The 136,388-nt window shown below is 51.4% G+C and overlaps 3 protein-coding genes across 6 annotated transcripts; 2 read left to right on the plus strand and 1 right to left on the minus strand.

Annotated features, from left to right (window-relative positions):
* The first annotated feature begins 14,671 nt into the window (after positions 1–14,671).
* SUSD4 (sushi domain containing 4) lies at positions 14,672–96,386 on the plus strand. 3 transcript variants are annotated; one of them, XR_009550289.1, is made up of 10 exons: positions 14,803–14,985; positions 15,304–15,451; positions 71,563–71,793; positions 78,078–78,251; positions 81,635–81,823; positions 87,625–87,816; positions 88,621–88,765; positions 90,544–90,896; positions 93,716–93,814; positions 95,282–96,386. XR_009550289.1 is itself a non-coding variant. In XM_060192447.1 (9 exons), exons 2-9 carry the CDS (start codon positions 15,319–15,321, stop codon positions 95,308–95,310), a joined length of 1,446 nt encoding a protein of 481 aa, XP_060048430.1. In that variant the 5' UTR covers positions 14,672–14,985; positions 15,304–15,318; the 3' UTR covers positions 95,311–96,386. The 3 variants fall into 3 exon arrangements, 2 of the variants coding, with proteins under 2 accessions (XP_060048430.1, XP_060048429.1); XM_060192447.1 differs by lacking the exon at positions 93,716–93,814 and having other exon boundaries at positions 14,672–14,985; XM_060192446.1 differs by lacking the exon at positions 90,544–90,896.
* Positions 96,387–108,004: 11,618 nt separating this feature from the next.
* Positions 108,005–121,096, plus strand: TLR5 (toll like receptor 5). Of its 2 annotated transcripts, none has more exons than XM_007530177.3 (2): positions 108,005–108,111; positions 118,346–121,096. In XM_007530177.3, the coding sequence occupies exon 2, from the start codon at positions 118,350–118,352 to the stop codon at positions 120,945–120,947; it is 2,598 nt and encodes an 865-aa protein (XP_007530239.1). In that variant the 5' UTR covers positions 108,005–108,111; positions 118,346–118,349; the 3' UTR covers positions 120,948–121,096. The 2 variants fall into 2 exon arrangements, with proteins under 2 accessions (XP_007530239.1, XP_060048431.1); XM_060192448.1 differs by lacking the exon at positions 108,005–108,111 and adding an exon at positions 108,427–108,529.
* Positions 121,097–129,925: 8,829 nt separating this feature from the next.
* Positions 129,926–131,574, minus strand: LOC103119847 (tubulin beta chain-like). The gene has a single exon (XM_007530173.3). The coding sequence runs from the start codon at positions 131,414–131,416 to the stop codon at positions 130,082–130,084; it is 1,335 nt and encodes a 444-aa protein (XP_007530235.2). The 5' UTR covers positions 131,417–131,574; the 3' UTR covers positions 129,926–130,081.
* Positions 131,575–136,388: the final 4,814 nt, after the last annotated feature.

Consider the following 136,388-nt stretch of genomic DNA (forward strand, 5'->3'; position numbering starts at 1 on the left):
AGGATGAAGAGAAATGGAGAGAGGAAGAGAAGACAGAGAGGGGGAGAGAAAGATAGACACCTGCAGACCTGCTTCACCACCTGTGAAGCGACTCCCCTGCAGGTGGGGAGCCAGGGGCTCGAACCAGGATCCTTACGCTGGTCCTTGTGCTTTGCACCACGTGCGATTAACGCACTGTGCTACCGCCCAACTCCTGGGGAGATGGTTTTTTGAACACAGAGGATGAAGTGACACATAATGGAGAACTTAATTTCCCCTGTTCTTGCCATTTTTTCCCTCAGTGTGATTACCAGGAAATTTAAAACATATCTGTACATGTACAGGTGTGTGTAGATGTATTTGTGTATGCAATGTCATGGTATATTTCTTTTAAAATTTATTTATTATTTTCATTTATTTGTTACTGGATAGAGACAGAGGAATTGAGAGGGGAGGAGGAGGTAGAGAGGGAGAGAGACAGAGAGAGACAACTGCCGCCCTGTTTCACCACACCACACTCGTGAAGATTTCCCCCTGCAGGTGGGGAGCAGGGCCTTGAACCTGCGCTTAGCCATGTGTGTCATCACTGCCTGGCCCCTCGTGGTGCATTTCTACTTGAAAGTACAGGTCTAGATGGTGGAAGCTCTCCAGTGTTCACGTTGTAAGTGAAAGCTTTCAGCACCTAGCATTTTAGATTTAAAAAATTATGCCAATGTGTGGCTTTGAAATGACATTTTCAAAGACGGTGATACTTGGGTCCGAAGGTTTTGCTTCAGTGACTGGATAGCAGACTGAATGGCTCAACTGCCCACAAATTCAGCTCTGCACCACAGTTTCACACACATTGGCTTTTTCACACCCACCCCCACTTTTTCCTTGGCGCGCCCCAAGGTGACAGGGTCTGATGATGCAGAGCAGGCCCTGTATCTACATGTAGCTATGAGATACAGACTCAGAAAACTCCACACTCACAGTTTAAAAAAAAAAAATTCTTCTGCAAACCTTCCGGGCAGTATATGAACAATCGATGTCAGTGCAGTTCTAAGAATGAAAACTGTAGTCTATACTTTTTATTTTATTTTTAAAGATTTTTTATTATTTATTTATTTATTTCCTTTTGTTGCCCTCGTTGTTTTATTGTTGTAGTTATTGTTGTTGTCGTTGTTGTTGGATAAGACAGAGAGAAATGGAGAGAGGAGGGGAAGACAGAGGGGGAGAGAAAGACAGACACCTGCAGACCTGCTTCACCGCCTGTGAAGTGACTCCCCTGCAGGTGGGGAGTCTGGGGCTTGAACTGGGATCTTTCTGCTGGTCCTTGCGCTTTGCGCCATGTGCGCTTAACCCGCTGCGCTACTGCCCGACTCCCACCTATAATTTTTTTTAAGAGTGGAGTAAGAGACTGGAAATATAACTGTTTAGTACCCAGGGACATTATTAGTTTCTCATCGTGCTACTATTCCATGTGTACGAGCGCTTCCATTGGATGAAAATGCTGAGGACAGGTTGAACTTAATTTCCCCTCTTCTTGCCATTTTTCTTCCCTCAGTGTGATTATCAGGAAATTTAAAACATATCTGTACATATACAGGTGTGTGTAGATGTATCTGAGGGCAGGTTGGGTATCGCTGGAAATGTGTGTGTGTGTGTGTGTGTGTGTGTGTGTGTGTGTGTGTGTGTGTGAGTGTGTGTGTGTGAGTGTGTGTGTGAGTGTGTGTGTGTGAGTGTGTGTGTGTGTGTGGACTCTGACCATAGCAGCATGAAGACGCTGCTCTGGCTGAGACAAAGAGAATCCCAAGAGCAGGGGTCAGTGGGCTGAGAAACCCACCCCTCACTTTAATCACTGGACCCTCTGAGTGAGCATGGTCCACAGCAGCCAGAAGAGATCTTGTCCAAATAGGACGGAGCAGGAGAGGATCTCAAACATTTCTGGGCGGGGGAGGTCGGTTGCAGCTTTGGCTTCTGATGTTTTTCTACATTTTTGGAGTAACCTTTGTGCAATTCTTCTTCTAGCATTTGCCCTTCTTCCGTAGCCAGTCAACAGCGTCAGGTTGAGCCTGATGTAAAGTTTCGAGACCTCCTTTGAATCTGGAGAAGTGGCAGTCGTTGACTATGTGGGTCATAGTCTGTCTGGAGCCACAGGGGCAGTTCGGGTTGTCTCTGGCTCCCCAGCGATGGAACACAGCGGCGCACCGACCATGGCCTGTTCGATAGCGATTGAGGAGGACCCAATCATAACGTGCTAGGTCAAAGCCGGGTTGAGGTTTGCAGGGGTCTGTGATGAGGTGTTTGTTCTTGACCTCAGCTGACTGCCAACTCTGTTTCCAAGAGTCTGGAACAGAGAAGTTCAGTGTAGTCGTAGGGGACCAGGTTGGGTGACGAGACGTCAAGTGTTGGACAGGGTGGGCGAAGATATCCGCGTATATTGGCAGGTCCGGTCGAGCGTAGATGTGGGAAATGAACTTAGATGATGCCGCATCCCGACGAATATCTGGCGGTGCAATGTTGCTAAAAACTGGCAGCCATGGAAGCAGGGTGGAACGGATGGTTCCAGAAATTATCCTCATGGAGGAATATAATTTGGAATCGACCAAGTGGACATGGGGGCTACAGAACCATACTGGGGCACAGTATTCTGCAGTGGAATAGCATAATGCCAGAGATGATGATCGCAGTGTGGAAGTGCTCGCGCCCCATGAGGAGCTGGCCAGTCTTGCAATGATGTTATTCCTCACGCCCACCTTTGTTGCAGTTTTTATGAGATGTTCGTGAAATGACAGAGTGCGATCGAGAGTAACGCCAAGATAGACTGGCTGGGCTTCGTGCCGGATTCTCGTATCGCCAAGCTGCACATTAAGCTTACGCGAGGCCGAGGCATGGTGTAGATGGAAAACAGATGATACCGTTTTTGCAGTGCTAGGGATTAGTCGCCATTTTTTACAGTAATCAGATATCAGAGACATGTCTTTCGTGAGTGTTTCCTCGAGGATGTCGAACTTGGATGCCTGAGTTGCACAGCAGATGTCATCGGCGTAGATGAACTTCCTTGAAGAAGTTTCTGGGAGGTCATTGATGTAAATATTAAATAGCGTAGGAGCCAGAACAGAGCCCTGGGGAGGCCACTTGAGACAAGTCTCCATCTGCTAGACTTGTCACCCAGATGCACCCGGAATCTTCTGTTTTGGAGAAGAAACGATATAGTGTTGGCCACCCATGGAGGCAGGCATCTTGAGATCTTGACTAGGAGACCACGGTGCCAGACCGTGTCATAGGCTGCTGTGAGATCAGCAAAGACAGCACCCGTCTTTAAATTCTTCTGGAATCTATTTTCAATGTAAGTTGAGAGGGCCAGGACTTGTTCGCAGGTAGATCTTCCTGGGCGGAAACCAGCTTGGGCGGGTGATAGGAATTTCTCTGTAAGATGAGAAATACATGACAGAAGCAATGAGAAGTGGCAAGTGGTAACTACCCAATTCTCAGCCGGAGAGGAAGTCTCCAGTGTTTTCAGAGCTGATGGTAAGTTCTTTTCTGTGGGTAAAATTCTTCTTCTAGCGTTTGTCCTTCTTCCGTAGCCAGTCAACAGCAAAGCTGTCAGGAGCTGCTTGTTGCTGGCTTTGAAAGTGACTGGGATCCATGTGGATTCAGTCGGCTAGGAAGGATCGTCAGTTTCCCCAGTGAATGGGTACTCACGGGATGCACCACGAGAAGGTCGATCCAATGCATCCCAACAAATAAAATAACACCAAAGCACACGACACAGTTACTTGCTTCTGAAATTCGATCACAGACACTGAAACACTGGAAAGAGGTTAACCCAGTGGGGAAATACTTGCATGTAATAACTGTTCCTTTATCTTAACATAGCACAGATATTAGATATCCCAGAAAAGGATAAGCTCTGTTGAAACTTCAAAAAATTATATGCCTTTAAAAATTTTGGAAAGGATTTTTTTTCCTGTCTTGCTAAAATTGAACCTGGGAGTTGTTTGTTTGTTTGTTAATGTTAAAGAATGTGTGTTTGGAACTGGCCAGTTAGCTCATCTGGGAAGGTGTCTGCTTTGCTATGTGTGCAAGTGAGAGGTTCAAGCCTGACTCCATCCCCCTTCCTCGTGGTGCTGGCAAAAACTTTGGTGCTGTGGTATCTTTCTCTCTCTCTCTCTCCCTCTGTCTGGAAATGTTCACTTGGAGCAGTGAAGCCCTGAGAATGACAAAAAAAGAAGAAAGAAAGGAAGAAAGGAAGAAGGAAAGAAAGAAAGGAAGGAAGGAAGGAAGGAAGGAAGGAAGGAAGGAAGGAAAGAAGGAAGGAAGGAAGTTAAGTCCAGAAGCCTGAGTCTCCTTGTGGTGAAGTCCCCAGCTGGCCTCCCTTCTGTGTGGAATGGTGCTTCACCAGAAGGGGAGCTTCTGTAGAGCCCCCAGATGCCTTCTTGGTGCTGTGTCTCTTCAGGGCCGAGATCAGCTGCTCTGTGAACATTTAATTAGCAAAGACCCTGCCAACAGACTCCAGGGGAGAATGGGCATGCCTGCCCTGGACCTGTAACCCACTAAACTTCCTCCAGTTCAGGGACATGGCAGACACTGGGCATTTTCTGGGTGGATGAGAGAAGTCAGTGTTTGTCTGACCAGAGCCAGGCCCACTGTCACGAAAGTTCTCTGAGCACTGAACTTTTTTCATCGCACCTTGTGTTAGTGGCATTAAAATCTAGATTTCCCCCCCACCAGGGTTATCGCTGCAGTTTGGTGTGTGCATGACAATCCACCACTCCCAGCAGCCATTTTTCTTTTTTTCTTTCTTTTTCTTTATTTCCCCAACAGGGTTATTGCTGGGGCTTGGTGCATGCACTCTGAATCCACTATTCCTGGAGGCCATTTTTTCCATTGTTGTTGGATAGGACAGAGAGAAATGGAGAGAGGAGGGGAAGACAGAGAGGAGGAGAGAAAGACAGACACCTGCAGACCTGCTTCACCGCCTGTGAAGCAGACCCCCTGCAGGTGGGGAGCCGGGGCCTCGAACTGGGATCCTTGCACTGGACCTTGCACTTGGTGCCATGTGCACTTAACCCACTGTGATACCTCCCGGCTCCCTTTTATTTTTTAACTTTTAATATTAAGAAATTAATATTAAGTTAAGAAATTACGAGGAGAGAGGGAGATAGAGAGGAAGAGAGACACCTGCAGACCTGCTTCACGGCTCGTGAAGTGCCCCTCCTCCCCCACCCCCTGTAGGTGGGGAGTGGGGATCAAACCAGGACCTTGCACATGGCACTGCTTGGCTCCCCTGTACAATCTTTTTAAGAAACTTATTTTAGGCAGATAGAAAATAGAAAGAGACCCCAGTATCAGATTAAGACCCCAGAGGGCACTGAAGCTTCCTCCACAGTGACGGGCCCACTTCAAATCTGGGTCATACACACACTGCAAAGCGACACACTAACCAAGGGAGCTGTTTCACAGGCCCCTGGAATTGTGAGGGCTGTAATCTGGGTAAGTCATTGTGCATCTACTTAGTAGGTGTTTGCTTTCATTGTTATAAGGGGACAGAAGAGGAGGGAGGCCAAGCGGTGACACACCCTGTTAAGCACATGATTTGTAGTGCTGGCACCAAGCCCCAGCAATAACCTTGGAGGGGAAAAAAGTGATATGATATAAGAACTATGAGATAAAAGTCAGGAAAAGTCCAGTACTCTTCAGGATGCTCTTTTAAACCTCAGAACAAGATGCTTTTTAAAAATTTCTTTATTGGGGAATTAATGTTTTACATTCAACAGTAAATATAATAGTTTGTACATACATAACATTCCCCAGTTTCCCATATAACAATACAACCCCCACTAGGTCCTCTGTCATCCTTCTTGGATCTGTATTCTCCGCCCCACCCCAGAGTCTTTTACTTTGGGGCAATACGCCAATTCCAGTTCAGGCTCTACTTGTGTTTTCTTTTATGATCTTGTTTTTCAACTTCTGCCAGAGTGTGAGATCATCCCATATTCATCCTTCTGTTTCTGATTATTACACTCAACATGAAATTTTCAAGGTCCATCCAAGATCGACTGAAAAGGGTGAAGTCACCATTTTTAATAGCTGAGTAGTATTCCATTGTGTATATATACCACAGCTTGCTCAGCCACTCATCTGTTGTTGGACACCTGGGTTGCTTCCAGGTTTTGGCTATTACAAATTGTGCTGCTAAGAACATATGTGTACACAGATCTTTTTGGATGGGTGTGTTGGGTTCCTTAGGATATATCCCCAGGAGGGGAATTGCAGGGTCATAGGGTAGGTCCATTTCTAGCCTTCTGAGAGTTCTCCAGACTGTTCTTCATAGAGGCTGGACCCATTGACATTCCCACCAGCAGTGCAGGAGGGCTCCTTTGACCCCACACCCTCTCCAACATTTGCTGCTGTTACCTTTTCTGATGTATGACATTCTCACAGGAGTGAAGTGGTATCTCATTGTTGTCTTTATTTGAATTTCTCTGACAATCAAAGACTTGGAGCGTTTTTCCATGTGTTTCTCAGCCTTTTGGATCTCTTCTGTGGTGAAATTCTGCCCATTTCCTCTCCCCATTTTTGGATGGGGTTATAAAAAAAAAATGCTTTCATGACCAGCAAAGTACCTTTGAGGAGCCTTGGCAAGTGTTGTTTTTTTTTTTTTTTTTTAAAGAACAGACTAGATTGAAATAAGAAATATAGATGCCTCCCAAGGAGCAGGACCAGGTGTTAATTCATGAAGCGTCGTTTCTATAAACAACTGTGCTGTGAACTGGGGGTGTGTGGAGGTATATTCTTGCCATGAGTTATACTAAAAATAATAATAATAATAGATGGTGTTTCTCTGGAAGCAAGACTGATACTCTGGGTGCCACGTCCAAGGATGCCTCTGGTCTTCTGTCGATGGTGATGGTTTCTCTGGCCCCGCTGGCTTTGGGGTCTGCTTTCTCTTTGTCTCTCTTTCCCTCCCTTTACCTTCTGACTTGCCCGTCCAAGGGATGGTCCTGGGGTTACCTGGGTCAAAATCAGCTGAGGTGTGGAGGGGACATGTGGCAGGTCTCTGCCACTGTGTGAACTCTCTTCCCACTGTGCAAGCTCCCATGGGAAAAGCAGTGAGGAGTTTGCAGAACCGGCAGGCTGACTTCTGAGGCCAGGCTGAGTCTTAGATGCTGGGGTCTGTCTCCCGCATCCCTCTCCTGCTCCAATGCCCCAGGGGGAAGCCGGAAGCCACATGATGAGTACACTCAACTTGGAATCAGTTCCTCCAGCCCTAGTGCGACTGCCTGCAGACCACTGTGATCTGACGGTCAATGTGACTGCAACCTGGCAGTGGACCCAGCGCCAGATAGCTGCACCCAGATTCCTATCCTAGATCCAGCCCCGGACTCCCAGCCCAGAGGCAGCCGGTGGTTCCTGGATTCTCTACCGACAGAAGCTACCAGCAAGCTTGCTGCTGTGTTCTGCGACTCTCTTCCGACTGTGGCTCCTACTTCCCAACCTGGACCAGCTGAATCTGGGTTTCTGAAAATACCTGGGCAAAGATCACCATTGGCCTCTCTGGGTGATCCATTTAAGACAAACTTTTCCTCTTCTCGTTTCCTCTTCCCCTCCCTCTCTCTATCCCACAGTACAGTTCCCCAGAGCTCTGTCCTGGGCCTCTGCTTTTTTTTTTTTTCTTAACCCCCCTGCCCTCAAATCACACAGCTAGCTAGCTATTTGTGACTTTAATACATGACCTTGGGACAGCTCAGAGACCTACTTCTCCCACTCAGAAACTTCTCTTTGCTTCTTTCTTTTTCTTTTGCAAAGTCAGGGTCTTGTCCAAACATAATTTCACTTTTCCATTCATATATATAGGGAGGAAGAGACAACACAGAACTAGAGCTCCCCCACCATGCCCTGTACCATGGCATTCCCATGTGGTGTCAGGGTTCGAACCCAGTCTGCATACAGGCCCTGCCCAGCAAACTGTCTCACCAGCCCTCCGAGGCTGCTGTGAAGCTGCTAGGATCACAGCCCCAGGACGGCTCTGCAAATGCTAAGCTGCCAAGCACCCCAGTGCTAAGGCACGTGTAGACAGAAGACTGAGCTGGGGGGCAGGAGCTGCTCAGGTATCTCCATTCACCCCCCTACCCCCAAGAGATTTGAACTCGGTGTGTCGAGCATCAGCCCCACAGCCCCACACACCTCTTTTCTTGTCTGTCCCTCTTCTTCTTCTTCTTCTAGCGTTTGCCCTTCTTCCGTAGCCAGTCAACAGCAAAGCTGTCAGGAGCTGCTTGTTGCTGGCTTTGAAAGTGACTGGGATCCATGTGGATTCAGTCGGCTAGGAAGGATCGTCAGTTTCCCCAATGAATGGGTACTCACGGGATGCACCACGAGAAGGTCGATCCAATGCAACCCATCTGTCCCTCTTATTTCTACCAGCAGCCTATAGCTTAGTCTCTACAGCGCCACTCCCTGTAGTCAGCTTTGCACACCCTTCTCCTCCTCAGGATCCAGGCCCCTGAGATCTGAGGGTTCCCCACCCCCTACGGAGTCTCCCCTAACCACTTCCCAGCTCAGCTCTGGTCCACACACTGTGACCTCTTTCTCTGGCCTCCTAGGAGGTGAGGGACATTACAACTCCTCTGACTTCTTACTGTCCTCTTCCCCCATCACTTCTTCTGTTCCACCTTTCATTTCTCATAAAAGACTAGTGATGGAAAAGACTAGCGACGGGGGAGTCGGGCTATAGTGCAGCGGGCTAAGCGCAGGTGGCGCAAAGCACAAGGACCGGCATAAGGATCCTGGTTCGAACCCCGGCTCCCCACCTGCAGGGGAGTTGCTTCACAGGTGGTGAAGCAGGTCTGCAGGTGTCTATCTTTCTCTCCTCCTCTCTGTCTTCCCCTCCTCTCTCCATTTCTCTCTGTCCTATCCGACAACAACAATAATAACTACAACAATAAAACAAGGGCAACAAAAGGGAATAAATAAAATAAATATAAAAAAAAAAAAGACTAGCGACGGATTCAACCGACCACAGGATGCCCTCACTCAGAACCCTCCAATGGCTCCCCACTGTCTTTTGGATAAAAGTTTCAGCTGCTTGGTGTGGCATTCAAGGTCCCTAATCGTGTGACCCTAAGAGGAGTTCCCACTCTCATTTTGTACTTCTAATAGTCACAGCCATGACCCTCAGTCACTGAGCACATATAATATACACTCTAGGAACAAGGGTTATCTTTGAATTCCTAAATATGCCTTGGTTTTTTTCCTTATACTTTTCTGACTCCTGAAAATGAAAAGACTAAAGCCTAGTTCCTCTCTCTCCCCCCCTCCTGTGTGTGTGTGTGTGTGTGCGTGTGTGTGTGTGTGTGTGTGTGTGTGTGTGTCTTTACCTGCTTTAGCTATGCTAGCTGTACTTCTGTGAAAAGACCACTATTCATGGGGGCTGGGTAGTGGTGCATGGATCTGAGCTCGAGCCCCCAGCTCCCCACCTGTAGCGGGGTGTAGGGAGAAGGGTGGTGGTTCATGAGCAGTGAAGCAGGTCTGCAACTCTCTCTCTCTCTCTCTCTCTTTCTCTCTCTCTCCCTCCCTCTCTCTCTCATCCTCTCTCAATTTCTCTCTGTCCTACCCAACAAAAAGGAAAAAATGACGACAACAATAAAAAGAGAGACCACTGTTCATTCATTGAGCCAGTAGGCGTTTATTACTCCATCCTACACATCATGATGGGCATAAAAGTTAAGACTTAGTTCCTGTTCCCGGTCAACTGGTATACCTGCTACACAGCTGCAGTTGCCAGAAGCCAGATCCTGATGCATCTGGAGATGCCCCAAGTCCAGGGAATCACTGGTAGGCCAGGAGGACACGTTCCTGCCCAGCTCTCTCTACTGAATGTGAGCACTAAGAGGACAGGCATCTTTGTTTTGTTCCATTCTGCAATCTCCACGCTACTTGTGAGCTTTCTAGAAATTTCAAGCAGTGTGTCACCCATCTGCGGTAGGCCTCAATGTATATTTCTTGAACGAATGGGCGCCTGAATGGGAAAACACAGGAGAGGTGTGGGTTTAGCTTTCTTCAAATTTTGTTTTTATTTTTATATTTTCATATTTATTTATTTCAATATTTATTTATTCCCTTTTGTTGCCCTTGTTTTATTGTTGTAGTTATTACTGATGTCGTCGTTGTAGGATTGGACAGAGAGAATTGGAGACAGGAGGGAAAGACAGAGGGGGAAGAGAAAGACAGACACCTGCAGATCTGCTTCACCGCTTGTGAAGTGACTCCCCTGCAGGTGGGGAGCCGGGGGCTCGAACCAGGATTGTTAAGCCAGTCCTTGCGCTTTGTGCCATGTGCGCTTAAACCGCTGCGCTACCGCCCGACTACCGTGGGTTTAGCTTTTAAAGCTGGGAGTTTCTGGGAGCCCGAGACGCTCTCTCTTTGCAATCTGATGGATCTGCGTTGTTCTTGGTAGAGCTCAGGCACGACAGAAATCCTGGGTGGATGGTGAATGACTGATTCTACAGAGAATCACTCCCCTGCTGCTGAAGAAATATGAATGCTTTGCTCACAGGGCTTTCAAAGGTAGGAGACTTTAAGAAAACAAGGTGGGGGGGGGACAGGTGACAAAAGATAAGACAAAACATAAAGACCAGGAAAAACGTGCTATTTTAATGTAAATGTTGACCGAGGTGTTTCTGGAAGTAGTAATCTAATTCTCCTTTACCTGGTTGTCTGCTGAAATGGGAGATTTGACCATAGGTGGTGACATTGTTAAGTCATCTCATTAGCAACATTTGCCTGACCTAATCTAAGAACCAAGTATTGCTTCCTGGAGGTCAAGGCTTAACATTATCGGAAGTCTTTCCAATGACGAACCAAACAGCAAGAGCAGAGGCCGGGAGGAGGAACCAGCTGCTGTTCTCCCAGCCCCAGAGATCTAAATTTAACCAGCTGAAATGATATTCTAAGTATCCCATGCTTGTGAGAGGCTCTGAAGTGGCAGCTACCTTTGCATATTGAAATTTCTCGAGGCTTGTTTTAGAGTGAAGCCCACCGGATGCAAAATTAATCCCTGAGGAAAGAATCCAGAGCAAGAGAACATGGTGAGCCTTGCCCTGAAGAAGGTGCTTAGCATGTAAGCGGGTGAAACAGATATCAAGAAAGCGGGGGGGGGGGGGCGCAAAGAAATAGGTGGGTTCAGATTGATGGAGAGCCTCTTGCCAGAGCCTGCTAGTCCCTTTCCCTGCTCCAGGTCCCCTGCTGAAACCTGAGCCGCTTTTCTGTCTCTGGGGACTACGTTTCCCAGTGTTCTTTGCACGTACAGGAGACCATATGACTAGCTGGCTAAGGGAATTCATGGCCAGAGGAATGTGGTCAGAATAGATTCTGACCAGGCAGACAGCATAATGGTTATGCAGAAAGCCTTCTTACTTGAATTTATAGGTCCAGTTCCTGGCACCACCATAAGCCAGAGCTGAGCAATGGTCTGGTTGAAGAAAAATAAATAAGTAAATAAATAAATAAGTAAATAAATAAATAGATACGGGCCACTCGTTTTCCTTCCTAAGTGGTAGATCAAGTTCATACCCACAAGTACTTCCTTTTAAAATATATTTATTTTGTTTTATTCTATTCTTTTTTGGGGGGTAGGGACAAACTGAGAGGGAAGAAGAGATGGGGGGAAGAAAAGATGGGGGGTGCATCACTGCCTTACTGTTTGTGGAACATCCCCCCTGTCAGTGAGGAGCAGGGGCTTGAACTTGGTTCCTTACACATTGTAGCCTGTTCGTGCTACCAGGTGTGCCAGTGCCCAGCCCATAGAACTTCTTTTATTGAGCGTTCCACTATCAATGTGCCTCCTGGGCCAGGTACCAGAAGACTGGAGATAACCCCTGAATCCCAGAATCACTCCGATGACTTAATCCACAGGGAACCGACAAAGTCTTGTAACTGGTTTCGGTGTAGCACAATATAACGTAGCTACAGCTTCCCTTTAACTTAGTCCTGTCACAATCCCATTTATGGCTCTGCCTGGCAAGCTCTTGTTTGGGACTCTAATATATATATATATCTATATCTCTGCCTCTCATCTACCTGAGGGCCATGAGTTTGGTTCCCTCCACCTTCCAACACTATCAATAGAAAAGAGCTGAAACCGTGAAGACCAGAGAGTCCTGGAAACCACGTTTCGAAGACGAAAACGTTGCCTTCTTCAGTCTGGGTTTCCAAGTGGCTTCAGTAGAGCAGACTCCCCACTATCAGCTCCTGCCACCTCCTCATCACCATCCTGTCCTGTCCTGTGAAAGAAGAAACTTCTATCATGGGGGGGGCAGGGCTTGCTTGGGATCAGAAGCCATCACAAATACCATAACTGCCTTGTTAGGGCGAGCTAACATACGCTATAACTATATATAGAACAGCCAGTCTATTGCTTGAGCTAGGGTATGGAGTGAAAAACCTTCCAGAGAGAAGCATTGTCCCAACAGCTCCTGTGAGGAGAGGAGGTTCTAAGAGGAACACAGGCATGGTCTTTTAAATTTGACTTATTTATTATTAGATAGAGAGAAATTGAGAGGTGAGGAGTAGATAGATAGATAGATAGATAGATAGATAGATAGACAGACACCTGCAGCACTGCTTCACCACTCACAAAGCTTCCCCCCTGCAGATAGGGACCAGGGACTTGAACCTGGGTCTTTACGCATTGTGATGTGTGCACTTAACCAGGTGCACAACCGCCTGGTCCCTCGGTTGGTCTTTCACAAAATGGCAAACTGGCTTAGCCTTGCTGAGTATTCCTTCCCTCTCCTTCCAAAGCAAAGTCTGTAGTGAAAGGCTGTTTTATGCAGACATAGCTCAGTTATCTCCTCTTTTTTTTTTTTCCTTTCTTTCTTTCTTTTTTTTTTTTTGTTGCCTACTTTACTGAGGAAATAGCAATTATGGGACTTTGCTGCCACAGGGGTACATTTCACATGCCCCCAAGAGAACTGTCATCACTGTCGTCCATCAGCAAATTCCGCCTCACTGTAGGTACTGACTTCAGGAGAACTCTCCGTGCTGTTTCCCACAGAGCCACAGCAAGTTGCACCCCATCAGCCGCGTTCTTTTCTTCTCCCCATCCTCACCAACACTGTTGTTTCCTGTCTTTTAAAGTAGACCGTTTGCACAGGTTTGCATTTCCCTAACAACAAGTGCTGAGGAGTGAAGAAGTACCAGTTTTAGGCTCAAAACCCATGCAGTGAAAGAAGAGTCCTTTTGGAGCAAACTGATTGCTGAGAGTGGACCGGATTTATGAACACACACCCAAGGGAAGGCTCTAAGCCCGGTGGGAAGTCCCAGATTTGTCACACTGAAGCAAGGAGCCAAGTTAAGTCAACAGGAAAGAGAGATCCAGGGGTTCAGAAAGCCATCTCCAAATACATGAAGTTCTGGCTTACAGAAAGAAATCTGACCTAGCTGTGTGGGCCCACAGCGAGAGCCAGAGCCTGAAGGAAAAAGTGACCGAGAGAAAGATTTCAGTCCAGTAGAAAGAGGGCTTGTCTGAAAGCACCACTGAGGAACACAACAGCCTTCCCCAAGAAGAGACTGGGGGGACCACTCACAAGGTGAGAGGGGATTCAAGCGTGGATCAGGCAGCTGGACCAGGGAAACCTGGTTCCCCCATTTCAGCCCTGATATTCTCCGAGCAAAAAAGAATCAATTTTAATAATATTCAGATATATCTTGTGTGGTTGAAAGAACATGTGCATGGGCATTAATATTTGTATTTATTTATTTATTTATTTATTTATTTTTGCTTTCAGGGTTAACTCTGGGGTTCAGTGCCTGCACTACAAATCCACTGCTCCTGATGGCCATCTTTTCCCCATTGTTGTTGTTGTTGGATAGGACAGAGAGAAATGGAGAGAGGAGAGGAAGACAGAGGGGGAGAGAAAGACAGACACCTGCAGACCTGCTTCACCGCCTGTGAAGTGACTCCCCTGCAGGTGGGGAGCCGGGGGCTCGAACCGCCGGTCCTTGGGTGTGTGTGTGTGTGTGTTTGAGCTTTGCATTCTGTGCGCTTAACCGGGCGCGCTCCCTCCCTGCCCCTGTATTAAAAATGTTATTTATTTAGAGTTACTTATTTACTTTATATAGAGACAGAACTTATCAGCTCGCTCCCTGATCAGCTGGGGCTGGAACCCTGAGCCCTGGAGGGAGCCCGCCTGCATAAGGAAGGCCAATCCCGGGGCGCAATCTGGGGCTTCCTGGGCCCTGCAGCCTCTGCGGGCTGAGCTCTCCCGCGCCAAAAGGACAGACAGCTGGTGCCCCGACCCCAGCGCGGACCCGCAGCGCACACGCGCGCCCCCTGGCGCCCCAGAGCCTCCCTGCGCCCCCGCCCCCTCGGCGGGCGCCCCCTGGCGGCGGCTTGATGCGTCTCCCGCAGGCGGAGGCCGCTCGCACCCGCACGCGTCTCGCCAGGGCGCAGGGCGCGGGGTGCAGGCCGGCAGGGTGCAGGGCGCGGGGTGCAGGCCGGCAGGGTGCGGGGTGCAGGCCGGCAGGGTGCAGGGCGCGCAGAGTGCAGGGTGCAGGGCGCAGGGTGCAGGGTGCAGGCCGCGCAGGGTGCAGGGTGCCGGGCGCAGGGCGCAGGGTGCCGGCTGGGCTTGCTGGGGGGCGCGGGCGGCTTGAGCCACAGCCCGCCCGGCATAGCCCTGCAAAGGGGGCCCCGGGGGAGCCCGCGGGCCGTGCGCGCGCCGCGTCCCCGCCAGTTGCAGGCGCGCCGGCTTCCCATTGGCCGCGGCGGCCGCGCGCTCCCGCCCCCGCGCGCCCCCGCCGCCGCCCGCCGCGCGCTCCGGGCTCCGGGCTCCGTGTCGGGCGCGCGCCTCGGCGGGCCCGCGTGCCCCCCGCCCGCGCCGTCGGCTGGGGTCCCGCGCAGGAGGCTGCGGGCAGCTGGGGCGCCGCCGGGGTTCCGTCCCGCCCGGCCGTGCGCAGCCCGCGCGCAGATGCGGGCGGCTCCGGGGCCGGCGCGGGAGGGAGGCGGCTGGTGCGGGGCCGCAGGTAAGCGCCTGCCAGGGACACCCCCTCCCTCTTCCCGCAGCGGAGGCACCCCGGAAGTGGCGGGGGCCCGAGGCCGCCCGGGGGTGGGGGGGTCCCGAGAGTGGGGCGCAGAGGCCCCCCGAAAGTGGCGCGGCCGGGCGGAGGACTTTGCGGCGGCGGCCGGGCGGCGGGGACAGCGCCGCCCCCGCCCCTCCTCGTCCCCTGCGGGGCACCCCGCACACCCCGGTGGGGGCGCCGGCCTGGGGGGGGGGCGCTGGGAAGGGCCCGGGCGGGAGCGGCCCCCGCACCCCGCATTGTCACCTTCGCCCCCGGCTGCAGACGCTGGCGAGCCGGATGCCCTCTGCGGGTGAAAGATGCATAATGGAAGCGGCCCGGGCGGCGGACGCGGGGGCCCCCAGAGACCCCTGGCCCGTGATCCTTTGGCTCCAGCTGGCCCTGTGCTTCGGCCCCGCGCAGCTCACGGGCGGTGAGTGACCCCCGCACACCCCCCTCCCCACCCCAGTGCCTCCCCGGGACCCCGGGCTGCAGGAGGGAGGGGGACCCTGTGGGCAGGACGGCCTGCCACTCCCCCCCCAGGGCAGCTGGGGGGAACCCCGCGGGCCAGGCTGGCACCACCTTTGGGCAGAAATCCTGGAGTTCCAGAAAATTCCTCAGTGGAACCTGCCCGGAGTCACAGACCCACCAACCCCATCAGCCCCCCCCCCCCAGCCCGGTTTCTGGGGAGGAAAGACCCTGCCCCACCCGCCCACCCCCACCCCATCCCACTCCTTTATCGCCACTTTGGCCAGGAGAAACAGAAAGAAAAAAAGAAAGAAAGAAAGTGGCCTGTGTGTGGTTACAGTGTGTTTGCAGACCTTTAGCCCCTGCCGGTGTGTTCTCTGAGCATCCAGGGTGGGTTACTGCTGGGGCCTCTGGGCGGGAACTCCGAGAAGCCGCTGTGTGCAGGTAGACTCGCAGGCTGGCAGTGACTTGGGGAGTGAACTTTGTCTTGGGCTGGGCGCAGTGTGTCCTTCCCTTCAGGCCTGCGTCTGGAGGACTGTGGGGGACATCTCAGCCTGATGGTGGTGGTTGATTAGAGTGCGGTGTTTTCTCATCAAGTGGGAGTTAGCCAAAAGAAAACCCAGAGATTCTGTCTCCAGTGCCTAAACTTTGCCGGCTTTGCTGGCGGGGAGGGTCCTGCCTCTCTCTTGGCGGTGGGAGGGGGAGAGAGATCCCGCCTTTCCTGCCAGTGCCCGGTGTTCTACGAGCTAGTTGTGGTGGGCATAGTCAGAGATCAGAAGGATGTTACCCAGAGCCCAGATGTTGTTGCTCAGTTAGACGCGACAGTAGGCGGACAAAGATGTGGGGCTTGATTCAGATAGTAGTGTTGAAGTAGTACAGTTAAAGAGAGAGAGAGGAGCAAAAGTGGGTAAAGGGAACGCCACGTTGGGGTTTCACAGGGGACCATCAGCAAAGTAACTCAAGCTTGAGGTCTGAACGTTGTGTGATTACCTGCCTGGCAGAGGTAGCGGGAAACAGTTACATTGGATGGGGACCCGCTGGTTTGCGTTTTGTTGTTATCTATTTATTTTAGTCGGGTTGCTTATTTGGTGCCCTGTAGCTGTGTCTCTCCCTCTTCTGAGGGAAGGGCAGGCAGCACGTAGGCAGGTGGGTTCATGGCCTCGGCCTGGCCATAGAGTGTGGCCGTGAGTAGGGCCGGGCGCAGGGAGAGCGTCCCACAACCCTTTTCCACGACCTCCTGTCCTTCGTCTCATGCCCCTATGAGCTTCCACCCCTTGGGCGTCTTTCTTCCCAGGAGGTGACGGATGGATGGGCTTTGACCCAGTTGGGCCTGACTTGTTGCAAGTGGAAACTGTGAAAGCCATGCTCTTGGTCGGTCTTTGGGCTGCGCTGAGGTACCTCTCACCACAGCTTCCGGCACAGCTCAGCCCCTTGGACCTACGGGCTGTGCAACGTGCCTTTTACCCCTTCCCTTCGAGGAAGAACTCGCCAAGCTCAAAGGAGCCAGAACCTTGAGGATGAAGGATAAGAGCGAGGCTCGCTTATCACAGTCTGGTGTCAGAGCTCGTGGAGAGAGTTCCGTGCGCAGGAAGGCAGGCCACCCACTTTGTCGCGTCTTGAACCCCTTTGGGCTGAGAGCAGTTCCTGGAAGAATCGTTTCCGAACCTTATCCTAAAGCAGCAGTTTGAGGGGGCAGAGTGTATGTCTGTGTGGGAAGGGAATATACTCCACTGACATTTCTTTTTTTTTCTTTTCTTTTTTTTTCTTTCTTTTGCCTCCAGGGTTATTGCTGGGGCTCAGTGCCTGCACCACGAATCCACTGCCCCTGGAGACCATTTTTTCCACTTTTGTTGCCCTTTTTTTTTTATCATTGTTGTGGTTATTATTATTGTTGTTGTTGCTGTCATTGGATAGGACAGAGAGAAATGGAGAGAGGAGGGGAAGACAGAAAAGGGGAGAGAAAGACAGACACCTGCAGACCTGCTTCACCGCCTGTGAAGCGACTCCCCTGCAGGTGGGGAGCCGGGGGCTCGAACTGGGATCCTTATGCCGGTCCTTGTGCTTTGCGCCACGTGCGCTTAACCCGCTGTGCTACCGCCCGACTCCCATCCATTAACATTTCTTTCTAAGGAGAGGAGTTTGTGTTTCTGGAGGCTCCCGGCTGGTAATAAAAGCCACCAGAAGGGAGTCAGGCGGTAGCACAGTGGGTTAAGCACATGTGGCGCAAAGCGCAAGGATGTGCATAAGGATCCCGGTTCAAGCCCCCGGCTCTCCACCTGCAGGGGAGTCGCTTCACAGGTGGTGAAGCAGGTCTGCAGGTGTCTGTCTTTCTCTTCCCCTCTGTCTTCCCCATCTCTGTCAATTTCTGTCTGTCCTATTCGGCAACAACAACAACAATAATAATAACCACAACAATGATAAAGACCACAAGGGCAACAAAAAAGGGAAATAAATAAATAAATAAAAATTTTAAAAGCCACCAGAACTCTCACCCTGTGGTTCTAGAACGTCCACAGCGTGGGCATCACCTGGGCACCTGCCCCAGGAAGGATTCTGCCTCAGCTGGTCTGAGCTGGGGGGTGACCAGCTATGTTTCTAGTAAGCCCCCAGGCGGTGTGGCCAGAGACCGTACTTTGGTGAGTGAGGCCTTCGACTGAGGCGTCTCTGAAAAAACTCGGTCCTCACTGTGGGCTCTGAGCAGTCTCTCAGAGGCATCCCACCCAGACAGTGGCCCACCCATCGGCGTGTAAAGCTTGCCCAGTCTGATCTTCATGTGGGCCAGAGCTGAAAAGCAGACCCCAGAGAGCACTTCTTTCTCCTTTTTTTTTTTTTCCCCTGTTGACAGAGGAGTATTTTTTTTTAAAAGAGATGCTTTTCGGAAATGATTTTCATTTTTGATTGCTTTCACTGGAAAAAAGGAAACTACAATAACCAGACTTCATAGCCAGGAGAGCAAAATAGCATGTTCCTAATACAACCAGTATCAAGAGAGCCTGAACCAGAGAGGGGACCATGGAGACAATGGTCATTCCGAGAAAAAAGGGGACAGGAACCCCACCCGACGGTGAAACGTTACGCCCTAGAGACAAGCAGGATGGTAGCGGTCAGTTCTCAGAGCCTCAGGTCAGTTTTCAGGAGCCCGGATTGTCCTGAGGCGACTCTCAGTGGCTTTCACCAGATTCCAAGTCAGGCCCAGGGAGAAGATTCACTAGGGACACCTAGAACTCTGCTGTCCCCCGCTTCTCCAGGGAGCGTGGCTGCTGCAATTTCTCGTATCTTCATCTCACAGAGAGAGGGCAGGCAGGGCATCCCAGGACCTAAGAGCTTGTTCCTGGAGTCAGCGCTCCAAGTCCACCTCAGAAGCACGTCTCTGGAACGTCAGCAGCCCAGGCTGAGCTCTGCCGTTCTGCAGCCTGGACCCCTCAGCCCTGGGGGTCTCTCATCCACCAAGTGAGGCAGATGCCTCCAACTTGAAGGGCAGGTGTGAGTGAGGGACAGAGGCCAGGGCAGTGCTGGGGGAGGTGGTGAGGAGGGCCCGAGGCTTCCAGAATTCTGCTTCCCTCATCAGTCCTGTGCCAACCACTTCTAGCTAGAATGTTCTTTTTGACCTTCCTTACACTCTTCACCCCCCCTACCCCCTGCTTATAAACATTTCTCTGTCACTCCATTTATAACATGTCATGATGTTTCCTCCCCGCCTACAGAGCTCTGCCCTCACCTGGGCTCACCTGGGCTCACCTGGGCTCCTGCCACACTCAGTGGGGTCCTCTGTGGTCTCTCCCACTAGATCGAAGTCGAGCTTAGCCTGCACCTGTTCTTGTGTCCTGCAGCATCTGAAACCCAGAAGAAGCTCAGTTAGTGCTGGTTGACTGCAGGATTCAAGCAAACAAACAAACAAACAAACACCCAGAAGAGTCCCAAACTGCTACCACACCATTCAGAAAATTATAAGTATGGCCGAGTCATAAGAAGGGTCAGAGTGGCATGGCAGTGGAGACCACGGCCATTTTTGCAAGTGACTCTGGTTCGAGGTGGTAGAGGGGCCACTGAGGCCAGAGTAGGAGGGGGGGCACAGCTGAGTCATGGTGGGGGGGTGCACGAGTCCCCTGTGCAAAGGTAGGGAGGCGTTTCTATGATCGGACAGCTTAGACAGCAGAGGCCGGCCTTGCTCTAGAACTGACTGTGCCGCCACAGAACGTTGTATACCTGCAGGCCAGGAGGGCCAGGGTGTTGGGACACTGTGCTGAGGGTCTCATGGGAAGCCCCTGTGAGGATTCTGGATGTCACACCGCAGGGGACAGGGACCCACCTGCCATGGGTTTGGGGCCAGGGACGTAGCCGGTGCTGTGCGTGCTTGGCAACCTGCAGCTCCCAGCTGCCCCTCTGCCATGGCGAGACAGGGATTTCATTTTGGTTTTTTGAGGTCTTGCTGGCTCCGTGTGACTGTAGCTTTCAGCTTTGTTGGACTCCCTGATTCAAAGAGATCCTCTCTTGGAGCTTTTTTTAAAATTTCAAATTAATTAATTAATTAGTTGGATAGAGAGAGAGAGGAATTGAGAGAGGAGGAGGGATGGAGATGGGGAATACCTATCTATCTCTCTCTATATACCTATACATACACACACACACACACACACACACAGTAAATATCTGTGGTACTGCTTTCCCCCTTGTAAAACTTCTCCCCTGCAGATGGGGACTGGGGGCTTGAACCAGCAGTATGTACGTTCAATCAAGTGTGCCTCTGCCCGGCCCTGCTTTTTAATTTTTTTTCTTATGCTGGTAGAGTATGAACTTTTTATACACTGCAGTGTCTAAAAGCCAACAACTCTGAGCTGCCCTTAACTTTATCTGTAAAAAAAAAAAAAACGAAAAACCAAAACCCAAGCCCTCAAACTGTTTTCTCAGTAAATGACCCCCCCTTGATATGAGGCCTGGGAAATCTTTCAGCTTACCAGCACGGTAAGATCTAGAAGCTTCCGGAGTCATGAGGAGGATCTCTCTGAGCTCCCAGGCCTCAAGAGGCAGCTTGGAGGTTCCTGAGCCGAGATGATCATCTCTCTCTCTAGGAAATATAGATCAACTCCCTGGAGATCAGCACCCAGATGTGAGATACCTGCAGACCTGCTTCACCAATTGTGAAGCGTTCCTCTCCTGCAGGTGGGGAGCAGAGGCTTGAACCTGGATCCTTGCGTGGGATCCTTGTTTGGGGTCCTTGCACTCAGTACTATGTGAGTTTAACCGGGTGAGTCACTGCCCTGCCCCCTTATGTATGTTTTAAAATTAATTCTAGGATTTCATGTTCTTGTTTGATACTGATGGAAAGGTGATTTTTCTCAGACTGCTTCCTTTTTGTTATTTTTTTCTTTTTCCTTATTAAGATAGAGAGAAATTGAGAGGAAAGGAGGAGAGAGACCAAGAGACGCCTGAAGTACTTGCTTCGCTGTTTGTGAAACTCCCCCCCCCCCTACCCCCGCGCGCCTCCCATAGGTGGGGAGCTGGAGCTCGAACCCTGGTTCTTGTGCATGGTTTACATGTGAGCTCAGCCAGTTGTGCCTCTGCCCGGCCCCTCTCAGACTGCTTCTGTTTGTCTTATTTCACAAGTTCACTTAGTATTTCGTAATTGACATCCTGCACACCGGATGCTGTCTGAGCTGCCCCCTGGAATTGAGGGGAAGGAAGTGGCTGACACACAGGTTTTTCCATTTTGTGTACAGACCCAGTCATATTTCACCAAAACCAGCCCCATCTTCATCTATGAAGGACTGGGGAAAGATGAGACAAACTCTATTTTATCTTTATTTATTTTTTTAAGATAGAGACACAGAAGGCAGAGCGAGAGAGAGAGAGGGAGAGGGAGAGGGAGAGGGAGAGGGAGAAGGAGAGAGAGAGAGAGAGACTCCAGCACCAAAGCTTCCTTCGATGTGGTGGAGGCTGGGTTTGAACCTGAGTCACTCACCTGGCGGAAGGAACTGCACACTATCCAAGGGAGCTGTTCTGCTGGCTTTGAGACCAAGCTTGAACATGGCCATCCGCGTGTTAGATGACAGTCTGCAACTCAGTCAGAGCAGGAAGGCCGACCTCATGCCTGATGGCGCTCTCCTCCAAGTGAATCTGCCTCAGCTCACTTAATCCTCGCAGCTACCCTAGAGCTTCCTTTTTAGACAAGAGGGAACTGAGGTACAAAAAGACGAAGCGTCTTGTTGAGGGCAGTTTAGCTAGGAACACAGGTCTGGCCACCAATCATGCTTTCTTCAGAGGCCTAGAGATTCCGGTCTCTAAATCTGTTATTTATTTTTTGTTACACCTTAAAATCTTGAAGCCACTCTTAGCAAATCTCTCAGGCCTCTGGCCCTCTCTGCCCTGATACCTCTCTCTCCCACTTATTCAATACGTGCTAATTTCACGGCTCCTCGGTTCCAGTTTTATTGAGATACACTGGCCATACAGCACTGAGTTGAACCCCCAGAGTGTGGTGGCTGGCTTGGCACTCCATGCACAGTGATCACTGTGATTAGCTCAGTCAGCACCCGCAGGCTCACACAGATACATTATCGAGCCGGAGGGGGCAAAAAATATCTCTCGTCATGCTGAGAACCCCTGAGCTCTGAGGTCGGCTGTCCAGCGCTGCTGTAGTCAGAGCTCTCCAGCCTCCCTCCTGGCAACTACTTATGTGATTACTGGGAGTTTGCACCTTTTGATGCCTCCTTTCTCTGGTTCTCTCTGTCTCCCCACCTCCTCTAGCTCGGGGGCCACACTCGCTCTCTTTTTTTCTGTGAGCTGCAGTGCCTGTTTGCTTTTCACTTTTCTGGTTTAAATCCTTCATCTAAGTAATACCACACAACACATGTCTTTCTCTTTCTGACTGAATTCACTTAACGTCCTCAAGTTCTCTCTCCATATTATCACAAGTGACAGGGTCGTCTTGTTTCCTGTGACGGACTGGATGATTCCACTGTGTGGGGTTGAAGGACAGAACACAGTCTCGCACTTAAAAAAAAAAAAAGATTTAATTTATTTATTCATGAGAAAGATAAGAGGAGAGGGGCCGGGTGGTGGCGTACTTGGTTGAGCGCACATGTTACAATGTGCAAGGACCCAGGTTCGAGCCCCGGGTCCCCACCTGCGGGGGGAAAGCTTCACAAGTGTGAAGCAGGGCTGCAGGTGTCTCTCTGTCTCTCTCCTTCTCTGTCACTCCCTTCTCTCTTGATTTCTGGCTGTCTCTATCCAATAAGTAAGTAAAGATTAAAAAAAAAAGATAGGAGGAGAGAAATCAAGAACCAGACATCACTCTGGTACATGTGCTGCCGGGGATTGAACTCAGGACCTCATGCTTGAGAGTCTGATGCTTTATCCCCTGTGTCACCTCCTGAACCACTGTTGTTGTTGTTGTTCTTTTTATTAAAACTTTATTTGATATGACAGAGAGAAATTTAGAGGGAAGGAAAATAGAGAGGGAGAGAGACAGAGAGATACCTGCAGCCCTGCTTCACCGCTTGTGATGCTTTCCCCCTGTAGGTGGGGACCAGGGGCTTGAACCTGGGTCCTTGTGCACTGTAATATGTGCACTTAACCAGGTGTGCCACCACCTGGCCTCCCCCTCCTTCTTCCTTCCTTCTCCTTTGAAATAAAACCACCTTTTAAATTTCCCTCCTTCAGTCTCTCATCCGCCAACCTTTTCACCTGAGGTCACCTGAATCCTGATGTCGCTGTTCACCGGTCTGCTTTTTAAAATGTGTCTTGTCTCATCCTCAGTTTTATATCTTTCTATTGAAGACATGGGTGACTTTTTTCTTCTGGCATACTTCATTTCACATAATCCCCTCGAGCGTCTTCCGTTTTGCTGTGAGTGACAGAGTTCCCTCTTTTCATGATAGCTGGGTGGTATTCCCGTGAGTGAATGTTCTCCATCTTCTGTATGTGGCCACCTCGGTTGGCACTGTGGTTATGTCCATGTTCTAACATTGTCAATAGTGCTGCCATGAGCATTGGGCTGGATCTAACTCCTTGTGTTACTTATTATTTATTTATTTATTTCCTCCAGGATTTTGCCAGCACTACGAATCCACTGCTCCTGGAGGCTATTTTTTCCCTTTTGTTGCCCTTGTTGTTTATCATTGTTGTTATTATTGTTGTCGTCATTGCTGTCATTGTTGTTGGATAGGACAGAGAGAAATGGAGAGAAGAGAGGGAGACAGAGAGGGGGAGAGAAAGACAGACACCTGCAGACCTGCTTCACCGCCTGTGAAGAGACTCCCCTGCAAGTGGGGAGCCGGGGGCTCGAACTGGGATCCTTAGACTGGTCCTTGCACTTCGCGCCGTCTGCACTTAACCCCCTGCGCTACCACCTGACTCTCCTTGTGTTAGTTATCTTTGTATATTGTTTGGGGTAGGGACTGCTAAGTGGAGTTGCACAATCCTGTAGTATATATATATATATTATATAATATAGTACACTATATTATATAATATATATATATATTTTTAATCTGTTTTTAGCTTTTTGAAGAAGCACCTATACTGGTTTCCAAAATGGTTGCACCAAAGTATATTACTGAGTTTTTGAGACCCTAGAGTTGCTTACTCTTTTAAATAAATGTTTGATTTTTTTTTTTTGGGTACAGAGACAGAGAGAGATCAACAGAGGAGGGGCAGTAGAATGGGAGAGAGACAAAAAGACACCTGCAGCACTGCTTCGCCACTGGTGAAGCTTCTCCCCTGCAGGTGCAGATGGGGACTTGAACCCTGCACATCGAGCATTATAGCATGTGTGCTCTGCCAGGTATGCCACCACCTGGGCCCCTAAGCTGCTGACTCTTCACGAACGTTTGTTTGACGGTATATGCTTAAGATGCTGACTTTTAGGGTGCCGCGTGGCCCAATATTTCTTCGATAAACAAAAGGATTGCGGTGCTGCTCTGAGACAGAAGAAATTATCCACTCAAGAAGAAAAGCAAATAAAAATAATTAAGAGAGCAAGTTGCTCGCAAACTGGCATTAAAAGTGCATTTTCAAATAGCTTCTTCATCGAGAGTGTTGTAATTGCTTTATTTATCGTAAACAAGGTAAACTGGGGTTGTCAGAGAAATAAAATAATTCCTGGCATTATTCGGGAATGACAGCAGACTCGAGCACTGGGGCACTCTCCACTCTGGAGAGAGCCGAGCAGAGCAGGGGTGGAGGGCAGGGGAGAGGCTAAGCGCAGACCCAGGACCTCACTGAGGGCCGCCCAGCCTCCTGGGCTGGAATTTCACCCTTAGGACCCCCTGAGAGGAGCTTCAGAGCCCAGTAAACTTAGTCAGGGATCAGGTCCGCATTCTCCTAGTCAGTCAAAGTTGCCAGGAGAGAGGATGGGCCATGCTTATTTTTGGAGTTGAAGACTCTGCTTTTCCTGACATAAGTTTATCTTCTCTTTCCGCTTAAAGCAGTTGACTTTTCTGTCCTGGAATTAGCAGCATGGGGACCAGAGTTGGGCCAGGAAACCCACTCTAGAACCAGATTCCTTTTTCTTGGAATAACAGAATAAATACAGTAAGATTCTCTTTCTTTGCTTTGGCTGCATTTATAGAAGATAATAGGGGCTTGAGTGGGGTCAGCCGGGAGGAAGGCAGGTCCTTTGAGGATAGAGACTAAATCCATTGATACTGTGGGTTCTCTGATATCGGAGATTGTACAACTCGATTATCTTCAAATTCAGATTTTCAGTATATAGAGGAATATATTCATACATATATATGTATAATCACACATACTCTCAATATAGAGGAATCTTTTGTGTTTCTCTCAACATTTAAAAAAATATTTATGGGAGTTGGGAGGTAGCGCAGCAGGTTAAGCGCATGTGGTGCAAAGCGCAGGGACCGGCATAAGGATCCCGGTTCGAGCCCCCCGGCTCCCCACCTGCAGGGGAGTCGCTTCACAGGCGGTGAAGCAGGTCTGCAGGTGTCTATCTTTCTCTCACTCTCTGTCTTCTCCTCCTCTTTCCATTTCTCTGTCCTATCCAACAATGACGACATCAGTAATAACTACAACAATAAAACAACAAGGGCAACAAAAGGGAATAAATAAAAATATAAAGAAAAGAAGAGTGTTTCTTTAAAAAAAAGAAAAAAATTATTTATTTATTTATTTATTTTTGCCTCAGGGTTATTGCTGGGGCTCAGTGCCTGCACTACAAATCCACTGCTCCTGGAGGCTATTTTTTCCTTTTTGTTGCCCTTGTTGTCTGTTGTTATTGTTGTTAACATTATTGTTATCATTGTTATTGGATAGGATAGAGAGAAATGGAGAGAGGAGGGGAAGACAGAGAGGGGGAGAGAAAGACAGACACCTGCAGACCTGCTTCACCGCCTGTGAAGCGACCCCCCTGTAGGTGGGGAGCCGGGGGCTTGAAGTGGGATCCTTACACCAGTCTTTGTGCTTTGTGCCATGTGTGCTTAACCCGATGCGCTACTGTCTGCCCCCCCTCAATGTTTTTAAAAATATTTATTTACTATTGGGTAAAGACAGAGAGAAATTGACTCCGGATGGGGAGATAGAGAGGGAGAGAGGCACCTGCAGCCCTGCTTCACCGCCCATGAAGCTTTCCCCCTGCAGGTGGGGACCAGGGGCTTGAACCTGGGTCCTTGTGTACTGTGACATGTGAACGCTTAACCGCCTGGCCTCCTTCTCTCAACATTTAAACTTAGGAGATACTGAGTCTCACACATGAGAAGTAGCAGGACCTGCTTGTACTGTATTTGTCTGATGGGTTTGCAGGTTACTCCTGAGAGAAGCTCTCAGCTGTTCTGTGAGTTCTGTTCTGCCTCTGTGTCTGTCTTAGAGTTGAATCTGAGGATATATCTTAACACTTTCTTTCTCAGGAGACCTCTGAAAATTGAAGTGATAGCATGACAGCATAATGTCTGTCTTGGCTTGGCCCGCCTCTGTGTTTAAATCATACTTAAACAAAACGGAGGAGTAGACTGAGCAAATCAATTCTGAATCACGATGCAGCCACTAAAAGGCTTGCCTGATTTTCCCTTTGGACTGGCAATTGGAGGTCTAGGGTCCTTCCTCCGTCCCATTCACCTCCTGTGTATGCCATTGTGTTGTTGACGGGGTGTGTAATAATGACTAGGTTGATGTGTGTGTGTTCATTTCTCGAGAGAAAGGGCGGGCGAGATAGAGAGTCTTATACAAGGTGCCTATGGTGAGTTTCATCACTGCTGCCTCAGTTGCATTATTTGTCAACTGGAGGTAATACTTGGTCAGCCTCTCATGGTCAGTACTAGAATTAGGTATGACAGGTGGGCTGGGGAGGCAGCATAATGGTTCTGCAAAGAGACTTTTGTCCCCGAGACTCTGAGGTCCCAGGTTCAGTCCCCAGCACCACTATAAGTCAGAGCTGAGCAGGGCTCTGGTCTCCCTGTGAATCTCTCTCATTTAAGTAAACTTTTTTTAAAAAACGGAGTCAGGTGCATGATAAGTGGAAGCATCATACTATCTGAGGCGGCAGGGGTTGGCATGCAGGCACACTCTTGCTGCTGGGCTGAGCCCTGCAGAGACCTCCCTTTGTCCTGAGAGAGCAGAGACTGGCAAATCCAGGATGGGTGTCCAAGGCGCGGCCCCACACAGAGGTGCGGAAACCACTGGCCCTTGAGCCCACGGCCCCACACAGCTCCCTGTCCTGACATGCATGGCAGAACCTACAGGACGTTATTCCCTTAGCCTCCTTCCTCCTCCTTGTTCTCCTTTTCCTCCTCTCTCTCCTCCTACTAGAGTGAGGAAAGCCTAAGCAGAAACTCAGAAAGAACGAGGAAAACTAGGTACCGGAGACGAGCAGTAGCTCGGGGCAGTCTTGGGGAGAAGCAGGTAGAAGAGGCTTGGCAGGCAGACTGATCCACGGGTCTGTCCGACTCCAGGGCTCGGCACTGGAACCCTCCACTGCAGTCAGCAGATGTCTCCAGGGGCCGTGGCACAAGCCGGCGTTTGGTGCCGAAAAGAATTTTTTTTTTAGCAGTGTGGAAGCTGAGGTGAGACTGGCTTCCTTATTCAGTCACCACTGGGCATCTGCAGTGATGAGGTGGAGGGGTCACTGGGGGGGGGGGCCTCGCAGCCTTGGAGGAGGGCAGTTGGGAAGCTGGTGAGTTGTGATTAGGAGGGATGTGATTAGGGCTTTCGCTGCAGAGAGGAAGTGTCTGCAGGAAAGTGCAGGGGACCACTCACCGGGCTGGAGGCAGAGCATTTGGAGCAGAGCCCTGGCTGCTGGCATCTGTGGTGAGGCTCAGTCCCCTTCAGGAAGAGCCTGCCTCTCCTGCAAGACGTCCACATGGGCACAACCTGGCCAGCAGGCTGTGGAGAGAGAGAGAGGGAGGGTGGGCTGGTGAGAGCAGAGCAGATGCCTCGCCTGGCTCCTGAGGGCATCCTGACTGGCAGGCAAGACGGCTGTCCTTATTGCTAGGGCGATGCCTGAGTGCTTGATGCTGGGTGTCCGCACTGCACTGCACAGCGGGGAGGTGGCAGGCCACGTGCGTGCGGGCTCATCTGCCCTGGGCTCGGCTGCAGACGCAGCAGAACATTCTGGCCTCCATTCAGAGGCTGGGGTTAACAGGAGGGGGTGCGCTCAGCAGCATGGAGGGGGCTCTGGATGGCTTCTGGTACCTTCTCTCCCGGGGTAGGAGGCTCTGGGGGAGGGGTTGGTGGCTGGGGGCTTCTTCCCCCCTTCCCTGGGCTCCTGGGGTTCTGGCTTGTTCTCTGTGCTGAGTATTTCTGCCATAGTCTGTACCTCGTCTGCAAATCCTTTGGCCATCTGTCTGTCCTTCAGCTTCTTCAGAGAGCTCAGCTGGCCACCCCAGTCCCCAGTCCCCACCCCGGGCCTGTCTCCTCAGCAGGATTGGTGTCTTCTGCAGGCAGGGCCAGCAGGTGGGCCTCTGCACCTCGGGGGCTGTGCCTGTGGAGGAGGCCTGGGCAGACCCCCAGGGACCCCCCCAATGCCGTGAGGTCAGCCCTGCCCTTCTGGAAGGAGCCGGCCGTGTGCTGCACCTGGAGCCACCTTCACCTTTTGCTCCTCCATCTGCAGGGCAGACAAGGGGTGCCTGCTCTGTGTGTGTGTGTGTGTGTCTCTGTGTGTGTGTGCATGTGTGTGTCTGTGTGTGTGTATGTGTGTGTGCATGGATATGCCTTTGTCTCTGTGTGTGTGCATGTGTGTGTCTGTGTCTCTGTGTGTGCATGTATGTGTCTGTGTCTCTCTGTGTATGCATGTATGTGTCAGTGTCTCTCTGTGTGTGCATGTATGTGTCTGTGTCTCTCTGTGCATGTATGTGTCAGTGTCTCTGTGTGTGCATGTATGTGTCTCTGTCTCTCTGTGCATGTATGTGTCTGTGTGTCTGTGTGTGCATGTATGTGTCAGTGTCTCTCTCTGTGTGCATGTATGTGTCTGTGTCTCTCTGTGCATGTATGTGTCTGTGTGCATGTATGTGTCTGTGTCTCTCTGTGTGTGCATGTATGTGTCTGTCTCTGTGTATGCATGTATGTGTCTCTGTGTCTGTGTGTGCATGTATGTGTCTGTGTCTCTCTGTGTGTGCATGTATTTGTGTCTCTGTGTGTGCATGTATGTGTCTGTGTCTCTGTGTGTGCATGCATGTGTGTGCATGTATATGTCTGTGTATCTGTGTATGCATGTATGTGTCTCTCTCTGTGTGTGCATGTATATGTCTGTGTGTGTGTGTGTGTGTGTGTGTGTGTGTGCATGTATGTGTCTGTGTCTGGAGAGGGACCCACGTTGGGCATCAGAGTGTTCTGCTGACACCTGTCACAGCGACATGAGAAATTGTCCCCGGGTGTCAGCAACTGCACTGTAATCCACTAAGCCCCCAATAAAATGATAATTTGGAAAGAAAAATGACAGGCTCAGAGATGTGTCAAGGGAGCCGGGCCGTGGTACATGCTTAAGAACACGTAGCACAAAGCACAAAGATCCGGGTTCGAGCCCCCCCCCCCCACCGAGTGGTGAAACAGGTCTGCAGCTTTCTATCTTTTTTTCTCTCTCTCTCTTTTATCTCCCCCCCCCTTGATTTCTCTCTGTCCTACCCAACAAAATGGAAAAATGGCTGCCAGCATCAGTGGATTTGTAGTGCCGGCATGGCACCGAGCCCCAGAGATAACCCTGGAGGCAAAAATAGATCAATCAATCAATCAATGAAACGTGTTGAGACGGAGCCTGTCACTCAGTGGAGACATAGGCCACACAGGGAAGCAGATAGCCTTCAAGGGACTGGGAAACTCCCGCTAGTGACTCAATCTTGGGAATTTTGTTTAGAACTTAGACACCTGTAGGGTCCTGGGTTCTGGGGGAAGTGGTGGGTGAGGAGGGGCAGCAGAGACTGGGGGCTTGTGACATAGTTATTCAGATGGGCTCCCCCGGGGACACTGCCCTCTAACTGAATCCTTCCCCCATCTCAGCCATGGTAAATACTCGGTATTGTAAGAAAAAAAGAGAAAAGAAAAGAAAATTCTGCCTTAAGTGGGTTCTCTCCAAATATCAAAAGAATGAATACATACAGAAGAGGGAGGCTGATCATTTACTCAACCAGTGTTTATTGGGCCTTGATGCTGTGGCCGGTCAGGGAGGGAGAGGCAGGAGTGAACGGATGATAGGCAGGACCCTGGAGCCTTCGTCGTTCGACAGAATCAGGTGTGGAAAAAACACTCATCTTCCCCCCCCCCCTTTGAAAATGTGGGCAGCATGAGAAATATTGCAATAAATGTGCAAAAGCAATGCTTTTTTCTCAGTTATCTCTGCAATTCAGCATGTGATTATGACATGTGAAGACATTATGGACTTTATAACTGCAATCATACTACTGTTCCCAGTGTAATAAACGATACTTTCAGTTTCATATTTTCTTTCTTTCTTTCTTTCTTTCTTTTTTTCTTTCTTTCTTTCTTTCTTTCTTTCTTTCTTTCTTTCTTTCTTTCTTTTCTGCTTCTCCTTCCTCTATCCTCATCATAAATACTGGAGACATGACAAATGTCCTTGTTCAGATCCGCAGTCCTCACAGTCTAGGCTTTGGACTTGTGGTTTTTGAACCGGAGACCAAACCCAACAGACTGTCATAATCTCAGGTCTAGAGAGGAATCACCGACAGGAGCAAGGTGCTGGGGTCTTGGTTGGTTGGGGGAAGAGGGAGGAGCTGGGACAGGAACCCCAGAATCTTGTCTCTGCTGGGAATTTTCCCTACTACTCACTGTCCTTCAAATGACTAGGGACTGTCTAATCTTTTCTTTGGGGATGAAAGATTCTGAATATATATATCTGTTAAGTCCATTTATGACTTTATTTATGACTTCATTTAAGGCCTCTATTTCCTTGTTGATTTTTTCCCCCTTGGTCCCAGTGATCTAGCTCTTGCTGTGTTACTGTGTTAAAATTTCCTACTCTTGATATTACTGTGTTGCTGTCGATGCTTCTCTTGAGGTCAGTAAGTACTTAATTCATACATCTGGGTGCTCTCATGGGAGCGTATATACTGATGGTGGCTGTGTCTTCCTGTTGGATTGCTCCTCTGACCAATGTGTACCATCCACCTCTGTCTCTTTATCACCTTCTTTGCCTGAAAGTCTATTTTTTTTTTTTTTGCCTCCAGGGTTATTGCTGGGACTCAGTGCCTGCACTAAGAATCCACTGCTCCTGGAGGCCATTTCCCCCCTTCATTGTCCTCATTGTTTATTATTGTTGTTGAATAAGACAGAGAGAAATAGAGGGAGGAGGGGAAGACAGAGAGGGGGAGAGAAAAATAGACACCTGCAGACCTGCTTCATCACTTGTGAAGTGACTCCCTGCAGGTGGGGAGCCGGGGGCTCGAACTGGGATCCTTACGCCGGTCCTTGCGTTTTACGCCACGTGCGCTTAACCCGCTGCGCTACTATTACCCTCCCCAAAGTCTATTTTACCTGATAGCAGGTAGCTGTTCCTGCCCTTTTTCTGCATTGTTGGTGTGGGATAATGTGTTTGAGCCTGTGATTTGAAGCATCTGTTTGCCTTTCTTTTGGATGTGTTTCCTGGAGACATAAAATAGAGGGATCTTGCTTTTTTTTTTCTTTTAATTTCTTTATTGGGGGATTAATGATCTTGCTTTTTAATCCATTCACTTACTCTGAATCTTTTGATTGGTGAATGTGTCATTCACATTTCGGGTGATTTTTGATGAATGTGGTTGACTTAGAGCCATTTTAAAATTTTCACTATCTTTATTTATTGATTAGATAGAAACAGCCAGAAATTGAGAGAGAATGGAGTGATAGAGAGGTGGGGAGACAGAGAGACACCTGCAGCCCTGCTTCACCACTCACAAAGATTTCACCCCTGCAGGTGGGGGCCAGGGGCTTGAACCTGGGTCCTTGTGCCCTGTAATGTACGTGCACTTAACCAAGTGTGCCACCACCTGGCCCTATTAGTGTGACTTCTGTTGTCCTAGCAAGTGGCACGATGGCTATGGTGTTGGATTTTATGTATCATGGGGGACGAGTGATGGGAAATTCCGTCCTGTGTCAGTACAGGGTCTCACTGCCATGCTTATAACCTGGGGTGGGGGGTAATAGCATGGGACATTTGCTTTCTCCTGAGCGCTCAGAGAACAAGCAATATTTATTTTCCTAGCTGGGAGCCAGGACCTGAGCAGCCCACAGGGCTTTAGTTCTTGGTCAGGTTTTTCCTTAAAGACTGGTGAGTTCTTGTGGGCAGTTCAGTATCCTGATGTCCCTGAGTTCACAGGTTCAGTGTCCATAAATCTCCCACCTTCCTGTCGTCAGCAGTGTGCTCAGCTGCATACCCACCATAATGACACCACATGCCACAAAGCACGGCTTCTTAAGAACCCGGCAACCTCTCCTTCACCCCATCCTCATCCTCTGACCACCAATCCCTGCACCCACTTTTGTCTAAGTGCGTTTAAGAAGTCCAGGTTATAATTTGGTGAATTTCCAGGTGTTTTTTTTTTTCTTTCTGTTGCCTTAACTAGTTGATCAGGGGTTGTGAAGTGTGGTATTGCTACTGCATGACCAGGCCTCTGGACGGTCCAAATAATGGGACTGAAACAGCAGGACCCATCTCTGGGGGACTGTTCAGATGAAATGAAATAATCCTCAGAGAATACTTACGGTAAGGCCTGAGCCAGCACACAAGCTCTCTGGACACTGGCTGCCTCCTCTCCATAAGCTCACTCCAGCAGCCTCGTCTCCTGTCTCTGATAATGCATTTCTTTTTTTATTTATTTATTTATTTATATTTAAGAAAGGATTAATTAACAAAACCATAGGGTAGGAGGGGTACAATTCCACACAATTCCCACCACCCAATCTCCATATCCCACCCCCTCCCCAGTAGCTTTCCCATTCTCTATCCCTCTGGGAGCATGGACCCAGGGTCATTGAGGGTTGCAGAAGGTAGAAGGTCTGGCTTCTGTAATTGCTTCCTTGCTGAACATGGGCGTTGACTGGTCGGTCCATACTCCCAGTGATAATGCATTTCATATGCTCACAAGCTGCTCAGTCCTGCTTTGAACTTCCTCCCAACAGATGTGTATTTGTGGAGACATAAGCCGTGTGTGTGTGTGTGTGTGTGTGTGTGTGTTTCGTTTAATTTGGCAGTTAATGGTTTACAGTACAGCTGTAGACACATGAGTCAAATTTCTCTTTCTTTTTTTAAAAATATGTATTTATTCCCTTTTGTTGCCCTTGTTTGTTTTATTGTTGTAGTTATTATTGTTGTTGTTATTGATGTCGATGTTGTTGGATAAGATAGAAATGGAGAGAGGAGGGGAAGGCAGAGAGGGGGAATAGAAAGACAGACACCTGCAGACTTGCTTCACCGCCTGTGAAGCCACTCCCCTGCAGGTGGGGAGCTGGGGGCTCGAACCGGGATCCTTACGCCGGTCCTTGCGCTTTGCATCGTGTGTTTAACCCATTGTGCTACCACACGACTCCCCACATGAGTAAAATTTCTCATCTCACAATAGATCTCTGCAAAACACTCTCACCTCCAGCCTAGGTCCTTTTTCCACCATCTTGCTCCAGGACCCCTTCCTCCCCTCCCTACCCAGAGTCCTTCACTTTGGTGTCCAAACATGGAAGCAACTTAGGTGTCTAGCAACAGACGAGTGGCAAAGAAGGCTGTGGTGTGCTTGAATGGAATACCACTCTGCTGAGAGTGATGAAGTCACCTTCTTCACCTCATCTTGGTTGGAGCCCTGCAGTTTTAACAATAGATTTGAAACATTTGCTAGTCTTCAAGCTTCATATCCTGGGAAGGTCACACTCTGCTTGCCCATCTAGTTCCACACGTCCTTGTGTGTCTGAGTCTAGGCTCCCCCCATTACCCCTGTGAGGCGAAGGATACTGGTGGTCAGCTGTGCAGGTCCAGGGTGACAAGTTCCTCTCTGCTGATGCCCAGAGCATTGCTGACAGCTCATTGGGTGATGCCATTTCCAGGGAGCTCTGAGCCCTTTAGGGTGGCACTGTGGTAGCAGACAGCCCATTGTTTTGTGAGCACCCTGCAGTGAGAACTGTTCTCCCTAGCGAGCTGAGTTCACACTGACAGATGTGTGATACCTTGGTGCTGAGAACTGCACCAAGGCTGTGAGGGTTCTGCCTGCCTGGAGACCATGGGCTCATCCAGGACACCTGTGGGTGGTTCACATGAGCCAGTGGATTCACCGCCTCGGCTATTTCCCGAAGAACAGGGAGGGAGTCTTTGTGAGACTACACGTGAAATTCTGTTGTGGGTAGCGTGATTTTCCAGTTCAGTCAAGTGGACGGTGAGTAGTCTGTGGCCTTGACTTGTTTGTCTCAGAGAAGAAGTTACATTTGGCTCAGACATTTCTTTTACCCTTTTCCGGAAATTCAGAGTTACTGAGCACCCACTATGGGAAGGGCAGTACCCCGGGCTCTGTAGAGGGACCCTCAAGACAGGACCCCCTCACTTTTTGCTCAGGGGACATGAGAATCACACTCACTGTTGGACCAGGCCCTGCTGTAGCCTGCACTGAGAGCCTGACGTGGAGACAGAGGGGCAGGAAATGGAGTCAGTACCCCGTGATGATACTGGGTCCCAACCCCTGACTCACGCCAGGCATTCTCCAAGTCTTAACTCTCCCAACCCAGTGGGCTCGGTGCTGTTTTCACCCTCATTTTCAGACAAGCAAACCACAGCAAGGAGAGGCAGCAGACAGGCTCCCAGGCCTAGAATTAGGAAGCGCTGGGGCTGGGGCCTTGAGCTGAGCCGTCCAACTCCAGCATCCTTCTTGCCTCCCAGCTGTTGAGCTAGGGCTCACTGCACCTTGGGAGCCTTGTCTGTGAGGCCCAGCTTGCCTCTGCCAGCTCTCCCATCTGCCTTTTCTCTGTAGTTCCTCTGTCCTCCGTCTCCCTTATATGCCAGCCCAAACCTCTAGGGAAAGGATCATAAAAAGGAGGGCTAACCTCGTCACCTCTCGAAGATCGTTTCCTTCCATGTTGTGCAGGGGCTTCTCCACTGAGTGGCCTGTGTGAGCCCAGCTCAAGGGTTCATCACTGGGGCTATTTGACCGCTTGGGAGATTTGGTGATGTTTGGGTGGGGGACACTTGGGGCCTATCCTGATTGGGGTGCAGGGTGGAGTGCATGTGCTATCGGCATCTAGAGGGCCAAGGTCAAGGTTCCTGTCCCCTAAGACAGCCTCTCCCACCCAGGTGTCCTCGTGCCAAGGTGGGCAGACGCTTATTCATCTAGGACCGTTCTGGCTGTGGCAGGGATGGGGCGCCTGGAGGGGGACTTGAGGCAGGTAGCCGGAAAGAGGGGCTCCGGCCAGGGGTGTAGGGGGCCAAGGGTTGTATCAACAGCAGGAATGGGAGGAGGGAGAGGGCCAGGTAGCTATTTCTTTTTTCTTGTTTTTTTTTCCTCTTTTGTTGCCGTTGTTGTTTAACATTGTTATGGTTATTGATGTTGTTGTTGTTGGATAGGACAGAGAGAAATGGAGAGAGGAGGGGAAGACAGAGAGGGGGAAAGAAAGACACCTGCAGACCTGCTTCACCTCCTGTGAAGCGACTCCCCTGCAGGTGGGGAGCTGGGGGCTTGAACCGGGATCCTTATGCCGGTTCTTGTGCAAACTGCACCACGTGAGTTTAACCCGCTGCGCCACCGCCCTACTCCCTGGTAGATATTTCTAAGGAGGGTTTGACAGAGTAGAAGAGACAGAGAAAAGCCAGCCATCCTGAGGTGTGGGTGTCAGAGAGGGGAGCAGAGCCACTAGCTGTAACGGAGATGTCAGAGACAAAGGCTTATTTTAGAAAGATGATGAGTTGGGTCTTAAGATTTCTAATTTTTGACACGTGGGTGGGAGCTCCCAACAGGCACCTGAGAATGAGGATGGACAGAGAGTATCCTGGGGTGAGGCGTGTGGGTTTAGGCATGTGGGTTTAGGGCAGTGGCTTCAGTCAGTGTCCGGTGGTCTCGAGAGGAGACGGGTGGAGGGGCGGGAGTCTGGGAGTGAGAGCCTTGGGGGTCGGGAGACAAGGAGATTTGAACCCCGGCCCCATCTCATCTCTTCATGAGCCTGTGATCTCAGGCATGGCCTTGAACCTTCTGTGTCCGAGTCCTCACAGGAGACCCAGGGAGCCACATCAAGGCTGAAGAGAACCCATCAAATGTGGGTGGAATGTCCCTGGGGGGGGTGGTGGTCCTTGTGAACCTCTGCAGGGGGGGGGATGGTGAGTAAGGACCCCAAATAGCTGTCGTGCTAGGAACCCGTTTGTGGGATACATTTGTCATGAGTGGTTTGCAAGAACCCCTTCAATACAAGTCCACTTTCACAGGGATAGGCCAACACGCAGTGACGTTACAATGAGTAACAGAAGGCGTTCGGGTGTGAACTTAATAGCCAGTCCTAAAGCTTATCCTTCTCCCTTCAGTAAGACAGACAGAGAGAGAGAGAGAGAGAGAGAGAGAGAGAGAGAGAGAGAATAGATTTGTGAGAGGGAAGGCACAGAGGAAGGCACAGTGACACACAGAATCCATTTTTTTCCTTCTAACCTCCCACCTCCTCCCCGCCCCTGACTCCTAGCTCTGGGGTGGAAGAAATAGAGCGGAATGTTCCAGACTCTGGAGAGCTGTCCAGAAGGGCTCACAGAGACATCTGCTGGCACAGCCTGACGGCACTGAGGACGCCAGCAGACGGGACTCTGGCAGGCTTGTGTGCACTGTGGGCTTCAGTGCCCCAGATCCTCTCCTGGGCAGCCGGGCTCCCCTTGTGCCTGACTGACTTCCCGCCGAAAGGCTTTTACTCCGGCAGATCTTGATCAGCGCGCTATGTCCGTGAGGGCCGGACACCAGCGCCAGGCCGGTGTCCAGGGATGGGCCGCACTGTCCAGCGCTGGAGCCCACACGTGCCCCTTCCTCTCTGCAGGTGCTCTGTCGTCATGGAACACAGAAAGTGGAGTGGACATGGTTCTGGACCACTTCATGGTTGGACTATCTCCCCCACTGGACAGACCCTCCCCCCTTTTTAATTTTTTGCTGAGCATGGATCGCATGTACACTGTAATAATGAAGGAGTATTGACTCCACAAAATGGAATTCTATACAGTGGTTTTTAAATGATATTATAAATTATATATAGTGGGTCCAGGTGGTGGCACACATGCTACCATGCACAAGGACCCAGGTTCCAGCCCCCAGCCCCCACCTGCAGGGGGGAAAGCTGCCCAAGTAGTGAAGCAGTGCTGTAAGTGTCTCTCTTCTTCTCTATTTCCCCTCCTTTCCCTCTCAATTTTCCATCTGTCTCTATCCAAGAAATAAATAAGTATGTTAAAAAATTAACATATGGGGGGGTCGGGCGATGGCGCAGTGGGTTAGACGCATGTAGTGCAAAGCCCAAGGACTGGCGTAAGGATCCCGGTTTGAGTCCCAGGCTCCCCACCTGCAGGGGAGTCGCTTCACAGGTGGTGAAGCAGGTCTGCAGGTGTCTGTCTTTCTCTCCCCCTCTCTGTCTTCCCCTCCTCTCTCCATTTCTCTCTGTCCTATCCAACAACAATAACATTAACAATGGTAATAATAATAACCACAACGAGGCTACAACAACAAGGACAACAAAAGGGGGAAAAATGGCCTCCAGGAGCGGTGGATTCATGGTGCAGGCACCGAGCCCAGCAATAACCCTGGAGGGGAAAAAACTTAACATTTATATATTTAAACTCAAATTCAGCTCTGGCTTATGGGGGCTACCTACAAACAGGCAGGTCAATTTCATTATTTAAAAAATAATTTCTAAAATATTTTATTTATTGGATAAAGACGGAAAGAGAAGAGAAAGAGAGAAAAAGGAGAGAGAAAAAGAAACACCTTGCATCACTGCTTCACTGCAGCTTGGCGATACGAGAATCCGGCATGAAGCTCAGCCAGTCTATCTCGGCGTTACTCTCGATCGCACCCTGTCATTTCACGAACATCTCATAAAAACTGCAGCAAAGGTGGGCGCGAGGAATCACATCATTGCAAGACTGGCCAGCTCCTCATGGGGCGTGAGCGCTTCCACACTACGATCATCCTCTCTGGCATTATGCTATTCCACTGCAGAATACTGTGCCCCAGAATGGTTCCGTAGCCCCCATGTCCACTTGGTCGATTCCAAATTATATTCCTCCATGAGGATAATTTCTGGAACCATCCGTTCCACCCCGGTTCCATGACTGCCAGTTCTTAGCAACATCGCCCCGCCAGATATTCGTCGGGATGCGGCATCATCTAAGTTCATTTCCCACGTCTACGCTCGACCGGACCTGCCAATATACGCGGATATCTTCGCCCACCCTGTCCAACGCTTGACGTCTCGTCACCCAATCTGGTCCCCTACGCCTACACTGAACTTCTCTGTTCCAGACTCTTGGAAACAGAGTTGGCAGTCAGCTGAGGTCAAGAACAAACACCTCATCACAGACCCCTGCAAGCATCAACCCGACTTTGACCTAGCACGTTATGATCGGGCCCTCCTCAATCGCTATCGAACAGGCCATGGCCGGTGCGCCGCTATGTTCCATCGCTGGGGAGCCAGAGACGACCCGAACTGCCCCTGTGGCTCCAGACAGACTATGACCCACATAGTCAACGACTGCCACCTCTCCAGATTCAAAGGAGGTCTCGAAACTTGACATCAGGCTCAACCTGACGCTGTTGACTGGCTACGGAAGAAGGGCAAACGCTAGAAGAACTGCTTCACTACCAGTGTGCAGGTGGGGGCCAGAGGCTTGAACCCAACTCCTTGCACACTGTAACGTGCATTCTACCTCAGACACCACTGCCATGTCCCAATTTCATTCTCTCACCAACAGATTTTTTAAGCTTACATGAAATGACAGGGTGGTGACTCAGCTTCCATTTGAACGTTTCTCCAGAGTCTGGCTAGTTAGTGGCAGCTAAGGTTGTCTTAAAGTGCTGTGTGCTCTTAGTTTTTATTTCTGAAGTTGGGTAACTGAGGTCCTGGAGGGCCAGAGCTTGATGTAGCACCTTGGGGTGGGGCAGTGTTGTCTTTCTGTTGGAGAACACACAGCTGGGAGGATGAAGCAGGAGCATTTGGGAGAACTCGTGGAAGGAGGCCCCACTGTGCTTCCTGTGGTCATGGCCTGCCTGCAAGGGAGGGAGCCGGGGGCGGGGGGGGGGGGGGGACTGTGGCTGGTTGAAGTCTCTGCCTTTATTAAAAATACTCTCTACTTACATGCTTGTAGACAGACAGACAGACAGACAGACACACACACACACACACACACAAATGCTCCTTGTTGGATTCTATTTTTAGTAATTTTATTAGTGATTTCATAATGATTGAGATGCTTGTAGGATAGAGGGATACAATTCCATATAATTCCCACCACCAGAGTTCCATGTCCTCCCTCCTCCACTGGAAGGTTCCCTACTGTTTTCTCTCCTTCCTTCCTTCCTTCCTTTTCTTCTCCTCCTCCTCCTCCTCCTCCTTCTTCTTTTTTGCCTCCAGGATTATCCAGGGTAAGAGAGAAATTGAGAGAAATGGGGAAGATAGAGAGGGAGAGAGAAAGATAGTCACCTGCAGACCTGCTTCACTGCCTGTGAAGCGACCTCCCTGGAGGTGGGGAGCTGGGGGCTTGAACTGGATCCATACCCCCAGCCTGTTTCTAATTTTACCTGATGGGATAGGGGTCTGGGGAGGGGAGGTTCCAGGACACTTTGGTGAGGTCATCTGTCCAGGGAATTCAGGATGGCATCATGGTAGCATCTGCAACGGGGTGGCTGAAAAGCTGTAAGATATATAGCAGAACAAACTGTTTAGCAAACAGGAACCTAAAGGTAAGAATAGAGCAGATGGAACTAAGAGCCTTTATGTGGGATGAGTCTGAGAAGAACCTAGGAATTCTGTTTTAGGTATATTCTAAGGGTCCCGGACCTTTTAAAGACAATCACCGGCATTAAGAAGGCGTGTGTGACACTAACTTCTGTTAACCTCGGAGTGACTCTTTTCTGTGTGTTCACATCTCCCCGCCCCAATTGGTGCTATCTATGTAATTTTCAACCTGCTTTGATTGTTTAGCAAATATATGATATATTTCATACTCTTGAAAATGCCTCTTGTATGCCCGGGAGGTAGCACAGAGGCGATGCTGAAAGGCTTTCAAGCCACAGGCCCAGTGGTGGTGCACCTGGTTGAGCACACATGTCACAGTGCTCAAGGATCTGGGTTCAAGCCCCCGGTCTCCACCTGCGGGGGAAAGCTTCATAAGCCTTGAAGCAGATCTGCAGGTGTTTCTCTCTCTCCCTGTCCCTCTCCCTTTCTTTTCAATTTCTCTCTGCCATTACTAAATAAATAAATAAAATATTTTTAAAAAACACTTTCAAACCTGAGGCTCTGATATCCTAGGTTCAGTCCCTGTCAGTATCATAAGCCAGACCTGAGTGGTACATGGGTATATATCATTTAAAATCACTGTATAGTGTTGTATTTTATTTAGTCAAGAACCTATTGTATTGTTATACCCTGTGTACAGCAACTAGCAGAGCAGTGGGGGGGTGTTGTCTAATGGGGGGCAGACAGTCTGATCACAGAGATACAAAGTGTACTGACAAGCTATGAAAACTGGGCGTGAAAATGCTTAGAAAGGAGGAGAGGGGCCCCTGACTTAGTCTGGGGTAGGGGAGGGGACAACAAGGAAAGCTTTTCTTCCTTCCTTCCTTCCTTCCTTCCTTCCTTCCTTCCTTCCTTCCTTCCTTTCTTTCTTTCTACGTTTTTTCTACCTCTTTCTTCTCTTTTCTTTATTGAGGAGATGAATGGTTTACAGTCAACAGTAAAATACAGTAGTTACTACATGTGTAACATTTCTCAACTTCCCACATAACAATTCAGCCCCGTCTAGGTCCTCCTCTGCCATCTTGTCCCAGGACCTGAACCCTCCCCCCACCCCGGAGTCCTTTACTCTGGTGCAATACACCAGCTCCAGTCCGAGTTCTGCTGTGTGTTTCCCCTTCTGTTCTTGTTTCTCCACTTCTGCCTGTGAGTGACATCATGCCATATACACCCTTCTCTTTCTGGCTGATCTCACTTCACAAGATTCATTCAAGCTCCATCCAAGATGAGGTAAAGAATTTGAACTTACCATTCATTTTTCATAACCGAGTAGTGTTCCATCGTAGATCTAGACCACAACTTTCTCAGCCACTCACCTGTTGTGGAACACCCGGATGGGAAGCTTTTCTCGAGGGCGTCTGTCAGCTTTTAACAGCGGAAGGAAGGAGGTTAGAAGGTAAGAAGGTGAGGTTCAAGGTGGAGAGTGTTGCTGGCGGAGGTGACGGTCTATGCACAGGTCCTGTGTCAGGAGCTCACAGGAAATGCTCCGGCAGGGGTAGGAAGGCCCTGTGTCTGGCGTGAGGAGAGCCTTTAATCTTGACTGGTTCCATGTCCTCTGCCAGGTTCCCTCTGGACATTCTTCGAATTGGCTGGTCGGATCCTCGGTCCTTTGCGCACCTTACAGCTCATGAGCTGCCACTTTCCGTCTGCCTTGTAGTTAACGCAGCTCCATTTGTAATGACTCTGCAATTTCAGTTTTCCCCTGACCATTGAATTTTGAATTTCATCTTTACTGCTCCTTTTTTAAAAAAAATTTTATTTATTTATTCCGGTTTTTTTTTTTTTTGCCTTCAGGGTTATTGCTGGGACTTGGTGCCTGCACCATGAATCCACTGCTCCTGGAGGCCATTTTCCCCCTTTTGTTACCCTGGTTGTTTTTTTTTTTTTTTTTACCATTGTTGTGGTTATTATTATTATTGTTATTGATGTCATCGTTGTTGGATAGGACAGAGAGAAATGGAGAGAGGAGGGGAAGACAGAGGGGGAGAGAAAGACAGACACCCGCAGACCTGCTTCACCGCCTGTGAAGCGACTCCCCTGCAGGTGGGGAGCCGGGGGCTCAAACCAGGATCCTTACGCGGGTCCTTGTGCTTTGCGCTACATGCACTTAACCTGCTGCGCTACATGCACTTAACCTGCTGCGCTACCGCCTGACTCCCCCCCCTTTTTTTGAGGTGTAATTGGCATACAACATTATTTTACTTTCGGGAGTGAAACAGTGATTTGACGTTTGTGTCCACTGCAAAGTGATCACCGTGATTTGCTCATCTGTCTTTTTGTTTTGTTTTCCTAAGCAGTTTCCTATTCACAGTGTAACGTAGTGACTGCAGTCGCACCACTCCTGGACTCTTAGAATGTCCCTGTAACTTGCCTCATCACTGAACGCTTGCATCTGTTGGCGCCCTCTCCACTTACCTTTAATTTGCATCTATGGCAATTCTACCAACCTTTTTTCTCCTCTACGGCTTCAGCTGTTTATGTTTATGCCTGGGAAGTTCTCTGCCAGTCTAAGGTTACTTAGACGTCCACCTGGGGCTTCCGTATTTCACTCTTTATAGCTGAGCTTTTAATCTAGACCTCCATCTGTGTGTCTCCAGAGAAGAGGGAATAGTCTGTTTTCCTCTGCATGACCAGTTGTCCCCACACTATTTTTTTTTAAATTTTTTTTATATTTATTTTATTTATTTATTCCCTTTTGTTGCCCTTGTTGTTTTATTGTTGTAGCTATTATTGTTGTTGTCGTTGTTGGATAGGACAGAGAGAAATGGAGAGAGGAGGGGAAGACAGAGAGGAGGAGAGAAAGACAGACACCTGCAGACCTGCTTCACCGCCTGTGAAGCGACTCCCCTGCAGGTGGGGAGCCGGGGTTCGAACCGGGATCCTTATGCCGGTCCTTGTGCTTTGCGCCACCTGCGCTTAGCCCGCTGCGCTACAGCCCGACTCCCGTCCCCACACTATTAACTGAGCCGCCCATCATTCTTTCTTGCTATTTTGAAATGCCATCTTAATAATATACTGGCGTTGCCTAGATGCCTGGGCCTGCTTCTAGACCTTCTGTTATATTTCATTGACGGGATGTCCCTTCTTATGGTAGTTCCAGAGTCTTTTACTACTTGTAGCCTTTAAAATCTGATCGAGGAAATCCCCCACTCTCTACTCTTGGTTTGCGAAGTGCTCTCCGTGAGTCTTGTGGAAGCCTCCTTCCAGAGGCACCTGAGAATTATTTCTTAATTTTGTCCATCGATTCAGAGGGTCCAGTGACATCTCTTCAATACCTGTGCTCTCAGGAAGAACATACAGTGAATCCCGCTGTGATTGTAAATCTTCTTTCGGGTTCTGGGCAGAACATTCGCAAAGACAGACCGGCCCGGAGAAAACCCTATCATCTGGAAGCCTCAGCGGCTGAGGCGGAAGAGAACCAGTGCAGGACGCCAGCCGAGGAAGGAGCTGGTGTTGCCTGTCCTGTGTGTCCCCCCGCGGTGTCCTCCTGGGCATGAGTCCCCTGGCCGAGCTGCCCTGGGAACAGACCTGCCGTGACTGGACTGACGGGGCTCCAGAGGGCACAGGCAAGGGCTGGCTGTGACTCCTGCAGGCAGGGCGCCCTCCACGGTGGCTGGTGGCTCTGTGTCACCCCAGACTCTGAGGAGCTGAGTCAAGACAGGAAGTGGGTGAATGGGGCAGCAGGTGACCACTGTGGGTTTGAGCACTGACTTCTCTCAGCGCTCCCCCCCGCCCCCCGCCACCACTGGTCACTGAGTAGAGAGAGTAGGGAGCAAGGACAGTCCCCCTGCCCCCAGGGTGGGGTTTCTGCTCACCTGCTGGGGCTGCCCCCTGCTTGTGGACCTAAAGCAAGACCAGTACCTGTTGGCACGAGGGTGGGCTGTCAGTGGGGTGGGAGCCACTGGGTGTCTCCTCCTGTGGCCTGTGTGTGTGTGTGTGTGTGTGTGTGGGTGGGTCAGGGACATGACTGCCAGGACCTTAGCTATATTTTTAATTTTTTTTCAAAGCGTTTTATTTATTTATTTATTTCCTTTTGTTGCCCTTGTTTTTATTGATGTAGTTGTTGTTATTGATGTCATTGTTGTTAGATAGGACAGAGAAAAATGGAGAGAGGAAGGGAAGACAGAGAGGGGGAGAGAAAGACAGACACCTGCAGACCTGCTTCACCGCCTGTGAAGCGACTCCCCTGCAGGTGGGGAGCCGGGGGGTTCGAACCGGGATCCTTACGTGGGCCCTTGCGCTTTGCACCACGTGCGCTTAACCTGCTGCGTTACCACCCGACTCCCGGGCTTAGCTATTTTTAAGCCATGCTCTGCTCCGGGCGGCCCTGAAACGAGCTGGGGGACCAATGGGGCGATGTTTCCTGCATTTCTGTAGCAATGGCGACCGATCAGCTTGTGGCTGTCTTGAGGGTCCGGAGCCAGAATTCTCATTCGTTTTCCGGGAGGCTGGATCCTCGCTCAAGAGCTGGGCGGTGTTGGAGCAAGGACCCACGGACACACACGCTGTTTCTCTGCTTCTCAGACCTGGTGTTTGGCTCCTCAACACTGCCCATCCCCAGGGAATAGGCTCCAGCCCAGAAGGCAGCGTCACCACCAGAATATTCTAGAACTTTCTAGCTCAGAATCTGATGGTCTACGGTCCTCTCCAGGGGTTGTGACACAGGCAAGATGGTCTCAGAGCTCTATGGTTCTTCCTGTTTGTAGAGGGGAGGAAGAGAACTTGAGGGAGACAGTGGCTTTCTGTGTCCCGCGTCTGTCTGTCAGAGGAAGGCAGCAGGCACGAACCCTTCCCCTCAGTTCAGCCGACAGCAGGCTGTCCCCCTGGGGATGCCGCCATCGGCTCCTGCTTCACAAACAGACAGACAGACAGACAGACAGACCTGGCAGCAACTCCCCTCCCAAGTCAAGCCACAGCAGTGCCTGGTCCTTCTGAGATGTCCTGTGCCCTCCTCTGCCAGGCTGCCAGAGGCCATCATCACCCATGTTTCTTCCCCCTCTGAGACACAAGTCCAGCCATCTGTCTCCACCCTGGGACACCAGTGAAACTCTCCTGGAAAGTGTCTCCACGAGTCTCTCTTATCCGAGTCCTCATCAAGCTTTCCTTGGTGGCATCTACACGGGGACTCCAGGAATGTCTCCCCCTGGGCTGGTCTCCCTGGACAGACCTGATGACAGCCAGCAGATGCCCCCTGGGCCCTTCTGCTTACCCAGCTCCCATAGACCTCTTGTCTAATACCAGCTCACACCCCTCCTCCTCCCCCTCCCCTTTCTCCTCCTGCACCTCTTCCACCCCCTCCCTTACTCTTTCCCCCTCCCCTCTTCCTTTTTCCAGTGTGTCCCCCCCACTCTCCACACTTCCCATTGTTAGGAAAACAACTGGAATATCGAGAAGATGGGGCCAGATGTGGGTAAAGCAGAAAGGAGACTTTATTGCACATAGACCAAAAAGCTGAGATTCATTTTTTAAAAATATTTATTCCCTTGTTTTATTGTTGTAGTTAGTATTGTTGTCTGTCTTTGTTGTTGGATAGAACAGAGAGAAATGGAGAGAAGAGGGGAAGACAGAGAGAAGAGAAAGATAGACACCTGCAGACCTGCTTCAATGCCTGTGAAGGGACTCCCCTGCAGGTGTGGAGCTGGGGGCTCGAACCGGGATCCTTATACCACTCCTTGCGCTTTGCGCCATGTGCGCTTAACCCGCTGCGCTACCGCCCGACTCCCAAGGCTGAGATTATTCTGCAAGCCCTCAGCCCCAGGTTCAAGTCTGGATTCATCATATGCCCCTCCAGCAGAGTGGAAGCAAGATTACAGAAGCTGGAGTTGCTAGCTCTCATTTGTGATTTTCTCGAACCCTCCCCATGTACTCAGCCTTTAAGCTGCTGGATACACAGAGAGCCCCCCTTAGATTCTCGAAAGCCCCCGTCAAATATGGCAGCTTGCAGTCTCTTGCTACTTGGGGTGGGCTACCTACATCCTTTTTTTTTTTTCTATCCTGTTTCTCACTTGTTTTTTCTTCTGTTCAACTTTCCTCTCATCCATGTTTGTCTCCTTGTTCAACTTTCCTCATCATCTCCATGGTGTGTACTTATCTGCCTGGGTGCCCCCCGTCGGAGCAGGACCACCCTGTGTCTCTTCCAGCCTCACCCCCACTTCCTGCCTGCCTCTCCCACCCCACCCCCTTTACTCTGGGCCCAGCGATGGCCCTCCTGACACTGCTGCCTGTAGGAATCGGATCTAAGGGAGAGAACTGGGACTCGGACGTAGGCTTCAGGGAAGGCAGCCCCCGCCTCGCGGTTCTGCTTCCTCCTCTCTGAGCAGACTCCAGGAGCCCTCTGGAGCCCCCAAGCTGGGATTCCAGGAGGTGGCCACAGGATGAGGGTGGGGAGCCGGCCTGGCACGGGGGTCCCTGCAGGCTGGAGGGCGGAACCCCCGTGGCTGGCCAGGTGTTCAGACTGCGGTTTGCCACCTGCTGGAGGGCGTGCGGCTGGTTGTCTGGGAGGAACGTGAGGCCCGGTGGTCCATCTGCGCTGCCGGCAGTGGCCCTGACCTGAGTGGGTGTGATTGCTGGGCTGTGAGAACATGGCGCCGAGGCTGAGGGTCCCAGTGAGCTCCCATAGGGGGTGAGTGTGTGTGGTGGGGATGTGAGGTGACCTCGGCCTCTGTGGTCAGAGAAGTGGGGACCTGGCGCAGAGATGATGACAATGACAGAAGACAGACAAACTAGAATGTGGCTGCAGGTGTTTCTTTTATTTTTCTCTTTCCTTCCTTCCTTCCTTCCTTTTTTTTTTTTTTTTTTTTTATTGCCATCAGGGTTGATAGCAGATTCCCAGGTAGACAGTCGGGACACCCGAGGCTCAAAGACAGGAGGCCGTGTCTATTCTGCCGGCAGCCCCAGCCGGACTCGTGTCCACTGGAGACTGGGCCCCAGCACAGTGGCTCTGGCCCTTAATACGGTCAGCAGCTTTCCCTCAGCCACTCAGCAACAAGCTTCACAGGTGACTGTTTCTGTTGTGTGCACAGAGAGTGCCACTTGTCTGGGTTGTCAGCAGACTCCTGGGCAGAAGGAGCAGGCCACTTGGGTGACAGCAGGAGAAAACCCTGTGTGTGCTGGGAAGAGGAGGAGGGGAAGATGGCTGCCAGCTGCATTTTTCTTTCCTTTCCTTTCTTTTTTCTTTTCCTTTTTTCTTTTTTGCCTCCAGTCCTTGGTTCTCAGTGCCAGCACCATGAATCCACTGCTTCTTTTTTCTTTTTTTCTTTTTCACTTTTCATTTGATAGGACAGAAATTGAGAGGAGAGGAGGAGTTAGAAAGGGAGATAAAAATAGATACCTGCAGATCTGCTTCACCACTTATGAAGTGACACCCCCCTCCCAGAGGTCACAGGTGGAGAGCAGGGGCTGGAAGCAGGATCTCTGGGCAGGTCCTGGCACCTTGTACTATGTGTGCTTAACCCAGTGCATCACCGCCCGGCCCCCATTTTTTCTTTTTTTCTTTTTTTTGCCTCTAGGGTTATTGCTAAGGCTCTGGTGCCTGCACTATGAATCCACTGCTCCTGGCCGCCATTTTTCCCCTTTTGTTGCCCTGGTTGTTTTTCATTGTTGTTGTTATTGTTGGCATACCTGTCATTGTTGTTGGATAGGACAGAGAGAACTGGAGAGAGGAGGGGAAGACAGAGAGGGGGAGAGAAAGACAGACACCTGCAGACCTGCTTCACTGCTTGTGAAGCGACCGGGGGCTCGAACTGGATCCTTACTCTGCTCCTTGCACTTCAGGTCATGTGCACTTAACCGCTTAACCCCAACCCCCCCACCCCATTTTTCTTTAACTAGGAAGTTAACCTTTGTCTTTCTTTTTAAAAGTTAACCCTTGCTTGCCTTAGGGCCATCACTGGGTCTCGGATGCCAGCATAGGAATCTGCCTCTGCTGGTGGTCGTTTTCTTCCTTCTCCTCCTCCTTTCTTCTTTCTTTCTTTCTTTTTTTTTTTTTTCTATTTCTTATTTGATAGGATATACGCGGATTTCTTCACGGATATCTTCGCGGATATCTCCGCCAACCCTGTCCAACACTTGACGTCTCGTCACCCAATCTGGTCCCCTATGCCTACACTGAACTTCTCTGTTCCAGACTCTTGGAAACAGAGTTGGCAGTCAGCTGAGGTCAAGAACAAACACCTCATCACAGACCCCTGCAAGCATCAACCCGGCTTTGACCTAGCACGTTATGATTGGGCCCTCCTCAATCGCTATCGAACAGGCCATGGCCGGTGCGCCGCTATGTTCCATCACTGGGGAGCCAGACACGACCCGAACTGCCCCTGCGGCTCCAGACAGTCAACGACTGCCACCTCTCCAGATTCAAAGGAAGTCTCGAAACTTTACATCAGGCTCAACCTGACGCTGTTGATTGGCTGCGGAAGAAGGGCAAACGCTAGAAAAAGAAGAATTTGATACGAAGAGAGAAATTGAGAGGAGAGGGGGAGTTAGGGAGAAAGACACCTGCAGACCTGCTTCATAATTTACAAAGCTGCCCCCCACGTGTGGGGCTTGAACCTGGGCCCTTGTGCACGGTAACATTTGTACTTAACTGAATGCACCACTGCCCTGCCCCAGCATTTTCTATTGGAACAAAGATCACAAGTCCTAATGTGGCAAACTCCTCATTCTAGTCCCCACCCCTCACTTGTCTGTCTGTCTGTCTTCATGCAGACATCTTTCCTTTCCAGCGGGTGAATCCTGTGATGAGGAGGGTCTGGCTGGTCTCCCATAGGACCCCCTTGATTTTACAGGAAACTCACCAGCTCTGGTGACCGGTGCCAAGCGACTGTGTCTGCAAAGCATCGTGCCTTGTGCTGACTTGCCTCTGTTCTCACTGACCTGGGGCCCACCTGTGCGTTCGCTGTGGGAGGCTGGGGACCCACGGCTTTATTTCTCCCGGCGTCAGGAGAGCGAGAGAGTTGAAGGCAGTAACTAAGATAAATGGCGTGGCTGTTGGCAGGTCCTCTGTGTGCTGTCGGCTAGCCGGTTTTATTTTTTTCTTTGCATGGACTTTCTTTTCTCCGTTGCTGTTCTTTGAGTCTCCTTGTTTCAGACTTGAAATTTGATGAAGAGAGGCAGTGAGCAGCTTAGGCAAGAAAAAAGACGTGTCAGGGCAGCCTGGGAAGCATGTTATGCAGGTGAGAGGAGGGAGGCAAGCCGAGGGAATCTTCTAAATGGAGAACTTTTGTGTTTTAAAATTTTTTATATTAGTGATCTAATAATGGTTAACAAGATTATAAAATAACAGGTACAATTCCACACAGTTCCCACCAGAATTCTGTGTCCCATCCCCTCCACTGGAAGCTTCCCTATCCTTTATACTGCTGGGAGTATGAACCAGAATTCTTTATGGGGTGCAGAAGGTGGGAGTTCTGGCTTCTGTAACTGCTTCTCTGCTGGATATGGGTGTTGGCAGGTGGATCCACACCCCCAGCCTGTTTCTCTCTTTCCCGAGTGGGCCAGGGATCTGGGGAGGTGGGGCTCTAGGATACACTGGTGAGGTCGTCTGCCCAGGGAAGTCAGGTTGGCATCACGGTAGCATCTGCAACTTGGTGGCTGAAAGACAGTAAGATATAAAGCAGGACAAAATGTTTAATAAACAGGAACCCAGAGGTAGGAATAGAGCAGATGAAAGTAGGGGCCTTCGGGAAGAATTTTTACATCTGAAACTGGACTGAGGACAGTGATAGGGGCCTGTGGTCCAGTCAGAAACCTTAGCCCTTCAACAGTCTCAGACTATCTGTGGCTTCCCCTTGCCCCGTATCCCAGTGCGTTGGTGATTTAGCGCTGGCTGTGGGGAAATTGCAAACCTCCCCAGCTGAGAGCGTGATCGGGAATCAACTGAGTGAGATAATGAGGAGGATGTGAGTTGTTTTTCCAAGGAAATGCAAAAAGGAGAGTGAGTGGTAGTATCATGTGCAAGAGAAGAGTCTCCCTTCACTCATCCCTTCATCTAGCCATCTGTCATTCACCCACCTGTCCTGCCACCCACCCATCCATTTGTCTGTCTGTCCATGCATATGCGTGTACTCATCTGTCCATCCATCTACCCGTCCATTCTTTCGCTAAATCTGCCTTCACTGAGCTCCGTCCTGTGAAAGGCCAGCAGCTAGAACTTCAGCAATACAATTCCAAGTCAGATGACGACGGTTCCTCAAAGCTTGGAATAAGTATGGCCGGGAGGTGGTGCAGTGGTGGGGTTCTGGACTTGCAAGCGCGAGGTCCTGAGTTCAGTCCCTGGTGCCACCAGGAATGCTCATGTGTGTGTGTGTGTGTGTGTGTGTGTGTGTGTTTCTGTTGTGAAACAGATAAACTCAAAGTCAAATCTTTAGAAGTTGTGTAAGAGGAGTATAAAACACAAAAGAAAGCAAACAGACAGGAAGGCAACAAAGGGATGAGTGCTGAGGTAGGTTAGAGAAAGGAAGAAAGATGTAACCTGGGCACTGTTCTGTGCCTGCCCAGCCTCTGGCCTGCACCCCGACAGCCCCCTTTCCTGAGAGCACAGGGGCTCCCCGTGGACGGGCAGTGGCTCTGGCCCTCGCTGAGTGAGAGGAACTGGAAGCCGCTTTGCAGGGGCTCCTCCGCATCATGGCGCTGGCTGGAGGGCCACCCCATGCGCCTCCAGTCCTACTGGTCAGAGCCCTCTTTTGCTTGTCTTTGATATTTTATTTATTTGACAGGGCAGAGAGAAGTTAGATGGGAAAGGGAGGGGAGAGGGAGAGAGACAGACACCTGTAGACCCACTCCACCGCTCGTGAAGCTTCTGCGCTGCAGGTAGGGAGCAGGGGTGAGGGGGGAGCTCCAGGGCTCTTGTTTGTGGTGACAGGTGCGACCAGCCGGGGGCGCCAATGCCCTCTTCTCCTGGTCTCTGTGGTGAGTGAGCTCCATTGCAGGCCCAGGTGCTGCATGGATTGGAGCTGGGTGTGAGCTGTCCGCCCTCAGAATTCCGGAGAAACGCACAGCTTCCAAAGTGCATCTCCCCACCCGCCTCACCTTAGCAGATCTCAGGGAGAATTGTGTCTTCTCATACGCCTCAATTCTTTGAAATGATCGAATTACAGGGGACTTAATTTTTTTTTCTCGTTTACTTATTTATTTTTTTAAATAAAAACCTCAGAACCTGGGTGGAGTTGTCTTGTCCTCTGGGCAGAGGGAGGGAGAGAGACTGAGGTCTCACAGCATGGCCAGGAGTTAGCTTTCTTCCTGGGGTGGCTGTGTTTGACCTAAGCTTGTCACTGGGGTTTCCAGAGGCTTTGGCTCCTCGTCTCAGGTGCATTGTGGGAGTGATGTCATAGGGCCACAGAGAGCGCCCACACCCCAGGGCCCAGCGTGCTGACCTTAGGCTGGGGCACAGAACAAGCGGCTGAGGCAGTTGAACAGAGTTCCTCTCTCCAGGGTCCTGCCTTCTATCTGGTCACCTGCAGCTTGGTGACATTTGAGTCTCCCCTGGTGTCACCCTTGGTCTTGGGGTCCTTTGTTATGGCTGCCTGCTGCCTTCTCCACCCAGGCCGCCCTATGTGTAGCTGTGAGGCCCCTTTTTTTTTTGTCTCCAGGGTTATTGCTGGGGTTTGGTGCCCACACTACGAATCCACTGTTCCTGTGGGCTATTTTTTCCCTTTTGTTGCCTTTATTGTTGTTGTTGTTATTGCTGTTGGATAGGACAGAGAGAAATGGAGAGAGGATGGGGGAGACAGAGGGGGAGAGAAAGACAGACACCTGCAGACCTGCTTCACCACCTGTGAAGCGACTCCCCTGCAGGTGGAGAGCCGGGGGCTCAAACCAGGATCCTTACGCTGGTCCTTGTGCTTTGCGCCACGTGTGCTTAACCCGCTGTGCCACTGCCCGACTCCCCAGGCCCCTTTCTTTATCCACCACAGCCTTAGGCCAATTCTGTGGGCTCTCAGTTTGCAGGCTGCCTTCCCTGTTGCCGAGGGATCTTCTCCAGTTACACGGAAGACATTGGGTCCTGTGGGTGCCTGCCTGGGCCTGTCTCCCAGAATCCTGTGCATCCTGTCACTCTTCACTTGTGTCGTGGTTACCTGTGGGTGCCAGCCAGGTATCTGTCAGCAGGTCTCATCTCTGCTCTCCCACCCGCCCCCCACCCCTTCCTTCCTCTGCCCTTCCCCAAGGCGATGGACACCCACTGCCTCTGCCTCTCCTGCTCGCCCTCCCCCACCCCCAACCCCACCCCCCATTCTGGAAGCTTCCTTAGTGCTGTGCTTAGAGGCTTAGCTTTAAAGGTAAGGGCTGCAGGGACCGTGATTATAAGGAGATGAAAAATACATCAGTTTAATGTTTTCAAAATACCCTTCCCGATGCACAAGCATAAATAAAACATGCGCTCTGTCCAGGAATAGCTAACTCCAGTAGAGGAGAGAGGTTCACAGCCTGTAATTTCAGAATAATGTGATAAATGCTCAGCTCCCCTGGCAGCCCCCACAGCCCGGCACACACACACACACACACACACACACACACACACACACACACACACACACACACACACACACAGCCAGTCGCTGCCTGTTGGCATTTTCCAGTCTTTATATCACGTCTATTTGAGCGAACATTTTTAGATTTTAGAGGGCAGAGACCTACTCTGTTTGTTAGCTCTTGGCTCAGTTTCCCAAGTTCATTAACACATCACCACCACCACCACCACCACCGACAACAACATGATGATAACCACATGATACCAGTAACAACAACAGCTGTGCGTTGAGTCCTGCCTGTGTACTCAGCTCCTCACCTGAGGCTGAGGTCAGAAAGAGACGTGGGGTTTTCAGACACTCACCACCTGTCCACAGAATTCACGGGGTCTATGACTTCAGGACAGTGGTCACCTTTCAGTTTGCCTGAGTGTCTGACTGCACTGCCAGTGTTTCTGTTAGTTGTGGGAGGGGGACCCTGAGCTATCGTCAGGACCATGCCACTGGTAAAAGTCACAGGTGTCCTCACGTCACTAAAAGCTGCCTAATGTCATCGCAGCACGTGTCTGTTCGTGACTCTGTTGGAGCGAGGGGTAATCATTTAGACAGGAGTGCGGAATCTTGAGATATTATCTTTTTTTATTTCTTTTTATTTAAGAAAAGATTAACAAAACCATAGGGTAGGAGGGGTATAACTCCACACAATTCCCACCACCCAATCTCCATATCCCACCCCCTCCCCCGATAGCTTTCCCATTCTCTGTCCCTCTGGGAGCATGGACCCAGAGTCATTGTGGGTTGCAGAAGGTAGAAGGTCTGGCTTCTGTAATTGCTTCCCCGCTGAACATGGGCGTTGACTGGTCGGTCCATACTCCCAGCCTGCCTCTCTCTTTGCCTAGTAGGGTGTGTCTCTGGGGAAGCGGAGCTCCAGGACACATTGGTGGGGTCTTCAATCCAGGAAAGCCTGGCTAGCATCCTGATGGCATCTGGAACCTGGTGATTGAAAAGAGAGTTAACATACAAAGCCAAACAAATTGTTGAGCAGAGATATTATCTTATTGCAGGTGTTTTGCAAACATATTTTGATGGATGTGTTTCTGCATGATCCTGCACTTTATTTTCTGTATTTCAGAACGTCATACTGAGTGACTGGGAGACAGCTTATCTGGTAGAGCGTACGCTTTGCCATGTGTGTGGGGGCTCTGGGTCAGGGTCCCAGCACCACATGGTAGCACCACGGCACCAGAGAAAGCTCTTCTGATGTTACAGCACGGCTGTGACACTATTTCTTTTCTGTGTCTCTCTATCTCTCCCCTACTCTATCCCACTTTCTCCTAAAGTGACAAAGAATGAGAGACAGCCCAGGAGCGGTGGCAGTGTGTGTGAGAGACCCCAGAGCTGCCACAAAGCTCCAACAAAATACCCAGGAGTCCACGGCCTTCCCCGGATTTCCAGAGGGACACAGGGGACCAAGTGATTTCAAGGACTGGGCTGATGTGGGTGGACTGGAATTAAATAAGTATAGCAGCTTGGGGTGTGCTGACCTGCGGGGTGAATGCAGCACCGGGGAGGCAGGGGCTCAGGTGAGGGTCTCTCCAGAGAGAGGGAGGGGAGGAGGGTGTCAGTGCTGAGGACGGGTTCTGGGCACCGCAGAGCAAAGTACCCTTCATCAGAGACAACTTCTTCCAGCCTGGGAAGCAAGCCCTGCACTGTCTCCCTTCTCTTAAAGGGGAAACTGAGGCCCACGGAGTTTGGTGGGCTTGGCTCAATTCTGCAGCCAGGTGCAGAGGCCGACTGAGGGGTGAAGGCCCTTCATATCCACAGCTGTCACATGGGTGTGTGCCTGGGAGGCCCACCCAGCTGGGTTTCACAGCTGGGGAGGTGACACTGAGCTGGGAGGGGGCCCTGGCTGGAGTCTGTCTGAATGAGGGACCTGTGGACTGAAGTTTCTCCTCAGGGAGCTTGAGGAGACAGTTCCCCAAGTGAGATGAGTCCCAGCTCCACTTGGTGTCTCTCTAGTGTCCCCTCATCCACCTTTCCCCCGGTTCAGACTCTCCCAGAACCCCTCTCCCCCTTGTGCTTGTTGGGCGGACACACACCTGGACTACGGTTGCCACCTTTGGGCCCTGGAGGCTTTCCCAGGCTGTTTCAGCTCCCCTGCTCAGCCCGTCCACCTGCTGTCCGCTCTGCGGTCACCACTGCCACCTGACTCCCCGCCAGAGCAGGACGGCATCCTCCTCTGAGACCTCTTTTCTGCACCCGGTCAGTGAGAAAGTCTCCTCAGCACACCCTGTTCCCTTTGCCCGTGGAGCTGCCTTCTGGAGTCAGGCCTGTTCTTATGTTTCCTTTTTTCTTTCTCTGTCTTCTCCTTCTCCTTCTTATTCTTCTTCTTGTTCTCCTTCTCCTCCTCCTCCTTCTTCTATTCTCCTCCTCCCCTTTCTCCTTCTCCTTCTCCTCCTCCTCCTTTTTTAAATCAACCTGCTGCTCTAAATGTAGGCTTTGAAGAGAGAGTGTATCAGTGGCCTCCCTCCCAGGGCTCAGTCATCTGATTTCTGAAACTCAGCACCAGGGAGCAAGTTCAAACCTCTCTCGGTCCCGAGAAAAGGCCGCACTGACCACCACACTGCAGAACCCTCACACCTGTGCTCAGGGACCAGCTGTTTTTTATAGATAGTAATAGGATTTTTGGGGGGGGGGATTAATGGTTTACAGTTGACAGTAAATAGTTGTTGGTCCATGTGTAACATTTCTCAGTTCCCTGCAAAACCCTCCTCCCCAGCCTATGTCCTTCTCCACCATCAGCACCAGGACCTGAACACTCCCTCCATCCCCACCCCCCAGAGCCCTTTACTTTGGTGCAAGACACCAAACCAGACCAGTCCAAGCTCTGCTTTGGGTTTATCCTTCTATTCTTTTTTTTTTTTTTTTATTTAATATTTATTTTATTTATTTATTCCCTTTGTTGCCCTTGTTGTTTTATTGTTGTAGTTATTATTGTTGTTGTTGTCGTTGTTGGATAGGACAGAGAGAAATGGAGAGAGGAGGGGAAGACAGAGAGGAGGAGAGAAAGATAGACACCTACAGACCTGCTTCACCGCCTGTGAAGCGACTCCCCTGCAGGTGGGGAGCCGGGGCTCGAACCGGGATCCTTATGCCGGTCCTTGTGCTTTGCGCCACCTGCGCTTAACCCGCTGCGCTACAGCCCGACTCCCGTATCCTTCTATTCTTATCTCTCAACTTCTGTCCATGAGTGAGAGCATCCTGTCTTCATCCTTCTCTTTCTGGCTGATCTCACTTCACAGGATTCCTTCAAGAGGAGGTGAAGAACGTGACTTCAACATTCTTTTTCTTTTTTTAATATTTATTTTTTTTTCCCTTTTGTTGCCTTTGTTTTATTGTTGGAGTTATTGTTGTTATTGATGTTGTCGTTGTTGGATAGGACAGAGAGAAATGGAGAGAGGAGGGGAATACAGAGAGGGGTAGAGAAAGACAGACATCTGTAGACCTGTAGAATGCTTGTGAAGCGACTCCCCTACAGGTGGGGAGCCGGGGGGCTCGAACCGGCATCCTTCTGCCCGTCCTTGCGCTTTGCGCCATGTGCGCTTAACCCGCTGAGCTACCTCCCAACTCCCAACTTCATCATTGTTAACAGCTGAGTAGTATTCCATGGTGTACCTACACCACAACTTGCTCAGCCACTCACCTGCTGTCGGACACCTGGGTTGCTTCCAGGCTTTGACTATTACACGTTGTGCTGCTATGAACATAGGTGGTAGCACAGTTTTTTTTCTTTTTCTTCAAATGCTTTTTCACTTGTAAACTCGGTAGAGGAAATTTGAATGTTCAGGTGAATTAAAAAGGCCTGTAACCTGCACCCAGCAGCAGAACTCAGTGTGGACGGAGCCATCGTCAGCCTCAAGGCTCCCTCCGGAATCCAGGTGGTCTGTCTTCTGGCCACCTCGGGCCTCAAGTTCTATTCTCACACCAGCCGTGTGGAGCCAGGGCCCACAGCTTCCACCTGAGAGCAGGGTCCCTGACAAGCCTCACCTACTTCAGAGGCCGGCCCCCAACTCGGGGTGGGGTGGGGTGGGGACACATGCTGCTGACTCGGGGGTTTTCGCTCCCTTTTCAGGCCTGATGGTTCACTAGCCTGATGCACAGAACTCAGGGAGCGCTGCCCTTGTGGTAATGGTTTTGAAAATTAAAGGTACAAGTTAAAAATAAATAGCAGGAGGTACACAGGGTGAGGCTTGAAAGAGTGCCCGTTGCACAGTGCCCGTCTCCTCAGGACCCTGTGGCTATCTCCTCATTCCTCAGTGTTTTGTCTCTGGTCAGAAAGGATGGTTCAGGTTACATTTGGACTCCAGGAAAGGGGAACGTCACATGGCTTCTGTGGTTTGGAGGTCTGAAGGTTTTGTAAAATATTTTATTTATTAGTTTTGGATAGAGATAGAGAAATTGAGAGGGGTGGGGGAGACAGGGAGAGAAGGGGGAGGGAGGGAAAGAGGGAGGGAAGGGAAGAGAGAGAGACAGAGAGAGAGAGAGACAGAGAGAGAGAGAGAGAAGCACAGTTTCACCCCTTGTGAAGCTTCCCTCCTGCTGGTGGAGACGGGGGACTTGACCTGTGTCCTTATACACTGCAGTGTGTACACTTAACCAGGTGAGCCACCACCCAGTCCCTGGTTTTATAAATTTTTTTTTAAAAGTGTCAAAAGGCAAACAACAATAAAAAAAAACCCAAATCTATTTATGAGTCAACAAATTGTGTATTTTTCTTAAATTGGTTCATTCCTGAGTCTGCTGAAAAATACCACTTCTGCACACTGTGATACCGTTACATGTCATTCTAAACTTGAAATTGAGGTAGAAATCTGCAAGTCAAAAGGGATGATTTTGGGGGGGCCAGGTGGTGGTGCACCAGATTCAATACACCTATTACAAAGCACCAGAGCTCATGCAAGGATCTGGGTGCAAGTCCCTGTCTCCCCACCTGCAAGGGGGACCCTTCACAAGCAGTGAAGCAGGTCTGCAAGTATCTATTTCTCTCCCTCTCCGTCTCCCCATTCTCTCTCAATTTCTCTCTGTCTCATTCAGTAAAACAAAACAAAACAAAAAAATTGGCTGTCAGAAGCAGTGGATTCATAGTATGGGCACTGAGCCCCAGTGACAACACTGGAAACACAAAACTGGGTGGGGGGTTGATCTTTTTTTTTTCAATGCCCTTTGGTGACTGATTTCATTTCCCATTTGAGCAAATCCCACCAGCAGCCCAGGGTTTGCCGGGGTCGGGGTCGGGGATATGTGGGGGCATTCTCGGCGTCCCCAGATGCTATTCAGGCAAAGGTCGAGACACGGATGTTTGTTTTGGGAGCTGGTGCTGTTCCGTCAGACAATTTCCAATTCACCTCCTTTCTCCACAAACTGACTGACTCCACCGAGGGCGTATTTGTAATACTGCATTTGGGAAATGAAGTCACTTCAGCAGAGACGTAACGGTTCATTGTCAACCCCTGGCAGAGGGGCAGGCTGGCAGCTGTATCCAGGGCATCTCTCTGCTCTGCGACTCTCCCAGTCTCTGGGTGCCAGTCCTGTGTGGGCACCGCTTATTGTCAGCAGACAGGGACCCTTAAGGGGAAGAGAGCTGTCAACCACGGGGACATTTTGGATGTCAGCAGCCCCTGGCCGTCAAGAGTCTTGGCGTTAACACCGTCCCTTCAGCAGGGGGATGATTTAGGGGAAGCAGCAGAGGGACTTTCTGTGACTTGCAGGCACCTCGGTGGAATTCAATACCCGCCAAGGTCAGGGCTCATTCTCATCACCACTCCTCTGGAAACACTTCCGTGCATTGCTCTGTTTGTGATCTTGGAGGCCGTGTGTGTGTGTGTGTGTGTGTGTGTGTGTGTGTGTGTGTCCTTGCCATCAAGGTTTGGTTTTTTTAAAAAAAATAAGTAGCATTTCTTTAAAACAAAATACTAGTTATTTATTTATTTATTTTATTTACTGGAGCCCTGCTCAGCTCTGGCTTATGATGGTGCAGGGGATTGTACCTGGGACTTCAGAGCCTCGGGCATGAGAGTTTCTTTGCATAACCATTATGCTATCTACCCCCACCCCCCAAATATTAGTTTTTTTTAGTAAAGAGAGATTCACATGAGGCAGGAAGAAAGAGGAGAGCGGGAGAGAGGGAGAGGAGAGGGAGGCTAAGGCTGAGCCCCACTCTGGCACAGGCCGTGTTGGGGAGCAGAATTAGGGATCTCAGGCCTACAAGTGCTTTTCTTTGTCAGTCAGGCTATTCCTTTCCCACCAAATATGTGCATTATTATTATTATTATTATTGATTTAATAATGATTAACAAGACCACAGGATAAGGAGGATACAGCTCCACACAATTCCCACAACCAGGGTTGCGTATCCCATTCTCTCCATTGGAAGCTCTAGAAAGGCCTCCCATATTTTATCATCAGAAAAGAGCTGTGCGCACCACACAGGTTGGCCTCAGTGGGTGCATGTGGTTGTTCTCAGTTAGAAGAAATTCTTTATATATATATAAAAAAAACTGGTTCCTATAGATTTTCCTGGAGGTAAATTTGAACAATTAGGGGAAGCCTCTTCTGAGGCTTTCTCTGCTGCTCTGAGGACAGAGAGACACCTGGACTAAGAGCCTGGATGACTCCAGATCCTCCTCTTCCTCCTTCTCCTCCTCTTCGTCTTCTCCCCCCCTTATTAAAATTAGCAACTGGGGACTGGGTGGTAGCACAGCAGGTAAAGAGTGCAAAGCGCAAGGACCACCATAAGGATCCCAGTTCAAGGCCCCAGCTCCCCACCTGCAGGGGAGTCACTTCACAGATGGTGAAGCAGGTCTGCAGGTGTCTGTCTTTCTCCCTCTCTCTGTCTTCCCCTCCTCTCTCCATTTCTCTCTGTCCTATCCAACAATAACAACAACAAAAAATAGAAAGAATGACCACAGGAGCAATGGATTCGTAGTGCAGGCACCGATAACCCTGGAGGCAAAAATAAATAAATAAAATAAAAAACAATTGGGCCTGGATGGCTCAGTGGTGCACATATGTGTGGCTGTGAGTGTCTTCTCAGCACTGCATGAAAAATAAAGTAATCAGGCCAACAAAACAGCTCACTTGGCTTATGCGCTGTCCTGCCATGTGTGTGACCCATGTCCCCACATGACTGAAGGAGGCTTCAGGGCTGTGGTCTCTGTCACTCTCTGCCTCTATCAAATAATAACTGTTTTTATAGTTATGATTATTATTAAGTAAGTAATTCTACCACATTCAGCTAGAGAAACTACCGACACACATTCTCACACCTGCTCAGCGAGCAGGGGTAGAGCTTTACCTGATGACAGCCAGTCTCTGGGGGACAGAGGAAATGGGGAATGACTTGACAGCAGGACTAGCTTCTTAGGGCAACTGTAGCATAAGTGATGGGAGCAAGCTTCCCCTCATGATAATCACCTTAGAAACAGACCCCATGGGAGTCGGGCGGTGGCGCAGCGGGTTAAGCTCACGTGGCACAAAGCACAAAGACCAGCGTAGGGATCCCAGTTCAAGCCCCCGGCTCCCCACCTGCAGGGGAGTCGCTTCACAGGCGGTGAAGCAGGTCTGCAGGTGTCTGTCTTTCTCCCTCTCTCTGTCTTCCCCTCCTCTCTCCATTTCTCTCTGTCCTATCCAACAATAACAACAACAAAAAATAGAAAGAATGACCACAGGAGCAATGGATTCGTAGTGCAGGCACCGATAACCCTGGAGGCAAAAATAAATAAATAAAATAAAAAACAATTGGGCCTGGATGGCTCAGTGGTGCACATATGTGTGGCTGTGAGTGTCTTCTCAGCACTGCATGAAAAATAAAGTAATCAGGCCAACAAAACAGCTCACTTGGCTTATGCGCTGTCCTGCCATGTGTGTGACCCATGTCCCCACATGACTGAAGGAGGCTTCAGGGCTGTGGTCTCTGTCACTCTCTGCCTCTATCAAATAATAACTGTTTTTATAGTTATGATTATTATTAAGTAAGTAATTCTACCACATTCAGCTAGAGAAACTACCGACACACATTCTCACACCTGCTCAGCGAGCAGGGGTAGAGCTTTACCTGATGACAGCCAGTCTCTGGGGGACAGAGGAAATGGGGAATGACTTGACAGCAGGACTAGCTTCTTAGGGCAACTGTAGCATAAGTGATGGGAGCAAGCTTCCCCTCATGATAATCACCTTAGAAACAGACCCCATGGGAGTCGGGCGGTGGCGCAGCGGGTTAAGCTCACGTGGCACAAAGCACAAAGACCAGCGTAGGGATCCCAGTTCAAGCCCCCGGCTCCCCACCTGCAGGGGAGTCGCTTCACAGGCGGTGAAGCAGGTCTGCAGGTGTCTGTCTTTCTCTCCCCCCTCTGTCTTCCCCTCCACTCTCCATTTCTCTCTGTCCTATCCAATGACGACATCAATAACAACAATAATAACTACAACAACAATAAAGAACAAGGGCAAAAAAGGGGGAACAGAAACCAGACCCCATAATCTTCTCATCACTTGACTGAGCATGTCTCCACATTGATTTGTTGGTGGTACAGAGAATAATCTCCCCTGCAGGACACATGGTCTTCTGGAATCAACCTTCTTAAGTCACCCAGAAGCTTCTCTTCCATCTTCTGCTCTCATCTTCTCCCCCCTCTTTCCCCCGTTTAAACCCAAGAAGCCCCCCTTGGCCCTTGAGAATAGAAACGCAGAGATTAGGCACATCACCGGTGATCTGTTCTCTAGTTCATAATAGGTGAGCCGTTGTGGGGAGGAAATAGATTTCGTTTCTGTAAAGATCATTTGAAAGTGAGTGAGTGCCGTGAACACTTGGGCTGTCGCAACGTGATGAAAACGTGAATCCTAGAAAACTCTTAGAGCGCTCTGACAGGGTGCAGCCTTTGAGGGTGCAAAGAGATGGTGTATGTAACACGCTTTAGGAAGCAGTTTTCTTTTCTTATTATTAATATTATTTTTGTTTTATTTTATTTTACAAAATTACATGTCAACAGGGGTTTAAATTCACACCATTCCCACCTCCAGAGTTATGAATCTTCAGTCTCTCCCACTACAATCCACTGAAGTTCTCCTGAGGTTGTAGACATGGGCCAACCATTACCTCTACAACTATCTGTTCACATTTATACATAGTCACCCCCTTTTTCTTCCTGGTCCAATCCTCTCTTCCCCTCTTCTCTCTCCGAGTGCTGATGGAGCTGGAGTTCAGAGTCCTCTTATCTTCCTCCTATCCCTTCTCCCCTGCTGGGAGTGTGGATCAAGGTTGTTGTGGGGGTTCAGAAGGTAGGAGTTCCGGCTCCCGTAATTGTTTCTCCGCTGGACATGGGCATCAGCAGGTCGATCCATAGCCCCAACCTGTTTCTTTTTCTTTTTCTTTTTTAAAAATATTTATTTATTCCTTTTTTGTTGCCCTTGTTGTTTTATTGTTGTTGTTATTGATGTTGTTGTTGGGTAGGACAGAGAGAAATGGAGAGAGGAGGGGAAGACAGAGAGAGGGAGAGAAAGACAGACACCTGCAGACCTGCTTCACCACCTGTGAAGGGATTCCCCTGCAGGTGGGGAGCCGGGGGCTTGAACTGGGATCCTTACACCAGTCCTTGTGCTTTACGCCAAGTGCGCTTAACCTGCTGAGCTACAGCCCGACTCCCAGCCCCAGCCTGTTTCTATCTTTCCCTAGTGGGCCAGAGCTCTGGAGATGCCAGAGTCCAGGACACACTAGTGAGGCTGTCTGCCCAGAGAAGTCGGAGTGGCGTCATGGCAGCATCTGTAACTTGGTGTCTGGAAAGTGGAGGACATAAAGTGAGATAAACGGTTAAGGAACAGGAAACCAAAATGTAGAAACAGAGCAGATGAGATTAGGGATCTTAGGGTGGAAGGAAGCTAGGAAGTCCATTTCAGGCGTGTTCCTGGGGACACAACTGTGGTAGTTTTGCTTGAGTTTGGTAGCTAGCCTGAAGCTGGATGAGAATATTGTCTGAGAGAATGGTGTCCGAGTAGAGAAAAGGGCTAGAAAGTTGGATTAGGGCAGAGCAGCTCCCATTATTGAAAAAAAATTCTGTGGATAAGATGAACTATTTCCCTCCATCCACCTGCTCCAGGTCATATACATATATATAATATATATAATATGTATATTTAGCACCAGAGCCTGTGTTACCTCTGAGTCCCTATTGGTTTGAGCTCGTAGCTCATGGTCACAGCTGGGAACATTGTAGGCTGCACTCATTTCAGGACTGTTTCTTCCTCGAGTGGTAGGGCAGGGTACCCCAACCTCCTTTCAGAAGATTGGGGCTGTCCCTGCCACCGAGGAAGCAGACAGTTTTCTGCTTGGACAATAACACTGATCTGAAATGGCTGTTCACAGAAGATTTAAAAAGAAAGAAAGAAAGAAAGAAAGAAAGAAAGAAAGAAAGAAAGAAAGAAAGAGAGAAAGAAAGAAAGAAAGAAAGAAAGAGGTGCGGGGGTGGGGTGGGGTGGGTGGGATTTGTTGTTTTGTAAAGCAACCTATTTGGAGAAGGCATTTTAGGGATCTTACTAAAAACACCCACAAATTAATCGCCTTCTGGAATGCCCCAGCCCAAGGACTTGTGTTCTGGGAGTTGCTACAAATTTTTACCAAAGAGCTAAAAAAGAAAAAAAAAAAACTGTAATAGATTTATTTATTGGCTCTGGCTTTTGCTGGTGCCTGAGGTCCAACCTGGGACCTCTCTCACACTCAAAGTCCTAGTGATGTCTCCTTGGGGGCCCAAGATGGTGAGATTTGGGTCTGGAAGGGAACTGAGAAATCCAACCGACTGCCTTAACAGCCAAGAAGATGAAGGTCCCATCCACGACCACCTAGTTAATTAGACAGGCAGCCTCGGTACACTTAATGATTTGTTCTAGAAAAGAGCTGCATCTTGGACTGTGTGGCTCAGCTTTTCAGTGCCTCCGTGTTTCCTCCAAATGTTTTGCCAATGGATGGTTCTGAAAGCTGTATCAGCTGTGAAATTAACATGCCACCATCTTTCTATTGACAGAAGACATCAGCGGTTTTGTTTTTTTTTTTTTTTTTTTCTGATCAGCAGTCCTCTGTGCTTGCTTGCTTGATTTCAAAGAAATAAAGATTTATACTGGTTGCCCGTGTTATAATGCCACAATCTGGAAGGATCTGTGTGACTGGATGTGCTTTCTTGGAACTGGAGGGAGAATCACATTATGGGGTAGCACTGTTAGCGGTTTTATTGGAGCTGAAGCAGAGTAGAAGGATTTAGGAATAATTAGGTAATCAAAGCGAATTAAAAAACAAGAGGAGGGAAATACCAGTTCTGGCATGGAATGGGGGACCACAGCCACTTCCACATCTGTGGTCGTTATCCATTTTAATCAAGTCTAAATGGTGCCATGAAGACTTGTTTTTGCTACATTGACTTGCTCACAGACAGTCGACTTTATATTCATCTCAAGATATTTCTTGAGATATTACAACCGTCTTGACTGTTTCTAGGGAAACATTAACCTAGGTCACCCACCGTTCCGGGACGCAGACTTCTGTTCTATCGCTGTGGGCTCAGTGCTCAGTAGAGATTCCGGGAGTGAGTTCTGGATGGCCGAACCTTCAACCTCCACAGATGAAATTTTGTCTCCTCAGCTCCACATTGCCTCTTCAGAAAATGGGGCCTAAGTGGTGTCTCGCAGCTGGAAACTGGCCGAACATGCTGTCATCGTGTTGTGGGGATGACATAAGTAACACTATGGTTACTAGCCTGGCCTTGAGCTGGTGTGCACCTGCAGTATTTTCAATAATAAAGAGCTATCAGCTTCCCTCACACATACACACCCCACCCCAGACCTCTGAAATAGGGAGAGCACTGAATTATGGAATGGCGTTGCAGCAAGTTCACAAAAATAATAGTTTCTTTCCTTCTGGGACTGATTGAGAACACTTCTTTTACTCTCTGCCCTTCTCGCTAGGCCTTGGTGTTTTCTGGCTGATTCTGGTCTGACTGGCAGGTGCCCAGGAATACGCCCATCCTTGTGTGGCTGTGTGGCTGTGTGGGGGAGACACTCAGGGGCTTGGCAGCTCAGCCTGAGAGCTGTAGGGTGTCTGCCCCCAGAGGGCTGCCTGCTGTCTTCAGCACAAAGCCAGGGCTGCCTTGCAACCCCCGTGGTGGCCCTCAGACTTCCCCTGTACACCGGGGCTCGCTTTAGAAGGAATCCGGTTCAGGTCTCCGCAGGCTTCTGACTCAACCACCAATGACACTGTCTTGTGGCTTAACCAGTTGGCCAGAGGAGGACCCAAGACTGAGGTGTTTCTAAGCTCAGCAGGCTGACACTGAATTCTCTCGGGCAAGTTGGAGGGGGCCAGGGAGGGGAGGGAATGTTAGCGTGAATATTTTTGGAAATGAAAGCGACACTAGGAGCTGAGGAGATGGCCTTTTTACGAAGCTGTTTCTGTTCTCTAAGGAACTGGCTGATTGTCAATTATCAGCCGCCTGACAGTTGGAATAATTTGTTGGGCCCGTGCCAGTCAGAGCTTTGCGTGTGTCAACACTCACTCAAACCTCCCAGGAGCACTCCAAGTAGCTACCATGTCTGCAATCCCCACTCTGTGAAGAAACCAGTGACCCAGAGGTTAAGTGACTCAGCCAAGGTCACACAGCTGGAAACAGTGGCCGAACCAGCATTCAAAACACACAGTCTCACCTCAGAACCTGTATCCTTTAGCTCCAAGTGTGAGATGTGAAGTCCCTTGACATATTCATATAGGATGACCCACAGGGTGGAGTGTGTTTAGGTCAGTGCTTTCCTAGGCTTTTGACTGGGAAGCCCTGAAAGAAATATATTTTGGGGGCTGGGCGGTGGCACACCCGGTTAAGCACACATAGTGCAAGGATCCCAGATCGAACTCCCAACTCCCCACCTGCAGGGGGGTCGCTTCACAAATAGTGAAACAGGTCTGCAGGTGTCTGTCTTTCTCTCCCCCTCTGTCTTCCTCTCCTCTCTCCATTTCTCTCTGTCCTATCCAACAACAACAATAGCAATAACAACAATAACAACAACAAGGGCAACAAAAATGGGGGGAAAATGGCCTCCAGAAGCAGTGGACTGGTAGTGCAGGCACTGAGCCCCAGTGATAACCCTGGAGGCAAAATAAATAAATAAAATAAAAAAGGAACATTCAAGACAGGTCCCCAGAGACAGCACTGGGACCCCGTCATGTGCTTGTGAGCACAGCACGGCCCAGCCCAAAGCTGTGGTTGGCTTCAAGGTGGCTGGAGAACATAGCCTTCCAGGAAGCTCCTTCTTGCAGACCACCCGCCAGATGCCCAGTTCTTCACCGTATCTGCCGTGGCTTGTGGGCCAGAGCCCAGGCCTTGCTATGCATGGGTCCAAGTTTGAGTCCTGGTACCAGCAGTGGGGGGTGGGGGGAGAGCTGCGGTGTCAGAGGAAGCTCTGGTGCTGTGCTATCTCTCTCTCTATTCCTCTCCCTCACCTGGAGTGAAACGTTCGCCTCCAGAGGTGAAGCCCAAGTTCTGTCCTGACCACCACCACCACCAAGAACCCAGTTTTCTTCCCCAAGCACAGTGCAGAGGGACGTTTTCCTAATGGTTTGCACCTACCTACCTTCCTTCCTTCCTTCCTTCCTTCCTTCCTTCCTTCCTTCGATCCTTCCTTCCTTCCTTCCTTTCATTAAAAAAAATTTTTTTAATTTTTTATTTATTTTCCCTTTTGTTGCCCTTGTTTTTTATTGTTATTGTAGTTATTGTTGTTGTTGATGTTGTTGGATAGAACAGAGAGAAATGGAGAGAGGAGGGGAAGACAGAGAAGGTGAGAGAAAGATAGACACCTGCAGACCTGCTTCACCGCCTGTGGAGTGACTCCCCTGCAGGTGGGGAGCCGGGGGCTCGAACCAGGATCCTTACGCCGGTCCTTGTGCTTCGCGCCATGTGCACTTAACCCACTGCACTACTGCCCAACATCCCCCCTTTCTTTTTTTTATTTATTTTATTTATTTATTCCCTTTTGTTGCCCTTGTTGTTTTTTTATTGTTGTAGTTATTATTGTTGTTGTCGTTGTTGGATAGGACAGAGAGAAATGGAGAGAGGAGGGGAAGACAGAGAGGAGGAGAGAAAGACAGACACCTGCAGACCTGCTTCACCGCCTGTGAAGCGACTCCCCTGCAGGTGGGGAGCCGGGGTTCGAACCGGGATCCTTACCGGTCCTCGTGCTTTGCGCCGCCTGCGCTTAACCCGCTGCGCTACAGCCCGACTCCCAACACCCCCCCTTTCTTTTGTTGTTGCCACCAGGAATATTGCTGGGGCTCCATTCCACTATGAATTCACCACTCCCAGGGACTATTTTACCTTTTCTTTTTTTGCTAATTTTTATTAGGACAGAGAAATTGAGAGAGGATGGGTAGATAGAGAGAGGGAGAGAAAGACACCTACAGACCTGCTTCACCGCTCGTGAAGCAGACACCCCTACAGGTGGGAAGTGAGGGGCTCAAACCCAGATTCTTGCACTTGGTGACATAATGAGCTTGACCAGGTGTGCCACCGCCCGGCCCTGCTGTGGTTTCTTCAGACGTGGCCCTTCTCTTCCCACTGTCCATCTGTTGATGCAGGTTCTTAGTACATTTGTTCATTAAAAACAAGCTAAGGGTGGGTGGCTGGTGGAGTATTGAGTTGAGCGCACATGTTACAGTGCTCAAAGGCCCTGGCTCAAGTCCCCACTCCCCACCTTTGTCGGGGGGGAGCATCACGAGTGGTGAAGCAGGGCTGCAGGGGTCTCTGTCTTACCCCCCCCCTCAGTTTCTCTCTGTTCTGTCAAATCGAATTATATAAATACTTCGAAGAAGTTACAGTATCGTTGAGATGGGGGAAATCTATGGTGGTGTAAGGGGAGGTGTGTTTTGAAGTAAGGAGATGGCCACAGGGTCCCATCCATCAATCAGTCCACCCATCCATCTGTCCTACCATCCATCCGTCCACCCGTCCGTCCATCCATCCATCCATCCTCAGGAGCTTCCTAATTTTCTCTTGATGGTGTTTACAGTGTGACTGAGCTCTGAGTCTTTAGCAATAGGAAAAGTCTTCTGAATATTTGTCTTGTATGAAAGAAAGGCTTCACTTCTGGTAAAATAAATAAATAAATAATAAAAAAAGCTTATTGAAGCACAGTGACAGTTTACTAGTGAAGTGGGGAAAAGAAAGAAGGAGCTTGTCTGCCATGCTGGTGTTGAGACAGCAGCCTTCCGCCCCGTGGAAGCCACGGTGTGACGCTGAGTCTGCTTGGGGAAGCTGGTCAGAGGGCAGGGGGCTCTCTCAGGCCGCCTGCGTCTCTCTCCCCAGAGCCTGACACTCTGCACTCCGTCCCCAGGGCTGACGCTGTGTCACTCAGCCATGCTCAGCCATGTTGCGGTTAGGCTGTGGTCACCACAAAACCCTTCTGGCCACCAGCAGCACTCTAAGAAACACATTCAGGGGCTCTCAGGTAGCAAGGCGAGTCCCCCGGCCCCAGCACATGCTGGCCATGTCAAGCTTTGGGGGGACCATGGAGACGGGGATGGCTCAGTCTTGCATTGACAGGCAGGAGCTCAGAACGCTTTACAGACCTCCTTCCCCTCAAGGACACTAAAATATCAGGAAGACACAAGTCACGGGAACCATGACAGTCTGCAGAAGGCCAAGTGGAGATACTTGTAAGTGGCCAGAGTGCTGGACAGAGAGCCAGCAGGTCCAGGTGTCAGCTCTGACTCCCCCTTCATCGTATGAGAGACTGCACTGCCCACCAGGCCTCTCCCCCTCTGGGTGACATGGGTCAGAGAGAGGACCTCGAAGGTGATTGGAGTGGCCGATGTGTGAGGGTGACAGGGCTACAGGGAGGGGAGGAGAGGGGTGGGGCTTCTGGTTTGCTCATGAGTGTAGTAAAAATTTGTACTCTGAGGAGAAAAGAAAAGTTCATGCCTGAGTCTCTGAGGTCCTAGGTTCAGTCCCCAGCACCACCATCAGCCAGAGCTGAGCAGTGCTCTGTGGAAAATGGTGATGATGATGGGGCTGAGGAGACAGCATCATGGTTCTACAAATGACTCTCCTGCCTGGGGCTCTGAGGTCCCAGGTTCAATCCCCAGCACCACCATCAGCAGAGCTGAGCAGGGCCCTGGTAAGGGATGTTGGGGGGTGGGGGGAACAGGACAAAATGGCAAGCATCTCTCTCTAAACTTCAGCTGGGATCCTTTTCCTCTTTGGCCCCAGCCTCACTTCACTAAGTAAGTGCATAAAAAAAAAATCAGTTTGGGTTTTTTCCTCCCCTTCCTTCCCCCAAGACTCATCTTGTGGTTATAGAGAAATGGAAACCAGTCGTCCTAGCCCTAAATTGATTTGGCTACATTTGATACACTCTTCCCTTCTCAAATAGGACTTTTCAGTTCTAATAAGCCCCAAAGATTGCTTTTCACACCTCTTTCATTTCTATGATTGTTTTCAAAGCTGCCTGATGTCACTCACAGTGAAACTCTGACAGCTCCCAGCAGACTTGTGAGTGAGCAGGCTGGAGGGGGGGGAGCTTTGTTGCAACAGAGGGTTTGGTGGAGTCCTCTGTGTCTCCCTCAGCTTCTGTTCCTACCACAGCTCATGCTTGGAAGAGAAGACATTCTTGCCCTTCACTGAGAACCAGAGTCCCAATTACAGTTTCATCCTTGACTTGTCCTTGGGGGTCACCGACACTGGGCTCCAATATAAAGATGCCAGAGCCCAAGATGGCACCACAGGTTGAGTGAGCCAGTGGGGGTACAGTCTGGGGCCCCCACTGGGCTGTTATACCCCAGAATCCAGTAAGCAGCCTCCCTGAACTCCGGGTGCAGAGAGAAATAGCTTTCTGTAGAGTGTGGGGACAGCCGGCATTGATGCCCACTCAGCATTTTAAAGTGTTTGGCAGGCAGTGAGGAGGGGTGCTCAGAGCGGGTGTTGGGGAGCTGGTGACAGAGGAGGAGGAAGGTTTTATGGAGGGTGGGATATGCTGACACCAGTCTTGGGGGATTGGGAAACTGGACCCCTGTGAGGAGACCCTGTAAAGCAACACCCCCCCCCATTAAAATGACATTGAAGTTGAAAAATAACAATAAAGTGCTTCAGGGACTTTAGAAAGACAATTATTAGTCGGAGTTCTCCAGTGAAGCAGGCACCATCAGGATAGAACTCAATCTCTCTCTCTCTCTCTCTCTCTCTCTCTCTCTCGGCTTGTGCAGTTGTAGAGGCTGAGAAGTCCCAGGCCTGGTGCAGTGAAGCTGGAGACTCAGCTTTGGGAGCTTACCCCCCTTCCTCAAAAAAAAAAAAAAAAAAAAGGCTGAGGGTGAGTCACGTCAGATGGTTTCTGAGTCTGCAGGCTGGAGAAGACAGGGCTCCCCCCTTGAAGGCGGATGGGCGGGCAGACAAAGAGATGGAACTTTCTAGCTCAGCCTTCTTCTCTGCTCACTGTGTTTCTGCTGCCAGTTTTACCTGAGACTATCCCTTGCAGATAGAGAGTGAAAAACAGAAAGGAAGACAGACAGAGAGAGAGAGCCACCACTCCTGGAGCTTCCCCCATCCATGGAGATGTTCCCAGGTGTCTTCCTCAGCTCACGGGGGTCATGGGACCCATCCAAAAAGGGCCTGGCCATACCACTGTCACAGTAATTCAGCTTGGGTCTGTGTTCGCGCTGGTAGAGAAAACAGAGAAGGGGGTGGAGGATGGAGGAATAAAGAAAACCTCCCAGAGGGGAGAGGCTGTAATTCAGTGGGTAGGAGGGTCTGGGGCAGCTGCCATGGCACATTCCAACACACCCTCCCACAGCCCTGGACAGCTCTGTTTTTCACTTCCTTCCCCGGGACGTGGCCTGCTCTCTCCAGGTCTGAGGCCACTGCTCACACCCAGACTTGGCTCTGTGTGCTGTCAGCTGACCCTTGCTTAACGGCGGGCTCCCAGCCCCATGTCACAGTCGCCCGCCACCACACCCCGCCCGCCAGCGGCCCCTAGTGCTCCATGCCTTTGGGTGTTTCCTGTTTCCCCGTTGTCTCTCTTGCTACTCCTGTAACCACCCAGCAGGAACTGGGTGCAGCACAGCTGGAAGGAGAGAGGGGGGAGGGGAGAGAGAGAGAGGAGAAACAGGGAGAGAACAGAGTGAGAGGCGCCTGGCATGTTCCTCCTCTTGGTTCCAGGGTCTTTGGTCCTACATGGTCACAGTGTCTGATGTGGCACAGCCCCTACTGCCCACAGTGACCCCCCTTGCACCCCTGGAAAGGAGTGACAGTAATATAGGGTGACGTGTGTTCAACCTGGCCCCTCTGAAGATTCTGTATTCTCTTTGTTTGTTTAACAGCACACTGCTCAGCTCTGGTTCATGGCGGTGCGGGGGATTGAATCTGGGATGTTGGAGCCTCAGGCATGAGAGTCTCTTTGCATCACCACTATGCTGTCTACCCTCCGTCCCCCACCCTATGTTCTTAAAATAAACAATAGCACAACTCTTGGGAAAGAAAACAAAAATAAAAGCTTATTAAGAGAAAAAGAGGAGGCAGGTGGTGGTGCGCCTACGAGAGCGTCTATGTTACGGTGCCTAAGGAGTAGGGTTCGAGCCCTTGCTCCCCACTTTCAGGGAGAAGCTTCACCAACGGTGGAGCAGTGCTGCAGCAGTCTCTCTCTCTCTCTCTCCCTTTCTCTCCCCTTCCCCATTGTCTGTTTCCCTCTCTCTCTCTCTCTCTCTCTCTCTCTCTATATATATATATATATATATATATATATATATATATATAATGAATAAAAAATAAAAATTAAAGAGAAAACCATTGGCCAGTAGTGGGGAAAGGAGATAGAATTCTTACATCTGTTCTGCCTACCTTCCTTGCCCTTCTAACTTATATAGTTTTTCTCTTCTTGTCTACATGCATGACTTTAGGATCTCACTTGTAAGGAAGAAAAGAAAAAAAAAAGTGAAAGCAGGAATTGTAACGGTTAAATATTGTTTTCTTCCAGTCAATATTCAGACTAGAGTTCCTCCCGCACCTTGAGCGTTCAGAGGTGTACATTAAAGCTCTCTGAAGAGAGACCCAAGTTTCTACCTTAGCAGGGTGGATGCCGCTGGCTGCTCTCAGCTCACCTGCACCTGCTGGTCCACACCTGCTCCAGGGAGGGCACGTCAGAGGCCCCTTTGTCCTCTCTGCCCACGCAGGGTTCGAAGACCTTCAGGCGTGTGCCGACCCAGGGGTCCCCCAGAACGGCTTCAGGACTCCTGGTGGCGGCGGTGGTGGTGGCAGCGGGCTATTCTTGGAGAACACGGTCACCCGCTTTCACTGCCAGGAGGGATTCAAGCTGCGGGGAGCCGCCAAGAGACTGTGCGTGAAACATCGGAATGGGAGCCTGGGCTGGGTGCCCGGCGAGGAGCCGGCCTGCCTGCAGGAAGGTAAGGTGTCCCCTCCTCTGCCCGCCTGCTCTCAGGGGCAGCGAGCACAGCCTGGGCCAGGGAGCCGCCCTCTCCGGCGGGCACACCCCCCTCCATCACCGTTGCTGGCAGGACAGAACGGGATAGGGGCTAACGCAAGATGGGGCAATTAGTCCCCCCTGCCAACTCAGCGCCCTCTCCCATGTCCCTCTTGACAGAGCGCAGCCAGGTTGGGCAAAGACGGGACAGAATGGTGATGCAGAGAAGCCCATTACTGGGTGGCCAGGTGGTGGCACAAGGTTCCTGGTTTGAGCCCCTGTCCCCCACCTACAGGGAGGACACTTCACAAGCAGCAAAGCAGATCTGCAGGTGTCTGTCTGTCTCTCTCCCTCTCTGGCTCCCCGCTTCTTTCAGTTTCTCTCTGTCCTGTTCAATAAAATGGAAAAAATGGCTACCAGGAGCAGTGGATTCATAGTGCTGGCACTGAGCCTCAGTGATAATCCTGGAGGAGAGAGAGAGAGACAGAGAAAGAGAGAGAGAGAGAGAGATGCCTGCTACCCATGGGGCTAAGCCTCTTACTACCCACCAGCTCTGCTTTGCCTTAGGTGTGCTCCCTCAGAGGGCAGAAAGAGCCACGGCAGGTGTGTGGGGGTAACTAGACAGACATTGAGTTCCAGCAGTTATTCTCACACTTATTTTCTAAAAATGTTTAGTTTTCTTTTGATTGGATAGAGACAAAGAAATCGAGAAGGAAGGGGGAGATGGGAGAGACAGACACCTGCAACGCTGATTTCACGGTTCATGAAGCTTCCCCCTGCAGGTGGGAACTGGGGGCTTGAACCCAGGTCCTTGTGCCTAGTAACATGTGTGCTCAACTGGGCCCTGTTCTCAGACTTACTGATCATGACAAGGTACTCATTTGCTTCTAGCAGTTACTCCTAAGTATGCTGAAATAACTTCCTGTATCTGTCTGTCTTTCTGTCTATCTGTTGTTACTTTATGTAGATACATTTAAAGTTTAAAAAAATGCATTGGAAGGACCGGGTGGTTGCTCACTGGGTTGAGCACACATGTGACAATGTGCAAGGACCTGGGTTCAAGCCCTCAGTCCCCACTTGCAGGAGGAAAGCTTTGTGTGTGGTGAAGCAATGTTGCAGGTGTCTCTCTGTTTCTCCTTCTCTGTCACCCCCTTCCCTCTAGATTTCTGTCTCTATCCAATATATAAAATTAAAATGATAAAAAAATTTTTTTAAAGAATGCATTGGAGTTTAACTAGCAGGAATGCCACATTGTTACACATACATCTTCAAGGATCATCACAGCACATGTAGAGAGTCACGAATCAGGAATTTTCTCAAGTCCCAGAGTCCCACGGGGCACAGCGAGGTTACATGTAGAGAGAGTCACGAATCAGGAATTTTCTCGAGTCCCAGAGTCCCACGGGGCGTAGTGAGGTTACATGTAGAGAGAGTCACAAATCAGGAATTTTCTTGAGTCCCAGAGTCCCACGGGGCGTAGCGAGGTTCTTTGGAAACGAGGTTCTGTTTCTCCTGAGACCATCACTGATTTTCTTTCGGGAAGGAGCTTTTATATTTAGGACGTGTGAATTATTATTCTGATCTGGTGTATATCTTCACTTTGAAGCTTAAAATTGGGCGGAGGGAAGGGACATGCTCTGTTGTTAAGCCCTGGGACCCTGGGAGAGCGCTCAACTGTCCCTCCTTGTGTTTGTAAGGACTCTGGGCGGGCTCCTGGCCTCTGCACTGGCTTGTTTGCTTCCTCTGCCTAAAACGCCCTTCGTGTCATGAAGGCTCAACTTAATAATTTCCAGGGCCTCTGGTGTGTCTTTCCTGCCCACCCAGACTAAACTAGTCCCCAAGCCAGCCCTTGCCCAGCTACCCTGTCCTGGCGGTGAGCACTGTCTTCTGTCTCCCGGGCCCTTTCCCTGTTCATCTTTGTCAGCTGCCTCCCTGGACACACGTGCCCTCCAAGGAAGGCTCTTGACGTTCCCCTCATCTTATCTCTTGACTTTCCCTTCTTTTTTCTTTTTTTTTTTTAATTTTTTTATATTTATTTTATTTATTTTCCCCTTTGTTGTCCTTGTTGTTTAACATTGTTGTGGTTATTGATGTTGTTGTTGGACAGGACAGAGAGAAATGGAGAGAGGAGGGGAATACAGAGAGGGGGAGAGAAAGACAGACACCTGCAGACCTGCTTCACCGCCTGTGAAGCGACTCCCCTGCAGGTGGGGAGCCGGGGGCTCGAACCGGGATCCTTAAGCCAGTCCTAGGCTTTGCACCACGTGTGCTTAACCTGCTGCACCACTGCCCGACTCCCTTGACATTCCCTTCTTCGTAGCTCCTAGAGCACAGTGCACCCAGGGTAAGGACTCAGTAACTCACCAAATGAATGACTGATTTAAAAAAAAAATCTTTATTTATTTATTGGATAGATCCAGTCAGAAATTGATAGGAAGGGGGAGAGAGACAGAGACAACTGAAGCATTATTTCATCACTTGTGAAGCTTTCCCCCTGCAGGTGGGGACCAGGGGTTTGAACCCAGGCACTTGCACACTGTGACAGGTGTGCCACCACCCGGATCCATGAATGAATAACTGAGTAAGTGGGTGAACAAGCGTTACAGGTGCCAACTTAGTTTAGCCTGCCAGCGTGCCACGTGAATCGTGAATTTCTGGCTTCAAGTTCCTGGAAACACTTTGGGGATTGGAATTGATGTAGGCACGTGGCCTTTTTAAGAAATTGGGGTTCTTTTTCCCTCTACCTGATACTTTATTTTTTAATTTTTTTTTCCGCCAGGGTTATCGCTGGGGCTTGGTGCCTACACTACTCCATTGCTCTTGGAGGCCATATTCTCTTCTTGCCTCTAGATAGAAGCTGAGAGATAGAGAGGGAGAGAGAGACAAAGGGAGAGATGCTGTGGCCCTGCTCTGCCAGGTGAGCTACTACTGGCCGACCCCGTGACGAACATGTTGCAAGAATTGGAACACTAACATGTGGCAGGAAGTCTTGCTAATGTCTTTTGCTGTCCTTGCTCCATGCTTTAGAACTCTGCTCCCTGCTAACTAGCCTGATAAGTAATTTGTACCTAACTATATTGCCTTGGGATCTTTACCCATGTTTGTTTACTATTGTTACGTTATTATAATGACCCCATTCCCATGCTTGCAAGAAGCAGGGTCTAAAAACCCCGACGGGTATGTATATGCTGCCCGGCATCAAACTCCTGGACCTCATCCAGGAGAGGATAAGTACTCTGTCCACTCTGCCACCTCCCGGGCCGCAGGCTTCTGTATTAATTTTTAGTTTAGTGATGAGAAAACGAGAAGAACGGGGCCGGGTGGTGACATACCTGGTTAAGCACACACATTACAGTACGCAAGGACGTGGGTTCAAGCCCCCAGCCCCCAACTGGAAGGCTTTGCAAGTGGTGAAGCAGGTCTGCAGGTGTCTGTCTGTCTCTCTTTATATATATAAAACCCCCTTCCCTCTTGATTTCTGGCTTTCTCTATCCAATAAATAAAGATAAAAATTTTTTTTAAAAAGAATGAGAAAATAAATAAATAAAAACCCTGAGAGTGACAGACTAGGGAAGGGTGATTCATCAAAGCCTCCAAAATGCACAGCTCCCCCATTCCCTAAGGGCCTCTCTCTCTCTCTCTCTCTCTCTCTCTCTCGCTCTCTCTCTCTCTCTCTCTCTCTGCCTCCTTATATTTGGGGGGGGATAACAAAAATGACTTCTTGCCAGACAACCAGTTACCAACATGCACAGTACCGGGAACTCCCCCCAGGCCACAGAACATGTTCACTGCCTGCCTGTGTCTGCAGGAGGAAACCTGACCGAGTCCTTATTCCCCACAGCAGTGCTGTGCTATCTACCTGCATGTCTCTTCTCTCTTTCTTTTTCTTTCTACTTGTTTTTAATTTGGCAGGACAGACAGAAATTGAGAGGGAAGGGGAAACAGAGAGGGAGAGAGAAAGTGAGACACCTGCAGCCCTTCAACACTCATGAGGCGGGGAGCCAGGGACTCAAACCTGCATCCTTGCACATGGTACTGTGTGCACTTGACCGCGCGTGCCACCGCGTGGGCCCCTCCTCTCTGGTATCTCTGAAATAATACAAAGAACACAAAAACGTCATCTCGGGAGTGGTAGGAACACACCTGTAGAAGGTCCGTGTGGCCCAAGGAAAGATTAAGAGCAGCAATGGTGGCCGTGTGTCATGCAGGGCCTGCCTGACTCTGGTTGCAAGCACGGAGGCACGTGAGGTTGGAGATGTTCACAGAGGCGCCTGTCGGAGACAGACCGACCCACCTGGCCTGGTGACTTAAGCCACATGGATTTACTGGGCCTGCCTGGAGTGGGAAGGGCCAGACAGAACAGGATTCCATCACACTGTCCACAGTCACAGAACAGTCTGGACTCAGACACTCAGGCTAGATGAACCTTCAGCTCTCCTCACTCTTCACCGTTTCCTTTCTTCCTTCCTTTCTTTCTTTCTTTCTTTCTTTCTTTCTTTCTTTCTTTCTTTCTTTCTTCCTTTCTGTCTTAATTTCTTTCTTTCTTTCTCTCTTCCTTTCTTTCTTTCCTTCTTTCTTTTATTATTGTGTAGAAACAAAGAGAAATTGAGAGGGGGGAGATAGAGAAGGAGAGAGACAGAGACAGCTTCACCACTTGTGAAGCTTTCCCCCTGCAGGTGGGGAATAGGAGCTTGAACCTGGGTCCTTGTGTTGAGGAACTCTATGAATAATCAAAATGACGGAAGCCCAGGGAGGTGGAGGAAGAAAGGAGCCTTTTCTTTACACTCGGGCCAGGAGCTCAGCTCATTCTGCTAACTCTGGCCCCAAACAAAGGGACGGTCCAGGCTCATGTAGGGGTGCAGGCTGGAGAGCAAAGCGTCCTCACAGAAGGGGAGGCTGCGAGGTTACGGGGAGGGACTTGGGCCCGTTGCTCAGGGTCTGGCTGCCTGAGTCTGTGATCTTTCCTGCACAGCTGGATCTGGGAAGGTTTAACATCAGCACAAGATACACCACTGGGGGTGTGTGGGACACCTTTTAGGAGGGCAGAAGCTAGCCGGGGTTACAGGAGCTGCCTTCTCAGTAAAGGTTCAGTCTGACCTTTACCACCTCTACTTGCTACCACTGCTCACCCAGTGAAGGCCAGCCTGCGCTAACCACTGCTCCATCTCAGACTGTCCACACATTCTTTTTTTTTAATATTTTATTTATTTATTTATTTATTCCCTTTTGTTGCCCTTGTTGTTTTATTGTTGTAGTTATTGTTGTTGTCGTCGTTGTTGGATAGGACAGAGAGAAACGGAGAGAGGAGGGGAAGACAGAGAGGGGGAGAGAAAGATAGACACCTGCAGACCTGCTTCACCGCCTGTGAAGCGACTCCCCTGCAGGTGGGGCGCCGGGGTTCGAACCGGGATCCTTATGCCGGTCCTTGTGCTTTGCGCCACCTGTGCTCAACCCGCTGCGCTACAGCCCGACTCCCTGTCCACACATTCTTAACCTGTATTATCTTTCAGTCTTTCCGTCCTGTATTGAGGCCTGCTTACAGATGCATCACAGTCAGATTATAAACACATATTATAAGCGTATCCAGGGGCTAACTTCTGGAAATTTTCTGTCACTTGTGCACTGTGATGTTGCATTTAACTAGGCATGCCACCGCCTGGCCCCCTCTTCACTGCTTTCTTTTTTTTTAAAAAAAAATTTATTTATTTATTCCCTTTTGTTGCCCTTGTTGTTTTGTTGTTGTAGTTGTTATTGTTGTTATTGATGTCGTTGTTGGATAGGACAGAGAGAAATGGAGAGAGGAGGGGAAGACAGAGAGGGGGAGAGAAAGACAGACACCTGCAGACCTGCTTCACCGCCTGAGAAGTGACTCCCCTGCAGGTGGGGAGCCGGGGGCTCGAACCAGGATCCTTCAGCTGCTTCTTGCGCTTTGTACCACCTGTGCTTAACCCACTGCCCTACCACCTGACTCCCCCTCTTCACTGCTTTCTAACATTGCCTCAAACCCAGCGTGATTGGAGTCCCACCAGCAGGCAGGAGTCAGCGTCCCTTTCGGGACTACGGACCCCTGTGCCCTCGGCCCCTCGTCCAGCTTCTCTGTGAAGCAGGCGCTGCTTGTCTCTGAGTGGCAGGTCAGGGCCATTCCGCATGGTGCACAGCCCAAGGCCAGGGCTGCAGCAGGGACAGGTCCTCAGACCCACCAGCCGCCACAGCTTAACCCCCCCCCCCCCCCGTGGTAATGCGTTCTTTCTTTGTCCACAATCACAGACTGCCGTGTTCCCCAGATCGAAGACGCCGAGATCCAGAACAAGACATACCGACACGGAGACCAGCTGGTCGTCACCTGCCGTGAAGGGTTTAAGATCCGCTACCCCGACCTGTATAACTTGGCCTCCTCGTGTCGTGACGACGGGACCTGGGACAACCTGCCCATCTGTCAAGGTCTGGCCCTGGCCCTTCTTCTCCTTGAGCTCCACAGGCGGGTCCAGGTCTGTAGAGTGACAGACAGCCCACAGGGACAAGCAAAGCCACCTGCCCCATCCACTCAGCTAGCTGTGCCTTCCTGTGGCCACCAAACCTCCACACCCTTCCCTGGCTCTCCCAGCTCCCTACATCCCCATTTAAAGACGTACGTGGGGGGTACACCATTTTGAGCGCTTACATCATCACATACAAGGACCTGGGTTCAAACCCTCAGTTCCCACTTGCAGGGGGGAGAAGTTTCATAAATAGTAAAGTTTCCTCCTTCCCCTTCTCCTCCTCTTGCTTCCCCGCCCCCTCTCCCCTTCTCTCTTTTTTGATTTTTATTGCCACCAGGGTTATCACTGGGGCTCAGTGTCTGCACTACAAATACACCACTCCCAGTGGCCGTTTTTTCCCCCTTTCTATTTTATTTAACAGGCCGGTGAGAAATAGAGGGGAAGATAAGAGAGGGAGAATGTGAGAGAGACACCTGCAGAACTGCTTCATGGCCCGTGAAGCCTCCCTTTGCCACGCCTTCTTGAAGAAAACCCAAGGTAGTTGAGGAGTTAGGAGGCTTGTTCTGGGCTGTGAACATGATGGGTATCAACTATCACGGGTTGATGGAAGTACTAGAGCATTTATTCTTATTTCAGTAACGGCCAGAACATATTTCAAGCCAGCCTTGTGGAGGTTATTTCCTCCTAATAGTATTATCCCTTTTATAATTCATGAAGAGGAGGAGGAAAAATAACCAAGTTCAAATTTCACTCCGACCACACGAATATTTATCCTCTTGCATTTTTTTTTTTTTTTTACATTTGCCTGAGTGGCCGTGAAAGAGTCCTGTTTATAGAAGCAAAGCCCTGGAGTCCACATTAATTCTGCTTTTATTTTTCAACATGTGACTCAGACCCAGGGACCCGGGAGCCCATGTATAATTCATAGTCAGAGGAGAGGAGAGTATACACAGCTTTATTTGTACCCGAGAGCAGGCACAGCACAAGCTGAGACAGATGTTAACTTCGTGCTTGGGCCTTGGGACAGGCCATGCGGGTTAGAAATCAGTCACTCCCTTCCTTCTGTGGGAGCTGAAGAGCCGGGGTCCCCTGGAGTGAGGAGGCTTGGGGACTCAGGGTGAAGGTGGCCCAGAGCTCCCCCACACCGCCCCCTGGAACTTGTGTGTGTGTGGTGGTGGGGGGAGTGCCGGGCTAGCATTGCGGGTGTTTCTTCCCGGGCACGTACTCTCTGGGTGGGAGAGAACTTGACCGGAGCCAAGATGGGCTGCTGCTCACTCAGCGACACAGGAGAGAGACCAGGAACTCGTGACGGAGTGGGAACGTGATGCGTCTTTATTGATCAGAGACCACGCTTTTCATATCTTAGAAACCAGAAGTGGAAAGTCAGAGAAGGAAATGGCTAGGAAAGGGGGTGGAGAAAAGGAAAGAGCAGGAAGGTAGAAAGCTTCCATAGCAACTGTTGCAAAGGTTTTAACCAGTGGGATGAATTAATACCCTGCAGGCAGGGCGGGTCTCAGGCAAAACAATGATTATGTAAATAGACCACAGTATCAGCAATGGAGGAGAGCAGGGTGGCTGCCTGATGGGGGAAGGGCGTCTCCTGTTGTGTTTACATGCCTAGAACCTGCTTGCAGAGTTGGGTGATTGATTCAGACACACTCGGTTCACTACAGATTCTGTCCAGGCTGGAATCTATGTCAGTGCCAGCAGCGTGATGTTAGAGAAGCGGCCCAGAGCCGACCACCCTGCTTTCTTACTGTCCACGTGCCCTCCTACCCTCAGACCCTGGTTTTCTCCTTTCAGGACACTGAGCACAGTCAGCTTCCTGCGGGGCTCCCCCACCCACACACACACCCATGATTGTTTTTATTTATTTTAATTTGTGATATAATATTGGCTTTCAAAATTACAAGATCAGCAGGGTATAGTTTCACACCTTTCCCACCACCAGAGTTCTGTGTCCCTCCTCCCTGTGTCCATTAGAAACTGCAGATGCTACCATGATGCCATCCGGACTTCTTGGGCAGACAACCCCACCAATATGTCCTGGAGCCCCGCTTCCCCAGAGCCCTGCCCCACTAGGGAAAGAGAGAGGCAGGCTGGGAGTATGGATCCACCTGCCAATGCCCATGTTCAGTGGGGAAGCAATGACAGAAGCCAGACCTTCCACCTTCTGCACCCCACAATGATCCTGGGTCCATACTCCCAGAGGGATAAAGAATAGGAAAGCTATCAGGGGAGGGGATGGGATACGGAGTTCTGGTGGTGGTGGGAATTGTACCCCTCCTATCCTATGGTCTTGTCAGTGTTTCCATTTTATAAATAAAAATTAAAGAAGAAAAGAAACTGCAGTGGTTCTCCCAAGGTTATAGATAAGGGTTGACTATGATTTCTATAATTATCTATCTATCTATCTATCTATCTATCTATCTATATTTTTGCTCATTTTCTCTATGGTCCTCTTCCTTTTTTAAAAAAATTTTTTTGTTAACTTTATTTATTTATTGGGTAGAGACAGTCAGAAATAGAGAGGGAACAGGGAGCTAGAGAGAGACACCTACAGTCCTGCTTCACCACTCGCAAAACTTTTCCCCCTGCAAGTGGCGACCAGGGACTCGAACCTGGGTCCTTGCGCTCTGTAACATGCGCTCAACCCAGGTGCACCGCCATGTGGCTCCCTGTCCTCTTCCTTTTTAAGTCACACCTACACTTATTGCTACTTCCAAATGTCCTTCCTTTTTTACCTCCTCTCTCTGGGAACTGATGGAATTGCAGTTCAGAGCCCTCTGGTCATCTTCCCCTATTATTTCTCCCCTTCTGGGAGTCTGGACCAAAAGTCTTTATGGGGAGCAGAAGGTGGGAGTTCTGTGATTGCTTCTCCTCTGGACATGTTGGCAAGTGGATCTATCCCCCTAGCCCGTTTCTGTCTTTCCTTAGTTGGGGCAGGGCTGGAGAGGTGAGGTTCCAGGACATACTGGTGAGGTTGTCTGCCCAGCAGTGTCAGGAGAGAATCATAGTGGCATCTGTAACTTGGTGTCTGACTCTTAGTGAGTTTCTGAAGAAATCCCGGTTGTATTTCATTGAGTTTCCAGGTGATTTTTAATTTTTTTTTCTACTCCATAGCCACACCTCCAGAAGTCTGATATTGATGTGTGTGTGTGTGTGTGTGTGTGTGTGTGTGTGACTATGTCTCCCAAGGTGCTATGTCATTCAGAACACCTGATCAGTGTTTTCCAATTACCCAGCACCACCTGGGGCATTGGGCAGAGTCTGTACTGTGCTTGGTTCGCTGGCAGGCCAAGGGGACTGAGTGAGGCTCTTCCCCTTCTCTCTCCCCTGCTGCAGGCTGCCTGCGACCCCTCGCCTCCTCCAACGGCTACGTGAACATCTCGGAGTTCCAGACCTCCTTCCCTGTGGGCACTGTCATCTCCTACCGATGCTTTCCTGGCTTTAAGCTCGAGGGGTCTGAGTATCTGCAGTGCTCACCCAACCTGCTCTGGTCGGCCAGCCCACCCCGGTGTCTTGCTCTGGAAGGTAACACATCTTGTTCTTGTGCAAGTAGTAGGAGTGGAGGCCACGGTCACCACGACAGATGCGCAGCTGAGGCTCGTGGCCGGCAGGAACCCTGAGCCCCTGGCTTGCTTCAGTCACCTGTCCTCCCACAGGGAAGCCCACTGATAACCAGACATCAGATGAGCCCCCCCACCATACTCAACCCCTCCCCACCCCCCCCTCAGGAGAGGAGGGTGGATTACAGAGAAGAGTTCAGCCTATCAAAGGTCAAGCCATGAAATATCACAAAGCTAAATTCATTTCCTCTGCCCCAAATGAAAACAGATTGTGTGATGGGCCCATTGATCTCATTCCTTCTTTTGTCGCTGCATCGATATTTCTTCCCATTTCCATGCTTTTTAGGACCTGGTGGTAAATATTTTGCTGCAGGCAGACGCGGACCCTAGAGCCTGAAGCCAGGGGCTCGGTGTCCCCCAGGCCTTCTCTGATTGTATGTGAGCATTTCCCAGCGTGCTAACCAGCAGCTTGGAGTAGAGAGGGAGATAAAGCCACTGCTGGCGGAATTGGGGCAGGGCCTGGGGAGGGCAGAACCCCTGAAAACTATTGCTGGTGAGTGTGACAGGCTCCCAGCCTCAGCCCTGGCCCTGACTTGGGTCTTAAAATTAAGCTCGATGACTCTGAACCTTGTTGATTCTTGGGATGTGATCACAGTGGGAGGGAGGGGGGAAGAACCCAAGAGAAAGAGATCCCTTGAGAAAAGATTAGAGGGCCAAAGCCTAGTAACACAAACCTCTTCTGGGTAGCAAAACAAGGCCTGGCAGAATGGGGGCGGGGGATGAGTTCTTCCAAGCGGAAAGGAGTGGGAGGGTGGGCAGCCCAGGACTTGAAGGAGAGAGGAGGCTGGTTCCAAGCCAGGCCTGCCAGGCTATTCCTTCTATGAAGCGAGTAAGTACAGCCTCCACTCCCCTCACTGCCCACCCAGCAATCGTAACCCTGCAGGGACCGGACCTACCGTAAGAGGCAGACAGGGCAGAGGGCCCTCAGTGACACCTGATTTCCAGAAGCCCACCACCTAATCTTTCATGTGGGTATGTTCTGGGCAGAGCCTGTCTCTCCTGGCCTGCCCACCCCCAGCCCTTTGTGGTGGGGGGGTGCACTTGAACTGTTCCTTGCTCTCAACTTCTCTTTTCTCTTCTTTTCCCTCTTCTGTTTACTTCATAAAGCTGGAGTTTGTGCCTTAAAACTTTGGTTGATGTGAATAGAAACTCAAGAACTGAATCAGCCTTTCAGGATCTAAATCAAAATTAACAGAAACTAAAAACTGTGTGTGTGTGTGTGTGTGTGTGTCTTTTTTGGGGGGGGACTCAGTAAATATTACTTTTTGCTTAATTTGGAGAGACCCACAACCCTGCATGCTCATTTGCTAAGTCTGACACCCCCCACACACACACACCTAGAGACATGAGGGGTATGGAAGCCTTCCTTCTGTTGCAAACCCCGGGGGAACAAGAATTCCCATGCAAGGGGGCTTTTCTGGTCCTGGAGTTTTTCCTCCCAGCACAGAGAACTAGAAACCGAGAAACCAAGGAATGGTTAAGTGGTATCGTGGTTCTGACCATGTTGACTTGCCGTGCTGATTTGAACATCTTTTTGCATTTGATTTAAATGCATTTCGACCAGCCATGTTCTGACAAGCTTCATTTGGGGCCTTGAAACCCAGACTTTTTAGAGCCTGGAGAACATATGAATAAGCTTAAGACAGAATCTAGGGGCCAAGTGCTGGCTCACCCAGTAGAGTACACATGTTGCTGTGTGCAAGGAGCTGGGTTCAAGCCCACAGGACCCCCACCACCACCTGCAGGGAAGAAGCTTCACAAAGATGGAGCAGTGATACAGGTGTCTCTTCTCTCCCTTTCTGTCTTTCTCTGTCTTTCATTCTTTATCAGAAAAGAAAAAAGGAAGGGAAGGAGGAAAGGAGAGAGGGAGGGAGGGGGACATTGGCAGCCAGGGACAGTGGAGCTGTGTAGGCACTGAGCCCCAGTGATAACCCTGGTGGCAAAAATAAAGTGAAATGAGGTAGAACAGAATCTGACTTCAAGGGACAACACTCTGAGAGTCCAGCCTAAGGGAAGCGGCGCTGGCTTCTGTGGAGAAAGGAGTGAGGTATCTTTCGGCCTTGATGCCAGCCCCGGGAGGGTCACAGCTGCTGTCTCTGCAGAGCGGCCGTTCAGTGCCTTTCTTTTCTCCAAATAATCTTTATTTTTGATTCCTGTCCCTTTAAATAACCCGATGGAATTTGTCTGTGAGACCTTCAAACGGAGCTCTACTTAAAGGCACTGAAGCCACGATTCTAAACCGAGCGCGTCAGGCTGGACTCTGAGGTGTGTTCTGGTCGTCAACCTTGACAGACACTGGGCTAAATGAAGTACTGGATTCGAATAAGAGATGAGAGTCAATGAAAACTAATAATAAAAAGGTACCTGGGTGTCAGTATTTCTTTCATTCTTACAGGAGTTGTAAATCACTTTTTGAAAAAAAAATGTTTATTTATTTTATTGGATAGGGCAGTAGAGAGAAACTGAGAAGGAGGAGAGGAGAGAGAGGCACCTGCATCACTGCTTCATCACTTCTGAAGCCCCCCCCCCCACACACACATCCTTCAGGTGGGGAGCAAGGGCTTGAACCCAGGTCCTTGTGCCTGGAAATGTGTGTGCTTAACCGGGCATATGGGCATCCGCTCCCGTAGATCACCTTATTAAAAGTTGTTGTTAAAATTCGGAGGCTCTTGCCGGGCAGGTCTAGCTTCACAGGCGGGCACAAGCACTCTTTCTTTTACTCTGGAACTCAGAAACCCAGGAACTCTGTCTCTCTGGCACTCTCTCTTACTCTGTAACCCTGAAACTCTCGAACTCAGGAACTCAGGAACTCTGTCTAACTCAGGAACTCAGGAACTCTGGCTAACTCTGGCACTCTCGGACTCAGGAACCCTCTCCCTTACTCTCGAACTCAGACACTCTCGAACTCATGAACTCAGGAACCCTCCCTCAGGGTTCCTTGGGGCGGGGCCAAGCAGGCCCGCGAAATTAATTGGACTGATCCAATTCTCTTGGTTTGGGGAGGGCTAGAACAAACCAATGTAACGCATACGACAAAAGTGACCTCGTTATACAAGCTTGTCATAAGGTGTCACCGTCCAGGAAACATCCTAGGAAAATATACCCACCTGCGTGGCCCTCCCTGTCTATGCTTCCAGAACAGACGGCTTGTGGTTCTCGAGGGCGCAAGTGCTCTCACATCGGGGGAGTCCTGATGCTTGTGGGCTTCTGTGAGCACAGGAAGGTGCTCAGAGCACTGAGTTCTCTGAACAGTGGTGCTGGGGTCCCTCCTCTGTGAACTTGTCCTTCCCCCCTCCCTCATTCCACCCCCCCTGCCCCCAACTCTGTCTAACTTGCCCTGAGCCAGGAGTTGGCATTGCCAGTGATCATGGAGGCAGGATGGTGCATATCCGCACAGTGAGAACTGGCACACAGCAGCCTGGGGGCTGGCAGGTGGCTCAGCTGGTAGAGTGAACACTTCCCACGCATGAGGACCCGGGTTGGAGCCCCGGGTTACCACATGGGAGCATCTTCCGGGAGCGGGAGCGGGAGTGGGATCTTCAGGAGGGGTGGAACAGTGCTGCAGTGTCTCTCTGTCTGTTCCTCCCTCTCTGTCTCTCACCCTCTAGCAGAAAGAAAAGGGGCTGGGCAGTGGTGCACCCAGTTAAGCACACATACCACCATGAGGAAGGACCTGGGTTCGAGCCCTTACTCCCCACCTGCAGTGGGGACACCTCACAAGCGGTGAAGCAGGTCTGCACATGTCTTTCTCTCTCCCTCTCTTTCTCCCCCTCCCCTCCCTTCCCCTCTCAATTTCTCTCTGTCCTGTCAAGTAAAAAAAGAAAAAAAATGGCCTCTGGGAGCAGTGGATTCATAGTGCTGGCACTGAGCCCCAGTGATAACCCTGGTAGCAAAAAAAAAAAAATTAAAAAACCCTCCAAGAATGGGAGGCATGCAGCCACTGAACCCCAAAACATAGGCCTGATGGTTAGTAACACACACTAGTTGGGCTCCGTCCTGGGTCTCCTGCTTAATCATTGTGACTGGGCAAGTCATTTAGCCCCCAGCTGCCTCCATCTCTCCTGTAAAATGGGGGAGCTGACTATACACCTTGTGTGACCCTGCCAGTCTGACCCGGTTGCCAGCGAGGCCCATGTGGTGAAGTTCCTGGCACTCAGCAGGTGCTTATGTGCCCATGGTTGGTATCGCTCTTAAAATTGTGTGCAGAGTCACGGCAATGGTGTGACAGCCTTCTTAGTCCAGTTGTTATTGATGAGTGAGCATTGGGAGGCCAGCCTCCATTAGGGTGTGCTGTGTGGCTGTGGGCAGGCAGTTGTCTCTCTCTCTCTCTCTCTCTCTCTCATAAATAAAACATATACAAATAATGGAGAAGGTGCCAGGTGGTAGTACACCCTGGTAAGTACACACACTACCAAGCACAAGGACCCAGGTTCAAACCCCCTGCTCCCCATCTTCATGACTGGTGTAGCAGTCTGCAGGTGCCTCTCTTTCTCTCTCCTTCTCTGTGTCCCCCTGCTTCTCAATCTCTCTCAGTCCTATCGAATAAAATGGAAAGAATGGGGTTTGAAATAAAAAAAAAGGAAAAATTGGCTGCAGGGAGTAGTGAATTCATAGTGTGGGCAATAACTCTGGTGGCAATAAGTAAAGAACGAGAGAGAAATAGCTCTCTTGGATAGTGTGCTGCTTTGCCATGTGCAAGACCCAGGTTTGAACCTGGCCTCCACCACAATGAAGGAAGTTTCCCCACCATGGTCTCTTCTCCGGCACTCCCTGCCTCTCTGCCTGTCTGTGCCTATCTTTATTTTTTATTTTTTTCTTCCTTTTTTATTTGTGATGAACAGTGGGTTCCAAGATTGTAAGAGGACAGGGTCTAGTCCCACACCGCACCCACCACCAGAGTCTGTGTCCTCACCCTCCCAACTCCCAGAGAGAAGCTCCAGATCTCACAAAGTCTTAGAGACAGTTTGCTGCCCTGCTTGTTTCGTTTTTGCCTCGGTTCTCTAGAGTCCACCAGTGAGTGAAGCCACCTGGTCGTTAATTGTCTTTTATCTCTCTTTGTTTCCACTAAGTAGTCACCTCCAGCTCCATCCATTTTACCGAAAGGATACGGTGTCATTGTTTTATTTTTCTGATTGCAGAAGAGTTTCCATGGAGTATAGATTCCATAACTACTACTACTACTACTTCTCCTTCTCCTTCTCCTTCTCCTTCTCCTTCTCCTTCTTCTTCTTTTTGCCTGCAGGGTTATTGCTGGGGCTGGGTGCCTGCACTACAAATCCATTGCACCTGGAGGCTATTTTTTTCCCCTTTTGTTGCCCTTGTTGTTTATCGTTGTTGTTGTTATTGTTGTTATTGATGTCACTGTTGTTGGATAGGACAGAGAAAAATGGAGAGAGGAGGGGAAGACAGAGAGGAGGAGAGAAAGACAGACACCTGAAGACCTGCTTCACCGCCTGTGAAGCGACTCCCCTGCAGGTGGGGAGCTGGGGGGTTCGAACCGGGATCCTTACGCTGGTCCTTGCGCTTGGCACCATGTGCAACTTAACCCGCTTCACTACCACCCAGCCCCCAATCCCATAACTTCTTTAACCAGTTGCCTGTCACCAGGCATTTGGGCTCCTCTCTTTAAAGAAAATAAAAGAGTCAGGCTGCAGCGGGCCTCTGCCCATCATTATGGTGCGACTGTCTCGTTCTCCTCCCCCTCAGTGTGCCCGCTGCCCCCCATGGTGAACCACGGCGATTTCATTTGCCACCCGCGGCCATGCGAACACTTCAGCCATGGGACGGTGGTGGAGTTCTCCTGCGAGCCTGGGTACAGCCTCACCAGCGACTACAAGTATATCACATGTCAGTACGGAGAGTGGTTCCCCTCCTATCAGGTGTACTGCATCAAGACAGGTGAGCCCTCCCTGCACACGCCGGCCTGGGTGCTCCCGGCAGGCCCCTGGGTGCTCCTGTCAGGCCCCTGGGTGCTCCCGGCAGAGGGTCAGGCCTGGCCTACTCATCTCCAAGCTCAAGCACCGAGACGCCCTTGGTGATGCCCTGCCTTCCCCCGGCTTTGACCCTGCATCAGGCAAGGACCTGGGTTTCCAGGGGCATCCCAGTGACGCCTCACCTACACGCCCTGCTCTTGGGGACACACGTGCTGGGACAGGAAGCCCCTCTTATCCAGAGTCTCAGTTCCCATGGCCTCAGTTAACCGCTGTGAACCGGGGACATGGAGAGAGATTTTGAGAAAAAGGGTCCTTAGTGAATAAGGAGCATTTCTCTGTCACGGGGCTTGTGTGTAAATCAGGCCTCATCAGAGAGAAGAACTTAGCATCTGAAGGCTCTGCACTACCCAAGAAGGAGCCAGGCTTGCACTAGGTGCCTTGGGCTGTGCCCCGTGGGTGGGGGTGACCGTGTGCCCCAGGCTCCCGGAGGGTAGGGTAGACAGGACAGGAGGAACATGGAGGGTCCCCGGGTAGTGCAGGCAGCGGCCAGCCTGGGAGAGAGGGCTCCCAGCTGAGCCTCAGAGCTAAGGGTCAGAGACTTAGCAGCCTGTTCTGCAAGGTCAGCTTCTCCGGACATGGGGGAGGCCCGAGGGGCCTCACTGACGGCAAGGGGCAGGCAGGTGTCCTGTGTCCAGTGGTCCATCTGGGACCCCCAGTGGAAGGAGCGGGGGCTCACCAGCAGGACCGGCTGCCCGCTGACTCCCCACAGAGCAAGCGTGGCCGGGCGCACACCAGACCCTGCTGACCACGTGGAAGATTGTGGCGTTCACGGCCACCAGTGTGCTGCTGGCACTGCTGCTTGTCATCCTGGCCCGCGTGTTCCAGACCAAGTTCAAGGCCCACTTCCCCCCCAGGTCAGTGCCCGGCTCCCGCAGCCCAGAGTGCCAGTGTCAGAGCAGGGCCTTGGGTAGGGGAAGGCAGCAGAGGGGCAGGTCCCTGGAGGGTGCAGACCTGGGGTTTCAGGGGAGCAAGCTGGAAGACAGTTTCCTGGGGGGTTGGCAGGTCAGAGAACCAAGCTGGAGATGGGCCTCGGTTCTCCCCTCTCCCCTCCCTCTTCTCTCCATTTCTCTCTTCCTCCCTCCCACTCACTCTCTTTCTCCCATCCCCTTCCTTTCTTTCTTTCTTTCTTTCTTCCTTCCTATGTCTCTCTCTCTTTCTCCCTACCTCTTTCTCCTTTCCTTCCTTCCTCCCTTCCCTTCTTTCTTCCTTTCTTTATTTCCTTCCTTCCTTCCTCTCTTCCTCTCTTCCTCCCTTTCTTTGCCACCAGGGTTATTGCTGGGGCTCAGTGCCAGCACTACAAATCCACTGCTCCCAGCAACCATTTTTCACTCCCCCCCCATTTTATTATCTAGGACAGAGAGAGAGAGAGAGAGGGAGAGAGAGAGGCTCCTGCAGCACTGCTTCACCACTCATGAAGCTTTTTCCATGCAGGTGGGGACCAGGGGCTTGAACCCTGGTCCTTGTGCACTGTAATGTGTGCATTTAACAAGGTGCGCCTCTGCCTGGCCCCAACAGTGAGATCTGTTTTTTTTTTTTTTTAATGTTCCTCCCAGCCTCTTTCACTGTAGGTTTTTCAGTCCCTCTCTCACGCCCCTCCTGCCCCCGGGGCTGGGGGCAGGAACCCCCACTCTCCGTCCCTCTCTGTGTGTCCTCACGTGGTCTGCTCAGGACCTCACTGAGTGGGGGACAGGCTCTGGATAGCAGAGGCAGACGCAGCCTGATGAAGCCGCCCCTCTAGAAGATGCCACGTCTGTTCATCCCTTCCCCTCAGGCTCAGGCCTGGGACCGCTCAGGCCGGTGCTCAGGGGCCCAGCACCTGCCGGACTTCTCTCTCTTCCCAGTAGAGTGCAGGCTCCCCGGGTGGGCACCCCTGAGCTTAGGTTTTGGGGTGCAGTGTCCACAATGGGCATGGGTACTAGGTCTGGCATCTGTAGGGACAGTGGGCCGTGTCCCCCTCCTGGTAGCCCAGGAACTCAGGGACAGCCAGACCCAGTGGAGGCAAACAAAGCCAGACCTTCCACCCCCATAAAAAATTTGGGTCCATGTTCCCAGAGGGATAAAAATGGGGAAGCTTCCAATGGAGGGGATGGGACCAGCAACTCTGGTGGTGGGAACTGTGTGGAATTGTGCCCCTGTTATCATTTTGGGGGGGGCTCATTTTTAAAATATTTATTTATTATCTTTTGTTGCCCTTGTTGTTTTATTGTTGTAGTTATTAATGCCCTCGTTGTTGGACAGGACAGAGAGAAATGGAGAGAGGAGGGGAAGACAGAGAGAGGGAGAGAAAGACAGACACCTGCAGACCTGCTTCACCGCCTGTGAAGCGACTCCCCTGCAGGTGGGGAGCCGGGGGCTCGAACCGGAATCCTTACACTTGCGCTTTGTGCCACGTGCGCATAACCCGCTGCACTACCACCCGACTCCCTGTGCCTGTTATCATACAGTCTTGTTAATCATTATTAAATCACTAATAAAAATTTTTTTTTAAAGAAGGATGAGGTTCAGGGAGGGAAGCACTCAGAGCTATGCCCCCTAGGTCAGGGGATATTGGGAGGGCTGCCAGACCCCAAGGCCCCCCCGAACCAGTGGGGGGGGCTCCCTCTGACATGCTCACACCCACTTGCTTGCACAGGGGACCCCCTCGGAGCTCCAGCAGTGACCCCGACTTCGTGGTGGTGGACGGAGTGCCCGTCATGCTCCCGTCCTATGACGAGGCCGTGAGTGGCGGCCTGAGTGCCTTAGGCCCCGGCTTCCTGGGCTGCTCCATACCTGTGGACGACCAGAGCCCCCCAGCATACCCCGGCTCAGGGGACCTGGACACGGGCCCCAGCATGTCGGAAGCCTGCCCCCCTGAGCTGCGGCAGAGCCTGTCCCCACAGCCCGCTTGCCCGGGGGGCACTCAGCCTACTGCCGGGAACCCCACCTCGGAGGCCAGCCCGACAGGAGAGGCTGTGTCCACCAGCCCCAACATCGACATCGAGGATGGTAAGTCTGGCCTGGGCCCAGGGGGACACACCAGACAGTCTGGGCCCTCTGGCCCTGTCGGTCACTTTCAGCAGAAGCCTGAGGGAGCCGGGCCCAGTGTAAGGAGGACTAGCTGCTATCTCCCGAGAGAGGAGCCCATGAACCAAACTTCAGAAAGGGCACCCAGCTCAAGGGGGGCAGGCGAGGCACCTGGTACAGTGCGTACGTCGCCAGGCACAAGGACCCAGGTTCAAGCCCCTGGTCCCCACCTGCAGGGGGGTGCCTCACAAGCAGTGAAACAGTGCTGCAGACGTCTCTCTGTCTCTCTCTCTCCCCCTTCCCTCTTGATTTCTCACAGTCTCTATCCAATAAAGTAATAAAATATAAAAAAATTAAAAATAAAGGCAAGCTTTTCTCAAAAGGAAGAAAAAAACAGGAAGGAAAGAAAAGGCACTCCGTCGCCAGGAGTACGAAGTAGAGGTGGCTGGTGCTTGGAGGGTTTCCTTCCTCCTCCTCTCCTACCTTCTCTCCCCTCCCCCCACCTTCTCTCCCCTCCCCCTACCTTCTCTCCCCTCCTCCTCTCCTCCTCTCCCCTCCCACTACCTTCTCTCCCCTCCCCTACCTTCTCTCCCCTCCCCCTACCTTCTCTCCCCTCCCCCTACCTTCTCTCCCCTCCTCCTCTCCTCCTCTCCCCTCCCCCTACCTTCTCTCCCCTCCCCCTACCTTCTCTCCCCTCCTCCTACCTTCTCTCCCCTCCTCCTCTCCTCCTCTCCCCTCCTCCTACCTTCTCTCCCCTCCCCCTACCTTCTCTCCCCTCCCCCTACCTTCTCTCCCCTCCCCCTACCTTCTCTCCCCTCCCCCTACCTTCTCTCCCCTCCCCCTACCTTCTCTCCCCTCCCCCTACCTTCTCTCCCCTCCCCCTACCTTCTCTCCCCTCCCCCTACCTTCTCTCCCCTCCCCCTACATTCTCTCCCCTCCCCCTACCTTCTCTCCCCTCCCCCTACCTTCTCTCCCCTCCTCCTCTCCTCCTCTCCCCTCCCCCTACCTTCTCTCCCCTCCCCCTACCTTCTCTCCCCTCCCCCTACCTTCTCTCCCCTCCTCCTCTCCTCCTCTCCCCTCCCCCTACCTTCTCTCCCCTCCCCCTACCTTCTCTCCCCTCCTCCTACCTTCTCTCCCCTCCTCCTCTCCTCCTCTCCCCTCCCCCTACCTTCTCTCCCCTCCCCCTACCTTCTCTCCCCTCCCCCTACCTTCTCTCCCCTCCCCCTACCTTCTCTCCCCTCCCCCTACCTTCTCTCCCCTCCTCCTCTCCTCTCCCCTCTCCCTACCTTCTCTCCCCTCCCCCTACCTTCTCTCCCCTCCTCCTACCTTCTCTCCCCTCCTCCTCTCCTCCTCTCCCCTCCCCCTACCTTCTCTCCCCTCCTCCTACCTTCTCTCCCCTCCTCCTCTCCTCCTCTCCCCTCCCCCTACCTTCTCTCCCCTCCCCCTACCTTCTCTCCCCTCCCCCTACCTTCTCTCCCCTCCCCCTACCTTCTCTCCCCTCCCCCTACCTTCTCTCCCCTCCCCCTACCTTCTCTCCCCTCCCCCTACCTTCTCTCCCCTCCCCCTACCTTCTCTCCCCTCCCCCTACCTTCTCTCCCCTCCTCCTCTCCTCCTCTCCCCTCCCCCTACCTTCTCTCCCCTCCCCCTACCTTCTCTCCCCTCCTCCTCTCCTCCGCTCCCCTCCCCCTACCTTCTCTCCCCTCCCCTACCTTCTCTCCCCTCCCCTACCTTCTCTCCCCTCCCCCTACCTTCTCTCCCCTCCCCCTACCTTCTCTCCCCTCCCCCTACCTTCTCTCCCCTCCTCCTACCTTCTCTCCCCTCCTCCTACCTTCTCTCCCCTCCCCCTACCTTCTCTCCCCTCCCCCTACCTTCTCTCCCCTCCCCCTACCTTCTCTCCCCTCCTCCTCTCCTCCTCTCCCCTCCCCCTACCTTCTCTCCCCTCCCCTACCTTCTCTCCCCTCCCCCTACCTTCTCTCCCCTCCCCCTACCTTCTCTCCCCTCCCCCTACCTTCTCTCCCCTCCCCCTACCTTCTCTCCCCTCCCCCTACCTTCTCTCCCCTCCCCCTACCTTCTCTCCCCTCCTCCTCTCCTCCTCTCCCCTCCTCCTACCTTCTCTCCCCTCCCCCTACCTTCTCTCCCCTCCCCCTACCTTCTCTCCCCTCCCCCTCTCCTCCTCTCCCCTCCTCCTACCTTCTCTCCCCTCCCCTACCTTCTCTCCCCTCCCCCTACCTTCTCTCCCCTCCCCCTACCTTCTCTCCCCTCCTCCTCTCCTCCTCTCCTCTCCTCCTTGTTTTTATTTCCAGCGGGGTTATCACTGGGCCTTGGTGCCAACATTATAAATTCACCACTCCCAGTGGCCGGCCTTCCTTCCTTCCTTCCTTCCTTCCTTCCTTCCTTTCTTTCTTTCTTTTCTATCTTATTTGATAGGACAGAGAGAAATTGAGAGGGAAGGGGTGAGACAGAAAGATACAGGGCCAGGTGATGGACTGGTTAAACACACATAATACTAAGCACAAGGATCCAGGTTTGAGCCCCCAGCTCCCCACCTGCAGGGGGAAAACTTCATGAGTGGTGAAACAGGGCTGCAGATGTCTCTCTGTCTCTCTCCATCTCTATCTCCCTGTCCCCTCTCAATTTCTCTCTGTCCTATCCAATAAAATGGCTGCCCAGAGTAGTGGATTCATAGTTTCATAGTGCTGACACCGAGTCCCAAGTTAACCCTGGAGGGAGGGAGGGAGAGAGAAGGAGAGGGAGAGACTGAGAGAGACCTACTTCACCGCTTGTGAAGCTTTCCCCTGCAGCTTGGGAGACGGGGCTCAACCCCTGACCCTTGAACACAGCAGCACAGACAGAACAGCAGAAATGAAGAGGCTCTCGGGAGCAGGGGACATGTGTGCAAGGTGCATCAGGAGGCTCCAGCCTGGTGGGAGCAGCTGTGTGAGTGTGTGTGTGTGTGTGTGTGTGTGTGTGTGTGCGCGCGCGCACGCATGCAGGTGGCATGTGTGTGTGTGTGTGTGCAGGTGGCCTCTATGTGTGTGTGTCTGTGTGTGTGTCTTGTGTGTGTGCAGGTGGCGTGTGTGTGTCTGTGTGTATGTGTCTGTGTGTGTGTGCAGGTGGCCTGTGTGTCTGTGTGTGTGCAGATGGCCTATATGTGTGTGTGTCTTGTGTGTGTGCAGGTGGCGTATGTGTGTCTGTGTGTGTGTGCAGGTAGCCTGTGTGTCTGTGTGAGTGTGTGTGTCTGCATGTGCAGGTGGCATGTATGTGTGTGTGTGTCTTGTGTGTGTGCAGGTGGCGTGTGTGTGTCTGTGTGTGTGTCTTTGTGTGTGTACAGGTGGACTGTGTGTCTGTGTGTGTGTGCAGGTGGCCTTTGTGTGTGTGTCTATGTGTGTGTGTGTGTGCAGGTGGCATGTGTGTGTGTGTGTGCAGGTGGCATTGTGTGTGTGTGTGTGTGTGTGTACATGTAGGTGGCCTGTGTGTGTGTGCAGGTGGCCTCTGTGTGTGTGTGTACATGCAGGTGGCCTGTGTGTGTGTGTCTGTGTGTGTGCAGGTGGCCTCTGTGTGTGTGTGTACATGCAGATGGCCTGTGTGTCTGTGTATGTCTGTGAGTGTGAGTGTGTGTGTGCAGGTGGCCTCTGTGTGTATGTGTGTGTGTACATGCAGGTGGCCTGTGTGTGTGTGTGTGCAGGTGGCCTGTGTGGGTGTCTCATGGGGCAGGAAAGGCAGCTGTCGGCCGAGGTCATGTGGGAAAGGGTGTTACACTCACTCGGGCTTTGCCCAGGACAAGAGCCCCACTTTGCAAGTGAGGGCACTCCTGTCAATCTGTCGCCCCACTAGTGGTGATGGTGTGGAAACGGGGTCTCCTGGCTCCCTTTCTGCAGAGCGGAGCTGCCCCTTTGTTTCTGAGTCAGACCTTTTACTTTGTAATGCAATCATCAACTTGATTAAAATCTGACTCTATTGGGGGCCGGGTGGTAGCATACCAGGTTAAGTGCACATGGCACAAAGTGCAAGGAACCACACAAGGATCCCGGTTCGAGCCCCCGGCTCCCCACCTGCATGGGGGTCACTTCACAAGCAGTGAAGCAGGTCTGCAGGTGTCTTTCTCTTTCCCTCTCTTATCTCCCTCTTTTCACTCAATTTCTCTCTGTCCTGTCCAATAAAAATGAAAAATAACCACCAGGAGCAGTGGATTCATAGTGTTAGCACTGAGCCCCAGCGATAACCCTGGAGGCAAAAAAAAAAAAAAAAAGAAAGAAAGAAAAAGAAAAAATCTGACTTTATTTATCTTTTTCTTTTGAGTCAAGTGTGAAGAATTTCCGGAAGTGGGGCATGCTGGGCCAAGCTAACTGCCATCTCCTCTCTTACAGAGATCCCACTCATGGAAGAAGACCCGTGAGCAGGTGATGGCATTGTCCCTCTGGGGATGGTGGCCTTGTCCCTTGGAGTGAGGCCACAGAAGGACTGAGCCCAGGAGGGCGGGCGTGAGGACAAGGACTGCCGTGGACCACACACCCAGGGAGGCTGACAAGCTGTGGCCGCTGTCTTTGTGAATGAGACTCTAGGGGTCACTGAGGGAGAAGGGGTGCCCCGGGATGGTGGTGTCTGCGTGTCCCCTGCCCCCGGCACTGAGCAACCGTTGGGATGAGCACCGCCAGCCCCTCCGAACGCATGCCACGTTATGGAATCCCGCTTCTCAGACCTGCTCCAGACTGCCCCTGGGCTCCCGGCATGTGGGGCAGGCCTCTGCGGGAGGAGCGCCCCTGCAGGCTCCCCATGGAGGGGAGGGCTCTCACACCACCAGGGGACTCCTTTCCCTCCTCTGTACGGACTCAGCTCAGAGCACCCACTGAGGCGGGTTGTGGCTGTTCTGGTGAGAAGGAGAAGGCCCAGGTCTGTTCTGCCTTCTGGAAGGTTCTTCCAGGAAGCTGATCACATACTCTGCACAGTGCTGGACTGTCCTTATGTGAAACAGTCTGTGTACTCCAGGTCTTGTGGCTGGACACAGGGTCAGGATTTGCCCAGAGTCAATGCGCCCCCTGCCCCTCCCTGGTTAGTTAATTTCACGGTCATCACTCCCCAACTCGGCCACAAGGTCTACTTCCACAACAGCTCCTGCAGACCTGTCCCATCTCCAGACAGAGCATGGGGTGGGCTTTCTCTCTCACCCTCATCCAGCCCCCAGCCCAGAGGCCCCTCTCCAGCCCACCCCGGGCCTAGCTGCCCCCTGCCCACCACACCTGCGCTCCTGCTGCCTGGCTCTGGTCCCGGGATGCCGTCCCGGAGAAGACGATTGACTGGTCGCTGACCCAAGCGAGTCCTGCTGTGTCTGGCCCTGCTGAGTGGGTGGGGTCCCTCTGGCCTGTGGGCTTCAGACAAACACAAGGACTCTCGGGTCCGCACGGTGGCCACCGCGGGGGCCTGGTGAAACCCTGGTTTGCTCTCGACACAGGCTGATTAAAAATTACAAAATGACGTCCGTTGGAAGTGTGGCTTTGAGGGCAGAGCGGGCAGGGAGGGGCAGTGGCAGTAAGCCTGGGTGAGGGGACGAGGCGTGCAGCTGGGACTCCAGAGACTCTGGGTGTCACCAGCTTGCTGGTCCCGCTGGCGCCCTGGCAGTGGTACCCCCGGTGACAGCTTCCTGTGTGGTGTGCGGGGGACTGTCACACCCCTACCTGCCACCCTCACACCTGTGCATCTGGAGACCATAGGGACCAGCTCTCACCTGTGCTCCTGCTGAGTCAGCACCTCCTGGCCCACGCAGAGACAGACAGGCCCCTGGGTGATTGGTGGCAGGGAGCATGGGGCCCAAGGTTCACTGTGGGCTGCTGCCCCCAGGCAGCCTTCCTGGATCCCCTGGCCGAAAGGATGTCTTGAGACCACCAGGTAAGGCTCCACTTCCCACAGGGCAGGTGAGAAGAGACACGGAGGCCTGTCTCTGGGGCCTGGCTTCCTTCTGGAAAACTCTTTCCCTCCCAGAGCGGGACTTCAGGGACAGAGCAGAGGAGATCCCAGAGATGTTCCTGTAAGCCCCAGCCAGGGGCGTGGCTGTCCCCAGGCTGTGGCCGCTGGGCTGGGCTTCCCAGTGCATCACGGGGCTTCCTGTAGCTTCCTGCTTTTGGCTGGGGAGGGTCTTGAGTGTGACTCTTCAGGGTGCAGACAGGCTTTGCCCTGGTCTCCAATGCCAGTGCTGGCAGGCCAGGGGTCTCTGCCACTCCTTCGTCCCCTTTCCTCCAGGCTGTGAGGGCTGGGCAGGCCTTGTCCCCCAGGGGGGCCCCCAGGCCTCATTCTCCCCACAGAGGGGTCTTTCTTGCAGGGGCCTCAGTGATCACAGGGGGTGTGAGCTTGAGCGAGGCCCGTGGTCTTCTCTGATCCTTGCTGAAGAGCGCAGCCCCTGCAAGGCACAGCCCCCGAGGGCTTTTCTGCTTGTGGCCACTCCTGCCGGCTGCCCTCAGGTACCTGTGGCCTGCCTGGGTCCCTGTCACCTGGCCAGGCATGTTTGGAGTTTCACCCATCCCCTCAGCACTTGCTCTGCCTGGAGCCCCCAAACAAGACACATGGCCGTGTCTCATTGCCCGGTGGGCTGTGAATGTTCCCCACTCAGGGACAGCCTCAGGCCTGGGGACCTGAGGTGAAGGACAGCTGTACGTGGCCAGAGGAGCAGCACCTGCCCACGGGGGAGCCCACACTCCAGGGATCTTGGGATCCAGGAGCCCAGCACCAGCCTGGGATGTTTGGGAGAGAGCGGTGCTCTCTTGAGTCTAGGAGAATTGTTATTTTAAAAAAATATTTATTTATTTATTCCCTTTTTTGCCCTTGTTGTTTTATTGTTGTAGTTATTATTGTTATTGTTGTTGATGTCATTGTTGTTGGATAGGACAGAGAGAAATGGAGAGAGGAGGGGAAGACAGAGGGGGAGAGAAAGACAGACACCTGCAGACCCTGCAGGTGGGGAGCTGGGGGCTTGAACCGGGATCCTTACGCTGGTCCTTGAGCTTGACACCACGTGTGCTTAACCTGCTGCGCCACCTGACTCCCCTAGGAGAATTATTTACAGACTCCTACTTCGGTCGATAAATATTTATCAGGCCCCATCTGTTCTGCGGTCCAGTGAGTTATGAGGCCAACACACTGTGATGCATAGGGGCCCGGGGGCTGGCCACTTCTGGGAGCAGGTAACAGGATGGGAGGGGGACCCAGTAGAGACGCTCAGAACGCACTCCCCAGGACCACCAGAGGTCAGCGTGGGGTTCCCCTGCAGCCCCCAGGCCCTGGCTTCTCAGCGTGTAATAAGCAGGTTCACAGCTAGTCTCCCTAATGCCCTCAGGTCTAATGGAAGCCCCTCTACCTCGTATGTCAAAATACATTTTTTAAATTTGTGATTGGGTTACAAGAATGTAAGATGACAGTGTTTCCTTCCACACCCACCACCAAAGCTCTGTCCCCACCCTCCCAGGTCCCAAAGAGAACTACTGGAGTTCTCACAGGTCTTAGAGACAGTTTGCAACCCGCCCCCGCCAAGTTCATGCGCATCAGCTCTTAGATTCCATATATGAGTGACACCATTTGGCGGTAGTGCAGTGGGTTAAGTGCACATAGTACGAAGTGCAAGAACCGGCATAAGGATCCTGGTTCGAGCCCCCGGCTCCCCACTGTGGGGGGGGGGGTCACTTCACAAGCAGTGAAGCAGGTCTGTAGGTGTCTTTTTTTCTCCCCTTCTCTGTCTTCCCCTCCCCTCTCAATCTCTCTCTGTCCTATTCAAAAAATAATAATAATTTTTTTTTAATGGCCACAGGAGCAGTAGACTTGTAGTGCTGGCACCAAGCCTCAGTGATAACCCTGGAGGAAAAAAGAAAAAAAAAAAAGAGACTTCATTGGTTAACCTCTGACTGGGCCTTCCACAGCCCACGTTCCAGCCCACCTTCTCCATGCCGGAATATCTTTCTCTGTCTCTGTCCTAGCTGGAAAAATAAAAAAACAAAACAGTCAGCTGGGAGCAGGGAAGTCCAATGATGGCCCTCCCCCCCCAAAAAAAAAAGATCAAAGAACATGTCTGCTGAGTATTGAAAGCCAGCAGACCTGGTTCAATCTCCGAGTTGTCGCTTCACCTGAGAGGTAATGCTATGCCCCTCACCTGCAGAGGGAAGACACCTGAGGGCCGGTTGTGGGAACTCACAGGGTGATGATATGAGCTGTGAGAATGGGACCTGGCCGCCAGAGACGGTCACTTCTGCTTCTGGAGATGCCTCATCCTCTCCTGTCTATGTAAAGAGGGACATGGGAGCCGCTGTCTCCCGGGCTCTGTCACCCAGGCTGTGTCGTCTCTGCTTTCCCCTCCCTGCCAAGAGTGAGGTCTTGATGCTGAGGAGACTCTGGGGGCCTGAGTGCTGTCACTGCAGGTTGGGAACCACAGAGCAGCCTTGTCACTTGGACTCTGGGTGGGTGAGTGGCACTCCTGCGTGGACACCCAGCTCAGCCCTCCCCCGGCTCTGCGGGGTGTTTGTGCCTACTTCACCTCTGGGCCTCGGTTTCCTCCTCCCTGAGGTGGGGGTGCGAGACAAGGTGGCAAATGCAGGGGCCCAAGGGAACACGGCGGTGGGGGGCGGGGGTGATGTTTATTCTTCAGGGGAAGTTAAGAGCTGTGTTTTCAGAGCTGAGGACACCTAGCCGTCTGTCTCTGTCCAACACACCATCTGCTCCACCACCTGCTCGGCTGGCTTTCCTCACACTGAGACGTCCCTCAGCCCCGGCTGCCCCCAGCCCACCCTCCTGCCTACCCCCACCACTCCCCCTGCAAAGACTGTGTGTGCTGTGAGCTGAGTCTCCAGCCCATTGTGGGGAGTCAGCAGACACGTGTCTGGTCCTGGTCCGTCCCTCTGGCCCTGGCAGACTGCTTCCCCCATCGGGTCACAGGCTGTTATCAGATTCCCAGGCAGAGAGCTGGGACACCCGAGGCTTGAAGGCAGGTGGCCATGTCTATTCTGCTGGCAGCCCCAGCCGGACTCGTGTCCACTGGAGACTCGGCCCCAGCACAGTGGCTCTGGCCCTTAATACAGTCAGCAGCCTTCCCTCAGCCACTCAGCAACAAGCTTCACAGGTGACTGTTTCTGTTGTGTGTACAGAGAGTGCCACTTGTCTGGCTTGTCAGCAGACTCCTGGGCAGAAAGAGCAGATTCTGAGGCCACCGGCCAAGGCCACTTGGATAACAGCACAAGAAAGCCCTTTTTATGTATTTTCCTTTAACTAAAAAGTTAACCCTTGCTTTTCTCTTTAAAAATCAATGCTTGGGCCAGGGCAGTGGCACACCCAGTTAAGACCACATAATACTTAGGGCGAGGTCCTGCACGGGGTTCCAGATTCGAGCCCCAACTCCCCACCTGCAGGGGGGACGTTTCGCAAGTGGCAAAGCAGATCTGCAGGTGTCTGTCTCTCTCCCTCTCTTCTCTCCCCCTTCCCTCTCTCAGTGTCTCTCTGTCCTATCCAATCAAGTGGGACAATGGTCACCAGGAGCAGTGGATTCACCAGCGATAACTCTGGAGCCAAAAAATATCAATCAATAAATAAAGTTAACCCTTGCCTGTCTCTGGGCAAGAGTGCTGGAGCTGGGTGGCCCCGCTGGCTGGTCGGGGACTGTCTGGCCGCCCTGTACTGAGCTCTGACCTCTGCTCTCAGGAGGCTGCGACACCAGCCCTTCAGCACGGCATCCTCTTTCTCCTGCCAGGCCTGCCTGGGGGTGGGCAGGTGAGGGGTGTCGAGGCTTCCTGTGGCCAGAGACACCCCAGACTGGAACCCGGAGTGGCTGCCCCAGCTCTGGAAGGGGCAGAGATGCAGGGTGACCACTAGGGGTGACCACTAGCCTGCATGCCCGCCAGTTTCCTCCTGGACAGTCAGGGCCATCAGTTCCCCTCACTCAGGGTGGGCCAGGGGCGGGGGGAGGGGGGAGGACGGCCCCCATGGAACAGGGTCCACCCTCCCCCCTGCAGATGGGGACCATGGGCTTGAACCCAGAGACTTCTGAAAGATGATATGTGTGCTCTACAGGCTGTGCCACCCCTTGGCCCCTGTCACTGACTTATTTTGATGAAGACGTAATGTGGGCATTGAAAATCCACGCTCTGGGACTTTGCTCTGTCCCTGTGTTTCCCATGAGCTCCTGCCCCCAGAGGCCTCCTTCTCAGGAATCCCCTCTTTCTGTCCTGGCCTCTCCATAGGGACTCAGAGCACTCCCCCCTTGCAGGTGGGCAGCTGGGGGTTCGAGCCTAGATCCTTGTGCAGATCCTTGGTCTTAGTGGTGGCCAGGGTGATTCAGAGCCTGGTCTGGGGGGGAAGCCTCCCCCCCCCCCGCTATGCAGACTTTGAGGAGCCCACAAGACTTACAAGTGGAGACAGAGCAAAATAGAGAGGGAGAGAGAGGGACTGGGTGGTGGCACACCTGGCATAAGGACCAGGGTTCAAGCCCCCAGTCCTCACCTGCAGGGGGGAAAGCTTTGTGAGTGGTGAAACAATGCTGAAGTGTCTTTCTGTCTCTCTCCCTATCACACCTTCCCTCTCGATTTCTGGCTGTCTCTATCCAATAAATAAATAAAGATAATAAAATAATTTTTAAAAGAGAGCAGGAGAGGGAGAGAGAAACAGGGATGAAGAGGGAGAGAGAGAGAGAGGCAGAGAGAAACAGAGAGGAAGGACACTGCAGCACTGCTCCACACATGCAGGTGCTCCTGGGGGGGGGGGCTTGAACCCAGGACCTAGAGGGAAGCAAAGCATGTGCTCTGCCAGCTGAGCCACCTGCTGGCCTCCAGGAGAGCTTTTAAAATCACCTTATGGGGGGTTGAATGGTTGATAAGATTGCTGTCTTATCTCCCTGTGCCATCCCCACAAGGTGGTAAAACTCACCGGGACAGAGTCATGCAGTGTTGAGGGACATGTGCACCCCTGGGCGGTTTTGTCACTGTGTCAGTGTCACAAAGAGGCAGGACACAGGCGGTGGTGCTGTAACCACTGCACACCCAGGTCACAGGGCAGAGCCTGGTGGGGTGCCTCCTCCACTATACCATCCCCTTCCTCAATTTCTGCCTGCACCATGAATCCACTGCTCCTGGAGGCCATTTTTTTCCTTTTGTTGCCCTTGTTTTATCATTGTTGTAGTTATTATTATTGTTATTGAAGTCATTGTTGTTAGGACAGAGAGAAATCGAGAGAGGAGGGGAAGACAGAGATGGAGAGAGAAAGACAGACACCTGCAGACCTGCTTCACCGCCTGTGAATCGACTTCCCCTGCAGGTGGGGAGCTGGGGGCTTGAACCAGGATCCTGTAGGCCGGTCCTTGCACTTCGCACCATGTGTGCTTAACCTGCTGCGCTACTGCCCAGCCTCCTTTGACTTTTAACTTCACAGAGAGAGAGAGGAAGACAGAGAAAGAAAAAGAGATACCAATGCCCCATGCTTGGAGCAATGTCCCTTGATGCTGTGCTGGGTACTCCCAGGCTGTGCAGGGAGCTAGGGCCTGCCTCTTGTGCATGGTGAAGCATGCATTCTACCAGATGAACTATCTCCCGTCTCTCCTGTGAGGCCTTTGGGACACCGGAAAGCTCTTTCCCTGGGCCCCCCTGTGGCTTGTGGGTTTCCTGGAGAGCTCTCAGATGTCCTCACCTTCTCTTGGCTTCTTCTGCTTCCCCGTTTCGTGTTCCTCAAACCCCCACAAGGCAGGACTGGCAGCCCTGGACTGTGCCTCGCTGGTTTGCCCCTCCAGCTCCACTTCCTGGAAGCTGCCTGGTCCTGCCTGGCCCTGCCGGCTGGAATCTGAAGCCCCCTGGCCCTGTGAGGAGCCCTCGGGCCAGGCTCCCCCCACACCCGTGCTCCTCTGGGCTCCCTGGTGAGGTGTGCGCTCTGCTGGGCGAGCTGTCTTCCTCCCCGCTCCTGTGGGTCCTGGTCATCCCCCCTCACGACCACATGACCCACAAGTGTCAGTGCAAGGTGCCTTCCGGCCAACTGGGAGGAAACTGCTTCCTCAGCCTCAGCTGCCCAGTTTCACTTCCCTCCACGCAGGCCCAGGGCAGCGGCCCTGCCTTCCCGCAGCATGTGCTCACAGGGCCTGGCCTCGCCCTCAGTGGCCACAGAGCACCCCTCAAGACACGGGACTTTTCGGGGTGACCTTCCATTTTGATTCAGGCGCTCCCGGGCTGTGTGTCTCCTCTGACAGTGTTTTCCTTCGCTCAGTCTATTTTCTGTCCGCGTCTTGATAAGGCAGCTGTGTGCGGCTGCTGTTGTGTGAGCCGTGATGCACTCACTCACTTTGCTCACTGAAGGAGCGCCACCATGATTCCTGCTTTAAATTTTCACAAATGGCACTGAACAGACTCTCATGTTTATGAGAGTGAGGCCCTTTACCTGAAAAAAAAAAGATGGGTCCCTAGAGAGAAGGGACATCTTGGTGCTTAATGTCAGAGAGAGAGAGAGAGAGAGTGTGTGTGCCTTCATCTGCAGCATATTAACAAGTCTCTTTGCTTTATTGCATTGAGAACATTTGGTAGTGTTAATTTTTTTTTGCTATTTTATTTTATGGAAATGAACTTGAGGCTTCATGAAGTGCAATACCACAAAGCAACTGAGAGAGGGAGGAAGGGAGGGAGGGGGGAGAGAGAGAGAGGATGCAGAGACAGGCAGGCTCCACCATCCTTGGTGGCCCCACAGGACTTCAGCGGGATAGAGTGTACCCTACCAGCTGAGCGCTCTCCTGACCTCCCGTTTGCAGGCTTTGAGGACTGTTTTTCCTTGCCCCAGTCTGAGTCTGTTGGGAGACAGGACAAAGGCAGGTGGAGAAAGAACCCAGAGCTCACTTTGGCTTGGCATCTTGACCTTAGCACAGCCCTCCGAGGGGGAGACTGACTCTGAGGTGTGACTGTGACCCTGCTTCTCGAGCTGCTGCATCACGACACGGGGCTGGTGGAGCAAGGGGAAGAGGCTTCTTCCCGATCAGGACTGTTTTCTAGATCAGTCACACCCAACAGAAAAACATGGGTGTGGTCTAGGAGGTGGCACAGTGGATAAATCACTGGACTCTCAAGCATGAGGTCCTGAGTTCAATCCCCAGCAGCACATGTGCCAAAGTGATATCTGGTTCTTTCTCTCTTTCCTCCTGTCTTTCTAACAAATCTTTGGAGAGAGAGAGAGAAAAAAAAAACAAAAACATGGATCAGAGCTGATCAGATGCCCTTGCCCTGAGCAGGTGCTCCTATGGGGAAGAGGACAGAAGTCTGTGAATATGCAGGGGGAGCCTCTCCTCTTGGAAAAAAAAAAAAAGATGGAACAGGGAGCTGTGTTCCTGGAGCACTGCTGTTCCATGGCCTTTTGCTGCTTTGGGGCTGAACTCGGATGGAGACTGAGGCTGAGAAAATGTCCCCGAGCTTATTAGCCACTGAAAACTCCTGGGAACTGCGTTCCTCTCCTTCACCCAAGTTTCCCTTGTGCCGTCTGTCTTTAGCTTACAAGTTTGCAGGCCTGTGCTTGTTTACTGGGTGAACTTCGGCCATCAGGACACCTTGCTGATGCACTTGTATTTTTGCTTATTTATAATGACATTGAAGGACATGAAAACGGAAGGGCTTTTCTGTTTGTTGGCTTTGCTTTGACTAAACATAGTCAAATCCTGTACCAGGTCTTCCCCTTGGGGTTCTTGGTATCTGCAGCTAATTTTTCATGTATGAAGTTATCAAAGTAAATGCATGCTTGGTTACATAAATGGGATGAGTGAGTGAATGGATGGATGGATGGGTGGATGGATGAATAAAAAGGAGATGTTTTCTGACAGGAAGACAGTAGCTGTGACTTAGAAGACTGGATTTTTTTTTTTTTTTCGCTCCATCCCTCAGCTGCTCAGAATGGCCAGATTCCAGCCCAGCCACATAGCTGGAAAGAGAGAACAAAAGGCACCAACTGTATTGTAAACCACTAACCTCACAATAAAATCTATAAGGAAAGGGGGTCAGGAAGGAGAAGTCTTGGCAGATTTGAAGCAAGGCAATAATGATTTTAAAGGGAGTCGGGCTGTGGCACAGCAGGTTAAGCAAAGGTGGTGCAAAGCACAAGGACCGGCGTAAGGATCCCGGTTCGAGCCCCCGGCTCCCCACCTGCAGGGGGAGTCGCTTCAAAGGCAGTGAAGCAGGTCTGCAGATGTCTGTCTTTCTCTCCCGCTCTCTGTCTTCCCCTCCTTTCTCCATTTCCCTCTGACCTATCCAACAACAATGACAACAATAATAACTACAACAAGAGCAACAAGAAGGAATGAATAAATAAATAAAATATTAAAAAAAGTTAAAGAATAAGGAAGCATCAAGATAAAAATAAAAAGCAGAAGAGGGGGAAAGAAAACTACACAGCAACGCCAAGGAAACACACTAACGGGTCTAATGGTGGCTCGGAATTCAAGTACTTCCAGGAATCCAGTGCATTCCAGATACTGAACAAAACACACTTTGGCACACTCATTACACACACACACACACACACACACACACGTACAATAAGGGGCAGAGGTCAGAGTCAAAGGGGAGAAAAGAATAAGGCTAAGTCAGGAGGTACAGCAGACATCAGTAGGATACAACAACCAGTGAAGAGAGAATGAGGTTGGGAGACAGGGAAAATAGACTTACTTGGCTGAGGGCCCAAAGATCCCAGGTTCAATCCCTAGCACCACCATGAGCCAGAGCTGAGAAGTGCTCTGGTGTAAAAAGCAACACACAAACAGAGTTGAGATGCTCAATCTGAGGTAGGTGAGGAGGGAAGAAGGTCCTGAGGGAGGACACAAGGCTGAGGGAGGCATCCCGGAGGAGATGGGGCTGCATTAAGGGCTGGAAAAGAAGGGAAGGAGTTCAGGCAGAAGAGGGAAGGGGGAGCTTGGTGCTGGGACCACAGCAAAGATGGCGTTTCGGCTGGCGCAGAGCAGGCCTGGATGCAGGAAGTCTGTGGCCCAAGGACTTGGCATTCAGACAGAAGGCTCCCAGAGCAGCCTGGGTGCCAGTCCTGGGCTTAATGGCCCAACTTCCCGGTGAAATATGGATGAAGTGTGTGTGGGGGGGAGGTGTTGATGTCACACCCAGCTGAGTGTACACATTATCATGTGTAAGGGCCTGGGTTCGAGCCTCCACTCCCCACCTGCAGGAGGGATGCTTCATGAGACTGAATCAGGTCTGTAGGTGTCTCTCTGTCTCTCTCTTTCTCTCCTTCTCTATCTCCCCTGCTCTCAATTTCCCTCTATCCTAGCCAATAAAATAAAAAGAAAAATAATAATAAAAGGAAAAAAAAAAGGTCACCTGGAGCAGTGGATTCATAGTGCCACAGAGACCCGCTGTGAGAACCCTAGTGGCAATTAAATTATATATATGGGAGTTGGGCGGTAGCGCAGCGGGTTAAGCGCAGGTGGCACGAGGCACAAGGACCGGAGTAAGGATCCTGGTTCGAGCCTCCGGCTCCCCACCTGCAGGGGAGTCGCTTCACAGGCGGTGAAGCAGATCTGCAGATGTCTGTCTTTCTCTCCCCCTCCTCTCTCCATTTCTCTCTGTCCTGCCTAACAATGACAACATCAATAACAACAATAATAACTACAACAACAATAAAAAACAAGGGCAACAAAAGGGAAAATAAATATTAATAAATAAAACACACACAAATGAAGAGGAAGGGTACAGACTGTGCAGGTGGGGAGAGTTCCCAGTCCCCAGGCTGGGAGCCCAGGGTGGAATGACAGAAGCAGCCATTTGGTCCCTGGCGAGATACCTGGCACTTAACTAGGCTCCCTTCTAGGTAGTCTGAATGCCTGGGTGTCAGTGACAAATTGCCTCAAGCAGCTGCCCCAAGGACTGCACACAGAGGGAAGAAGCAGCGCCCCCATCCCAATCTTGGCGGGTAGAGAGGGGTGCCCAGTGAAGAGCTGAGTGCAGAAGAGCAGCACTGCCCAGCGCCGGCGCGGGCCCAGCCCCCTCTGCCCTCGGTGGGCCCAGTCGCTGCACCGAGCGCCCTTAGACAGGGAGGGAGAGGCTGGCGCTGGCCAGACAGCCTCCATGGCCATTGGGGGAGCTGATGGGTGCTGCGGCTCTGCCTCTGGTCACTCGCGTCCCCTCTGAGCCGGACCCTTGTCCTTAGGCCCTGGACGTCCACTTCCCGTGGGCAACGAAGGGCCTCTGCTGGGTCCCCGCAGCCACAGGGTCTCTGGGAAGCCTCCAGGGGAGGAGCAGGAGGAGGGAGTATCACAAAGCTGCAGCAAAGAGGTTACCTGGCTGGAGGGGCGAGACCTGGACGGGGTGGGACCTGGAGATAAGGGCGGAGCCTGGAGATGGCAGGGGCGGGGCCAAGACTGCGCGAGGACGGGGCCTGGAGGGACAGAGGTGGAGTCTAGAGTTCTCAGGGGCGGGGCCTGGAGACAGAGCAGAACCTAGACTGGACTGGACAGCACAGGGGCAGGGTCTGGAGACAGGGCAGAGCCTAGACTGGACTGGACAGCACAGGGGCAGGGCCTGGAGACAGAGGCAGAGCCTAGACTGGACTGGACAGCACAGGGGCAGGGCCTGGAGACAGAGGCAGAGCCTAGACTGGACTGGACAGCACAGGGGCAGGGCCTGGAGACAGAGGCAGAGCCTAGACTGGACTGGACAGCACAGGGGCAGGGCCTGGAGACAGAGGCAGAGCCTAGACTGGAAAGGACAGCACAGGGGCAGGGCCTGGAGACAGGGCAGAGCCTAGACTGGACTGGACAGCACAGGGGCAGGGCCTGGAGACAGAGGCAGAGCCTAGACTGGACTGGACAGCACAGGGGCAGGGCCTGGAGACAGAGGCAGAGCCTAGACTGGACTGGACAGCACAGGGGCAGGGCCTGGAGACAGAGGCAGAGCCTAGACTGGACTGGACAGCACAGGGGCAGGGCCTGGAGACAGAGGCAGAGCCTAGACTGGACTGGACAGCACAGGGGCAGGGCCTGGAGACAGAGGCAGAGCCTAGACTGGACGCCGTGGGGGCAGCATGGACAGAGTTGAGTGGGGGCGGGGCCAGGACGTGCCATGGGGTGGAGCCAGGGCGGGTGGGTGGAGTCTGGGCGGGGCGGGGCCTGTCTGGAGGCGGGACCACGGCGGTGCAGGTTGGGGCCGGTGGAGCTTCCGGAGCAGCTGGTGCCCTTTCTGCAGGAGGAGCGAGCTCTGGGCGGCCCGCGGAGGTGAGCGGCCTCCCGGGGTTGGCGGGCAGGACGGAGGCACCTGGGTCTGAACCCCTGCTGCAGCGGGCAGGCGGGCCTCTTCTGCCCGGGCTGGTTCCGGGCCCCATCTGGACGCCCGGTCCAACTCTGCACCCTCTGGGGGCCTCGGGAAGCTGGGAGTGGGCCTGGGCTGGGGTCAGGAGGGACACTAGGCGCCGAGGAGGTCGCCTGCATCCGTCCCCACCTGGGAGCAAACTTTGGCAGACTTTCTCACGTGTGCGGCTTGGGAGAGCTGCCAGGCACCTGCAGCAAGGCTGGGACATCCTGCAGTTACTGAAGTGCTCAGCATAAGACCTGGAGCCCCCCACCCCACCCCTCCTTACCTCACCTGTAGCACCAGGTATAGCAGCCTGGCCAAGTTTCCACATGGATATTACAGGTCTGCATTGTAGTTCTGCAAAAGACATTGATGGCTGAGGCTCCCAGGGCCCAGGTTCAATCCCCTGCACTACCTTAAGCTAGAGCTGAGCAGTCCTCTGGTTAGAAAGAAAGAAAGAAAGAAAGAAAGAAAGAAAGAAAGAAAGAAAAGAAAGAAAGAAAGAAAGAAGTATGTATATATCAAGAAAAATAGAGGAGAGTGGCCACTCTCCTGGCAATGCAGTTGGAACAGCAGTTTCCAAAGGCTGAGAGTGGGTTTTTTTGACTGATCACCTAAAGGCTGAGGGGTGCTGCCCCTTTTGGGTGAGAAGGGTGGGGGACTTCCTGCTGGCAGGGGGTTACCCTTGGAGGCACCAAACCATAGGGGCCTCAACCCACAGACTGAATGTTGCCCTGTAGAGAGCCACCCTTGCTCAGCAATCATGCAACCAGTGCCAGGGGGTGTGTGGCATGGAGGGGGGCCTGTGATGCCAGCCTCCTGCCCATTGCCTGGGAGAGGACAATGACTGCTGGCTGGCCCTGGGCACACTTGCCAGGGGAGCAGCCAAGCCCTGGCCTTCCTCACTGTGCTCCCCATGCTCCACAGCTCAACCCCTATCCACTCAGCTGGGTGGAGCCCTGGCAGGTCTGCCCAGGGTCCCCTGGTTGCCCTTATTTGCTCCACCTTGTGTTATGGGCAGAGGCCAGAGGCCAGGACTTCCCGGTGTGCCAGGCTTGGCTGGTTGGAAGGGAAGCTGGAATCAAAGCCCCCAGAGATGCCATGTGGACTTATAGGCTGGAGCTTAGGACTCTCAGGCCTGAGGCCCAAGTTCCACCCCCTGTATCACATATACCCGAATGATGCTCTGGTTCTCTCTCTCTCTCGTCTCTTGCTCTCAAGTTTATAAATGAATCTTGAAAAAGAAAAGGAGCCCTCTGGGAATGGCGGAATCCTGCAGGTGCAAAGCCCCATGTGCCACAACACACAGATAAGCGTCACAGTGACTGGTGCCAGGAATGAGTGAAGGAGAAAGCTGGCTAGACAGTTGGGAGCTGGGTGGAGGGCTCACAGCAAGTAGGGCCCAGCTCCCCTGATCTGCAAAAACAAAACAACAACAACAACAAGCCGCAAACACAATGCCTCAGTTTTCTAGAGGATTTTCAGATTTCCAGGTCTTACTGAGGTGTATCCAGAGGGCTGGAGCATTTGAACATGCACCGGCACCCAGAGAAGAAAGCCCAAGCAAGGGCAGGGGTAGATAGCACAATGGTTATGTAACACACTCTCATGCCTGAGGTTCCAAAGTCCCAGGTTCAGTCCCCTGCACCACCACAAGCCAGGAAAGAAAGAAAGAAAGAAAGAAAGAAAGAAAGAAAGAAAGAAAGGAAGGAAGGAAGGAAGGAAGGAAGCCCAAGCTGTGGAAACAGATGCTGTGGGAGGGAACAAGGATTTGGAGAAACCCAACATGCCAGAGGAGATGAGGGGAAGGCAAGCGAGGTGGCAGAAAAGAGAAGGATGGAAAAACAGGGAAGGAATAAGGGATCCAGAAGAGGCAGCTGGAGTTCTCAGAGCTGAGCAGGAAGAAGGTTCAGACCAGGCAAGATGAGAAGGAGAGGACTTCAAGATGGGGGACCCCACAGGAAAGCCAGGCCTGGGGTGTGGGAGGGCAGGGGTGAGCTTACTTTCTGGGCCTAGACACCTCAGGAGGACTCTGTAGGCTTCCTCTCCAAGGAGCATGGCTGGGGAGATGCGTGTGTTCGGAGAGACAGAACCATGTTTGAGCACAGAGGAAGGAGCCCCTTAGCGCTGAGGTTTCTGGGTAAATGGCCTCTTCACCTTGGCCGTGTTTCACTGAAATGTCCCCCCCCCCCCAGGCATTTTCTTTGGAATAATTTCCAGAGTCTCAGTATTGCTCAGCCCACCCCCCAGAAGGTCACAATGCTGACAGGCCTGATTCTCACACCCCCCCCCGAGTGTCAAGGATATTAGTCCATTTCAATTCTTCTATCCTCACTTCATATGCAATACGCTGAATTACATAGTAGTGCAGACACTGCGTGTTTTAATCTCATTTTCTTTCTTAAAATACTTATCTATGAGAGAGAAGAGAGAAAGAGGGAGAGAAGGGGAGAGGGAGAAAGAGAGAAACCAGAGCATCACTCTGACACATGAGATGCCGGGGATTGAACTCTGGACCTCACACTTGAGAGTCCAATGCTTTATCCACTGCACCCACCACCCCAGGCAGCCATGCCATTTTTTCTACAGTTGGATTTGATTAATTTGATGAAACTGTATTAAGTTCCCACAGCTTGCTTATGTAACCCTGTGGCAATAAACAAAATTGGCCCCCTGTTTACATCGGACAGGGGCGTCCGCCTTCCCCAGGGGCTGGGCACCTTTCACACATGCAGGGGCAATCTCCGAAGCAGATGTCTGACTCTCTGTGTCCCCACTGAAGAGAAGATCTTCCTGGCTCATCAGGGAGGTGGGTGAGGGGAAAAGGAGAAGGGGGGGAGAGAGAGAGAGATAGCAGTATCTACCAGTGGTTCCTTTAATGCTGTGGGGGTCAGTCTCAAACCTGTGTCCTGCACATGGTAAAGCAATGCACTGCCCAGATGAGCTATTTCTCTGGCTCCAAATTCATTTTCTTTTCTTTTTTAATTTTAAAAAATATTTATTTATTTTCCCTTTTGTCACCTTTGTTGATTTTTTATTGTTGTTGTTGTAATTATTGTTATTGTTATTGATGTTGTCATTGTTAGATAGGACAGAGAGAAATGGAGAGAGGAGGGGAAGACAGAGGGGGGAGAGAAAGAGAGACACCTGCAGACCTGCTTCACCGCCTGTGAAGCGACTTGTCCCCTGCAGGCGGGGAACCGGGGGCTCGAACCGAGATCTTTACACCAGTCCTTGCTCTTTGCACCATGTGCACTTAACCAGCTATGCTACTGCCCAGATCCCCCCAAATCCATTTTCTAGCACACTACAGACAAGCATGATGTCATACTCTACTTTCTGGTGCTGCCTTCTCTGAGTCCAGCACCTGGACAGGTGATCAGGTGAACTGACCAGAACCGGGGGAGCAGGGGGGGAGGAAGACATGATGGCAGAGGTGGGGGGTGGGGGGAGGGGGCACCACACAGGAGGCTCAAGCAGGTTGAAGTGAACAAGAATGAGTGCTGGCAGAGGGCAAGGCTAACCAGGGGGTGACACCCAGGCCGAGCACCACTTCAGGCTCAGGGGGACCTTGGAAAGAGGAAAGTCTGAGAGTCAGGTCTAGGTGTGCACCTAGTAGGGTTTAGGAGAGAGGAAATGGCCTAAGACCACGCCCCCCCCCCAAAGTGGGATGTAGCTAGAGGGAGACAGAGGGGTGAGGAAAGCCCCTCCTCTTTCAATTTCTCTCTGTCCTATCCAATAAAAATGGCAACAGTTGGCTGCCAGGAGCAGTGGATTCATAGTGCTGGCACTGAGCCCCAGTGATATTCCTGGGGGGGGGGGAGGAAGAGGAGGAAGAAGAAGAAAAAAAAGAGGAGGAGCCCTGCTGGGAACACTTTCTGCCTTAGACAGACCTGAGGGCTGCTCTGGGGGTGACAGAGGGTCACAGGTCAGGAGCAGAAGGGGGATGGAGGTCACCAGAGGGGGTTGCAGGATGGCTGACTGGCTGGTGTTTCTGAGGTGTGATCTGTTTGTTTTAATATTTTTTATTGCCACCAGGGTAATTACTGGGGCTCAGTTCCTGCACCACGAATCCACCACTCCCAGTGGCTTTTTTTTTTTATCTTGATAGGACAGGGAGAAATCGAGAGGGGAGGGAAAATAGAAAGGCAGAGAGCCTGACACCTGCAGACTTGTTTCACTGTTTGGGAAGCTTCCTCCCTGCAGGTGGAAACAGGGGCTTGAACCCAGATCCTTGTGCATGGTAATGGGTGAACTCACTGAGTGCACCACTGCCCAGCCCCGTTTACTTTTCTGAAAGATTTATGTTTATTAATATAGGAGAGAGGCACATCACTCTGGCACACTCGATGCCCGAGATCAAAACCAGGTCATCATGCTTTCAAGGCCAGTGCTCTAACCACTGTGCCACTTCCTGGGCCATGGTGCCTTGTGTTTGGACATAGGTAGGTGGGTTTAGCTGTGCATGGTTGTCTTCAGTCAAACATGAGCGACTGTAAGCAAGCAAATGGGAAATCCGTGTTCGATCATGTTAATACTGTTCCCTAATACCCCTGGAATATCAATATTGTCCCTGAATGTGGCCAGTTGTGTTGGAACAGATCAGTCATTTCAACACAAGCCTCAGGGCAGAGCTGACTGAACTATGGGGCCAGGAGAACAGTCGGGATTGGGAGCAGAAAGGAAACAGGAGCTTGACATGGGTGCCCCTTTGTGGCTGTGTGGGAGACTCTGCAGAACCTGGGCAGCTGATCAGAGACCTGGGCAGGTCAAGCCATCTCCAGAGACCCAGGGGTACTTGGGTCTCCATGAAGGACTGAACAAGAGTAGAGGTTCTAGAAAACATTCCATATCTGCCTTTCATTCTTTCCTTCTTTCAATATTTTATGTATTTATTTGATAGAGACAGAGTAAGATTGAGAGGGGAGGGAGAAATAAAGCGGGAGAGAGACAGAGAGATGCCTACAGACCCGTTTCACATGCAGATGGGGGCCAAGGGCTTGAACCCGTGTCCTTGTGCAAGTTAACTTGCTAGCTTAAATGGGTAAGCCACTGCCCTAGCCCTAAAGTGGAAGTTCTTATCCCTGGGTCCACATTAGCTCTGAGAACAGAAACACAGGCAGGTTTGAACACCCACATTCATGCCGACAGGCTCACAGACTGGGCTCGGGGAGATAGGGAAGCTGGGAGTATACCAGTCTTTCGAGCCTGAGGTCCCAGGTTCAATCCCTGGTACCACCGTATATATGACAGGGCCCAGCGGGTGGTTGGTTGGAATCAGGGAACTTGGGTTCAGTTTCTCCGGTTGCAAGCAGATGCTTCTCCTGGGGGCCAGCAGGGGGCGCACAGAGGGCAGAGACAGAGAGAAGGAGTTGCAGAGAGGGTTGGGGGAGAGGCTTCTGGAGAAGAGCAGGGTGGTGTGGCTTCACCCTGATAGCACCCAGGGGCTCCTGCCATGGGGACATCCCTGAGGCAGAGGGGACCAAGGCTCTGGTTTCTTTTCCTCCTGCCCACCTGTCCCCACCCCATGACCCCACACTTTGGCTAATGTTCTGCATACCTCCTGGAGAGCACACACTTTTGAGTCATTGGAAACTTCAAATCTCAGTGGTGCCCCTGGTTGACAGCACATGTTACAATGTGCAAGGACCAGGGTTCAAGTCTCTGGTGCCCATCTGCTGGGTGAAAAGCTTCAAGAGCGGTAAAAACAGTGCTACAAATCTCTCTCTCCCTCTCCCTCTCCCTCTCCCTCTCTCTCTCCCCCCTTCCCCCTCCAGGGTTATCACTGGGGCTCAGTGCCAGCACTACAAATTTACTGCAGCTAGTGGCCATTTTTTTTCCATTTTCGTGGAGAGGAAAGAGAGAAACTGATAGAGTAAACAGAGATAGAGAGGGAAAGAGATAGAGAGACACACCTGCAGAACTGCTTCCCTGCTTGTGAAGTATCCTCCCCCTGCAGGTGGGGATCTGGGGGGGGCGTTCAAACCAGATTCTGGCCCCGTCTCTCTCCCTCTCTATCTCCCCCATCCTCTCGATTCCTGGCTATCTTTATCCAATAAATAAATAAGGATAATTGAATTTTTTTTAACAAAAAAGATCTCTGCGAAGCAGGTAGCAGGATTCACACCTGTGCCCCACTAATGGGGCTGTGGCCTTGGGCTGGACATTCTTTTCATTCTCTGTACAACAGTGACAGTCACAGCTGCCACCTCTCTGGGGCAGCGGCCAGCCGAGGCTTCTGAGGACACTCCCGTAGCCAAGCTAGTGAATCCAGTCAGGGCTGCTCAGGGTCTGTTGTCCCCTGCTTGAAGACACAGGCTCTGCTCACCCACCTCCACCTCATCAGAGGTGTCTTCCTTCTAGAAGCTGCTCCTGGGAGCTGAGGGAGGTGGGGAGGTGGGGTCAGAGTGTCCCTGTTCTATGAGCTGGTTTCTGTGGAGGGTCTCCCTCTCCCTCTCCCTCACCCTCTCCCTCTCCCTCTCCCTCTCCCTCTCCCTCTCCCTCTCCCTCTCCCTCTCCCTCTCCCTCTCCCTCTCCCTCTCCCTCTCCCTCTGCCTCTCCCTCTGCCTCTGCCTCTCCCTCTGCCTCTCCCTCTGCCTCTCTCTCTCCCTCTGCCTCTCTCTCTCCCTCTCCCTCTCCCTCTGCCTCTCCCTCTGCCTCTGCCTCTGCCTCTCCCTCTCCCTCTCCCTCTCTCCCTCTGCCTCTCCCTCTCCCTCTGCCTCTCCCTCTCCCTCTGCCTCTCCCTCTCTCCCTCTGCCTCTCCCTCTGCCTCTCTCTCTCTCCCTCTCCCTCTGCCTCTCCCTCTACCTCTCTCTCTCCCTCTCCCTCTGCCTCTCCCTCTGCCTCTGCCTCTCTCTCTCTCCCTCTCCCTCTGCCTCTCTCTCTCTCCCTCTGCCTCTGCCTCTGCCTCTCCCTCTGCCTCTCCCTCTGCCTCTCCCTCCCTCTCCTTCTCCCTCTCCCTCTTCCTCCCTCTCCCTCTTCCTCCTTCTCCCTCCCCCTCCCTCTCCCTCTCCTCCCTCTCCCTCTCCTCCCTCTCCTTCTCCCTCTTCCTCTCTCTCCCTCTCCCTCTCTCTCCCTCTCTTTGCACAGATGAGAAATTCTGTGCCTGCTCCCCTATTTTTAAGACTTTCAAGTGGCACCCCCACAAAGTGCAAACACCAGCAGTGCTGAGACTGAAGAGAGACAAAGCAACTTCAAAGCCCATGCACGCAGCTCAGGCACAGAAAATGTCTCTTCTGTCTGCTCCCTGGAAACTCTCCTGCCTACAGCTCTAAAGCATTTGTTTGAAAGAATCCCATTCAAGGGATTAAAAAAAAAAAAAAAAAAAGGAACCAACAGCTGGCCTCACACACCTTCAAAGTCCTAGAAGAAAAGATAGCAAACCCCCCCCCCCCCCTTTCCCCAGACCTACTGACTCTCATGCTTGGTCTTCGCAGACCTTTGGTTGAGGAAGTGATGGTTCTTCCAGGAGCTTCCGAGAGGAAGAGAAGGGTCAGCAGAGACAGACGGGGTGGGGGTGGAGGAAGGGTCCCTAGGAAATGCAGAAACTGCCACGCAGCCTGAGGTCAGACTGGTGAGACAGTGGCTTCCAGACTGACATCGATTCCTATTTAGTCTTTGCCCAGAAAACACAAGGAGACAGTCCTGCCTGCACAGCCCGGAGATTCATAACCATTGCCAGGATATAAAGTCAGCTTTGGAACTGTCTCGAAGAAGTTATCTGTCCAGCCACGAGGAGGGGGCGCCTCAGATGACTGAAACTCAGGGCTGAAGGTGACCTTCAACCTAGCTTTGATTGTGACTGTCTGAACTCAAATCCTGACTCAGTTTCCCTGTCTAGGAAAGAGTGCACGAGACGCACAGCCTTTCTCTTTGGGCCTCCTGCAGTACCCAGCACATGGAAAACTACCTTCTGACTGCTCCCATTGTTTTATTGTTGCTGTGGGGGCTACACTGCTCCGAGCCAACTTTTCTGATAGAATAGAGAGTCAGACAGAGAAAGAGAGGCAAAGAACAGAGACAGAGAGAGAGGGCAAGAAGCCACTGTTCCCAGTCTTCCCCCAGTGCAGCAGGGGTTGGACTGGAACCTCAATCAGACATCGGCAAGGCAGGTACACTTCTCAGGTGCCAGCGTTCACGTGGAGGGGCTCCAACCGGGAGGTAAGCTACTGGCCTTCCCCATACTGGGTCTAGTGACCACGTGCAGAAGTAAGGAAGCCCCAGGAGGGATCCTAGTATGGACCTATGTTTATTATGGGTAAAACACAAGGCTTTATAGCAAACAGAACAAAGGACATTCTTCGCATATGTCAGAAATTACAGGTTTCTTAAAGGCCAGCTTGCCCCTATAGTGGGGAGGGGTAGGAATGACAAGAATTCATGTGATACCAAAAGGTCAGAGCAATTAGTTTCCATGATGTGGGCATGTTAATTCTCCAGAGGTATTAAGAAAAACAGAGTGGCTAAACCAGTAAGGCGAGATGAAACAGAGAGAGACAAAGCTTGACGTAAATCATAGATATCAAGGACAAGCAAGGAAATAGATGTGGGGGGTCTCACTGCCAAGTCACTGGCAGGGGTGTATGATAGAGTGTGTTCTCCTATATGATCGAAAGGTGAACTTCTAGTGAACGTGTGGACTTTGAAGGACTATAGTGAACTTTGGGTGAACCCTCAAGCAGGCAGCCATTTGGTCTGCTAGCAGGGGAAACTAAGTGTGAGAGGCTTGTCGGCTTTCTGTGGGCTTGAGAGACTAACAAGGGGAAACTGAGTCTGGGAGACTTTTCCCTCTTAGCTCATCCATATATGGGAGAAGCCAACAAGTGGGGTTTTTTCCAGACCTCCATCCAAAGATGGGAGAGCTCCCCTAAGCTCCACCAAGCTCTCCCATAGTCCCTCACTCAGGGACTCTACCTTGCTGCCTCGACTGTTCCATTTTTGACTGACCCTTAAAGCTAGTCTAAGCCACGTGGCACTGGGTGCAGAGAGATGACTGGTTGGTAGCCTTGAACAAGCTGGGTTGCTGGTTGGCCAGGACTTGGAATCCTGTAGTCATTACAAGAACAGGAACATCAAGTCCAAGTCCATGTTCAATAAAACAGTCATGCCCTCTGAGAGAGAGAGAGAGAGAGAGAGAGAGAGAGAGAGAGAGAGAGAGAGACACACAACACCTAAGCTCTCTTCTGTGCAGCAGGGGCCAGCCTTGATCCTGGAGCGAGCTCATGGCTAAGCTAAGTGAGCTGTTTCTCCAGCCCAGGCCGTGCCTCTCTGCACTTAGTGACTTGAGCGCCTGGACCTTCTGGCCAGACCTGTCCACTGTGAAGCCGAGTCCAGCACTCACTCTCTGCTATGTGTGACCAGGAACACGCCCCAGTGGCCTCATTTTCCTCATCTGGAAAATGACCAGAGCAGGAACCACCCTGCAGGTACCCAGCAATGCACAGGGCTACTGAGTTTAGAGTGTTTGAGAGTCAGGGGTAGGGGTGGGGCAATGAGCGGATTTAGTTTTCATCCCTCAGCTGAGGTCTCTGTGAACTGGGAATGGGGTTTGTGACTGAGGCAAAGTTGAAATGTGTCTTTTTCAGTCTTTTCCCCCGACTTCCTTCAGCACATTTTTAAAAATTATTTCTATTTATCCATTGGATAGAGACAAAGAGAAATAGAGTAGAGAGCAAGAGAGACAGAGAGACATCCGCAGCACTGCTTCACTGCTCATGAAGTCTCCCCCCTGCAGGTAGGGAGTGGGGGCTTGAACCCAGGTCCTTGTGGATTATAGCATGTGCGCTCAACCAGGTGCACCACCACCCGGCCTCATCGGCACCTCTTGAATGAATGCCTCGTGATCTAATGCCTGAATGAGCATAGATGGCGTCATTGTGAAGAGTCTGGGAAACCTTTCGGAAGTACTTAGAGCAGACTAGGTACAAAGCACCATCTGTGTAGTAGAAAGAGGGTGAGATCCGTCCATCTCCACCACCAGCCAGTCTGCCAAGAGCTCTGTCCACACAGCCATAGGAGCAGAGGGGCTCAGGGAGCAGACACATCACAGAGCAGCCCCCAACTCCAGTCTCCCAGGCTTGGCATGTGAGCTCCACCCCGCCCACACACACACACACAGACAACATGGAAGCCTGGCATTCACTCCCTTCTTCTCCGTAGGACCATGACCAATCACCTTGACCTCCTCCTAGGAGTGGTGCTGGTGGCCAGTCCACTGCTAGGGCTTCCTCCCTGCTCCTCGGACGGTCAGATAGCCCTCTACCACGCCTGCAACCTCACCCGCATCCCCCAGGTCCCCAGCTCCACCGAGCGCCTCCTGCTGAGCTTCAATGCCATCGGGATGGTCACCTCCGACTCCTTCCCCTTCCTGGGCCGGCTGTGGCTTCTGGAGATCGGGGCTCAGGAAACACCCCTGAGTGTTGACAAGGATGCCTTCAGAAACCTGCCCAACCTGAAGGTCCTGGACCTGGGCAAGACCCCGCTGGGCTTCCTGCACCCGGATGCTTTCCAGGGGCTGCCCCGTCTGTCTGAACTGAGGCTGTTTGGCTGCGGCCTCTCGAGTGCCGTGCTGACCGGGGGTCACTTCAGACACCTGGAGTCTTTGGCGCGTCTGGACCTGTCAAGCAACGAGATTCAGAACCTGTCCCTTCACCCCTCGTTCAGGGGGCTGGACGCCTTGACGTCCCTCGACTTCTCTCACAACCAGATTGAGGTCGTGTGTGAGCCAGAGCTCCGGCCCCTCCAGGGCAAGGCGCTGTCCTTCCTGAGCCTGGCTTCCAACCCGCTGTATATCAGAGTCTCCGTGGACTGGGGGGCCTGCGGGAACCCCCTCCGAAACATGACCCTGGAAACCCTGGACCTCTCTCACAACAGCTGGAGTGTGGCCCGGGTGCGGAACTTCAGCCAGGCCATCCGCGGGAGCCTGGTGTCCTCGCTGCTTCTCTCCCAGCACATCATGGGCCCCGGGTTTGGCTTCCAGAACCTCCAAGAGCCCGACCAGACCACCTTTGCCGGCCTGGCGGGAAGCTCCGTGAAGCTCCTGGACCTCTCGGGTGGGTATATCTTCTCCCTGAATCCCCGGCTCTTTGAGGCCCTGTGGGAGCTGAAGGTTCTGAACCTGGCCCACAACAAGATCAATAAGATCGCAGATGGGACGTTTCAGGGGCTCCAGAATCTGCAGCTTCTCAACATGTCCTACAACCTGCTAGGGGAGCTTTATAACTCGGATTTCTCCGGGCTCTCGCGGGTGGCCTACATCGACCTGCAGAACAATCACATTGGGATCGTTCAACACCAGACCTTCAGCCTGCTGAAACACCTACAGACCCTGGACCTCCAAAACAACGCCCTTAAAACCATCTCTTTTCTCCCAAGCATAGACATGGTCCTCTTGGGTGGCAATAAGCTGACGGCTTTGCCCAGCAACGTCCAGCTCACGGCCAACTTTCTGCAGTTGTCAGAAAACAAGCTGGAACATCTGGCTGACCTCTACTTCCTGCTCCAAATTCCCCGTCTCCAGGTTCTCATTGTCAACCAGAATCGCCTCTCGTTCTGCGACCCCGAGCTCTCCCCGTCCAAGAACCCCAGCTTGGAGAAGCTTTTCCTCAGCGAGAACATGTTGCAGCTCGCCTGGGAGAGCCAGGCCTGCTGGGATATGTTCCGAGGCCTCCCCGGCCTCCAGCTCCTGTTTTTGAATAACAACTACCTGAGTTTCCTGCCCCCTCAAGTGTTCAGCCACCTGACGGCCTTGAGGGTCCTGAGCCTCCACGCCAACAGGCTCACGGCTCTTTCTCCGGGAGACTTGCCTGCCAGCCTGGAGGTCCTGGATGTTTCCAGAAACCAGCTCCTCACTCCCGACCCGGCCGTGTTCTCGTCCCTGCGCTTCCTGGACGTGACTCACAACAAGTTCATCTGCGAGTGTGAGCTTGGCGCTTTCGTCACGTGGCTCAACTGCACCAACGTCACCCTGCTGGGGCCTCCCCAGGACAGGTACTGCGTGTACCCCCACTGGCTGGAGGGGGTCCCCCTCGCCGATCTGTCTGTGGACTGCGACGATGAGGAGGTGCTGCGGGCCCTGCGGTTTGTCCTTTTCTCCTTCTTGACTGTCTCCTTGACTCTGTTCCTGGGAACCACCCTCATCGTCGCCAGGTTCCGGGGACACTGTTTTGTCTGTTACCAGAAAGCCCAGGGACTGTTGTTCAGGGACGCCGGGCGGGCAGCAGAGGCCAGCGGCTACAGATATGACGCCTACCTGTGCTTCAGCGCCAGGGACTTCGAGTGGGTGCAGAGCGCCCTGCTGCGGCACCTGGACGCCCAGTACAGCCCCCGGAACAGACTCCGCCTCTGCTTCGAGGAGAGGGACTTCGTCCCTGGGGAGAACCACCTGGCCAACATCCAGGATGCCGTGTGGTGCAGCAGGAAGACGGTCTGCGTGGTGAGCAGGCACTTCCTGCGAGACGGCTGGTGCCTGGAAGCCTTCAGCTACGCCCAGAGCAAGTGCGTCTCGGACCTCAGCAGTGCCCTGGTCGTGCTGGTGGTGGGCAGCCTGTCCCAGTACCAGCTGATGAAGCACCAGGCCCTCCGGGAATTCGTGCGGAAACGCCAGTACCTGAGGTGGCCCGAGGACCTCCAGGATGTCAGCTGGTTCCTTAGCAAACTCTCCCAGCACATCCTCAAGAGGGAGAAGTCCAGGAGGACAGGCGAAGCCCAGAGGCGGGAGGACAGTGGCGTGGAGCTGCATGCCGTGGCCACCCCCTCCTAGCAGGGGCGGTGTTTAGCTCGCCTCCAGCCAGTCTCTCTTCCCTCTGAATTCTTGGCTATTTTTATTGTCTTATTTTATTTTTCTTTTACCAGAGCACTGCTTAGCTCTGGCTTGTGGTGCAGGGGATTAAACCTGGGACTTAGAAGCCTCAGGCATGGCAGTCTCTTTGCATAACCATTATGCTTATATCTACCCTCTTCGTCATCCCTCTGGATTCTCACAGAGCTCCCTTCAGGGGTTGGTTGTTGGTTTTTCCCCTTCTTCTCTCTCTGGGTCCTGATGGAATTGGAGTTCAGAGCCCTCTGGTCATCTTCCCCTAATATGTCTCCCCCTCTGAGAATCTGGACCCAAATTCTTTACGGGGAGCCGAAGGTGGGAGTTCTGGCTTCTGTCATTGCTTCTCCGCTGGACATGGGTGTTGGCAGGTGGATCCACACCCCCAGCCTGTCTCTGTCTTTGCCTAGTGGGGCAGAGCTCTGGGGAGGGGAGGCTCCAGGATACATTGGTGAGGTCGTCTGCCCAGGGAGGTCAGGATAGAATCTGGAGACAACCCTGGTGGCAATTTTTAAAAGGGGGAGGGGCTTGGGGGGAGTTGTCTGTGCTCCAACTTGGCATTTTACGTGCCCCAGGTTGGTCCAGGAAGCTGAGTCACAGGGAAGGTCCCTCAAGGACCCGGTTTATACCAGCCTGGTAGATGGGTAAAGTGTATCCCAAGTCCTCCCTTGCTGCTGTCAATGCAGCTGGGGGAAGCAGCTGGGGGAAGCTTCTGGAAGGGCAGGCAGGGCTTCGAGAGCAGATTCCCCCACAGGTGCTGAAGGGTGGCAGGCCACAGGCTCTATCTAGGGCAGCTGACGATGAGGGGCCTGGCCTGAGCAGTGTTCTGGTGTCTCTCCCTCTCCCTCCCCTCCCCCCATCTCGCTCATTAGAGTAGATAGGTAAAACATTTTTAAAATGCAATGCAACAGGGCAATAGCAAACTCTCACTGCTGCTGACTGCTGTGGCCACAATTCCAGGAGGCTGCAGGCAGTTTCTTGTGCCTGGTGACCGTTGGTGCCCAACCCACTCACCGGGCCGGCTGTGACTCTCCAGCCCACAGGAAGGTGGACAGCCCCAGCAGTGACCACTCCAGGAGCCCTCTGCCTTGAGGGACCTTCCCTGTGACTCAGCTTCCTGGACCATCCTGGGGCACGTAAAATGCCAAGTTGGAACACAGACAACTCCCCCCAAGCCCCCCTTTTAAATTTTTTAAAAATATTTATTTATTTTCCCTTTTGTTGCCCTGGTTTAACATTGTTGTGGTTATTGGTGTTGTTGTTGTTGGATAGGACAGAGAGAAATGGAGAGAGGAGGGTAAGACAGAGAAGGGGAGAGAAAGACAGACACCTGCAGAACTGCTTCACCGCGTATGAAGCGACTCCCCTGCAGGTGGGGAGCCGGGGGCTCGAACTGGGATCCTTACACCCGTCCTTGTGCTTTGTGCCACGTGTGCTTAACCTGCAGCGCCACCAGCTGACTCCCTCCCCCTTTTTATTAATTGCCACCAGGGTTGTCTCTGGGGCTTACTCAGTGCTGGCACTAGGAATCCTCTGCTCATGGCTGCCATGTTTCCTGTTTTTCCCCTCCCTTTCTGTTTTATTTGATAGAACAGAGGGAAATTGAGAAGGGAGGGAGGGAGAGGGGGGAAGAGAGAGAGAGAGAGAGAGAGAGAGAGAGGCCTATAGATCTGCTTCTCCACTCATGAAGCTTCCCCCTTGCAGCTGGGGATTGGGTGCTTGAACCCAGGGCCTTGTGTGGTAACGTGCACGCCTAGCCAGGTACACGCAGAGTTTCTGGGGGACTGGTTCACATCATATACCCAGCCACGCTGGTGCTTCCCAAAGCCTCTCTTTCCTGGCAAAGAATCAGACTTTCTCACACCCACCCCAGCTGCCTGCTCTCCCACCTCCAGACCCAGAACTGGGATTCTTTTGGGAGGTACTTTTCCCCTCATTCTCACTTGACAGGAACCGAGGCCCATGGGGCCAGGGAGAGGCTGCTCATTCCACAGCTTCCTGCAGTACCCCATCAGGCTTCAGGTGGTTGGTGCATTCTGCATGGCTCAGCCTCCGGGACGGCTTATAAATGGGAGCAGCTTCCACCGCTCTAAGAATGCTGCGAATTAACTGCCTCTGGATCAGGCCCGCTCTGGACGGCCTGTGATCTTATTCCAGGCAGCTGAGACTTCAAAAGGAATCTCAGCTGTCACCCCATGCACAATGGACTCTGAACTGGGTGCAGAATACGTCAGCTAGTCTTGATGTGATGTAAGCAAATGTGGTTGAAAGCCTGAACTTATCGCATCAGTGTTTCGGAAGGACAGAATGGGAAGTACACCGGTAAGGTTCATGAAAGAGCCGTCTACCGCCATATCACCAATATGAAATGTTTAGAAATATGGGACTTGCCAGATAAAGAACTAGATGAAGCAGTGTCGTATGCTTTACATTGGCTTGTTCTAGCCCTCCCCCTCCAAGAGAATTGGATGAGTCCTGTTAATTTCGCGGGCCTGCTTGGCCCCGCCCCAAGGGACCCTGGGAGAGGGTTCCGGAGTCCGAGAGTTCCTGAGTTCCCCAGTGACAGAGTTCCTGAGTTCCGGAGTTCGAGAGTGCGAGGGTGCGAGAGTTTCTGAATTCGAGAGTAAGAGAGAGGGTTCCTGAGTTCGAGAGTGCCAGAGTTCCTGAGTTCCTGAGTTCGAGAGTTTCAGGGTTACAGAGTAAGAGAGAGTTCCAGTGTGCCAGAGTTTCAGAGGGTTCTCAAGTACGAGAGTTCCAGAGTTCCAGAGTTGGAGGGTTCCTGAGTTCCAGAGTAAAAGAAAGAGTGCTTGCGCCGCCGCAAAGAGACAGCAGAGTTCTGTTTGGTGATTAGTTTGTCTTAGTTTGTGAATCGTTGTTCCTGAATAAAGAAATACAGCTGCCCTGCCCAGCCGTTGTCTCCGCGTCTCTGTTCACCACCGTGAAGCAAGCCAGCCCGGCTAGAGCCTCCGAAAATTTTAACAACAAATGGCGCCCACGTGGACCTGACCTGCGCATCTCTCAGATAAGTAAAGACAATTTGGCTACCTATGCACGATGGCCTTCTCTTCTGCTTGTGAAGAGATCTCCAAAGGCCTCTGCTCTTTCTTCACGAGACTGTTTTGCTGTTTCTGGAACATTTATCTCTGGACCACTCTGTGGTTTCCACTCGCTCGAGCGAACTCAGAACAGCCAGCGGGAAGAGCCAGCGGGCGGGAGGCAAGGCGCGGAGCTGCTGTTTCCACCTGGTCAAACAGCCAGCCAGCCGGCTGCGCCCAGACAACCCCGCGCACCGCGCCAGCAACCCCGCAGCCCCGCAGCCCGCAGGAGGCCTACGCCACCATGCAAGAGCCCGATGCCAGCACGCTAGAGCCCGATGCCAACATGCTGGAGCCCGATGCCAACATGCTGGAGCCTGAGGCCAACATGCTGGAGCCCGATGCCAACATGCTGGAGCCTGAGGCCAGCCCACAGGAGCCGGCTCTCCACCGCGTGGCGCAGGGCACTGGACGCGTGATCCCTCCACGCTGCTCGGCCACTGCGAACAGGGCAGCAGACATGGCAGGGCCATGGGGCAGGGCCGCGGCGTTCTATCATGGCCGTCACCCCTGGGCACCTAGGCTCACGCCTTCTACAAAGATGGCCTGCCTGCCCTCTTTCTATGAATTCTGGAACCATCCCGGGCCTCCCGGACCCCCGGGCTCCCTGCCAAAACTGGGCACACGAGATCTCCAGCCGCCGGTCCGGTCTGAAGACAGACAAGCTGGAGTACGCAGAGATTCGTGCAGAGATCGCAACCTGCAATTCCTAGAAGTGGAGCTGCGCGGGAAGCCACCTCCGGATGGTGAACCCCCCCCCCAACAACTAAGACAATATAGATTTAAATTCGTGTTTAAAATGACATGTCTTCGTAACAAAGGTTTCTCTCCTCGTGTATTAATGACTATGTTTATGTGTATGTTTAAAGTTTGGTAAACAGTAGCTTTAAGGCTAAATTCTTACTAGTCAAAGATAAATGAAAAAGGTTTTCAACGTAATTCTCATAAAGATAAAAATTAACTTACATTTAAAGTCTGAGGTAAAAATTAGTTAACAATCAATATATTTCAACTAAGTTGGTCTAAACAAAAGGTTAAATAGACTTGTTGATATGTAAAACACTACCTTCTCTATTAGAAATGGTAGATCGCACAATGGCTATGCTAATTATTCTCATGCCTGAGGTTTCCTCTCCGGCCCACACCTAGGGTGTGTCTCCATCTTGAATGGGTGTAACAAAAGGTTAAAAGACGTTGTTGATATGTAAAAGTCTCAAATTCCTTCTCTATTAAAAACGTTAGATCCTGCAATAGATATGCTAATAACAAGTTTTGTTTCATAGTAAGTAAGTTGCAGCCAGCTGCCTGTGGGACCCTAGGCCGTTCCCCGCCCCCATGCAATTGCCCGTCGAGGCAAGTAGCCCCCCAGAGGCAAGAAAATTTTTTTTTTTCAGATATGGCCCCCTCAGGCCTTCCCTTGGCAACATGCTGGTTTTGGTTATATATGTTTCTGTTCACCCCACACCCTTGATACTATAGTCATTTAGTTAAAAAGAAAAGGGGGAATTGTCGTATGCTTTACATTGGCTTGTTCTAGCCCTCCCCCTCCAAGAGAATTGGATGAGTCCTGTTAATTTCGCGGGCCTGCTTGGCCCCGCCCCAAGGGACCCTGGGAGAGGGTTCCGGAGTCCGAGAGTTCCTGAGTTCCCCAGTGACAGAGTTCCTGAGTTCCGGAGTTCGAGAGTGCGAGGGTGCGAGAGTTTCTGAATTCGAGAGTAAGAGAGAGGGTTCCTGAGTTCGAGAGTGCCAGAGTTCCTGAGTTCCTGAGTTCGAGAGTTTCAGGGTTACAGAGTAAGAGAGAGTTCCAGTGTGCCAGAGTTTCAGAGGGTTCTCAAGTACGAGAGTTCCAGAGTTCCAGAGTTGGAGGGTTCCTGAGTTCCAGAGTAAAAGAAAGAGTGCTTGCGCCGCCGCAAAGAGACAGCAGAGTTCTGTTTGGTGATTAGTTTGTCTTAGTTTGTGAATCGTTGTTCCTGAATAAAGAAATACAGCTGCCCTGCCCAGCCGTTGTCTCCGCGTCTCTGTTCACCACCGTGAAGCTAGCCGGCCGAGGCCAACCTGCCCAGCTAGAGCCTACGAATTTTAACAACAAAGCAGGGTCAGGCAGTGGCGTGCCTGGTTGAGTGCTCACATTACAGTGCGCAAGGACCCAGGTTCAAACCCCTGGCCCCCACTGGCAGGGGAAAAGCCTCATGAGTGGTGAAGAAGGGCTACAAGTCAGGTCTCTCTCTCTCTCTCTCTCTCTCCAATTTCTCTCTGTTTCTATCTAATAATAAATAAAAATATTTTTTTAAAAGGAACTAGGCAAATCAACAGTGCCTATCTCTATTTCTCCATTCTTACGTCGGGAATGCTCAGAAAAACTGGGGGAATTACTTCTTAATCTGTTTCAAGTTACTGGAAAACTCTAATGCAGGAAGTCGGGCCAAGATCTAAGTGAAAAAGGAAATCAAAAGAGATGGCTACATTAAACTAAGATCTTTTATCACCAAAGAAAAGCTACTATGAGCAAGGAGGCACGTCACAGCATATAAAAACAATTCATTTATCTGCAAAGGACTCATAGCCAAACTATGAAAGAACTACAAATCAGTCGGGAGAGAACAACAAATAGTCCTGGAGGTAGTGCCTTGGATAAAGCATTGGACTCTCAAGCATGAGGTCCCGAGTTCAATTCCTGGCAGCACATGTACCAATGTCTGGTTCTTTCTCTTCTCCTATCTTTCTCATTAATAAAATTTGAGAGAGAGACAGACAGACAGACAGACAGAGACAGAGAGAGAAAGGAGAGAGAGAAAGAGAGAGAGAGACAGAGAGAGAGAGAGACACGGAGGGAGAACAACAGGAAAGAGAAATGGATAAGGAAATAAGGGACTTAAGGATTTCACAAAAGGGCATCCAGCCAAAAAAGGAGGAGGAGGGGAAGGAGCAGGAGGAGGAGGAAGAGAAAAGATATTTAGCTTCCATTAGTCACCAGGGAAAAGCTAATTAAAACCACTTTACTCGACCACTGCACACCCACCAGACTGACTAAAATCAAGCCACCTGGCAGGACCAATACAGCATAGATGTGGAGCAACTGAAGGTCTCGTCTATTGCAGGTGGAAAAAATTAGTATTAAAAATTGGTTATTAGGGAGTCAGGCGGTAGTGCAGCAGGTTAAGCGCACATGGTGCAAAGCACAAGGACCGGCGGAAGGATCCTGGTTCGAGCCCCCGGCTCCCCACCTGCAGGGGAGTCGCCTCACAGGCGGTGAAGCAGGTCTGCAGGTGTCTGTCTTTCTCTCCCCCTCTCTGTCTTTCCCTCCTCTCTCCATTTCTCTCTTACTATCCAACAATGACAGCATCAGTAACAACAACTATAATAACTACAACAACAATAAAAAAACAAGGGCAACAAAAGGGAAAATAAATAAGTATAAAAAATTGCTTATTACCTATGCATGTTGAATCCACATGTGCCATCGGACGCACTGTCTACTCAGTGAGTCAGTCTCTCAGAAGTCCGCATTCCTGTGCTCTAGAAGGTGAAGATGCATAAGGCAGCCGTCTTTGGAGACATCAGCATTGTAAACAACCCTCCTGTCCACCAGCCATGAGAGGGCTGAGTGAGTCCTGGTTCATGACATCGGCACAGAAGTGGCAATTAACCAGTGGCAGCTACATGCAGCAAAATGAGAGACTCTCATAGAAAATGTGAAGTCAGAGACGGGAGGCATAACTATTACCCACTGAGTGAGTGGTTCTGCTTTCAACAGTTTCGCAAAGACACAACTCACCTGTGATGATGAAGAGGCTGTTGGCTATCTTTGAGGGAGCAGGGTGAGGAAAGTTGAAGTAGGACCTTCTTCTCCTTCTCCTTTTTTTTTTTCCCTCCAGGGTTATCACTGGGGCTCGGTGCCTACACTACAAATCCACTGCTCCTGGAGGCCATCTTTTTTCCCCATTGTTGTTGTTGCTGTTATTATTATTGTTGTTGCTACTGCTGTTGTTGTTAGATAGGACAGAGAAAAATTGAGAGATGAGGGGAAGACGGAGAGGGGGAGAGAAAGACAGACACCTGCAGACCTGCTTCACTGCTTATGAAGCTTCCCCCCTGCAGGTGGGGAGCCAGGGACTCGAACCGGGATCCTTACACCAGTCCTTGAACTTGGGACTATGTACACTTAACCTGCTGCACTACCGCCCAACTCCTGAAACAGGACCTTCTGAAGGCTGTTTCTTGACCTAGTTAAAGGTGTGTGTATGTGTATGTTGTGACAATCTACACCATTTAATTTGTCCACATTCTTGTGTGGTAGAGTTTTTCAATTAAAAAAGCAAATTAAGAGAGCATAGTGGTTATGCAAAACACTTTCTCAGATGAGGCCTGATATCCCAGGTTCAGTCCCCTGCACCACTATGGGTCAGAGCTGAACATCACTCTGTTAAAAAATGATTAATTAAAAATTGGGCGGATTGGGAGTTGGGCAGTTGCGCAGCGGGTTAAGCGCACATGGCACAAAGCGCAAGGAACAGCATAAGGATCCCGGTTCGAGCCCCTGGCTCCCCACCTGCAGGAGAGTCGCTTCACAGGTGGTGAAGCAGGTCTGCAGGTGTCTGTCTTTCTCTCCCCCTCTCTGTCTTCCCCTCCTCTCTCCATTTCCCTCTGTCCTAGCCAACAACGATGACAACTACAACAATGAGTACAACAATAACACAAGGGCAACAAAAGGGAATAAATTTAAAAAATTTTTTAAAAATTGGGCAGACTTGGTTATTGTCGTTGTTAAAGGATGAAAGCCATGGACAAGTCCCGTTCTGGTCGAGTTAATGAAACAGCTCCCTCTAACACCTTGTCTGTTCATGATGACCATTGGTCAAATGTGTCCTTGCTCATCTTAACCAAAGGCTATGACTGTGGCCATGCCAGGGACATAAGGAGCTTGAAAACACAAACAGAACAGGACCAACTGACTGGAAACATGTCAAATAGTCGTATTATTTAAGGTTAACAGAGAACATAGACAGTCAGTTTATACACGTGTGAATGAAGATGGTGACATCTGTCTTTGGCAAAAGGCAGAAAATGGAAAGAATTTGTCAAAATCTTTTTTTTTTAGGTTTCTTTCCTTTTTTTTTTGATAGGATAGAGAGAAATGGAGAGAGGAAAGGAAGACAGAGATGGGGAGAGAAGGGCAGACACCTGCAGACCTGCTTCACCGCCTATGAAGCGACTCCCCTGCAGGTGGGGAGCCAGGGGCTCGAAATGGGATCCTTATGCCGGTCCTTGCGATTCGCGCCACATGCGCTTAACCCACTGCGCTACTGCCTGACTCCCCAAATTCTTTTTTAAAAAATGTTTTACTCTTATTTATTATTGGATATAGACAGAAGCTGAGAAGGGAGGGGGAGATAGAGAAAAAGACAGAGACACCTACAGCCCTGCTTTCCCACTCATGAAGCTTTCCCCCTGCAGATGGGGACCAGGGGCTTGAACCCAGGTCTGTGCGCACTGTAATATGTGTCCTTAACCAGGTGCACCTCTGCCTGTCCCCCTCAAAATCTTTTTTTTTTTTTTTAACATTTATTTGTTTTCAAGAGAGAAACAGCCATAGAGACAGAAGCCAGCACACTGCTCTGCTCTGAAAGACTGTGTTGCTGGGGATTGAACCTGCAGCCTTGGGGGCCTCAGGCACACAAGTCTGGTGCACTCCCATTGCACAATTTCCCTGACACATTGTCCAGATTCTTTAAAATAGGCCACTAACACATGGAAAGGGCATTATCCCAACAAGTGAACTGACATGCCAGTGACAGATACATAGTATGTCCTGCTAGGCTTTTTTTTTTCTTTTTTTTTTTCAACAAACAAATATTTATTGAGTGCCTGTTTAGAATCCCTCGCCCCCACCACAAAAAATAAGGGGGGGGGGCAGAAAAAGCAAATTCTGAGGGAGAGAAAGGGGCAATTGAGAAGGCCGAGGGAACTGAGGTGACTGGGCTCTACTTAGGCCTCCTCTTCAGCCTCCTCACCGAAATCTTCCTCCTCTTCTGCGGTAGCATCTTGGTACTGCTGGTACTCAGAGACGAGGTCGTTCATGTTGCTCTCAGCCTCAGTGAACTCCATCTCGTCCATACCCTCACCTGTGTACCAGTGGAAGAAGGCCTTCCTGCGGAACATGGCAGTGAACTGCTCTGAGATGCGCTTGAAGAGCTCCTGGATAGCTGTGCTATTGCCGATGAAGGTGACTGCCATCTTGAGACCACGGGGTGGGATGTCACAGACAGCTGTCTTGACATTGTTGGGGATCCATTCCACGAAGTAGCTGCTATTCTTATTCTGCACATTAAGCATCTGCTCATCTACCTCCTTCATGGACATCCGCCCATGGAAGACAGCAGCCACAGTGAGGTAGCGACCATGGTGAGGATCACAGGCAGCCATCATATTCTTGGCATCAAAGACCTGCTGGGTGAGTTCGGGCACCGTGAGAGCCCAATATTGCTGGCTTCCACAGCTGGTGAGGGGGGCAAAGCCAGGCATGAAGAAGTGGAGATGAGGGAAGGGCACCATGTTGACTGCCAGCTTGTGGAGGTCAGCATTGAGCTGGCCAGGGAAGCGGAGGCAGGTGGTAACACCGCTCATGGTGGCTGAGACGAGTTGGTTCAGGTCTCCGTAGGTTGGAGTGGTCAGCTTGAGGGTGCGGAAGCAGATATCATAAAGGGCCTCATTGTCAATACAGTAGGTTTCATCAGTGTTCTCTACTAACTGATGAACAGAGAGGGTGGCATTGTAGGGCTCAACTACAGTGTCAGACACTTTAGGTGAGGGAACCACACTGAAGGTATTCATGATTCTGTCAGGGTACTCTTCTCTGATCTTGCTGATAAGTAGGGTGCCCATTCCAGAGCCTGTGCCCCCACCCAGTGAGTGGGTCAGCTGGTAGCCCTGGAGGCAGTCACAGCTCTCTGCTTCCTTTCGTACCACATCCAGGACAGAGTCGACCAGCTCAGCTCCTTCAGTATAGTGGCCTTTGGCCCAGTTGTTGCATGCCCCAGACTGACCAAAAACAAAGTTGTCTGGTCTGAAGATTTGACCAAAAGGACCTGAGCGAACAGAGTCCATGGTCCCAGGTTCTAGATCCACCAAGATAGCACGAGGAACATATTTGCCACTTGTGGCTTCATTGTAATACACAGAAATGCGGTCCAGCTGCAGGTCGCTGTCCCTGTGGTAGGTGCCGGTAGGATCGATGCCATGCTCATCACTGATCACCTCCCAGAACTTAGCACCGATCTGGTTGCCACACTGACCGGCCTGGATGTGCACGATTTCCCTCATGATTAAAATTTACTTAAAACTTTGTGCTCGCCTCAAGATGTGTAAGGGGCAAGAAAAAAAATTAGTATATATTCTTTCGTTTGTTTTTTTGCCTTGCTGCTGTTAGTCGCCGGCTGGAAAGCTGGGACATGCCCCAGAGGCTGGACTTCTTTTTTCTTTTGTTCTATTTTTATTTTGTTAACCAGAGCACTGCTCAGCTCTGACTTATGGTGGTGTGGGGGATTGAACCTGGAACTCTAAAGCCTCAGGCATGCATCCTTTTTCTTGAGTTTAGAAAGACATTTAAGCTGCTTGATTAGCAGTTAAACATTTTATTTCCCCATGGCCACAATGATGCCCTTTTAAGAGACTCAGTGCTTTGCCTCTTAGAGCAATTCCTTGAGAGAAACTCACTCAGGCTGCCACAGCTCTCCCAGCCCCACAGCCCAGCGCAGGGTGACAAGGTGATTTTCTTTTGAAACTTAGGGACCTGATTCAAAAGGCTTCAAATCCAGCTTCCTTTCCTAGCCCTGACCACCGTTGCCCTGCCTCCTCCTTGGGCAAGTCACCTTGTAAATGACCATCACGCCTCACTGGGCCCCAGCCCCTCCAGCCTGCGGGTATTTGGGACTAGTGGAATCTGGGCCTGATTTTTGTTTGTTTGTTTGTTTGTTTTCTTCTGCGCCACCTCCCGGACCACCTTTTTTTTTTTTTTCTGCCAAAGATCATTTGGATATTTATAACATCACTCATGGGTCATACAAAATCACCAACTTAAAAATTGGCACCTACTTTTCAAATCCCACCTGTGATGGTCTTGGCAGGGCCAGATCAAATGATCTCAAGGACCACATCCAGCACCCATTCCCTACCCCTGCACTAGAGTCTGGGAAGGATGGGTGGGACACTGTCAAAGCTTCGACTGGAAGAGGCCCCCTCCCCCCCCATGCAAGAACACTGATATTTCTAGGGCAAGTGGACTAGGCATGGATGGCCTGAGAATTGGGAGAGAGGGGCAGGAGAGAGCAGCAGTGCCGAACAACAGACACATCAGATCACTGTGTGGGGTGAGTGTGTATGGGGGGTGAGTGGATGGATTAATGATGAATGGAGGAATGACAGATGGGTGGATGGTGGATGGATGGATGGTAGATTATGGATGGATAGATAGATGGATGGATAAGTGGATGGATGATGGCTGGATGGGTGGATGAGTGATGGATGGGTGGGTGATGAATGGATGGATGTGGATGGGTGAATGGATGATGGTGGACGTATATATGATGAGTATATGGATGACGGGTGGATGGATGGATTATGAATGGTTGGAAAGATGGTGGGTGGATGATGGATGATGGATGGATGGATGGATGGATGGATGGACGGATGGACAGATGATGGGTGGATAGATAATGGATGGATAGATGATGGATGGATGGATGAGTCGACAGATAATGGGTGGATAGATAATGGATGGATAGATGATGGATGGATGGATGGATGGATGGATGGATGGATGGATGAGTGGACAGATAATGGGTGGATAGATGATGGATGGATGGATGAGTGGACAGATGATGTGTGGGTAGATAATGGATAGATGATGGATTGATGGATGGATGGATGAGTGGACAGATGATGTGTGGGTAGATGATGGATGGATGGATGAGTGGACAGATGATGGGTGGATAGATGATGGATAGATGATGGATTGATGGATGGATGGATGAGTGGACAGATAATGGGTGGATAGATGATGGATGGATGGATGGATGGATGGATGAGTGGACAGATGATGTGTGGGTAGATAATGGATGGATGGATGAGTGGACAGATGATGGGTGGATAGATAATGGATGGATGAGAGATGGACAGATAGATGGATAGATGGATGGATGGAAGGATCAGTGGACAGATGATAGGTGGATAGATAATGGATGGATAGATGATGGATGGATGGATGGATGAGTGGACAGATGATGGGTGGATAGATAATGGATGGATAGATGATGGATGGATGGATGGATGAGTGGACAGATGATGTGTGGGTAGATAATGGATGGATGGATGAGTGGACAGATGATGGGTGGATAGATAATGGATGGATAGATGATGGATGGATGGATGGATGAGTGGACAGATGATGGGTGGATAGATAATGGATGGATAGATGATGGATGGATGGATGGATGAGTGGACAGATGATGTGTGGGTAGATAATGGATGGATGGATGAGTGGACAGATGATGGGTGGATAGATAATGGATGGATAGATGGATGGATGGATGGATGGATGGATGAGTGGACAGATGATGGGTGGATAGATAATGGATGGATAGATGATGGATGGATGGATGGATGAGTGGATAGGTGATAGGTGGATAATGGATGGATGGAAGGATGGATGGATGAGTGGACAGATGATGCGTGGATAGATAATGGATAGATGAGAGATGGACGAATGGATGGATAGATGGATGGATGGATGGATGAGTGAACAGATGATGGGTGGATAGATAATGGATGGATAGATGATGGATGGATGGATGGATGGATGAGTGGACAGATGATGGGTGGATAGATAATGGATGGGTAGATGATGGATGGATGGATGGATGAATGGACAGATGATGGGTGGATAGATAATGGATGGATAGATGATGGATGGATGGATGGATGGATGGATGAGTGGACAGATGATGGGTGGATAGATAATGGATGGGTAGATGATGGATGGATGAATGGACAGATGATGGGTGGATAGATAATGGATGGGTAGATGATGGATGGATGGATGAGTGGACAGGTGATAGGTGGATAATAGATGGATGGAAGGATGGATGGATGGATGAGTGGACAGATGATGCATGGATAGATAATGATGGATAGATGATGGATGGATGAGTGGATGAGTGGACAGATGATGGATAGAGCTTCCTGCTGAGCTCAGAGCCATGTTAGGAAGCCACATATCAGTTGCTTGGGAATTGACCGGTGGGTGAGGAAGTGGAGTGGACACTGCTCTAGAAACAACTCACCTGTGAAGAGGGGAAGGCCAGCAGGTGATTCTGAGGGAGAAGTGTGGTCAGGAGAAGGCGTTTGTTGTGAGTCAGAAGAGCTTGAGGCTGGTGAGGTGCTGACGGAGAGAAGCCTTAGTTGGGAAGGGACCGCTGAGGATGGAAGTGTCCCCAGTGGAGGGAGGAAGCGAGCTCCAGTGGCCACTCTCCTCACCACCCCTAGGTGGTGCTGCAGGACCACAACCCCGAACCACCCTCAGCCCAGGGCTCCCCCAGAGCCTTTCTGGGGAGCAGAAAGCAAGGGGCTGAAGCGGAATGTCTAGAGCTGGCCTTCTGACACTCCAGAACCTTCTAGAGCCTTCTACGCCAGCCAGCTCAAAAGCACCCGTCAAGTCCTGCCACCAGGTGTCAGAAGGGACACCGTGCTGAGAATTCAAACTTAGGGCTGCCTGTCCGCCCCTCAGAGTCCCGTCCCTGAACCGCCTCCTCCTGGCCACATCACAATGTCCCAGCCTTGTGAAAGAGACTCTCCGTGAATCTGCAGCTCACAGGTGCAAGCAAACAGAAACAGCAAACACAGAAAACCCGCTCCATAGGCTTGGCACACATGGAACATTCTGGTTCACAAAAAAAAAAAGCACAACACTTCTGCCTACACTCCCTCTGCATACTTTCTGTTCTTAGAGGCTGCTTTCACACCCCCTATACAGACAGACACCACCACATCCATGACCCACAGACACGGCACTGCTGGAAAGGACCCCAGAGCTGGCTCCTGGGTGAGGACCTGACTGGCGTGAAAATGACTGAGTAGATGTTCCCCCTCTCCCCACCCCCGCCCCCCCTCGTGGTTGTGCCAGGCGACAGCTCCTTACAACTGGGCCTGTGTTCATGGGACCTGCAGTGGGGTCTGGGGAGGACTCTGTGTCTGTCTTACAAGTCTGACACTTGCCCGTTTGTTGAGAGTGTCTCTCATCTGGTTGCCTGATGGGGGGCGTCCTTTGTGAGGGGGGCTTAGAGCTGGCTGACCTGGGTCACGCCTCTCACACAAGAAGCAGACACTTGTCCCGCAGGCTGCCCGTGAGGGTGTAACTTGCCATCCTTCTGTTGCAGATGGAGGCAGCCAGGCTCAGTGTGACAAGGGAGAGGTCCCCCCCCCCCCCCGATCCCCCACACACTTCCTGAGCTCAGGGCCAGGCTCACTGCTTGGTTGGAACCACAGAGTTTAGGGAGCCTGCTGGGCTAGAGTGGGGGTGCCTCTTCTCGGACGCGTACTCTCTGGGTTGGAAAGATCGCGACCGGAGCCAGCCTGGGCTGCTACTCACTTAGTAACGAGAGAGAGATGACCCAGGAACAGAGCTCGTGGTGGCGAGGTGATTCAGTTCTTCATTGATCAGAGAGCCCAGGCTTTTAAGAGTTGGACCCGACCAAGAAGGATGACAGAGGACCTGGTAGGTGTTGTATTGTTATATGGGAAACTGGGGAATGTTATACATGTACAAACTATTGTATTTACTGTTGAATGTAAAACATTAATTCCCCAATAAAGAAATTTAAAAAAAAAGTTGGACCGGGAAGTGGCAAGTCGGACAATGGAAATAGCTTGACACGGTTTGGAAAGGGGCGGAGAAAGGCAAAAGGGGCTGGGAAAGGTAACTTTCTTAGCAACTGTTGCGAGGGTTTTAACTGGTAGGATTAATAATACCCTGCAGGCAGGGAGGGTCTTGCGGTAGAAAGAAGATAGATCAGAGGAATGGAATGGGTGGGGATCTTTCAGGCAAAACAATGATTATGTAGATAATAAGGGAGCAGGCCATAGTATCAGGAATGCAGGGTGCTTTGGGAGGCAGGGAGTCTGATAAGACGAGGCAAACCTTGGGGGGTCGTGTCCCTCCTTGCTCGACCTCTCAGCAGAGAGAGAGAGACTGAGTACAGGGTGGATGTGCCCCTCAGGTCAAGCCCTGCCAAGCTCAACC

Source organism: Erinaceus europaeus, chromosome 6, assembly GCF_950295315.1.
Source record: "Erinaceus europaeus chromosome 6, mEriEur2.1, whole genome shotgun sequence".
Taxonomy (NCBI): domain Eukaryota; kingdom Metazoa; phylum Chordata; class Mammalia; order Eulipotyphla; family Erinaceidae; genus Erinaceus; species Erinaceus europaeus.

Bases quoted from the DNA above. Each gene is read 5' to 3' on its own strand.
- SUSD4 (XM_060192447.1), top strand. From the start codon at position 15,319: ATGCCCTCTGCGGGTGAAAGATGCATAATGGAAGCGGCCCGGGCGGCG. The intron at 78,252-81,634 runs GTCTGGCCCTGG...CCCCTGCTGCAG, and splicing joins CAACCTGCCCATCTGTCAAG to GCTGCCTGCGACCCCTCGCC. The intron at 81,824-87,624 runs GTAACACATCTT...CCTCCCCCTCAG, and splicing joins CCGGTGTCTTGCTCTGGAAG to TGTGCCCGCTGCCCCCCATG.
- TLR5 (XM_007530177.3), top strand. From the start codon at position 118,350: ATGACCAATCACCTTGACCTCCTCCTAGGAGTGGTGCTGGTGGCCAGT.
- LOC103119847 (XM_007530173.3), bottom strand. From the start codon at position 131,416: ATGAGGGAAATCGTGCACATCCAGGCCGGTCAGTGTGGCAACCAGATC.